Here is a 144,179-nt window from a genome sequence, read left to right as displayed (position 1 = left end):
TGGGTCATACTTCTCCGTGTGAAGCTGTGCACGGAGGTGACTCTGTATTCGGATGTTCCAATACTGGTTGTGGAACAGGGACTGGAACTGGGCGTAACTATGCGTTGATGCACTCAGCATCTCCCACCAGTAAAATGCCGGTCCTTTCAGGGCGCTGTTGAGACACTTCAGTATCTCTGTATCTCTCAAATGAAAGGTTGAGGTGTATTCCTCAAATCTTTTCAGAAAACGGATGGGGTTCTCTGTAGCTCTGCCAGCAAACGTGGGCATAGCTTCTGCCCAATGCTTAGCTGGATGGTGCATGAGCGTGGCCGCATCAATGTTGGATGGGCTCAATACAGGGGTTTCTCTGGGCAGATCCATTTGAACGGTAGGATGATTGTGGATGGGTAGTAGTGGAATTGTGTACATCTCACTGGGGTACGGTTGCCTGTCTACTGGGGCAGTCGGTACAGTTGACACAGGGGCTGTGTGTGACGGTACATGAGCTTGGCGGTCAGCTGACTCACTCCTGGGACTGGGGTGTACACTAAGGTGCTCGATTCTATCTCGTAGTGTGGCAGTAGCCACCTCCATGTCCTCCAGTCTATGTTCGAGATGCTGGAGATGTCCTCGCACCTCCTCCCTAGCACTAGCTTGTCCCTGGTGTTCATTTGAGATCATGTTTCGTATGGATGTTACATGAGTCTCCAGACTGTCCACACGACTACTGTTCTGTGATACCTGCTCAGATATCTGCTGGACCTGTTCGTGTTGCTGGGCCAGCCTAACCTCAATGCTGTGTTCCAGGCTCTTTAATCTTGAGTTGGTCTGATCCCTCAGCGCTCCCAACTCAGTCGTAAGCCTCCCCATTTGAGTATTGTTCTGTTCTAATTTTGCATTTAGGGATGCATTATGCTGCTCCATTTGAGTATTGTTCTGTTCTAATTTTGCATTTAGGGATGCATTATGCTGCTCCATTTGAGTATTGTTCTGTTCTAATTTCGCATTTAGTTGAGTATTACTCTGCCGTAATAATTGCATGAGTGCTTCCAGTGTCACAGGTGATGTAGAAGTATTATCTGGCAATGGTGTGATGTTAGGGACAGTGGCCTCCCTTTCCTCCTGCTCCCCTGTTGCTGGTGACGTGGGCCGCCCTAACCTCTCAGTCACGGTGGTAGAGTGATCACTAGGTCCCTCCACACAAGTGTTCCCTGGTGAACCCCCTGCTGATGATGTCGCCGTGTCACTTCCTGAATCCCCTGTGTTATCGCAGTCTTCACACATACTGTCATGCCTACTCCTGAGCGAGTATGTGGGGTGGTTGTGTGCCATGTTATTATACTAGATTAGATACACTATGCAGGATCAAATGACAACTTGAAATAATGTGTGACAACTCAGTGTCAACACACTCGGGCCCCACGTTTATGTGCGCCACTTTCTATACTATACTGCTGCTAAACTTCTTCGGTGTGTTCTTACTGCTGGTGCCAGTACCATTAATAGTACTCGTTTATTTATATATAGACCCTTTTGTTGTGTGTGTGTTGTCGGGACGATATACACTGGCTGTCACTATTTTTCAAAATATATATATAGACATATATATATGTGTCAATGGTACTGTTATGCTCTTGTACTCTGACCCTTAGAAACATGCAAAAAAAATGTTATTTATCATAAAACACACACTCTTGGACACAGGTAGCTAGGTAACATATATCAACACATAGGGATAGAATTCAGGTTTTTATTAATAATAAAAATTGCTATTCATCAGGGACAACTAACATATGTGTAGAGATAAAAATCAATATTAATATAATTAGATAAAAAAAATCACAGAAAAACAATCCTAACGATACTGAACATGACTCGTGGATATGCGCTTATGTAAATTAAAACATCAGGAAAATACGTAGCACACATGAATCGTTCAGAAAAGTTCGTTAGTGTATGTTCAGAAAATAAATCAAACGATGTTTTTACGGACGCATTCTTACATACCAGAAAATGTTTGAAATCATAGCACAATTAATAATTAGTATGATTACTGTTTATGTTTATATTTGGGTTCGTATTTGCCTTGGCTTAACTCAGTTTATATGGTAGAGACACGAAACTTGTACTCCCATTTCACCTCTGGGTATCACAAAATAAAATAATAATTTAAATCTTGGAACTAATAATTCATGACGTAGTTCAGGATAATTGACACCTTTTACGTGAAAACTAATCAGTTTGTAGTCAAATCGGAGTTATTTACGACGAAATTACATACAGCTGGGTATGTCTATGGGCGATACAAAATGCAAGATCTTTACTTACAGATTTTCACTCCTAATAACATATCCGTCAGAATATGCCCTTATAATCTTACACATTATTTATTTATACGTCGTTTAAGCTCATCCTGAGTGTCGGATGGCATAATCTAGCTAGCTATATTTCAAATTTAAAATAGGCCTCGCGCCTTTGCGTCGGCATCAGACGCCTTCATACAACCAACCTCCTAATTAATACGTTCTAGACGCCTCACATCTAAAACACGGCCTCTCATTGGCCGAAACCAAAATCGGTTAGCGTAATTTACAATATAAATACCGTAAATAACACTTATTAATACAATTGAAAACACAAAAATGCGGTAAATTTAAAACGAAAATTTCCAACAATGAAAATTTCTTTAAGTAATACCCCGAATAAAATCATCGTTAATTCGTTAAGTTCATTAGTCCTTAGAGGGGTATACTCAATTGACTGTCCATATAAGTCCATTTCAGGTCATAGAGCATAGCTCTCGTAGATATACATAATTAATAAAAAATATATTTAAATAACTTTTGCGGGCGAACAATATACAAATTAAATAATAAAATTTCATAATAATAATAATAACAATCAAAATAATAAGACTTTATAAATAATAGTATCATTAAAATAAGTCATAACTTTCTGTGCATTATGAAAATAGTAACAGCACAATAGGTAACTGGAATTTTCACACTGGTGAATGCTGGTTGAGTTTTAAGATAGGTACATACTTTATTGTTTGTTAAATATATTTCCTTTATTATGATTTCTAATGACAATAAATATGAATGTGAAAAAGCGTGATTTTTACAAAAAAAAAAAGTGTTGAACTGCTTATGCAAATAAGATAAATAAAATATATAATAAGTTATAATATATAAGAGGTATAAAATTACTGATTTTCATCTTAATTGCCTGACGCCGCTGTCGGTGCTCCCTCTGAGAGCACAGGCCGTTATGTGTCCTCAACACCTGAACAAGTGTCAGTGCGACGAACACGCCCGCGCGTGTAGCATAGTGCAGTGCCTCGAACAGCGTGACATCAGTCACGGCCGGCTAGGTGTACAAAGCGCCTGGCCGGATGTGGCGATGCGCATAGGGAATCCAGTGCACATGTAATTCAAATAACAAACACAAACTAAAACTTTTAATAGGCCTAATAATTCTTGTTAATTAATTAATGACATTGTAAACTATTTCCGTTCACAAAACTGGCCGGCATCATCTTCCCGCGCTCCGTTGTTTTCCAGCGGGATTTCCTCCCCTCCCTGGTCCAGTTGCCAGGGAGAGTCGTCAGTAGCCTTCCAGCACTCACCAGGGCCGGCAGCTCCGTGCACGGGGAGTATCCAACTTTCACCCCAGATTCCACATGTAACGTCCATAGGTAATATTTCTGAATCTTCTTTCGTCAGCTCCACGGTCGGCCCTAACCGGCCGTACAAAGTATCGTAAGGTCCTTAACTAAAATGTGCGACTCGACTATGAGTCTTTCACGTGTGATACGTAAATGATAGTGTTTTTAGGCAGCCTGCCGAGGTGCCTGAGCTTCACGCTTTCTTAACTCTCTACGGAGAACTTGTACATTGCCCACGCAGGGCGGCATTGCGCCTAACGCGAAACTGAACTTAAGAACGCATCATTCCCTGGGATGTGCTACGGTCGCGGTTGAGATACCACGTAGGGTCCCGCCGCGCCCATACCCAGCTTTACGTGGCCCATGCCACCACGAAAACCAGCCTCGATTTACGTAATTCCCCTGAGCAGGGGCCTGAAACCACCCCGAGCCCGGGAATTGCTCGTAGTAACTTTAGTGTTAGATTTCCGTGTTAATGATAGTGTTCGCCATCAATCTTACGTACGTGTCCATTTCAGTGTTATGTGTAATTCACCATTCAGTTATTAGTGTACCTTCTATGTTACGCACCGTACAGACTGCCACGTGCTAAGCACTAGCCTTGCTGCTCACTCGAATCATCGTCACCGTAGCTCTCAGGGTAGCCTACACCCCTCGATGTGGTAGTCTCCCGGAATACCGTCAGACGCTAACCAGTACCGCCATTCGAGGGCCGTGTGGGCGGAGTGGAGGTCGACGATGATACGGCCAATCACGTGAAAGTTCCTTATGCGAAGTGAAGTATTGTAACGTGTGCTTCCGTAATAAGCCAGGCTAGCTCTGTCATCTAACCGTGAGTGGGTTGATAGGCCCCAGCGTGTCCCCTAGACTCGGTGGCTTGACTTGGAAAGTAGCGATGGTCGGGTTAATCCCTGCACCGTAGAAAAAAAAACCGACCCGGAGTCGCGTGGGGAGTTGCGTTGAAAAAGGTATTTGGTGATGACTATAGTTCCCAGTCGTGAGGAATCAGAGAGACAAAACTTGAAGGCTCCCCACGGTAGGCGCACGTCCGCTCCGGGCCGCGAGCTGATCAGAACTGCCTCAGGGGTTGGCGTGCGGAGGGGGGGACACTCCCTCTGTGCGCCAAGGTTACGCCGCTCGTCTCATCTGGGTGGAGACTTGGCGAGGGGTGCGTTCCGCCAGCAGGAGCCAGTACTGCGGGCTGAGACCAGGCTAATGGCCTTCGGTCGGTACGACGTCTAACCCCCCCCCCCCCCCGAAGAAGCCCGGCCTTGCACGTGATCAGGCTCTGCGACGGTTTGCACCCTTAGCATGTCGTTGACTCCCCATCCTGGCGCCTGGGGTGGCTGCGGCTGGTGGGGCCGCGTGGAGGTGTGATGAGGTGGTGGTGTGCAGTGTTGTGGTCGTTTGGTGGTGTGGTGTGGTGGCCTAGTTTTCACAGCATGTCCAGGCGGTTGGGGCTCTGGGCGGTCGCAGGTGGTAGTGCGTGTCCACCGGTGGTCGAGTTTCCTCCGTCGTGCCCTCGGGATTGCGGGAGCCGCGGTGGCCCCTCTGGGCCCTCCGGAGGTCGTACTCGGCCAGGTACCCCGGGGGCCGCCTTTCCCTGGCAGGTCTCGTCATTTGGCATGTGGGCGGTTCGTCGGGCACTCCTGGTGGGTCGTGAGGCATCCAAGTGGTGGTTGTAGTGGTCTTGTTGTGGTCTTCCGTCGGGGTTGTACGGCGATTGCTCGCGTCGTGGTTGTTGGATGGCCCGCTAGAGTAAGGTTGCCTCCTTCGTTCGGGTATACCCGGGGTTTCTCCTGCCTCGTCATCGGGTTCCTCCATGACGGGTGTTGTGCCCTCAGGTAAGATTGCCGCCTCCTCCTCTGATGCGTGGGTGATCACTGGCCCAGCCGCAAAGAGTTGTAGTTGTTGTCTGGCGGCACCGAGTACCACGTCGTCGGGTTCGTCGACGACGGTGGCAGTGTCTCCCAATAGGCCCTCCGGGTCGCTCAGTGAGACGTCGGTGATGGTCACCTGTCCGTGGCGGGTCATCTGTCCTGGTTGGCATGACGTTGTCATCTCATGCGTGGGATCTTGTGCGTCACTTGGTGTTTGCAGGTCGTCGAGGGCCTCTTCTGATGTCCTGGTTCGGATGTCGTAGTCATGCTCTCCGGTAGCCGCTTCGGGCTCGTCTGCTACCGGTTGTTCGTCGTCGTGCATGTCTTCGTGTGTCTCGTCGTGGTCGGGTTCTTCCGGCATCAGCTCACCCGGTGTCGTGGCCAGTGGTAGATAGTCACGGTGCATCTTCCGGATGCACCGCCCCCCTAGGCTGACCAGATATGCAGTCCTGCCCACCCGTCTCTGGATTTTGTAAGGCCCGCTCCAGCGCGGTGCCAATCCGGCACAGTACTTGCGGAGGGCTGCCGACAGCGGGTGGACCCGGACGTAGACTTGGTCTCGCGCTCGGACTAGGGGTGGCACCCGCGTGATCTTGGGGGTGATATTCTGCGAGTAGGTCGTTTGTCGTCGTCGTGCGTCTTCATACATGTCTGTCCTGCGCTGGTCGCGTTACTCCGTCCCGTGTCCCGTGGGTGGCCCATTCGCCTGGGAGGTGCAGGTTACTCCCTTGCACCATTTCGGCGGGCGTGTGTCCAGTGGCTGCGTTCACACGACGGCGGATGCAGAACAGGGCGTCGGCGAGGTGTTGGTCCCACTTCGAGTGGTCGTCAGTCAGTCGGAGTTGGATCTTCAAGTCCTGGTTCCTGCGCTCAGTGGGGTTGGCTCTGGGATGGTAAGCTGGGGTGGTGTGGTGCTGGATATGCACCTGCGCGCACCAGTCCTGCCATTGCTTGCCGATGAACTGGCTGCCATTATCGGTCAAGGCCGACTGTGGGTAGCCCCACCGAGGCAGGAACTCCTGCGTCATGAGGTGGATGATGGTGGACGCCCTGGCATTGCTGCACGGATATGCCTCTGTCCACCTTGTGAACATATCCATCACGACGAGTATGAACCTCTTCCCTCTGGGCGACCTGGGGTAGGGCCCCATCAGGTCGAGTGCGATGGTCTGGAAGGCGTGGGTCGGTTGTCGTGGGTGCTGTTGCTGTTTCCCGTCGCGTCGGCACGCCTTGCGGACCTGGCAGACCTCGCACTCCAGGACGTACTCCCTCACATCCCGCGCCACGCCGGGCCAATGGTAGTGTTGGGAGACCACGTGTCGTGTCTGGTCCGTATCGGGGTGTCCTGCCAGGTCGTGGTAGAACCTCACGACGGCCTCGCGCGCCTCGGGAGGCACATAGGTCTTCCACGACCCAGCTGCTCCAAGCGCTCGGTGCAACGGGGGGAAGGGGGGTGATTGGGGGCGGCCAATTCCGTAAGCTTAGTTCTTAGCAGCGGCCGGGTCACTTGTGTAAGCCGCGGTCCGTGTTAAATTACTTATGAATGCCCCTGAAATTAGCATCGGCACTTGTGTGCGCGATGTTATTACTTGTAGTAAATGAGGGGCGGTTGTCGGCCCGTACCGTAAATGAACGCGGACGCACACAGGAAGCTGAAAAGGAAGGTTTGGTTAGTGACTATATTTACCAGCGTTACTTGGTGGTTGCAAAGCGATGATGGCTTCCCGTGGCACTAAGGACGTCCGACCCGGTGCACGAGTAGTTCGATACTGGCGTGCTAGCCTTGGCGCGGGGGAGAGGTAGGCTGATCCCGTGCGCCAAAGTTCGCCGTTTACTGTTATATTTATTTAAAGATAACTTAAAGAGATCATAACCACTACAATGTTCACACAATAATTACTAAGGCTTAATTCTAATGGCGGAAGGCCTATAATAATCGTAGTTACATTAATTGTATTTAAATGTACTTAAAAGGAAGGAGAGTCAAGTTGGAGACTGTTTGTTAGTTAACCAACTACTCCAGCAGTTACAGACAAGTTAGAACGGGGGGGGGGGGGGGGAAATGATGAGGGAAGAGTCATTTAATTAGTTTAGGCGGATGGCCGCAAAGGGAGCACTTGCTACGTGTGATTTCAAGTTCCCCACGGAAGTAAGTGGCACACTCCTACGACACACTTTTCTTGTGAAGAGTTTGTAAAAATTAGGGTAATTACTGGACTCCCTTAATTACTCGTCTTTACGCGAGGGGCATTCGAGCCCTCAGTAATTACCGCAATTTACCTTTGTGGTACGGGGTGGCGGGAAGCTCACTTGACTCCGACCAGGTGGCTAGGGGCGCGCTTCGTTAGCGGGACTAAGTACGGGCGGTCGCAAGTCGGGCTTGAAGACGGCCTCCGGCCGGACGACGTCAGTAACTACTAGTTGAGAAAAATACTACTAGGACCAAACATTTATTCTGGGAAAAGGAGGGGGGCGAAATGCTACTCTCGCCCTTCCATGCATAACAGCACGGGGGCGACTCGCCCCTGCTGCCCCCCCCCCCCCCCCTGACCCGATGTCCCTGCTCAGGTGGGCCATGGCTAAGGGTGCCTTCCGTTAGCGAAGCCGAGTACTGGTGGGTGCAGGTCGGGCTTTGGGATGGCCTTCGGCCGTACGATGCAAGAGTGTTAATATAGTAACTCTTAAAAAAAAATTGTGTATTTTTACTCTTTTAATTGTCTATTTGACAATACAAATGTTTACACATAATAAACTTGCATTCTTTCACAAAGAACAACACACATAGCAAATTTGTTAAAATTACTGTGTCATTCTATATTTTGACCCAGGAATTATTTTAGTGTAGCTGGTAATATTAAATAACATTTTACCATGACATTTTGTTAGTATCTCCATGGATATTTCTAGGTCGTTAGTGTTAGGAACACACGTCTCATGTATAATTCTACTGTGACGTGAAGTGTTTTTTTGTTTTGTTTTGTTTTGTTTTCACGCGGGTAAAGGCAATCAATATGAATGATACGAATATTTTAAACATTGAAGGGTCTGTGGATGTATTGATAGAATATCTAAGTAAGGTTCATGAGTTACACGTTCTCTCCGATTGGTGGTGTAGAATATTTGTATAAATATATGAATTTTATATAACCTAATGATTAGTTAAAGGTGACATAAGCCTGCTTGCACAATCGTGACTTGAATCATAGTGAAGTATTTCTCCATTTGATTAACTTGCAAAGTTTTTGCTTACGTACCTGACTGCAAACTGTCAATAGGCACTCGGTTTGCAAAATTTTTGAAAATGAAATAATTTTTGCTTCAATGTTCAGTAGAGCGTTTTAAAATCGTCTCCATTTGATGATGTAGTGGGAGGGCTGTTAAGACATCAGGTTGTGAGATGAAGGGTTCAAAAAATAGTTAATACAGAAAAAAAATTTCTCAAATATGTCTATAGTATATATTTCCTTATAAAAATTTTCAGATTTAATTGAAAAGAAATTTTAAACAACAATGTTTTGGATTTAAATAAGCCCTTGATGCTCTTATTGTTGTGTTACTGTTGGGCTCATGATAGATCGCAAGCAACATTCCCTACTTTCCTCTTATTTCTCTCTTGAGCCTTCCCCCATTGTTAACACATTCCTCATCCAGTGTGTTCCACTGTCAAATCATACTAGCCTTAGTTTCTTATCCCCTCTGATCTTTCACCATACCTAACCACTCATTACTCAATAAATTTTCACTAGAACCTCTGACCACCTTTTGCCATCAACGTCTCATACTCCATGTCCTTCAATATCTCAATAATGGAGTAATGAGATGTTTCATTTTTTTTTAAATTTATTTATTGGATTGTCTCAAAGAGCAATACTCTCGGAACTAAACCAGCCTATGTGGCAAAATTGTAAACACGTTTCTTAAGGTTAAGTCTTGTATGCTATCTTAGATTGTTTCCTTTCTTGTTGTTACTTTAAGTTAAGGGATGTTTTCATAAATTTATTCTTAAGGCTCGCTTGCATTTGTTGGGTCACACTTTTTTTACTCTATACTTAACAAAATGTTATTTTTGAGCTTTAAAAGGTCATGCAAGTGATTAAAATTACTAACAGTTCTTTGACTTTTTATCGCTATTAGATGATATTAGTAAATTTCTGTTGAGAGACTGTATCATGTGTGTGTTGGACTCTTTTTTGGATGGGTAAAATCTTGTGAATTCGCATCACCGACATGCTTTAGTAGCAGTAAGTGAAGTTAATTTGACCACGTGAATACATGACCTAGGTCTGACATCACTGGTAAGTCATAGCTAGGTAATGAATTTTTACGTAATTTTGACATACCACTGACATCTGTTGTGACTAAAAAATGATGTAAGGATAAATGATATCATGCTGACATCGTACTGATATAATACCAGAATCATGTTCTTACGTAGATTTGACGTAAAATGATGTCATATTACACATTTAAAAACAAAGTTTTAAGTTTTCAGTTCTGTTGACAGCCGCCATGACTGGCTATATTTTTTTTTATTCATAATATATTATTTTCTTCATTTGTGTTGCAGATTTGTGCTCTTTTCTTTCCAGAGTGCCAATGGAATGGAGTAATAGAGCACACCCCATTTCATCCTATGTTATAAATAATTTTTTGAACCCAAGTTTTGTATGTATTTGTGGAACTCCACCAGGCAAGATGGGACCTACTGTAATTAGCTAATAATTAACACGTGGTTGGTTGTTTCCTTTGCAGATTATGCAGTCAACACACTGCTGTACCACAGAGAAGTTTATTCTTCTGAGAAGTTTGCTCCTCTAGACAAGTACGGACTGCAGGTCTATATGATCACAGATGAGAAAATTAAATCCTATGTGGATACCTTTCTGCGTGAGATAAAAGGTAGGTTGAAGACAGTATAATCTCAGCTGTTTTGTTGCTATATGTATGCTCAACCCTTGAATTTATAATACCTATGGGTTGAAAAAAAAAATTTAATTTTTGTTTACAATTTAGACCAATTATATTTCCTTCCAGGAGATCAGGGTTTGAAGAAAACTAGATTTTTTTTTGTTTAAACCATTTTTTTATTACACTAGTTATTTTGATTCTAAGCACATTCATTTGAACCAGAAAAGTTATAATATCAAAGAACTGGAGTGCAATCTGCACATCTGACTGGGACTTAACCACATAAAGGGTATTTAGGGAAATATCTTATGTCGTGGCTTTTCCGCAAAATAAAAATAAAAATTACGAAAGTACCATTTTCCGACATTAGAGATGTTCCTGTATTTACCCTGAAAACGTCGTTAATAACTTCCTACTAGATTCTGAGAAATCCCAGTTGTTAGCTCACATTTCAATATCTTTGCATTGTCGCTGCCCGCCATTTATTGTTTACCCGTGTCAGTTTGTGTGTTTCTTTGAAGAACTTATGTCAACAGTACCTTTGACATGACACCGTCTAATAAATTGATGAACGCCGGCTGCACGCACGAAAAAGTGTCCCACTACGGATGTCCCACTACGGATGTGTCCTGTTTGCTCATTGTACGCATGTGTGGCATCTCTCTCCAACTCTATTGGAACAACCATCAATTTGACTTTTCAATCATATTTTCGTCGTTTGAATTATTAATATTATCTAATTTAACAATCGTCCACCGAGTTTCAGCACAATCGGTACGGTTATTTAAAAGTAATGTTGAATATTCAAATACGTTTTGAACCAACAATGGTGTTTTACAGTTACAGATAATAATTCAAATTACACCCGGGATCTTTTGCACTATGTTTTAAAAAAAACTATTGTAACACATTATAAATAAGTTTGGTGTATTTTGGATGCGTATTTGTTATAAAAAAAAGTGTTATAAAAATGAAATATAATATTATTCCCCTACCCTGAAAAAAGTTTATAAATATACACACACACACACAGATATATATATATATATATATATATATATATATATATATATATATATATATATATATATATATATAAAACATTTGAAACTACCAATTTTTCAAGTATGGCTTCGTGGCCATGCGGTCAGCGTCGTAAACTTCCAATCCAAAGGATGTCGGTTGGAATCCGGGCAGGTGCAAATTTTTTTTGGTACTTGTAAAAATAAATACGGCGCACGCAACATTTCAATAGTAAAAAAATATATTTGAATTAATGAATGCAAATAAAAGTAAATTTATTAATTAAATTGTACATTTCATTTCACTCCTTTGTATCCATATAAAATAGTGATAATTCAATAAAAATGATTCAAATTAAAAAAAATTTTCTTCCTCAAAGAATATAATATTTTTAATGCCAAAATGGTTTGGTTGCAAAAACTTATTACGGCTCAGTCTCAGGCAGAATATGATATTTCCTTTTATTCCGGATCAATCATTTCATCAATGTTTTGTTATGACGTCACGTTAAACTATCGTCCGTAAACCGACTTTACATACAACCAATTTTTTTTTATAATTTAAGTATTTAATATTATGGCGTATTGTAGTTGTAAGGAAATATTAATGTTTCTATTTTCTTTTTGTTGGTTGTTTGTCCAAATATCATTGAACTAAGAAATTTATTTTTGTTACATTTTATTTATCATAGCATAAATTTGCGATGTAAAAATTACTGAAAAATATTGTGGACGGTTGGTTGTGTTAGTTTAGCTACATCTTAAATTCGTAATTCCTAAGCAACCATAAGAAATATTTTATAGTATTTTTAATGTAGCTATACTAACTCAACCTACCGTCCACAATGTTTTAAAGTATTTTTAATATGGCTAGCCTTACCTGATTGACCATTCACAATATTTGAGTCAATTAACATATATTGAAATGTGATTTCTCAGAAAACTGGGATATTTTAGAAACTAGTAGGAAAAATCTCTAGTGTTGGAAAATAGTATTTTCATAATTTTATTTTTAATTTCTGGAAAAACTATTAAGATATTTATTGGTATTTCCTCCATAGAATGGGTGTTTCCCACAGAAAGGGGATTTACAGTACAGTCAGATATTTCCCACAAAATAGGATTTTTTTTTTTTAATAATAAATTTATTTATTTTCCCCCCTACACTTGTGACTACAATTTACTAATTAATTTAATTTTAGATGAGTATTTAGCTGGGTAGGCCTATAATTTACAACATATTCAGATAATTTAATTGATAAGATCTTGATTAGTATATAATAAATTGTTCCTGTATCACAAGAAACATAATGAGCAAAATATTGTTATTTTAATGTAATTAGACCTTTCATTAAAATTAATTTAGATATTCTATTTAAAAATACAATTAAAATATATATTTTTTTTAATTTAAAAAAACTTCATTTTAACCATTGTGGTTTAAATCAGCCAACCCTGCAGGAGATACAAACAAAAATGGGCTTTCAAAGTTAAAAAGGTAGTAAGTAACCCACAGTACTAAATGTTTAGTGTTAGTTCAACCTTAAATGGAAATTAAAAAAGAAAGGTGAAATCTCAAAATTTGCAAATATTTATTTACAAGTTTGCAATTAATAGTAGCCTGTAACTTGTTAGTCTTTTTATTACATAAGAAATAAATTTTTTAATGATTATTTATTATACTTAATTTCCTTATATTTGTGCAATTTCTCACGTGTTTGTAGTGCCTATGACATGTCAACATCAACATGTTGGGTGTGTCGGTGGGTTGAAATCATTTTGAACTTTGGTTTGACTTGTTGAGAGTGTCATATTGAAAGTGACATCTCAAGGGCGATACTTTTAGGGGAAAATCTCAGTATCATGTTGACGTCTACATATCGAATTGCAGAGACAAAATGTGTTGAGAATAAAACGTAGAGTCAAAATTTTAATGCATTTGTCATTTATTAATGTTTCAAGAATTTTATGTTTGGAAATACGTACTTCATTTACAGCTTGAAAAAAACAAAATTAATTTGGTTTTAAGAATTTACTGAAGTCTGTTTTTGCATGAAGTGGATTAAATATATTGTAACTTGAACAGTAAAACCTTGAAGTAGAATCTTGCATGGCTGTATTGCGAATGACATACCTATCAATATCAGTATGTCAAGACAGATACGCGGAGACATACCTACGTTGTGATCCACATGTTGAGGGCGTCATCTCCAGGCCGATATGTTGAGACTGACATTTCCAACTTTTATGGATATGTAAAAGATGTTGATGATTGACATTAAATTCTGAATACTGCACAGCCATACTTTTATTGTGATAAGAGTTGATAGTATGCCTTTGCAATTATTTTTTTACATTGAAATTAGAATTTCATGCTATTGCTGTTTACATAGTACATTTTTAATTGTTATTAGTGCTGTTCTGTTTTCTAGGGCGTTGTGTATGCATTGACTAAAGATCATAGGCATTTCATCTTCTCCTCTGATATTTGTAATCCAACCTAAAAGGTTTTTTTTTTTCTCATTTTGCATTCTGACGTCTCACAGTTGTGCACTTTTTTGGCTTGTGTCACACATAAAGTAATTTCATTGTACTTGGTCTCTACCATACATTTGAATATAAATTATTTAGTTATGGAAGTGTGTGTGTGGGGAAAATGTGATGGCTTCTGTCAAGAGGTAAGGCCTTAAAAAAAAGATTGTCTCACTGAAATGTGCACACTTGAGAATGTAAAATTGTTGCTTTAGTAGTATGTATTTTGCTAGATTTTTTTATTTATTTTTTATTTATATTTCTAGAATTTATTGACAAGAAGAAGGTAGAAGTAGTTGATATCAACTTCATCAGTGAAGAAACATTGGAAACTGTAGAGTCTTGGTCTTTGACTATCAAGTACATCAACAGGCCGGATGATGATAAACAGCAGAAGCCTTTATCCAAGATAAGAGCAGAAATCGCGAATGTGTTCCGTCAGATCATTGCAACAGTCAGCTACATACCACATCTTGAGCAGCCAGGTGATTGCACTTTTTTTTTTCACCTACAGTTAGTTTACAGTTAGCATTTAGATAATCACTAGCCTCTTGGCATCAAAGTCCCTGGTTTATTCCCAGGTGAATGGAGAACCCAACAACACTTTTAGATCAGAGATAGTTCATTATAGCATATAAAATTTAGCAAGTTTATATTTATAACAATGAGGAATATTTTTTAAAATGAGCTTTTATTTAATTTTAGAGAGTATTGCTGATTTATTTTTATAACATGGATTATTTAAAATTTCGGTAGTTTTTTTTTAAACTGTATTAATTATCTAATCAATATAAACAATTTTGAATTGTGCTAGTATTTCATTGTATAATTACATAACTACATAGTTTGAAGGATGATTAGTATATTTTGTTCTATCAAGTTGAAGATTTGTTTCTCTCTGGCACATAGCGCAGAAAATAAATTTGTTTATTGCAACCGTGGCACAAGCCAGTAATATGCTTTGATTTTTTTTTTTTCCCCCCCTTGCTTGCTTGCTTTCTTGCCCGGCTATCGTGTTCATGTCGTAAAGTAGTATTATGTTGGTTCCTTTGTGAGGAAGTTGAAATTGATCATTTGTCATTAGTTTTGCGGTGGTGGAATAAGTAGACGAGTCCTCAATGTTAACAAAGCGAGAAAGATTAATAATACAGGACAATTCAGGAGCTTAAATAGCTTCAATCAGGATGTTCGGAAATTGTTGGTGGACATAAGTATGATAGGGTGGTAGGAAATTCTAACACAATCATATTTTTGTTATGAAACAAAAGTTCAGAAATGCAACCCTGCATGCTTCACCATTAAATTTTATTGTTTATTAGTTTTAGTTTATTTATGTTTGCTATTAGGGAAATATATTTAGTATGTTAGCGTTTATGTACAAGTTATAGGTGTCCAGAGAAAAAAGATGTAACATTTGACCCAGATTAGACAATTAACACCTTACCAAATTTATTTTGAAAAATAATAATAATAATAAAAATGTAATGCTTGTGGATACTTAATTTCAGCCAGTTCAGATGTTGATGTAAAATCAGGGTGTCCACATTATGGAAAGCCAGGGAAAAGTCAGGTAAGTTGAAATGGTCAAGGAAAGTCAGGGAATTGACTTAAAACCTGGAAAAGTCATGAAAATTTCTCAGTGAAAGTATTTTGAAAGGTACCTAAATGTAATGCTTCGGTATGCCATCATGCAGACGTTGAACACGTTTTATTTTCCAGACGTTGTTTTAGTGCATAGTCATAAACAATGTAAAATAGTGTACATAAAGTTTTGTTTGAACTAGTGCAGCTATACGGATGGTGGAGGCTGGATTGTCTTTAGTTTTTTTCAGAAAATTGCAAAATAGCTAAATTATTTTTAAATATTTGTCAGGGAAATCAGAAATATTGGTCATGGAAAAGTCAGCAAGATTTTTGTGCGGATGTTTTTGGACATGATGAAACTACTACTTACTAAAAAAAATGTAAAATCATTCTTTTCATCAATATAAATTAACCATGCAAGTTTGAGCTGGCAGCAGAACCATTGGCCTGCAAGATTTTAATCGCCCGCCGTAGCTCAGAGAACTTCGCCTGCCAGACACACACTCCCCCTCCCTTTTATATAAGCTCTATTTAGTTTGGCTGGGTAACCTTTTCCTCTCTGTGCCTGTACACTATGTTAATTGTAAGCGGTTGTTAAAGAGCCTTTTGGAATACCTCGAGCTGGCAAATATTTAAATTTACATTATTTTTGCCGGTTGTAGCACAAGGGCAGCATGTGTAATGCAAGCAGATTATAATTCTATCTGTTATTTTTCTTAATTCTCTTTTGGCCTCACTCTACATGTGAATTTCTGTTATGAGCATGGATTGCCTTTGTAAATGAGTTTTGTAGTCTGGCTCATGCTTATGTCGACTTTACCTGCTCTTAGTTTGCTGATTGCCAATAATCCCGGAAGTAATGTAAGTTTTGTTTTTTGGGATATCCTGGTGGCTGACTGGAACAATTGGGCCTTATGATTCACCTCTGTAAGGCCATTGTCATGTTTGTTCAATTTACATGTGGATTAGCGTGAACCAGTGAGTTTGGAGACATTGTGAATTTATGTCCTTTGCTTTATCTGTTGTGTTAATTTAGGTCATTGCCTAGGTCTTGTACTACGTATGTCTTGGGTCCACAGGGACAAGGTTAAAATAATGACTTAATTTTGTCATCACTTTGCACATTTAATTTGTATGTATATGTACCTTTTCTAGTCATGTTATAGATTTTCACTTCATTGCGTGTAATTTTGTCGCAAGAATTCTTGTTACAAAACTAAAGCTAATGGCAGCTGTAGATTAACTGTTCGATAATCGCTTAACTCGCCAGACACAAGCTTATTGTATGCCATGTCACATGTTTGTTAAAATACTGTTATGTATTGTGTATTGTGCACGCTTCTTTGACATGTGCATTAGATTGCTATTCCAAGTTTTTGTGCATCTGGTTTAAGGAAATATTGTGGCTGCTTCAGTAATTTTTATGTTGAGAATATTTAATATGTATAAGGTACCAGGCACACATTTAACGTGATTGGATGATTTAGGCACCACTGTTTTGGTTGCAAGTTGAGTATTTTATATTGTGCCTTATTTATCGTGATGCATGCTCCATCTATTGGATTGAAATCAAATTAATATCATGGATTGTGAGTTTCAGCTTGTTACTTAAATTCACCCTCTTCACAGACACAAAGCTGAATACAATCTGCAGTCATGTGGGTGACTCCCACCCGTTTCTTTTTTTGTGAGGATGCTTGAACTCTGGGTTCACACCTGCAACGTGTCATGCCTCCTTACCTGGTTTCAAGTTAACTGTTATTCTGTCTTGCGATAGTCGTGTGTGTTAATAATACAGAAAATCTAGTTCTTTGCAATGTTATTCCTTATTCTTGTGCCAATTGACATTAATTGCTGATGTGAAACTCTATACTTAGTGCAATTTTGCAGCAAGCGAGTGGATCTTGGCTTAATGCTAGCACACTTCATTCGTATGTAGGTGTGCCGTAAAAATGTGGCAAATGATATATTTGATCAAAAATCACATGATTTTTTAACTCAGTGTTAAAACTTATAAGCAACTGAGCATATGAATAACAAAAACACATAAATAAACTTTATTAATGCAAAACCTAAATTTGCTGGAGGGGGGGGGGGATGATTTAGATTTTGGGAAGGGCTTTTTACCTTTGGACTCCTCCCTTGTATTTGCCCTTTCTTTGTGGGGTCTAGAGGGATAGTACTGTTGATAAACACTACAGTATTCTACAGTTGACTCATTATTATGTGTTATGTTTGAAAATGATTTTTATTTTCCTGCTTGATTTTGTTTGTTTGTTATGGTGACTTTCTAAAACTATCAGTGGAAGTTAATTTTTTTTTTTTTTTGCCTGTTGCAGTGACTTTTAACATAACAGCAGGCACGCTTCTCACGAAGGTGCCCAGCAAGTGGGAAGAGACTGTGATGCGCAAGTCGGCCAACCTGGAACATTTCCCTCTGCGTGATATCAGTACGAACTACCACGAGGTCAAGATAAGTGTGGCTCACAGTCCCACTGGGGATCAGGAAATGCTGTGTGGTGATTAGTGTTGTGCCATGAAGAAGAAAAAACTGTTGTCTGTCAGTGATGTTTGAAGTTCATAAATGCTTGCTACTTTTTATGTTTTTTTCTATAGAATACAAGAAAGAAGTATTTTATACTGTGTTTTCAGCAGCTGTGGTTAATGAGGTGTTATGCTCATGTAGTTGACTCAACTGTACTTAGTCATAAGAACATAAAGTTATCATAATCCACTATAATATTAGGGTTGCACTATAATATTAGGGTTGTATTTAGTTTCTGGGCATAACCATGACACTGTAATACCTAGATTTGAACCCTAAAAATAATTTTTTTTTTCATATATGATATGATTGGATATTTAAGGACCCTAAGTGAATTGCAACATGTTTGATGTCTTGGTGTTAAGTAAATATATTCCCTGTCAGTTTACCACCAAAAAGAAATCACGTAGTGTCAGACATCTACTTTCAAACTGTTTCACACATAGTACTTTATTTTTTAGTTTGTTTACATAGCCAAAAACTGCATTTTCAGACTGCTTTAGACTACTTAAGTTTTTATGACAGCAATAACATTTGGAAGTGCCTATAGAACTTTCCAAGTTTTCTATGTAAACAGCTTTAAGGATTTACAAGAAAAATTTAAGTCTATTCAGGTTTAGCTCAGCTGTTGATAAAAATCACTGCCCAGTAAGTGGAAATAAAATATCTTGTTCTTAGTCTAGTATATACCCATTTGAGTTAGCAGCTTATCAAGAAAAGTAGCTCCATAACTTAACGTCTTATTAAAAGTTCTAGGTGACTGCTGAATTCTGTTTATAAACATTACGATAATATTGTGTGTGAACGTGACCTTTTTATTTTTCCAACAATTTAAACAGTTTTACCCTGCTTGTCACATGACTAAAGTCACTACTAGGCTCATGTCGTAACAGATCCATAACCTACAACTCAACTGGCTTAGGCTATATATCATTGTTTCATCTTACGTTTGGATTTTTATACAAGAAAAGATATCTAAAAATGCAGGCAGGGGTAAAAAATCTGTAGGATTTTCATGGAGAAAGGAGGGGCTGTAGGATTATACGTTCCATTGAGCCTGTTACACAGTTAAGATGTTGGTAGCATAGTGATGGGCGTTTTACCCCTGGAATTAATGCCCATGAACGCAGGTTAGTGACATAATTTTAGTTAGTAAAAACTCAAAGCCATTTTGAAAGCACTGCCATATTAACATGATGTGTTTGTCTAACATTTATATTCTGTTACCTACATGTTGATTTTTGTATTTATTGTGCATGTTTGTGTTTTAAACACTACATTGATTTCCCCCCCACCCCCCCATCAATTGTTAGTTTCATTGCACTAAGTGGAAGATAAGTTTTATAGAGTTCATGAAGGAATTATTCCTGATAAATTATGGTGTTTGTGCTTGGTCAAACTAGTTAATAAATGAAAGGGTTGGGTCCTGGCAATAGCACCACCCATTGCCAGAACGCTGGCCACACCTGTGTCTGTAACTCGTCTATAGTAACCCTGTGGCCTTTGCTACACAGGTCATTCACACGCGTAAGGGGCGCTCGCGGCGCGCTGCCAGGCGTCCGGGCCCCTGCTTCTCTTCGCCGTTCTCCTCTGACCTTCTCCCACACCCTTCTACCTGTCCTTTCCCCCCCGCCTCTCCTCTTTGTCCTGCTAATTGTGGCCACGCGCCGCATCGTAAACAAGCTGTTCTGCCGCCAAGAGGACCTGCAGTGTTTACACGTCTGCGCTGATCTCAACTCTTTGGAAAAGGGGACGCACCACAACGCCGAAATACTACAACGCCGAACGTACAATAACGCCGAAAACCATAACGCCGAATGCCAAATTGACTACAACGCCGACAGCTAGAAAACTGCTGTGTACCACAACGCCGAATTACCACAACGCCGAAATACATTAGCGCCGAAAAATGTCATTGCAGGACTGCCACAGGGGTTAGGTTAGGTTAGGCTAGCCTAGGTTAGGTTGTGGTACATTTTTCGGCGTTACTGTATTTCGGCGTTGTGGTACACAGCAGTTTTCTAGCTGTCGGCGTTGCGGTCAATTTGGGATTCGGCGTTATGGTATTCGGCGTTATTGTACGTTCGGCGTTGTAACGACCCTTTGGAAAACGAATTTGAAAAGATACATTTTGCCCGAACTGCGTGTATGGCAATTCGGAACGTTGCCAGCTACATACTTAGGTGCCAGCACTCGCGGTTAGCTTTACGCAACGAGCAGCTTTACGTCACGTCGGTTGCGAGTTGATTAGAGACGGAGTCGTGCCCACAATTCAACACAGAAAATTGGAGAAGGATTCGTTCACTGCCAACTGTATCGAATAACCTAAGAATGAAATGCTACACCAGGATATAGTCAGTGCCTTAACTACTTGTCTCAAATTTGACAGCTCTCAAAAAGTCAAAAGTAACACCAATAGTCTATGTAATATCTTGCTACCGTTATCCTGTCAACAGTTTTTTTTGTAAATAACATCATATAGTCAGATTTATTAAACAAACATCGCGTGTTGCTTTGCAAGTGACGTTTGGAAAATGGGTAGGCTACCACTGGTTGAGAACTGTCAAATTATAGACAAGTTTGCGTGACATACTTAAACAGCTGCGTCAACTCGCTCCTTTTTTTACAAGTAAATCCGTGTTTAATATTTAACGTGTGACGTTTATTATGTGAATGCATCAACACCATTAAACTGAGTCAAATTGTCGGAACACTACACTAGTAAACGTTTTCATGAAATACGCCGGAAGTTGACGGTAGTGTTTGGAAAGAGTTTGCAATAATCAGGAGGTCGAGGCCATCGATAGTGGAAGGTTGCAATGATAAAAAGGGGGGGGGGGAGTCAGACCGGTGGGGGCCCAATTGAGTTTAGAATTAAATAAATAAATGTGTGTTTTTACGCTGTTATTAGGCCATAAATCACAATTCGTTTGTTAATAAAAACTATTGGAAACCTAACAAGTAATGCAATATATGCAGATTTTTTTAATTGAAAGGTTTGAAAAATTATATTTTTATTAATGAGGATGAGGCCCGACAAAATTATTCGCCCCTCAACCCTTAAATTCTCTCGACGGCCCTGGAGGAGGTCAAGACACCCGTGTGCTCCTGAGAGGAAGAACAGCGAACTGCGAACATCCAAAGAGAAGCGGTTCTTCAGAAGTAGATGTTCGGAAGAGAAGACGTAAATCGTTTCGCCGGCGCGCTGTTTGACCGGCGACGCTCGGCGGGAGATTGATTGTTGTTCGCGCGGCCGTCGCTGGCAAAGGGACGCCTGTGCGTGATTCACATGGACGCGGGGGTGCGCGGAGAGAGGGAGACGCCGCCGTTATTTCTGGCCGCGTCTGCCTGTCTGCTTCGGCCGTCAGTCGGCGGCGACCCCTCCCCTTCTCTTCCTCTCCCCCATCACCAGCTTCAGTTACTTCCGCCCGCCCGCCCGCAAGTCCTCAAGAGGGGAAGCCTTCATTTCACAGACGAGAGAGCAACACCCGAAGTTCCCCGAAGTTCATGCTCGCTTTTTTTTCTTCCATTCTATCTCATCGTGTAAACCGGTGTGGTATTAAATTTTGCGGTCGATTAGGATAGGTTAGCTACATTATAAATACTTTAAAACATTGTGGATGGTTGGTTATATTATGTAAGTATAGCTACGTTAAAAATACTGTAAAATCATTTTATGGTTGCTTAGCAAATAACTTTTTAATATGTAGCTATCCAGGGCTAAGAAACCGTTTACATGATTCACAGTATCTTTAATGTAGCTATCCTAACCAAATCAATCGTCCACAAAAGTATTTATAATGTAGCTAACCTAACCTACAAAAAAAATACCCCGAAGATGCACGATCGGGCGTTTGGCTCTCTCGTCTGTGGAAAGTATTCCCATCGCCCTACCGGCTGCCTCTCAGCACGTTTAGCGCATATTAGTGATACTTATTGTAAGTTACATCACGTCAGTTAATCGCGGACGGGCGTGCACCTGCGTACCCCGGAGCCACGGACAGGAAGGGCGGGGAGGGGGAGTGAGGTAGTTCCACGCCAGCAGGAAGTTCGGCGTCGCGGGCCGCTCTTCTTCCCCCGACGTCGTATTAATAGCCCCGTGCTGCCGCCTGGCGCCCGCGACCGGAAGGGTCGTCGAGGGAAACTGAGGGCCCGGGGACGAATAGTTTCATCGTTCCCCCCCCCCCACCAACACGTTACTTATTGTACCATTTTCTCAAACCCCACGATTAAAAATATATATATATACCTATATACATAGACAAGTTATGCAATACATGCAGTTCGCATTTACAGTTATAGCGACGGTAAAGTTTACCCCTCCCCCCCCCCTTTTTTTTACGCCCCAAATTCTTCATACGCCTACTCTTCTGAGTTATGCAATTCGTTGTAAACTAGGTATACATGCAAGCGGATTTTTTTTTTAATTTGCTGATATTATTTCAAGTTCTGAATGTTTAGTTAGCATGTCAATATTCTTCTTAGACAAGTTATGCAATACATGCAGTTCGCATTTACAGTTATAGCGACGGTAAAGTTTACTATATATATATATATATATATATATATATATATATAAAAATGCGAACTGCATGTATTGCATAACTTGTCTATGTGTTAATAATTTTCGCAGACTTTCACGGGCCATTGTCTGAAGGTAGCTTGGCTTCTGGGTTGTAGCCGTGTCCTTGGCGAATAATTCACCGACGTTTCGGTCGACTTTGCAGTCGCCATCATCAGGGAGCAAGTTACCAACTGTTCCCTGATGATGGCGACTGCAATGTCGACCGAAACGTAGGTGAATTATTATTCGCCAAGCACGCGGCTACAACCCAGAGGCCAAGCTACTTCGTCTGTGTTAGCAATAAACTTGTAATTTCGTACTACTACAGGGGCAAACTATTGCAGTAAAAAAAATCTTGATACTCTTGATAGTTTTTTTTTGTTTAACTTTGTAGACATTATTATTATCTTGAAACTATATTTACACCTTTTTCACTACCTTAGAAGTGGAATTCTTTAATTATATTTATTTATGTATATAGCCTATATCAACTGTTCCCAAAAGGTGATCCGCGGAACCATGGGGTCACGTGACAGGGTCACAGAGGTTCCATGAGTCAGGACGAATGTCATGTAAAGCAGGCACAATTATTGTCAATTAACTTTCTTTGAAGGAGTTGGGGTGTCGCCAAAAGAAACGTCGATGATAGGGTTCCTTCCCTGGCCTTAAAACAATTGGGAACCGCTGGCCTACATAACCTTACGAATAAAAAACATTCAATAAAAAAACCGTGAAACACAAAAAGACAAAAATCCGAAAATGTTTATTTTTGAGTGTAAAATAATATTAGTTGCCTTTGCCAATAGTTTCATCAGTATGTTCGTGTCAATGTGTTTGTCAGTATGTTTGTTCCTAATGACGGGAACAGATGTCAGTTCCCGAAACTTCGTGACTGTTGTCATTGGAATCCTTCTGTGTTCGTCAGTTCTATCGTCGTTGTTTTGTCCATAGTACTTTTTTTTATCTTCATCGTTGTGTTTAAATGCTTGCTGCGTTGCTCAGGTTTGTTGTCTGCCTGCATTTAAACTGTCTCGTTAGCTCACTGTGTTCGTCTCTGATGTTACATTATTTTTTAAGACTAAGTTCCTTCAACGAAATTCTCGTGCTGTCTGATATTTAGAGGTTGAAAATGTTTTGTCCGTGCTGTCGTCGGTGTGTTGTCCATAATACTTGTTTGGTTTCATCGTTGGTTCCGTTTGTCCGACATCAGCTGAATCATTCTTGTGTTCTGTGAATTTTTTATCTTCATTATTTATTTTTTTATTTTAGATTATTTTTTTCCATGACAAATAGTGCAAAACTGCAATCGCGTATGTAAAAAAAAATTGGTTGTCTGTAAAGTTGGTTTACGGACGATAGTTTTACTTGACAACGTCATAGTAAAACATTGATGAAATTATTGCATACTTTTATGAATAAAATTGAATCATTTTTATTGAATTATCACTATTTTGTATGGATACAAAGAAGGAGTGAAATGAAATCTACAATTTAATTGATAAATTTACTTTTATTTGCACTCATTAATTCAAATATGTTTATTACTTTAACGAAGAGATTATTTTAACTATAGCTTTTATACATGTTTGCTATTTAACTTCTTCCAATCTGTGTTATTCTGTTAAGGATAGGACGATGATAGGAAAAGTAGGAAACGAATGGGAGTGTTTCAAGTTTAATGTGCCTCGAAAAAGTCAAATCGATGGTTGTTCCAATCGAGTGGAAGAGAGATAGATGCGGCGCAAGCGTACAATGAGCGTAACGGGACAAGGTGCATAACGGGACAATGAGTAATACTTTTTCGTGCGTGCAGCCGGCGTTCATCGATTTATTAGACGTCACGTCAAAAACTGTATAAAATCAAAATTCCCCATTGCATGAATCATTTAAAGAACGTTTATTATTAGTATAGAATGTGGTATCAAGAAAATTAAATGAATTACAAAGTTGAAACGTGTAAGTTTAAAAAACCAATGCTATTGGCGTATTCTTTATATCTTATTAATACGTTTTTACTTTAATGAACTGTCGAAATTCTCAAACTGTTGTGAACTTTGTTTCAATTGAAGAAACTCGATTAAAACTTTATGGACATACATCATTTGTCTAAATTAGACTTCTGTGTACCTGATTGCAATTCCCTGAACGTGGAAATCTTTCCATCGTATAAAGCCTACTGTGTAATTGACTGCGTTGCATTCTTTGTCTTTTCTGCATTAGTGTCCATACCCAGTCTTTCACTACTATGCTCTACTGTGTTGTCCTCGTTGTGTTTTCCTCATTTGTATCCATACCAAGTATTTCACTACAAGCTTGTATGCGCTCACTCTCCATTGTATTGTCCTCAGTTGTGTTCAGTCTAATTGTTTCCGTGCTGTGCTTGTCTGTGCTCATTGTAATATGCGTTTTGCCCACTTTCAGTAATGATTTCGTCTTTTTTTTTGTCCATTTAAATAAGAGTTGAATTATTTTCCATGTTTTGGTTTGTTCAACTGACTCCATTCCTTCTGCAAAATGTTATATGTAATTTTTTTTTGGACCTTTTCCCGTGGTTTGTATTTATTCACATTTTTCGTCAGTCTTGTTTCCTGTGATAGACTGTGTATATCTTTAGATTTTAAATGAGTTTAAGTACTGGTTCTGAGGCAAAAAAAAAAAATCTTTGAATAATAAAACACCCGTGATGGTATAGCGTCACAAACCATGAATATCAACAGCAATATGATGCAATTTATTGTTTTTTAAGTTTATAGAATGATTTTCCTATTTATAGAGTAAATAAATAAGGTCAACATTGTTATCTGATTATATAGTTACACACGTGACGCACGCCGGGTACCTGAACGGCCTGGCGGCCCCGCACCGCCACTGACGTCACGCGCGCATACCTTTGGGGATTATGGCGGCCCCTGCCCCGCCAACCCCCTGCTCCCGCGCCCACCTTACTCGGCGCATGTCATATATCTCTGAGTGGCCTGGGAATTCCGCTGGCTTACATAGGCCGCCCGCGTGGAGTGGCATAAATAATGCGCCGCTGTTCTGGAAGCTTCGAGCGTCGGGTCGGCCCGGGATGACGCGACACGTCACGACCACTCCAGTCGGTTCCAGAAATGCTGCCAAGGGTATAAAAGCGGCGACGCCGGCTTCCGCGGAAGTTCCAACAATTCGGCGGGCGGCGCAGGACCCCGGAGCGACGGGACTGCGCGTGTGCGACTACCGACTATAACCCTCCTCCTCCTCTCTTTTCCAAGCGTACACAAGATGTTACGTCACAGCACGTCCGCGCCTCATAAATATAGTCCCTCCCTCCCCCTCTCGCAGCCCCAGCCCCTTGGACCGCTACCCCCCATTCCTTCCACGGTCCCGGCATGCAGTGCGGTCCGCACGAGGTTTGTTATCGCGCGTTGTCCGCTCGCTTTATCCGTCCGAGGACGCGGCCCGGGTAAGCAAACATTGGCCATGTGCTTTTTATTCATCGCGACAACAGTTTAGCGCCCAAGGGAACACTCTTTCGGCGTTCCTAATCACTGGCGGATACAAGGGGGGGGGGGGGGGTGGAATAATATTCTATGAGATGAGAAGGGGGATTTGACAAAATAGAATAAAAATATATTAGAATTCATGTAGGTATTCAAAAACCTTACGTAACTATGAAGGGGTCCGGATCGATTCATTGTTATTCTCAACATAGTCACTTCCTGTGTAGTTTGTAGTTTGTAATTCCAAGTGTTGTGTAACAGCCAGGCCTCTATCTACAAACGGGCCAACCGGATATTTGCCCAGAGCGCCAGTAGTTGAGGGTTGGGGGTATTTTAGGCGCGAAAAAAAAAGAACAAAACATTTTAGGGACGACGAAAAAATTAGTTTTTTTATCGTACGGTAATGATTTGATTTTTAAAAAATGCATATACTATACTATAATACTCTGCTAGCTATTGCGGTGCGCTTAAAAATAAATGGGCGTTTAAACCAAATAATTAAGAAATAGATTTAATACTCGTTTAACTATATACAGTAAAATTTAACTCATGTTTTATTACGGTATTTATAACAGTTGTATAGACCTGCAACAACCATTTGTTAAATTAAAATAAGAAAAAAAAACCTACACTTTAAAAAAACCTTATCATTTAGTTTTATAATGTGATGTTTTAAAACTGATGATAAATAAGCTTGACTTTGTAAAATTTTATGAAGTTAGGGGGGGGGGGGGGGCCGAAAAAAAATTGGCGGCTAAATATTATCTGCCCAGAGCGCTAGCTGCCTGGAATTGGGGCCAGGTAACAGATCAACTTGCATCATTCAAATAACTATATATTACCTTCACTGAATTCTCATAATTTATATTATATTTGAAAGATTTGTGCAATGGGAGTGCATGACTTGATGTAAGCTTTTGGACATACGCCATTGCTAAGCACATGTATGCAGGGGCGCAACAACAGGGGGGGCAAGGGTATTTTGCCCCCCTCTGAAACCTTGAAGGGGGGGGCAAACGGGGGCAAAGAAAGTGCTGTGTATTTAATTTTTAGATAATACTTAAAACTGCTTAAATAACACCATTTTCCACCTTGAAATACACATTTACCCGGCCGCTTCAATAGGGGGGATCGATGATTCTTTATAAAAAGGTATATTGCCCCCCCCCCCTTTTTGGAAATTTAGTTGTTGAGCCCCTGCATGTATGTCTGTAGAAGAAAACTTAAAAATACCCTAAAGACAAAAAAACAATTTAAGCAAAAATTGCTGTTGTCAACAGGATATAAACACCACATAATATTCCATAACAGGAATATGGTCAACAAACAAAGAAAAACAAAGAAAAATGTACTAAGAAAACGAAAAAAAAAAAAAAAAAACACAAATGATGACAGCACAAAAACCATATTCCTGTTTTGGAATATTATGTGGTGTTTATATCCTGTTGACAACAGCAATTTTTGCTTAATTTGTGTTTTTGTATTTTGGGTATTTTGTAGTTTTCTTCTACATACATACATGTGCTTAGCTATGACGTATGTCCAAAAGCTTATATCAACTCATAATTTATATTGTAACTTTTTGGAGCGGGAGGGGATGTATCATCATATTCCTCGTCCCCCTTACGTCCACCATTTGTCCAGCTCTCAGACTGGCAACGCTTGTTTCGGGAACGAGTTATATCGTTAGATATGGAGTAAGGACGACGCTGTGTTAATATCCTTTTCACAAATAAGCTTATATCCGTACCTTTATAATTAACCTAGCTGCAGTACCCTGCGTTTTACCGGGCTGACTGAACACAGGGTGAAATGAGCCTTTTTTTCGAAATCAGATGTAGACAGTACCTAATTGACTTCTTAATTTATATGGACCCAATAATCTGTATAACCGTGTGGCGAACAAAGAGAAATGACACACACTGACTGTCTGTGCGTCTATGACCTATGATTTTCTGTTTAAAAAAAAATGATTTTGCTAATGGCGATCGGTTGAACGATCTAGTGGAGGGTTACAAAAAAAAATTGGATGGCTTAAAAACCTTCTCCGTGAAAAAAAAAACTCTTCGATGTGCCAACTTTCATGGTGATCGGTCAAACGGTGTCGGAGTATATCTACGTCATATATACAACACCCATTATATATATGTATACATATACACGTAAGATTTCACAACCTTGGGAGGCTCTGCAAGACGCGAGTCCTTGGAATGACGATCAGCTGATCACCCAGGGGGGGGGGGGGGGTTGCGTCTCCAGCCATTGCCACCGGAGGGTAGCCACTGCGCGCTAGGCGAAGTGAGGCTGCGATGGTTCGCCCTTGTCTTCCGCCGTGTGTGGGTGAAGGGACAGCGCAACACCTAGACCCGGAAAACGGGACAATGTCCCACGAGTGCAGAATCCCCCGAATCAACCGGGATTATCCTGGAACATTGGCTGACACCAGCAATTTCTATCACAAAAACTCAATTTGTGTTTCTTGGCTGTCAAAATCGTAACAAATTTGTGAATTTTGGATTGCCAGGTAAAATAAATTAATATTTTCTGAAAGAAATTGAAACCATTTCTTGAAGTAGCCAGTGGCATTGCAGTTAAACCTAAAAAGTTTCATTTCTGCAATAAATTAAATTCTCCTTATTTGTACAACCCAAAAATGTTAAAAATGTAACTTTGGCAGCAAATTATGCAAAAAGTATGCGCTGTATATATTTTTCATTTTGGGAAAGTTAAACAATTGAAAAAGTCTACAAGTTTATCTGTAATTACTGTAAATATAAAATCTTGACCTGAAATGGAAGGCACCCCCTTAAGTTCGGAGGGGTGTGGGTTATGGAACGACCCAATTGTGTCTCAGACATGGCAGCGATTGGCGCCATCACAAGCTCTTAAATCTAGTCTTGTAAAACTAACTATGTGAGCCTAGGCAAAACCTGAACAGACACTGGGTTTTCTCATGCGGGGTGGAATTGTCTAATTGTCTCGGTCTCACGCGCTATGTTAATTATTTCATTTTTCATTCAATTTATGGAATTTAAGGACTTTTTGATTTAAACTGCACCACCACAGCTTCTTGAATTTTTATCTTTAGTTACAAATTTTCTCCGCAGATGTTTAATACGGATGATCGAACAGCGGTAAAACGTTACGCAACTGTGCATATTTATCATAACTTGCGCGTCCTTTTTCAGCTCGAAAATAACGTTTAGTTAAACATTTGGTGAGAAAATGTTCTACCCGTAAACAGATGCAAGAGCGCTTTCATAATAAATGTACAGGAAACTCCCTCGATAAGTAGTGATGGCAAGGAAGTGACATCACCAACTTGGCAGACCGAGCAGAAAGCGTCGCGGGTGCGTGTGGCGAGTGGAGGCTGCCAGCACGACCCGGAAACAGAAGGAAGTAGAAAGAGAGAGGGAGAAGGGCGGGGATGAGGAAAAATGAAAATGGCTGCTGAACCAGAAATACCCCTCGTGCACGTGCTGACTACCACGTAACACGTGTGTAGCGGCCGGCTCCTAAACCGGGACTGTGCTACCCTCAGCGGCGAACACACAAGCTTGTGTCTCGTGTTCCGTAACTTAAGTTCTTTTTTTTTTCTCTCACACTGCTAAAAAAATTGTATCAAAAATGTATCAATTTCTTCAAATATCTTGAATTTTCCGGTCTCGAACATGAACTCAAAATAATTATTGTTTTGTGTATTGACAATAGCTACAGTCAATAAACTGGTTACGTACACAGCAATCATGCACTTTTTCCCATAAACTTACCATTTTATCTCGTTTAGTACTAAACCGGAGGTCGATATCCTGTTTTGTTTTTAAGAAAGCTGCAATTACCATGAACTACGGAGAAACTTCGTTTTTTTTTTTTTTTTTTTTTTTTTTTTTTAAACTACGTTCATGGTTAAAAAGCCTGTAAATTTAATACAAGTTCAAACAGTGTAGCTTTTCCCGAGAACATCCTTTTACTCGGTAAAAGTTTTGATCAGAAAAGGGTATGAGCATCCTTCCTTGGATCAGACGCTGCTACCAAACAATTTACTTTCCACGGTTTCGCCAAGATCTCTGTACATTCGGATCGGAACAGCTGAATTATCGACCCGTGCTCGTAGATTACGAGTAATTATTCGAGTTGGATCTCGAGGCAATAACTGACATAAGTATGACGACTTTCCACGCGCGTCTGTCTCTGAAAATTCCTTTGATCACTGTAACTTATCAGAAACAGGAAGGAATGTTCAAGCACAATAAATTTGTATTCAGGCTGTGAGAGATACCCACCAGGACTTTCAGTAACAGGTTTTTTACTGACTTACCGTAACATTTCTGTGGTTTGTAGCATTTTTCACTTACACGACTTATTAGTTGAGTGGCTTGTGCCTAAGCGGTAACCCGCGGTTTTGGAAAATTATTGTGTTTGTTTCGTCTTTTCGTTTTGTCGTGTTTTTTGTCTCGTTTCAACTGCTGTCCTGAATTTTTTTTGGGTTCAATATTTTTTTGCTGGGTTTTTTTTTGTTCTCTTGGTCCAGTTTTTTTTGTTTTTCTTTGTTTATTGACCATATTCCTGTTATGGAATATTATGTGGTGTTCATATCCTGTTGACAACTACAATTTTTTGCTTAATTTGTGTTTTTGTCTTTTGGGTATTTTTTAGTTTTCTTCTACAGAAAAAGTGCTTAGCAATGGCGTATGTCCAAAAAACTTACATCAAGTCAGCCTAATTATGCTGCATTATAGGTGAGTTTTGACGGAACAAAGGTGCACGTGAAAGCAGACGAACCAAGGAAGCTAAACTATCGTGACTAAACAGGTTGCAATGCACTCTCCTCACTACAAACCATTCCTGAAAAAGAGATCCTTATCTGGGATCGAACAGTTGTCCTCGCGAGGGGCATATTGAGTATACTGGTTTCTGAGCAGGAGCGTAACTAGACTAGTTTCCACCCGGAGCAAGAACTCATTTTGCCACCACCCCTCCCCCCTAATTTTTCTTTTCTTTTTTCAAACCAACCAAACCAAAACCTTTCCCGACAACACCTCATATCGCCGCCACATATTTATCCTACTATTCCAAATATTTTATTATATTCTACTTGTAGGGTAAATAAATATAGCATATGTGTTTGCAGTCATTTCCCTTTTTAATACATCGCAAGTTGGTTAGTGCGCGAAAAATACCATTTTACGATATAGATGCATGTCTTCGGCACGTTCATCTGCCCGCCACAGTTTCTTGTGTTCTAACTCTGCGATATTCAAGTAAATATCAATAGTAAAAATTACTCTGGCAGTTTAGCAACCCCCCAAGCCCCGTCTGCCACTCCCCCCCCCCCCCCCCCCTTACTTTTCAGTTGCGTCTTTGTTTCTGAGCCAATCCTGCTTTCTGTTTGGCTGTTTCTGCTGACTGTTTGAGTACAGTCATTCCACTATCGTTACATCACACGTGCAGGTTATAAGACATAAGGCATATAAGTAAACATTTGTGTCTGCGTACTGTCCCGCCTGGTGTAGGACTGGCGGAAGCGCTATAAAAATGGGGTGTGAAACGGCATTTTTTCAAGAGAACACCCACACAAAGTATTATATTTAATACTAGCAGACCCGGCCACACGTTGCTGTGGCTGAGTGATTTAGAAAGGATTTAAAAGACAAAATTTAACACAGATTAACATAACGTTTTCAATTCTATTTTATTATTAAATACTCAGATTACCTTTACTTATAATAAATCACAGTTCATTTTATTAATAAAATCTCTGATTAGTTCTAACTATAATAAACCACAGTTAAAGTTTAATGAAGTGCCAATCGGTGTATAATATTTTTGGTCAACCTATCTTTTGTTAACACAAATAAACTTGATGGTCTTCCTACACGTGAACATGCTACGTATAATTGCCCATGGGAGAAACATGGATTTTCTAAGTCTAATCCGCAAATATACATTGTTTGGGCTTGTGATTTATTTATAGTCATCGCAAAAGCCAAACAACCAATCAACATTGATAATCAGTTTATTATTAATTATAAATTATCGATACCATTAATCGAAATAAAAATTATCCTATCTCTCAAGTTGGAAAAAATTACACATAAATGCCAATTTTCATCGAAATCGGTTGACTTGGTGAAGATTTCACTGGAAACAAACATCAGAACACTGGATTTATACTTATATATATTAATATATATAACATATATATGTCACGGCGCTCTTGCGAAAAATTACAACCGCTGTAGTCTTGTACTGAACAGGAAACAATGGTAGAAACTAGACATTTATGCAAGAGCTCAGTTATGTACCTACTTCGGACTTCTTTAGATGGGTTTATAAACTACGCAAGAAACGCAAGAGTTCATAGGATGAAACAAGCAACCAACGCAAGAAAATTACTGTTATTTGTAAAACCGTAAAAGAGCAATAAGTCCCCAAATTTACTACTGGAAACTGTAAAATTGTAGAAAAAATATTTTTTCATTCTTTTAAAAAATGATATTTTTTTTTTCACTTGAACCTGTTAAATGTTTAATCGTTCGATTTAAAAGCGTAATCTGCTTTGAGTGTGCGATTGTAAGTGAAAACTCGATGCGGGCGATAAAAAGAAAAATCGTAGCCTTGTATACATACACATTACATCTGCATCTTCAAAAGTTTTCGGAGCACTTCACTTCCAATACCTATAGAAGGCGGACACGCAATCCGAAACAGTTGGCCAATGTTTGCGTTGCGTTTTTACGTCTTGCACGACTTAAAAAAATGTATCTGAAAACGTTTTAATTTAAAAAATTTGCGTTTATTGTTTAGTTTTTTAAACCCGGTATTAAAGTTTCATGGTTGATTGACACCATACTTTCCGTCATGCATCCAAGATCTGTCGTCAGAATATAACTTCGTATGAATGAAACGCTTAGATGTCACTTACGGTCTACGTTAAAGCTTTAAGTGGCGTTATTCAGTTCCGGAATCGCTGCAGATCTCGGTGGTCGGGGAAACAGTCCTAACTGCGTGTCGCACTCGGGGCTTGGCCCGCTTCCCAGAAGTATTCCGGTCCCTACATTGTGTGCGGGGAGCACCAACATTTCTTACGGAACATAACAGGCAGCTTCCGAGAAAACATCAAAAACCTTTTGCAACTGCGCACTTTCAGTTCGTGTGGCCGCGCTGTGTCAGCTAGGTTACGACACAGCATCGTGCCTGTGTGTCTGCAGGAACATAAAGATGCATCTCAGGCTTGCAGCTACGTGATACTTATTTTGCACAACTTGAACATTTTGTGTGGGTCTTTGTTGCATTGGAACATTCCAGCATACAGCAAGTTTTGAAAAAAATGCCTGAACTTTGTAGTGTTAATTGTGTTGTACTATCTGCAGTAGATAGCCGTCGTTGACGCAATACGTTTTCATTTTTCAATCTATTTTGTCTCTTTTTATGTGCTTTCAGATAAGTGGCACGTTATTTTTCACGTTATTTTACGAGCATAGCTGATACAACCATTATAAATCATTTGCAGTAACTTCGTCATAATAATTGTTGTAGTCAATTCTTAAAATTTTGACGTGACAACGTCTAATAAATCGATGAACGCCGGCTGCACGCACGAAACAGTGTCCCGTTACGCACATTGTCCCACTACGATGTGTCCCATTACGCTCATTGTACGCTTGCGCCGCATCTCTCTTCCACTCGATTGGAACAACCATCGATTTGACTTTTCAATCATGTTTTCGTCGTTTAAATTATTAATATTATGTAATTTAACGATCGTCCACCGATTTTCAGCACAATCGGTACGGTTATTTAAAAGTAATGATGAATTTTCAAATACGAACAATGGTGTTTTACAGTTACACATAATAATTCAAATTACACCCGGGATCCTTTGCACAATGTTTTAAAAAATATTGTAACACATTATAAATAAGTTTGGTGTATTTGGGATGCGTATTTGTTATAAAATCGTATTATAAAAACGAAATAAAATTATTCCCGTACGGTGCTATCATCTACGGTGACGGACGCGAACCGAACGAATCGTGCTATCTATCTATTATCTGTTGCGGGAACCAGGCACTGGTTAATACATTTTCCTTTGTTTATCGCGAGGGGCGTTATTATTAATGAATTATAAATAAAATTTCGTGCCCGGGGCCACAATTGCATATCATTTTGGGCACTGGAAAACATTAAAACGTAAAATATTCTCGACGAATTTTAATCTGTGGTTTTCATTGCTTATTACAACAACAATTTCGGCAATAAAGGTTAATTATTCTTGCATTTCAAAAATCTGATTACTAGTATAATTTCAAGTATTTATTCTTTTATTATTAAAAAAAGTAGCATCTGTCGGCGAGTGCAGTAATAATAGGTTATGTTACAATTGACTAAATAATTATAGTGATTCATATAATTGATGATATATATTTGATTACAGTTTACTTATATGAAAACTTGTTCATAATTATATTTATACTTTATAGTTTTTAAAATTAATTACAAGTCATCTACACGTGAACTGTTTCGTCGACTGTTTATAAAGTGAAGTGAAAAGTTAATGTGGTTTTCATTGCTTATTACAACAATTTCGGCAATAAAGGTTAATTATTCTTGCATTTTAAAAATCTGATTACTAGTATAATTTCAAGTATTTATTCTTTTATTAAAATAAAAATGATTCAATTTTATTCATAAAAGTATGCAATCATTTCATCAATGTTTTGTTATGACGTTGTCACGTTAAACTATCGTCCGTAAACCGACTTTACAGACAACCAATTTTTTTTTTTAGTTTCTCGCGTTTATCTTAAAAGTTAAAAAATAATAAGGCAAAATGTCCGAATGAAATATAAAATAAAAAACCTCAAAAGCAGGAGTACTCGCAACTTGCAAGACGATCAGCCTACCCCACCTCTACTAGGGTATATCCATAAAATAATTTACCAATTATACATTTTAATAGTGTTAACTGTAAGTGTTCTATAGTGTTGGTTCAATGTCACAATTAAAGAGTAACTCAAACAGTTTTGTATAAATGCATTCGCGAGTACTGCTTTGTTGTTTTCTCGCTTGAAGGGCCACCTACGCAAAATGGTGACTCCTGAGCTTCATTTACCCAATTAGTAGAGGATGGGCCTGCAAACTTTATTTGGCAAAGTGATGGAGACTCTCCCTATTGGAGTCTCTTTGCACGAGAGTGGTTGAACGTCGAAGTTCCTGACCGTTGGATTGGTCGTAATGGTCGAGACGACACAGCTCTTTTTTTTTTTTTTTTTTTTTTTTTTTTTGCTCGGCTTCACGTTCACCGGACATAACGCCATGCGATTTTTTTTCCTTTGGGGCTTTATAAAGTATCATGTCTACGTTCCGCCGCTACCTAAGATTTGCCAAATTTGAGACACAGATTTGAAGAGGCTATTGCTTCCATCACCCTGCAGGGTTGTTGTTTGGAGAACAAAAACAAACGTGAGCGAGTCTTTCAGTACTGGCCAGTGATGTGTAAACATCTTACCTCGGTAACGAGCAGACTCGTTTGTTTATCATGTTGTTCATGTTGCAAATATACTTATAATACGGAACTCGGACACGAAATTTAACGCAGGATTCTTTAAAATAATTCACAGCATGATGAATATACGAAAATTGTCTTTGTAACTACATTTCTGGACGCAAACCACACGTAGTTTTCTCACCCACCGCTAGAATTCGCTGCCGGAACAGCTACGTCGACTATCGAATCATTCAATTTGCAGACCGAAAGTTTAAACTTTATAATGAAGCGGCTCCGATAAAAGTGAAAAAGACTTTTAAAAAATTCTAAACACTTGGCTTTGGACCTGATTTTTGACAAGGAATTTTATTAAAATACTGTCCATCTTGTTAAAAAAAATTCATTGGACAGTTAAACTACAAAAGAGTACATTTGATTTTGTTAACTTTGGTTCTCGTCATTCGCCACAGATGGCAGCACCGTGGTTACACATTTCCGTTTCGTGCGACTTCCGTCGAAATTACTCCTACCAGACGCCGTATACCGAGAGATAAGGTGTTTACACGTCAATAAGTGACTGGGCTGAGCAAAGCACCGCACATCCAGAGCAGAGCAGACGCGACCCGCCAGAATTGGTCACAACGTTGCCAGCCTCTCAGCGTTCGCGTTTCGCGTGTCGTTACCACAACGCCGAAATACCACAAAGCTGAACGTACAATAACGCCTAATACCATAACGCCGAATGCCAAATTGACCGCAACGCCGACAGCTAGAAAACTGCTGTGTGCCACAACGCCGAAATACAGTAACGCCGAAAAATGTTGCTGCGGGGAGGGGGGGCCACAGGAGCAAAATGAAAAACAACTGAATGAATTTGTGTGCTAACCTTACCTAACCTAACCTTTGTGGCCGTCCTGCAATGACATTTTTCGGCGTTAATGTATTTCGGTGTTGTGGTATAAAGCAGTTTTCTAGCTGTCGGCGTTGTAGTCAATTTGGCATTCGGCGTTATGGTTTTCGGCGTTATTGTACGTTCGGCGTTGTGGTATTTCGGCGTTGTCGTACGTCCCCGCGTTTCGCTTGCGGTGAAGCTAGAACGTGAATTAATGACCGCATCCAAGGAGCATAGAAGTAAACAGAGATTTCACTCCCAGGTTAAACACACAGCATAAAACCAATATAAATTTAATTTTATCCTGAACGATATAAGGATCTGGGTTCCTGAAGAAATCATCGGATTCAGGATCTAGGGCACGTGAAAACATTTATACTTTTTAAATTAAATATCGCCTGGTTTGTATGTCTTGATGTTTATGATAACACTTATGGATTTTCAAAACAATTTAGTATTAGAGACTAATGTTAAACTAAAAATGCCAGGTTAACCTAGTTGTTTCACAATACGTAACCATCTCTGGGTCTTAAAATCGTGATTATAATTTACATAAATCCCATCTAATGCAAGGTGCACAAATTTGCTTTTTTATTTTTCTCCAAGTGGTATCTATAACTACCAGAATAATATAAATGTACAATTTTGGATTACTAGTGCCTTAAAAAAAATGAAAAGTTACATTCAAACACACGTGGGCACACAATTATTAAATAAATGTTGGTATTTAAATATAAACATTTACCGATGTCTCCCGATCTCTTTACATGAGAGGCGATACATATTATTAAATAGTTATACATATCTTATTTAAAACTTTAAATACATCAGAGAATCATGTGTAAAACACAACGATATTTCAACGAACACAATTTAAAAAAAAAATAAGGACACCAATCTGACCAAGTCCTAAAAGAAATTCACTTACTTCAGTTAATTCAGTAAAGGTAAAATAAGCAAAGTGAAAAGAAAATGAAATCATGGAATCTATGATTGAAGCAAGGACAGGAGTCGATCAGATCATTATTATATTAGTAAGTGGTCTACTTTTTTTGTTAATTTTATATTTTTTTACATATTTTTAGGGGAATAATTAGCCTACATGTTTTCATGGGGGCGGTCAGCATGACCGACAAGATGGCTGATGATATGACAGTCTGAAGATTGACGCTGCTGCATTCTTGCGGGTGCAAATAAACAAAAATGGCGGCAGCACACTCTAGCAAGCGATGTTTACCATATATGACACTAGCGCTTCTAGTAGCTAGCTTTGAAAACAAAGAGGTCGGCAGCGCACTCTAGCTAACGAAATGTACAATATGCGACACCACCGCTTCTAGTACCAAGTATTTAAAACAGAGATGGTTAAAGGTAGAGAAGAGCTAAAATTACAAAACATGTTGCCGTTGCTCAGTCACAGATCCCTGAAGTTGGAGACTTAGTGTAGCTTTCTTGGTCTGAACGCAGCGACTTCTGGCTTTGCGCCATATGCGCATTGACCCTTTGGGCGAGGCATCAACTGAGACAAAACAAAACAGGCGGGAAGATAGAAACGTAGAATCTAGACGGGAGAAAAAAAACTAGGGAGTGAAAAAAATAAATAAAAGGACGACGACGACGACGACGACGACGATAAAGAAACATCGTTAAAATAGCCCGGAGCAGGTCGCAAAGAGCTTCATTAGTTCCTGCGTGTGCTTGCCAAGATGGCGCCGGTCATGCGCGGTGGGCAGGCCCGCTGAGACCAGCGACGTCCAGCGTCGGTTCAGAGTTCAGTATCTACTCCGCGCGACCACGCCTCCGCTTCAGTCGAGCATGGCGGAAGCTCTTCTCGCTGCTCGACATGTCAGGCACGAGACCTGGCACTCTTCACGTGTAAGGATACGAAATATCACTGAACAAAGCAAGGGCGGAACTTACATATTTCATGACTTGATGTAAGCTTTTGGACATACGCCATTGCTAAGCACATGTATGTCTGTAGAAGAAAACTGCAAAAAAAAAAAACCAAAACCCAAAAACAAAAACACAAATTAAGCAAAAAATTGCTGTTGTCAATAGCAATGGCGTATGTCCAAAAGCTTACATCAAGTCATGCACTCCCATTGCACAAATCTTTCAAAGATAGTACATATTTCATGATTCTCTAGAATAATCAACTGTCAAACCAAATGTTGAAATATGATAACATAAACAAAATGTATGATGTCCGCTACCATGTACACCATGACCCACACACTTTAAGTATTTATTTATATAAACTCAATTTATCATTGAGACATAAATAGTCCACTACAGTGGCCAAATAGACTGTAAGTGTTAAACAAATTTTCACTTATATAAATCGAATAAAAAAACCGCGACCAAATACTTGGCTTCTATTGGTCGCATACAGCAACGTGAACGGAAGGTGTGCGTTTTCATGTCCGCATTTGTGCCATTGTAGAATCTCTTGTCTCGACCGCCGCGCTACTTCAAAGAAAGGCTGGCGGACCTAGACTTTTCGGGGACCTGGGCTGTTTACTTTTATGGAGACCATCTTCTGGTAAATTTTAAAATTTTCATCTTTCAAAAAACACTATTAGCCCGACGTGGAACTTAAATTTCGACGATGCTTTTAATAATTTACCTTAAGAAATCTCGATGTTTTTTTTTTCCTTATAAATTATCCTCGGGTGTAGTTTTATAAATGCTTACAATAAAATTTCGGTCGAATTGCATAAGTATGCGTATCAATAAACACTTCAATAGTAGTTATTTCTAATATGAAAACATGAATTGAAATTTGTATTGACCAGCTATTTAGTTTACGTGACAGTAAAATATTAATTTTACTTTTGCCATTAATGTAGATATTTTAGCAGGACACTAGACAAATGAGTAAAAAATAAAAATGAAAAACACTGACTTGTGGCCCCGGTTGAAGCGGGGGGGGGGGGGGGAAGCATTCATTTCACAGACAAGAGAGCCACACCCGAAGTTCCCCGAAGGTTGCTTAGCAAATAACGTTTTAATATGTAGCTATCCAGGGCTAGGAAACCGTTTACATGATTTCACAGTATCTTTAATGTAGCTATCCTAACCAAATCAACCTAATCGATCATTAGTTATCATGAGTTGTCCAAAATAAAAAAAAAAATGAAGATGCACGATCGGGCGTTTGGCTCTCTCGTCTGTGAAAAGAAGGCTTCCCGTCGCGGGGCCCTGTGCGTGCCCGGCCCGGGAGCCAAAGAACATGTATCAAAAAGACTGGAAACTCAACGTTAATTTTCTGTGCCCGAATACATCCACCGACTACACTGCCCTCTGGGAATACACAAATGAAGACACGTGATTCAAAGTGCGTGACAATGTAATCGATCGTAAACATTTTTTTTTTTGTTTTTTTTAAGCTTGAAGTGAGGCACACTATAACTATCAGTCTTGCATAGTAGAGTATTAATAAAAATAATAATAATCGTCTCAAGACTTGTTTATTTTAAGGATGCTCTATTCAATTTTGGAATGCTGAAGTTTTTAGTTTTTCTTTTTAAAAACAATTCTTCTTTAGATTTTGGACTGTATTATACCTGCTTTCTTCAGTTATTACATGCACTTGAAAAGTAGGGAAATTTTGATTATCAAGTCCCATTGAGTGCACAATCTCTGTGCATAAAGGCCACGCATCAGCGAAACCGGAACGCCAATCTTCAGCTTCATTTTGTGGTAAGGCAGGTAACCCCTGGGCAAGACGTGACGGACGCACCAAACGATAGAACGCTACAAATTCAAAGCAACGACATCTATTGACGAAGTTCTAAACTAAACTGTTATTAGCGCCTTTAGTTCGCTAGCAGCCGCGAGCTTCACTAAGCGCATGGGTTTCGCCAAGGTGAAGGATAGAAAGTTGCCAGGCCTTACTATATGACCGTGGGGCGGGCATAGGGAAATGACGCAAACTCAACGTTTGTGGGTCTATGAACTACCCATGGATCCAGGATTGATTTCTAAATGGGGCAACTGGTAGTCTGAACCTAGTATATTACCTGTTTAGTTCTTCAGAAGTCGTATTATCCATGGCATATTTAACCCTCCTCTAAATCCACCATTAGAACTATTTCCTGTTTTTTTTATTATCAACTGAATTTACCCTTTTGTCTCCCTTAGGTATGGAATTTCATAATTATGCGTAGTCTATGTCACTCTCCGATCCACAAACAATCTACATGCAGAAAACATGTCGAGACGTTGCTGCTTAAAAGAAGGACAAACAGACAATTTTTCTTGTTTGTAATATTAGCAGGGATTGTAAACGTTAACGCTCTTTGTGGATTTCCGAAAGAACTAGCTGGCCATAGTAGGCAGCGCTATCTATCGTGTCGATCTGAAACACTACTAGGGTGCGCATCGGGCTTCCCTCCTTGTTCTGTGATCGGGCTACTAGCCGCGGGAAGCCTACGATTCACTGGTCCTTTCGTACACGCCCGAAAACGCCCGATTACTCATGTTCGTGCAACTTCGGAATTTTCGAAAAAACGCGCGCGCGCAAATGTTGTAATTCAACATGTCCCATGCTGCTCAGCAGAGTTTTCAAGGCTTATTGCAAAACTATGTTTTCAGTGAAGCGGAGAAAAGTATTTCTGGTTTTTTGGATGGAGAGCATCAATATGGAATTTTTTTGGATGAACTGAAAAAGTTAGGGCAAACATACTCTGTGCGAAGCAGCTACAATTATGCCACAGCAGGTAAATCATATTATGTAATACTTAACTGTATAATTAATTAATGTATTCAATAAAATGGCAACAGATTGCTACCTAATTGTTATATGGCATATTTTTAGAAATTGCCCTAAATTCATTATGTTCAAGTATTATTGTTTTAAGCATTTTATCTCCATATATGTATACTGAGGATAAGTTAGATTCGAATCTCGGATTCGAATCCACAACCGTACCAACTTATCCTCAGTTATATGTATAGCATATTTTATAAGCCACATTACACTTAACAGGATGCAAAGAAAAGTGGCTGTGAGAAAATCATATAATACAAATAAGATAAAAATAAGGAACGAAAAAGTGTAATACTGCAGAGTTGCAGCTTCTTCAGATTACCTTTAATGTACCTATGTTATTAGTCACCTTACATTTCAGAAAGCTCTACTCTGCAGTAACTGTAATTCTGCAGTGATGGTGTTGTTGGCAGTGTTTTAATACACAATATGCTATTTTATATGTAATAACAATACTGCATGGTGAATTGATTTTGTTATTACTTTTTTGCAGCTTCGCCTAAAGTATTTTTTCAGTACAAGCAGGGCAAATTAACTCATGCCCCTGAGATTGAGTATTTTGGAGCACCATTCACAGTGGAGAAATGTGTGTTTATGGAGTGTGCTCAAGGTCCAAAATATTACACTGCCAAACAGACTACAGATCAACTGGTAAGTTGTAAAACTGTGTGTTCATTGATGATTTGTATATAAACTCTATAATATTCATAATACATCCCAGTGAATGTGAGTTCTTTTCATATCTTGCAGTTATTAATAAGAAAGCCTTAGGTCCAAGGATACCTATTTAGAAGCAGTATAATATTAGAACACGTTTACTTCACACTCATATGATTAATTTAAAACTTTTGTATGTGAACAATTTTTATACACAGGATGTTGTGTAAATGTAACATGAATATTAATTACCTTACAGGCTAAAAAATCACAAGTTGCACAAATTTAGATATTAAGGTGTGTGTATTTCCCATATGCTGAATCGGCAGCTATGTGCCTTATGAAAATATTGTAATAGTATGTACTTTTTTTATTCCATTATACTACATACAAGAAGATAAAATGCTTGAAGCCTTTATGAACAAAATGCATATTCAACCATTTTTAAAGTTCGACAGCAGTCTCTTGCCATTATGTTAATTCATCTGCTACAGCCATTAAGTGTTTGATTAATTGGTTGATTGAAAATACGCTTGCGACTGAGCTTTCGCCTGGTGGAAAGGAGTTCTCTCTCTCCAACCCATTCTCCTAAAATTCTAAAACCTCCTCTGTAAGTCTTTTCCTCCTCTCACATCAAGCCCATCCAACTCTCGCCCCATCCGCACCAGAAATACCTGCTTTCCTCTCTCGGTTATCTCCACTCCTCTGAATCTTCCACTCATGATCTCCCCTCCCTTTATACCTCCCTCTGTTAAACCTAGCTCCCAACTTTTTCCAGCCCTCCTCCCCTTTAATTAACATAAACAATTTCATGAGTTTCCACTTTCCCCCTCCTTTACAGTGTGTCCAACTCTAGTTCGATCATTACCGTATGTAACAGACCTTCTCAATAATATTTTCAAAAGCTATCCATGTACCTTTCCTAACTTTTTGTCACTTTAGTTAACATGGAGTAGCCTAAATAAATGGTGAATGTATCTCAAATATTTTTTTTCTTCCAACCTATGCCACATAAAAACAAATACAAATATATATCTTCATAGTTCATAAATAAATTGATTTACATACTGTGGCATGATACAATGAATGTGTTAACACTAATTTTTCAAAAAATCAAATCTTTCACTTTCTTTTAAATGCATTGAAAATATGTCCATGATATAAACATATACAATCATAAGATTTTCCCATTGATAACCAGAGATTCTATAAGGTACGTATTAAATATCAATGAAATAGTGACTACACCAGTGATCCTGTAGGCTGTAAACTCATGAACCTATGTTAATCTTCACAACCTAAAGAAGATAATAAAACTGAAATAATGAAATTTCTCGCAAGAAATGCAAATACAACTGATGCACCATACAGAAAAAGTCCATGTGTTAAAGCTCGATACAATAAATTGAAGAAAAAAATTAACGAATAGGAATGTGAACTATCAAACCGACAAATCATATGCTCAAACCATACACGACTCCGCTCATTAGGTATTTCTTATAAATTTCTGATACGTATTTTAAATGAAAATGCGACAAAACAATATAACCTCAATAACCGGTAATATTTTCTACAAGCAACGACCATATACCACCCCCGTGTTTACATTCTTTGTGTACGTTAAAAAAAAAAAAAAAAAAAAAACGAAGTTGCATGAACATGAGTAATCGGGCGTTTTCGGGCGTGTACGAAAGGACCAGTGAATCGTAGGCTTCCCACTAGCCGCGCGGCTAGCCGGCCGTCTCATGCGCCGACGACGACGGTCGCGGATTGGTTCGCGGCCACTCCGGCTGGCGGCGCTCCAGGCAGCTGCATCGCGCGCCACGTGGCCGCGTCACGGCGCTGGTCGCACGCGCACAGCGCATAAACAACCAGTGCGGAGTGGACGGGAAGCCTTCTTTCCACAGACGAGAGAGCCAAACTCCCGATCGTGCATCTTCGGGGGTTTTTTTTTTTGTTCATTGTAACTCATGATAACTAATGGTCAATTAGGTTAGGTTAGCTATATTATAAATACTTTAAAATATTGTGGACGGTTGATTTGGTTTGGATAGCTACATTAAAGATACTGTGAAATCATTTAAACTGTTTCATAGCGCTGGATAGATACACATTAAAAATTTATTTGCTAAGCAACCATGAAATGATTTTACAGTATTTTTAATGTAGCTATACTTACCTAATATAACCAACCATCCACAATGTTTTAAAGTATTTATAATGTAGCTAACCTATCCTAATCGACCGCAAAATTTAATGCCACACCGGTTTATACAATGAGATAGAACGGAAGAAAAAAAGCGAGAATGAACTTCGGAGAACTTCGGGTGTGGCTCTCTCGTCTGTGAAATGAAGGCTTCCCCTCGTCAGTGTGGCTCAGTCTTTGCGTTCCCCCCCCCCCCCCCACCACAATTCTTCCTTCGTGGTTCGCAAACTTGACGAACATAAAAGTGGCTGTTGCGTTGTTTATTACGCTTTATTCGTCTTCCAACAAAGGGTTTTCCATTGTTAGTACTTTATTCACTTTCGGATCTTAAGTCTTTTTTTGTAATCATCTTTGCCGTCATATTGAAACGGTACATGTTTTTAAAAATGTGAATTTGATAGACCCTTAAAAACTGCTGAATCCAATATGGCGCCTTAAATTTATATTTCTTTCGGCTATCTTAGTTCACACGAATATATTTTTGTTTAGTAAACTGATTTTTTTAAAGATTCTATTTAATTTTTTTTTCTTCGAGGTGCGGAAGTGACGTACCCATGTATAATGAGCATTGCGAGATTGTTCTGCCTGCAGACTGTCGTAGCTAAGGACAGGTAATCGGCTAACACACAACTATGTTTGTTTTTTATCAGCATGTGAAGTGGCAGCTCTGAATATATATTTTAGGGTTTTGCCAAAATTATATTCAACTAATATAACGATGGGATATTGAAGAAGATAATATCAATTTTGTTTGGACTTCCGTCCTTGAGGTATTACACAAAGTAAGTACATATCAAATTCACTCACATTTCACAAGTTTTCCGACCACGTAAAGGTTCTTTGCAGAAAGCATGCGTTCAGTATCAACAATCCATATTTTCTTATTTGTTTTGCCAAGATTCAGTGTGTGGACCGCGTGATGAAATAAATTAAAATAAAATTATATTTCTCATATGTAAACGTATTAATTTGATAGTTTAAATAATTTGAAAATAATTATAATAAAATTTGATAATTGAAAAATTGTGTATTGTATTGTTTTATTTATATAAAATTAATAAAAACTTAGCTATCGTTCAAATTGTTTTTGTGTCTTAGTATTTTAACATATTTAGTGTTTTGGTATAGGTAGGCAACTCATTTCCATTAAAACGATTCCCTTTACCACCATATGTTTCACCATTTCCGTGTAGGCCACAGCACACTTAGGATACTTATACCTTTATATTTTGAGTGAAATGGCATTACATTACTTGACACAATCACTGAAATATGTGTTTGACGCAGCGAAACAAAATATTACCTATAAATTGACTATAAAAACTCACTAATCTACTTACAAATTTTTTCTTGGCCAGTAAATCGTCTTTCGTACATGTTCTGTGTATTCTGTTGATAGATCATACATGTTGTAATTTTTTTTCCGTCTTAGATATTTTTTTTGTTCGCATAGACTGGGTAATACTATTACTGTCACAGTAATTTGTTTTCTCCAGAATTAATACAGTGTCAGTATCACTAACACCAGTACGCGCACAGTTAAAATGGCCAATGCAGTGTTTTATTCAAGAGTTATTAATTCCACAAATAATCATCAAAAGGTTGTGAAAGTAGAAAAAAGGGGGGGGAGAGACGGGTAATAAAGGAGGGAGGGGGTAATTTTCTCTCGCACGCTCAAAGCGAGCCAGCATCTCGTATCGCAAAGAAAGACGCAGCTGTCTTCTCGAGCGCGTGCAAAGCCAGCCTCGTGGCAGCGTGCTCCCTCGCCTGTGAGAGATAAGCGCCTGCCCAGTGCTGGCAACGTGACACAGAGCAGGCCGCCGCCGGCGTTGAGTAACTGCGACGAGCATCCGTCAGATCTTTTGCTCCGCGCGCCCTCCATACATCGAGTCTGCGGACTGGAAGAAGAAACACGTGGCTTCTTTCAGCGCAAGACGGAAGCTTCCGCAATCTGCTGCGATCTGGCGACTTGCTTTCTACAAAAAAACAAGGATGTCATTTGCACCTGAATGAAGATTCAGAAAGCGGACAGTAATTTACAGCGCTTTGGCAGCCGCGGAGAAGTACAGGATGTCCATAAAAGTATTTCCGATTTTCAAAGGTATATCACAACAGTTTAATTTAGACTATTTACAGCAAATCATGTGTAAAATTGAAAGTAAAATAACGTACTTTTTTTCTTAGCAAATGTTCAATATGTGCACCTTTAGTTAAACGGCACATATACAACCCTAAAGTACAATTAATTATTCGCACACTTCGGTTAACAAGTCCAGAGAGATGGAAACAATAGCCTATTAAAATATGTGTATAAAATCTGGCAAATCATTAGGTGGCGGCGGAACGTAGACACAATACTTTATGAAGCCCCAAAGGAGAAGAAATCGCATGGCGTTATGTCAGGTGAACGTGGAGGCAAGCGAAAAAGAGCTCTGTCGTCTCGACCATTACGACCGATCCAACAGTCATCTGGCTTTAAATCATGTAGCAACTGTAACCGGTATGTACTTTAAACTAAACGCACGTTGAACTGAAATTACCGATTCACTCTTAGCAAATTGCAGAACACAAAAAGCTTTACGCTCAGTGGTCGCCATTTTGTGTAGGTGGCGCTGCAAGCGAGAAAACAACAAAGCAGTACTCGCGCATGCGCTTATCTAAAACTGTTTGAGTTACTCTTTAATTATGACATTTAACCAAAACTGGACAACGTTTACATTTGACGCCAACAAAATTTATAACTAGGACATTATTTTATGGACATGCTGTATATTTTTATAGTGGCGAGCAAGAAAACTGAGCAAAAGCTCGGTAGGTAGTATGAAAAAAATATATTGGAGTGAGGCCAACGAATGAGGCTGAACTGTCGTCTTGTATAACAGTGTGCAGTGACCCAGATATTGGTACCTTCATTATGTGAAAAGTCGAGGCTCTGTCTCGTATTTGGAAAACTTTCTTCGAAAAGTTATCTTCCAAACTTTTCAAATTTTTTTTTAATTTTTAACTTTTTCTCTTTATTGCTAACGCGTGTTAGTGTTGCGCCGTCGTTATCATCTCACTGGGTGTCATGGTCTCCTGTCATTGACGTGACGGCTTTGCCATACTCTGCCTGCGAAGGAAATTTAAGTCATTAGCCAATTTCACTATGATGAGTAATATGTATCACCAGCCAGTTCTTCATTAACACATTAATATAATGCTTGCCATACATTGTAAGACTTTTATTTAATGTTACTAAACATGTAATGGAAGTTATAAATCTAGACCATTTTATGGGAAATTTACAACACAAATGCATATGTTACATTTCAGATGAATTTGGATTAATCATAAAAAAAATATTTAGGAGAGATACCATGTATTCGTGGTAAATTCTCCCATGCAATTGCATAGGTTAACAATTTCCATTACATGTTTAGCTAGAAATTATGCTGTTTTCCCAATAACTGGCGTTTGGTATGTTAAGAAGTAAATATGTATCATATCTAGATGAACAGAGAAACAAAACTTTACGCACAAGTCAGGTTTAAAATATGCTGACACACGCAGATAAACTGCAGAGAAACGACCATTTAAAAAAAGGGGGGGTTGTCTGTAAAGTCGGTTTACGGACGATAATTTTACTTGATAACGTCATAAGAAAACATTGATGAAATATTGCACTACTTTTTAAATTTCAAATATTATTTACAGTTTTTGCAAATTTAATTTAAATAATTTATATAAATATAATCACGAACAATTAGTTGAAAAGCCCGCCTTAACCTGTTTGATATTATAGAATATTTTCTCGCTCGGTGGTTGGCCGGTTCTTGCACGCTCAGCTCAGGCGGAACGTGACAATTTTTCGTGCGTGCAGCCAGCGTTCATCCATTTATAAGACGTTATCATGTCAAAAAATTTGTTTTAAACCAACCTGAGACATCAGGAGAAGTGCGGGTTTAAATGCGATTATTTCATGCATGTATACATTATTTTTTAGCGTGAAGGCCAATATATAATTTAATCCTCCAACTTGGATTATTATCATTGATTAGAGATGACAATACAATAACGTATTATCTCATTTTAAGGCTTAATAATGCCCAGGATCTAGTTTTGAAAGATTCGTGGCGTAATTTAACTAATACGTAATTTTAAGCCTCTCGAGTGAAATAATCAGCTATTTTCTCCCGGCATCTTCGAGGTCTATCCTGCTCTTTGAGACCAGACGTAACGTAACAAAAAAAAAAAGTTTAGGACGATATTAGTTATGTTTTGTCGAGACAAAAATCGGAATAAATATTCAAATTTAGGAATTGTGAAAATAAAACCAACAGATCCAAAATGGCAGGATACGTTACCCTCACTTAAACTCTCTATTAGTCACGGCTGCGTTTGGCAACGTTACTTGTTGTTCTACAATGTTCTGCGGTGAAATAAAAAAAAAAAGGCTGGCAGGAATGTGCACAGGAACGGCGCCAACGAGCTTCGTGCTTCTAACCGCGTCGCTATTTTGTTGTTGATGCACAGCACAGTGCTCGTTCCAACTTCATGCCCCATGCCCCCCCCCCCCCCCCCCCCCGTCATCTGTTCGGTCCACATCCTCACAATCGCCGCCATACTACCTTCTTCGCGAGCTTGTTTTGTTCGCCGGCCCGTGACGGTGGGACGAGAGAGGAAGTACAAGTACAAGTTTTAAAATGTTGCTTATTTATTATTTTCAATATTCGAACTAGCATGGTCAATCTTCTTTTAGCTAACGCTGAAGAAAGAGAGCAAGATTTTCTGACAGAAAATATAATAGTATTTCGAATGGTGCAATTGTATTTATTTTAGCCTCAGTAAATCCTGTAAAGTAGTGGAAAATTTGGAACCAATGATTTTTCAAAAACCTTTTACAAGGGTGTATGTTTTTTTTTTTTTTTGTTCCTGGGATGACCCCAGTTTTCAATCTTGAAGTAGGTGCTTCCTGTAAAACCTATCATTAATTTTACCTCCGTAATGAATTAAATCATACTGTTTTCTCTGCCATCAGCAATAATCAACATGGTCCACATTCAGAATTCTATAATAAATGTTTTTTTCCGAGAACAGTTAGTAAAAAATTTAATTAATTAAGTTATTTAAGGTGGTTAGTTTAGTTTCTACTCAAATTTATACTTTGCTGCAAAAGAGATTGTTTGAGTGTTTCGACCCATAAGAACTGAAAGGAAACCAGTAAAATGCTTACGTTAAGTATACTTACGTTGAATATATTATGTTCTAAGAACAATCGTTTATAGACACTAGCAAAAGCAAAGCGTTTTGGTAATTGAGGTTGTTATTTTTCTCGCTAGGGTCAACCAAATAACTTATTCCCAATGAAATCCGCATGAATAACATATTTAAAAAAAACTATTATTGCATTATAAATGTTGCTATACAGTATCCCAAGTGATAATCTCACTCCTTTTCCAGACCCAAACAACACCTCATGTACGCCCAGAACATTCTTTCTCTTATCAGATGGCCACGGTAGTTGAATAGAGAGGTAGAATAGAAACCGAAAGATGGCATCTTGGATTCTAAATATTTAAAGCCATGACAATTTTCTGTCGTTTTTCGTTCAAAATTTGGCTTCGTTACCGCGTACATTTAAGATTTTATGGCTTTTATTAATAAATCCATTTTTTTGTTGGGAATAATAAAATTTAAAAATTTTTTATAGTCCTGTCGATATACAATGTGGTATAGACCTTGTAAATCTTTTAATGTGTGATCTCTGCCTAAACGAAGGCACATTTTCAGTTCTTGGCGATACAGGTTGTGTACCTACTGCTTCTTTAGGATCCTGTGTCCCTTCTCAAGAAAAACTATTACTGGCTAGCAAGAGATCCGAGGCCGTAGTCAGGATTTTGTGAAGGAGAAATAAAAAATAAATTATTCTCTATCATTTATAAATATGTTTAATTCAAAAATTAATTACTCTCTCACTTAAATAAAATCTTAGGGAACAACAAACTTTTAGAACTCAAACATTTACTAAAAATTTAAGTAATGATTTGGTTTTAAGAAACTGAAATTTTCGTATTTTGGGTTTTTATTTAATTGTTTTTAATACTTTGTTCTTTAGTCAATTATTTGATTATTTTCTCAAAACCAGTCATAATCACACATCAACTTATGTTATCAAATACATGATACATGCATGAAAAGTTTGTACGAAAGACATGCTTACAATAAGTAACACGTGTGCAAACTGAAATTTAGTATAGACTATACTTGGGAAACCAATTCATGTTGCTTCTGTGTATGAGGCATGTCGGACTGTAATGGGGATGAAATGCATTACTGTATTACAATAGTCCTTGTAAAACAATCTATAAGTAGCTAATCTGCTACGATTTTCTTAGTCTGTCTTCAATTTTTTATTTATTTTTTGACGTGATAACGTCTTATAAATCGATGAACGCCCGCTGCACGCACGAAAAATTGTCACGTTCCGCCTGAGCTGAGCGTGCAAGAACCGGCCAACCACCGTGCGAGAAAATCTTCTATAATATCAAACAGGTTAAGGCGGGTTTTTCAACTAATTGTTCGTGAATATATATATTTTTAATTATTTAAATTAAATTTGCAAAAACTATAAATAATATTTGAAAATTAAAAAAGTATGCAATTTTTCATCAAAATTTTTCTCATGACGTTATCACGACTTTACAGACAACCCCTCCCTTTTTTGACGTGACAAGGTCTAATAAATCGATGAACGCCGGCGGCACGCACGAAAAAGTGTCCCGTTACGCACATTGTTCCGTTACGCTGTGTCCTGTTACGCTCATTTTACGCTTGCGCCGCATCTATCTCTCTTCCACTCGACTGTTTATAAAGTGAAGTGAAAAGTTAATGTGGTTTTCATTGCTTATTACAACAACAATTTCGGCAATAAAGGTTAATTATTCTTGAATTTTAAAAATCTGATTACTAGTATAATTTCAAGTATTTATTCTTTTATTATTAAAATAAAAATGATTCAATTTTATTCATAAAGTATGCAATCATTCCATCAATGTTTTGTTATGACGTTGTCACGTTAAACTATCGTCCGTAAACCGACTTTACAGACAAACCCCCCCCCCCTTTTTTTTGATCCTGGAAGGGAGGGGTCCGGACCCCACGGTCCTCCTGGCCTCGTGCCTGGAAGGACTCTTTGGGGGACAGCGGCCCGGGGAAAGCTAAACATGCGAAAGGAAAGGAAGTTCGTGAGGCAGAAGGGCGGAAGGGAGGTCACAGCGACGGTGCTGTGGTACGCGCGTCAGAGAGAGTGAGAGGGGGGGAGCAGGGCGTTTTTTTTCCCAACCTAACTAATAAGTAAGTGTATTTGGGAGGGGTCTGGGTAGGGAAGACTCTAAGTGCGTCTCAGGCCGAAGCCTATACGCTCTAAGCATGCAGGTTATGAACCATGCAGGAGAGGAAGCATGCATCATGTGCTAGGAGGGGGATTGGCCAGCCATGGCAACGTTTTAGCCATGACTAACTCCCCTCACTGACAATTCTAGGTTAAAACCTAGATAAGTTGGGCCCAGGTAAAACCTGCATGGACACAGGGAAAAAACCTTGGGCCACTTACATGCGGGATGCAAAATTTCATACATTAATTACATACGGGTTGGTCACGGGAATGTAAGGATGGCTCAGGAAGAAGAGTTGGAAGAGTAGAAAATATCTACTGAGCAAGGGTGGGCACTTGGACATTTTTGTCCGCAATGTGGGGTTTTGGGCATAACTGGTTGTTGGGGGGCGACTATCGTCGTTTCCCGCCAGGCTGCCAGCCAGCCAAGGAGCAGGGCGATGAAGGGCCGGCCTATAAATAACCAACCAGGCGAGGGCTGCTGCAGAGCTCGGTCCTTCACTGCTGTTTTCCAACACGCGGCCCGCGATTGGCCGCGGCTCGTGGGCGTGGCCGGCGCGCCCGAGGAGGGTGGGGGGGGGATGTTGTGTTCGTCCCGACCACCACTCGGCGCGATCGGCGCGCAACCAACTGTAGGGGCGCCGCTGATATTAGCGACGAGGCGCGCGCGCAGAGAACCACAGCCCGCACGCGGTCCTTCCAGCGACTTCGCTCTCTCTCTCTCTCTCTTCGCCGACATGGTGAGTCCCGCAGCACAGCTCTTCTACCGTTACCCACGCATCCCCGTCGAGTGAAGTGTTCGTCATCACCTACGTAAAACATCATTCATTCGGATTTTAACAACACCGGATTCGTACTTTAGACATGTGAATGAATTAGCAAAGCCAAATTAAAAAATTTAAGTTCATGGTTGGTTTTAAAAAAAAACCGTTGATTTTTAAGAATTTATGAAGTAGCTTGGCTTCTGAGTTGTAACCGTGTCCTTGGCAAATAATTCACCAACGTTTCGGTCGACATTGCAGTCGCCATCATCAGGGAGCAGTTAACTGCAGTAGTTAACTGCTCCCTGGTGATGGCGACTGCGACGTCGACCGAAACATCGGTGAATTATTTGCCTAGGGCACGGCTGCAACCCATAAGCCAAGCTACTTCAGACAATGGCCGTGAAAGCCTGCGAACATTTTTTAAGAATTTATGTTTCACATATTCCTGGGATTACCCCCTTTTTTTCCCGTGGGCTTTTCTAATGACCAAAAAGGGAAGGGGAGCCCTTGGTGAAGCCACTCTTCCATGTCAGGGCCCCACCTCTGTTCGCTGGCCCCGTCTCGTCGAGGTGTTTGTTCGTCGTGTGCCGTTTATTGGTGCTTTTGGCACAGATTTCAAATTTAAGGTTAGGCCTATATTTTTTTTTTATATTTAAACTAATTTTACTTTTCTGTGCTTGATTTGTCGTTAAAAGTATAGTATAACTTGTTTTAATCATATCTGGCCGGCCCCTTTTAATACCTTGTTAATACCCTTCATTGTGAAACTTAAATAATCTAAAACAAATGGCAAACATATTTAATTGGATTCCTTTTAAATAAACCAGGAAACCTATAGACCAATATACTTACGTAGAGATTTATTTATTTCTTATTTTACCTATATCTATTTAAACGATCCACTAGCTCCCAAGTTGCTTGTGTGCAGGGAGTATTTAATTGTCTTGTTCACCACCTCGTGCCCCCTCTGGTAATACTTGTCTTTTTATTTATATTTTTGCTCAGCTGTTTCCTAGGACTTTTTTTATGAATTTAAAATAATCTAATTTTGGGGCACGAGGGGCGTTACAGTCGGCCACTGAGGAGTGCCACGGGGCTGATCCCGTGAAGAGAGAGGTCGCTGAGGTCCCCGTGGTAAGCCCTTGTTGTCGGTCACGTGACGGCGTGCTGGGGGAGACCCGGAGGCATAGCCCCACCTCCCGACGAAGGGTCGACGCGCTGGACTGCGACACGGGCTTCCGGACGAAGCAGCAGTCGCCGAGTCTCGGGACCTCGCCGCTAGACAAGCCACCTCTTGTCCTCATGCCCCGTGGCGGGTCGCCTCGGCTCCCAAGTTGCAACTGCGTCGAACGGGTGGATTTCAACCTGCTCTTCGCTCTGCGTTGCAGAAAGCATCTTCGGGGTTGACAAATTTAGAGGTTCAGTTCTCAAACTCTGAAGATGCCTGCTGCAACTCATAGTGAAACATAGAAAGCCAAAATAAGTTTATTATACAATGGACGCGAAAGCCAGCAATCTACTTTAACTCTTAAATGGGCACCAGGTACGGGCGTGTGTGTTTTCCGCTACTTCGGTTGGTTATTACTGTTGTATTTAGTCGAATTATTTTGTGATTGATTGTGTCTTAATTGTTCCGAGGCAACAAGCCTCGCGTCATTGTTACTCTTTATAAAACTTGTGATGGAATCATAAGTTACGTTTGCCATATGTAAAACGGCATCACGCCGAACACTAACATCAACGTGAAGCGTTCAACAAAACGATGAACTGCATTTCCTTGCATCGGTTATTACAGCTTGTTCAACCTCGCTCAGCAGAGAAACCATATGGAGGAATTAAAGTAAGGTGGATTAACTAGGTTATGAAGCTGGGTCTTATCCGAAGCGAGTTCATCATTTCACGCGAGTCACACAACGTGCATTAATGATCTAGGAAAAGTCAGCACGCAAATCTTTGCCCACCATGCGCTCAGGCACTGTGGCAGTGTCATTTATAAAATTACATAAGCGTGAAATGATGAACTCGCTTCGGATAAGACCCACCTTCATAACCTAGTTAATCCACCTTACTTTAATTCCTCCATATGGTGTCTCTAAATCACTTTCGGTGAACTCTAGGATACTTTTTGATGTACAAGTCAACGCCTAACGACCTCGTCGAAGATACGCGAAGCCAAATACCTACCTCCACCTCACGACACCCTTCTTTGATGTTAAACACGCTTACCATTACACTGCCGAAATCTAAACCAAAGATTTCGTTGCATTATAACGTCAGAAGAATGTGTACAAGTTATTGTAATGAAAGGCGCATTTCCTTTTTTTTTTTCCTAAAAAAAAAATTGTTGTCTGTAAAGTCGGTTTACGGACGATAGATTAACGTGACAACGTCATAACAAAACATTGATGAAATGATTGCATACTTTTATGAATAAAATTGAATCATTTTTATTTTAATAATAAAAGAATAAATACTTGGAATTATACTAGTAATCAGAATTTTAAAATGCAAGAATAATTAACCTTTATTGCCGAAAATGTTGTTGTAATAAGCAATGAAAACCACATTAACTTTTCACTTCACTTTATAACCAGTCGACGAAACAGTTCACGTGTAGATGTAAGTTGTGTGCTGCCGCTGTCTTTCTTCTCCTCGGACGCATAGGCCAATCGAGTGGAAGAGAGATAGATGCGGCGCAAACGTACAATGAGCGTAACGGGACACAGCGTAACGGAACAATGTGCGTAACGGGACACTTTTTCGTGCGCGCAGCTGGCGTTCATCGATTTATTAGACGTTTTCACGTCAAAAAATGTTGGGCATAAATTAAGACAAACCATTTTTTTTTAACAAATGCTTTAGAGCAACTCTTTCAGGGCAAACTATGCACACAGACTAGCGTGGATCTGGCCGATCAAGAGCCGAGTCCAGGTGTAGAATAGTAATAGCACAGTATAGAAAACAATCCGAGTTGCTCACGTGTAGTGTTTGTTCAGTGATACAAGCCTCAAAAAGTGTTGCTTAGCTGTATTGTATTATTGGAATGGAGCACTTAAAACTTAGCGATTCAGGAGTATAACAAAAATACGCAAAGATTATTTTATACTCTTTGTCGGCTTTTATTGCAAACAAATATGATTTAAATTGGTTTGTGTAAGTTAAAACAAATTAAATTCTTTTTAGTCAATGTATTTGTAATAACGTTATTTTGTTCTCATTTTTTAATCTTATATTCAAATATGGAATTTTAAGCTTCAAGTCAATCAGACAAACATTTTTTCTTATTCTTTTTAAGTAGCCAAGTATCGTTATGAATTCGAAAAAAATAAAACATTTATTTTCTGTTGTCATGAATCAAAAAAAATTAATAGACTCATATGAAACGTATTATTTCCATTAAAGTTTTAAAGTTATAAAAAATATTTCAGGTGCGAGCACATCTCCCGGAAGGGGAATTCTCGAAGGCGCCTGCGGGAGCTACAAACCCGCCTAGCAGTAGCGTGTTGCAGGTAGTCTACGACGCCACACGGCTCCGCGCCAACTTGCATCTACTTTCTTATTAAGAATTTTTCTTAATAATTATGATATTTTTCTGTGACACGAAAACAGCGCGTAATCAGACTTTTGTTTCTTTTCAGCTTAATGTTTCAAATTATTACTGTGCACCTACCTTAGACTTCAGCATATTTTACCCTGATACAAAACGACTACAGTTCTTCTATATGAAAGAAACACAGTTATTTATTTTAAAAAAAACTTAACTTCATCAGAGCACATTCATACCACAAATTCCAGAGTAGGTTGAGCAATGTTTAGTATGCATATATATATGTACATTTGTATCTCAGATGCATTAGCTTCTTCAGATATAAATAAAATACTTTTTATATTTATAAAAAAATGGTAGTATTAGTTTTTTGTTTACTTTTATGTGTTAACAACTAAAACGCAATTTTTTTAATATTAAAAATTTAGTTAGTCAATATTTTAGATTTAACATTATTTTTTTCACAAATTGGCAGTTAATTTGGGTACCTTGAACTATTCTGAAAATACTGTCTAAATGTTATACAAGAAATTAAAAAAAAAAAACAATAAGCTGTAAACTTTTGGAGGATGCGTTCTAGCAGAAAATCCTAGAAGTCAGCCCAATATTAGGGTAGTTGAATTAATCTGCAGACGAATTAATATGTGACATAGAGAAGCATTCTAGTCTTTCGATTCACCAAACTCAATGAACCAATTTTTCTATAAAATAAATGTAGTCTCAGTTTGTACTTTAGTAATCTTAATTTATTTAATTAATGGTTTGATTGAGCACAATTTTTATAATAGGTTTTAGTTGATTTAATAAATTCTGTATATGCTTAATATTTGTCTTACGACTATTGGGGATATTTTATATGCTTGAAATTGTTTTCCCCAAAACTATAATGAAATAATTTTCAAATTAATCACAGATAAACATAATATTGTGGTTTTAACAACGGTAGTGGACGCATTTGACTACTTAGAGAAAATAAGCTTACTCTTATAATGCTAACCTAATCGCTCGACAAAACTTGATGATTTAGCTCTTACACAACTACACATAAGAGCAAAAAGAGTTGTCAAAGAAATGTATGATGTTATTTTAATTCTTAAAATGTTAGTATATGCGTAGGTATATAAGTTCATTTTGTTTCTTTTCAGGCTGAAGAATTGCCACCGGAACAAATTGCCGGTAAGTTTATAAAACAAAGCACTCTTGGGAATTCTCAAGATATTATATCCCAATTGCGTTTGCTTGATTTATTATGCAGGCTCCATGTTTTATCTTTCATAAAAAAACATTATCTCTAAAGTAAGATGCGCCCAGAAGACTTATGCATGCAATAATTTACGTAGCTCACATAAAACCAAAAATTTATAGGTAAAGAAGCTTTCTTAAGTGTGTAAACTGTATATATTTGTATTTGTTTTGATGGTAATTTCTTGCACTTAATTCCAGCAAGCTAATTAGGTAGGGGTTGGATGAACTAACTGTTAACTTATCTGTTAAAGTTACACACACAAATAAATGTATGGCTTACCTGGGTTCGGTGCCTGGAATCCTGAGATAAGCTTGACCAACCAGCGAAAGGCTAGCCACGCTGCGAGTGACAAGAACACTCAACAACAGCATTTATTCTTGTCATTCTGCGTGGCGGCGTTAAGGAGGCGTGGTTTCTTTCAGTTCAATGATGATGACGATGAGAACATATGTTTTAAGAAGGAAGCAATTTGGTAACCATCCTTCCAAACAGAGCGAGATGTGTGGAGAATTTCACCCTGCACATCCTCAACTGAGGAGATACCCCGATACGTTTTTCGAGTGCACGAGAATGTGGGCGGGGACATTTGATTTAATTTTGCAAATCCGGATCCGATCACAATAAAAAAAAGTTCTTGTCACAATACTGGTGCTGACCAGAAGTTATCTGGCCGGTATTACGTACGGAATCACACGCAGTGCTGAGCGACCACCGGTCAGGAATCAAGTTATTTGGCTCGTGAGCGACCACCTTGCGCCAGTGTGGCCACCCTCGAAAAACTTCCGTTGGTTCGAATGGTTTATATTCGTCGCTAGATATCACTATAGAAATAACTATATCGCTCAACAGTGTGGCCGAGGATGTAGAAGCAAGCAACCGTCGACTTAGCAGCCAGGGGTTGGCCATAGGCATCACTCAAAGGATATTGAGGGAAGCAGCTTTCCATGTGTAAAACATCTTAGCTCTTGGTGGTAGTAATTTCTCGAATGGAACGGAAGTCGCATGGAACGGAAATGTGTAACCACGGTGCTGCCATCTGTGGCAGATGGCGTGAACCACAAAGCCAAAGGAAAGATTTTATAGCATTAACTGTTTCGTAAATTTTAACAAGATGGTCAGTATTTTAATTAAATTCTTTGTTGAAAACCAGGTCCAAAGCAGGACTTTAAGTATTTTTTCATTTTTTTTTTATTTGAGCCGTTTCATTAGGTAAATATTTTAACATTTCGCTCTGAGAATCTAATGATTCGATAGTCGACGTAGCTGCTCCAGCAGCGAATTCTAGTGGCGGACGCTGAAACTATGTGTGATTCGCGTCCAGAAATTTAGTTTGAAAACACAATTTTCGTACATATTTATCACGCTCGGCATTATTTTTAAGACTTCTGCGTTAAATTTCGTGTCCGAGTTTCGTATTATAAGTGTATTTTCAACATGAGAACACATGAAAATGCTCAATACCGAGGTTCTATATTACACATCTCTGGCGAGTACTCAAAGACTCGCTCACATTTTTTTTTAAAAAATAATGTTCACAGTCTTTCACGGCCATTGTCTGAAGTAGCTTGGCTTCTGGGTTGTAGCCGCGTCCTTGGCGGATAATTCACCGACGTTTCGGTCGACATTGCAGGGAACCTGATGATGGTGACTGCAATGTCGACCGAAATGTCGGTGAATTATTTGCCAAGGACGCGGCTACAACCCAGATTCCAAGCTACTTCATTTCTTTTTGTCCAGTTGATGGTATGCGCCATATTTGCGGGACACCCAAAATCATTGAGCGAAATGTGGTGTTTGAGTTATAAAGGACTTGTATTTTACGTGAATGACCTTGTGTGCCGATGTAAATTCTAGTGAATACTCGGGAAGCATTTCCTCGATGTCGTGGGTTTGGCGGAAGTAAGGAAAGACTTGAGCCGAGTCCTGACGGTCCCCTCGCTCCGTGGTTGCAGTCCTGCGCAAGGCGTTCGACGCCTTCGACCGCGAGAAGCAGGGCAGCATCCCGTGCAACCTGGTGGAGGAGATCCTGCGGCTGATGGGCCAGCCCTTCAACAGGAAGATACTGGAGGAGCTGATCGACGAGGTGGACGCCGACAGTGAGTGTCGCGTCCGAGCACCCAGCCATTCTGCTGGACCATCCTCTCCCGGCACTCTTGTTGCAGCTCGCAGGGTTTTCCCTGTGCTTTGCCTGGACCCAACTTGGTCTATATCTGAGATAGGGGAGTTGGTCGTGGCATCAGTGGCTGGCTGCCATGGCTGGCCACGCGATGCATGCTCCTCTTCCTGCATTCTTGAAACCCAGCATGACTAGGCGTATAGGCTTCGGCCTGAGACGCACTTGGTCTTCTCTAACCATAAATATATCCTCAATATAAACCCCTCCAATTAGTTTTGGTTGACAGCAAAGAAATATTGCAATGCATGTCCATTAAGTGCCTTATTAGTGGTATAAGTGTTTTTTGTCACTAATATATGGTTATGTAATTTCTATTAAGTGAAATACATATTAGTGATAGAAAAATTATTTTCTCACTAATTAATGGTTTTGTAACGTCCACTAAGTAGCAAATAAGCAAGATTTGTCTGTACCTAATAAATGGTTTTGTTGAGTTTACAAAATTATATTTCTGTCACAAAATATTTTTTTGGTTTGAATTGATAAAATTAAATTATTTGGCAGTAAAAAAAACTTTATTTTTAAAATGTACTTCAGTTTTCCCCGCCCGTTCATTACGTCAATGTTCTATTCTCATCTCATCGCCTTTCATAATTTCTGTTGACCTTGATGTTGACCAGGCATTAAGCCCTAATTCATACATTCGTTTAGTCATTCCTACTGTCGGCACATGTAGTGCTTTAAGCCCCTTGACACACGGGTGGGGGTTAAGGTGATGGGAGGGGAAAGAATGAAAGTGAAATTTCAAACATGAATGTAAAAATTACTGAATGTGTTAAATAAACCTGATAAGACAGTATAAAGAATTATTTTCAAAACCAATAGTAAAAGTTTAAAGGAACACTATCTTCGATGTAGTTTCGCGTAAATGGCCAAAAATTTAAATACACATTTTTAAAATCATGTACATGAGTTTGAAAACGCAGTATTAGGGTTGCTGGTCAGAGAATTCATCACCATTGTTGGGTTTGAATCATAGTATTTCAATGTTGTGAATCTTGTTTTGAATTATATAGACTTAAATCTTTCTTTTATTTTGCACAAAGCTTCCTTGTATGCACAAAGAATGTAGAGCTGAGATCGTGAATGAGGTGTCGGGTTCGCTTCCCAGAGTCTGGTCGGCTGGAGTTCGAAGAGTTCATCACGCTGGCCGCCAAGTTCATCGTCGAGGAAGACGCAGAAGCCATGGAGAAAGAACTAAGAGAGGCGTTCCGTCTCTATGACAAAGAAGGTGGGAGTCCATCCTCGGTGAAAGTTACGCGCGAGAAAATAACGTTCTGTGACAAAAAAAATCATATAATCGCATAAATCTGTTAAAACTATTTTGATTATACTGCATTGTCACACAAAGTCGTTCTAGTGTTGCCTGGTGTTTCATTCTGTTTATAATAGTTAAATTTTTGACGTGACAACGTCTAATAAATCGATGAACGCCGGCTTCACGCACGAAAACGTGTCCCGTTACACACATTGTCCCGTTACGCTGTGTCCCGTTACACTCGTACGCTTGCGCCGAATCTATCTCTCTTCCACTCGATTGGAACAACCATCGATTTGACTTTTTCTAGGCACATTAAACTTGGAACTCCCATTCGTTTCCTACTTTTCCTATCATCGTCCTATCCTTAACAGAATAACACAGATTGGAAGAATTTAAATAGCAACCGTGTATAAAAGATATAGTTAAAATAGTCTCTTCGTTTAAGTAATAAACATATTTGAATTAATGAGTGCAAATAGAAAGTAAATTTATCAATTAAATTGTAGATTTCATATCACTCCTTCTTTGTATCCATACAAAATAGTGATAATAAAATAAAAATGATTCAATTTTATTCATAAAAGTATGCAATAATTTCATAAATGTTTTGTTATGACGTTGTCCCGTTAAACTATCGTCCGTAAACCGACTTTACAGACAACCAATTTTTTTGAACAAAATATTACTTTTTTTGAATATTGTCCAATAAATAAGTGGTTGAGCTAATCAAATAAATTGAAAGAAAAATACTTATGTATCTATAGACATAACCATGTTTTAAACAATCGTGGTTTAAATCAGCCAACCCTGGTGGGGGAGAATGGTTTCTGAACACTTTCGAATGATTCACAAGAACTGAGCACGTTCCACGCTCTCACTTGACGGCGTACTATGCAATAATAGCACGAAATGCTGGATTCACAATAGCGCGACGCGTTAGACACATCTGTAGCGTCAACGCGACAAAATTCGTCGACGCAACAGACTTTTCGATCAGAAAGTTTTTCCATTCCCATCACATCGCGAGAGTGATGTTACTGAAATTAGCATCATAGTTTTTGTTTTCGAATTATAGTTAAACTGGTGCATTGGTAAAGCAATTATATTATGTGTAAATTTTTGGGGTTTGTTTACTTTTTTTTTGTGAAATATTTTTAATACGTTCACGTAAAATGATTTTTGTGGCTAATAAATATTGAATTTGGATCATACATTTTGTTCTCAAACAAGTCAAGTAAAACCAACTTGTAAATACTGATGGTTTAAGTAGTTGAAATGTCATTGCAAGAAACCTTTCATTTCTGTGAGGCATGTTTTTTTTTTTAAGTAAGTGCCGCTTTGAAACATAAAAGTAGACTTTACTTAAAATTCTATTTTTGCTAGAAAGGCTGTGCCTTAATCTACTTTTATACATAATTTCTATCCATATTAAGGCACTTATTTTTTTATACAACCAACTTTTGAATCCCATCATCATAAACGTCTGACGCATGAGGGAACTCGTCAGATAACGTCGTTGTCGTAAAAGTCTGTTCTCTTTCACTTATTTCGTCAACTTACGCAACAAACCTTCAGTGATGGCAGAAGATCACCCACTTCATTCCTCATCATGAACATTCGCACAGCCATCTTCAAAAGCTCTAGTCCTTTTCCCGTACCATTCCGGTCAAACTAAAAAAGGTACATAGTTTAGAAGAAAAGAGAGAGAGAGCATTGTATGTAACCCAGCACACGTGATAGAAGTGAAACTTCTTTTGCAATTCGAATCTCAACTCGTAAGTGTATAGTAAGGTATAAAACAACAGAGAGAGAGAGAAAGAAGAGAATATTCTAAATAATCATGAAATAACAAAATTATTACTCACTTCAAAATAAGCTCAAACCCCGTTGTGTTGCCCTCTGCCCACATACTCCCTTACTAGATGCCAGCAAGTCGGGTGGCGTCAGGCGGGAGCGACTGAAATGCTGCCCCTATGAAGGGCAGCCCTTCAGGATTTTTCTGGCCATGGTTTGTTTGTACAGCGACTGGAAGGGCAGCCCATCCCATTTCTGAAAATATGTTTCTTTAAGTGTTTAAATAATCCTGAAAACTTGCCCTCTTGGATGGGTAGCCCATCAGGATTTTTCTTACAGTGGTTATTTTGTAAAGCGACTGGAAGGGCAGTCCTTCCAGTATCTTAAAATGTGTCTATTTTCATAATTTTATAATCCTAAATTGTTGCCCCTTGGAAGGGCAGCCAATCAGGATATCTTTAACAGTGGTAAGGTTGTCTGAATTGTTGCCCCTTGGAAGGGCATCCCTTCAGGATTTTTCTGACAGTGGTGTTTTTGAAAGGTTGTCTGAATTGTTGCTCCTTGAAAAGGCAGCCCTTCAGGATTTTTTCTGACAGTAGTGTTTTTGAAAGGTTGTCTGAATTGTTGCCCCTTGGATGGGCAGCCCTTCAGGATTTTTCTGACAGTGGTTAGTTTGTTAAGTGACATAACCTAACCTAACATAACCTAACCTAACTGAACCTAACATAACCACTGTCAGTAAAATCCTGAAGGGCGTCCCATCCAAGGGGAAACAATTCAGACAACCTTTCAAAACCACCACTGTTAAAGATATCCTGAAGGGCTGCCCTTCCAAGGGGCAACAATTCAGCTCCCCCGTCAGGCGCAGGCGACCCGCCTATCCCTGCAGCACGGCACGCCACCACAAGTTCTCTGCACCGTCCTTCCCGCGTCAGTAACACCGGCATGTCGTCGCGCCGCCGCCGGTGTCCCAGAGTGACAGAGCAGGGGGGTGTTGCAGGGAACGGCTACATCCCCACCACGTGCCTGCGGGAGATCCTGAGGGAGCTGGACGACCAGCTGACCGAGCAGGAGCTGGACATGATGATCGAGGAGATCGACTCGGACGGGTCCGGCACCGTGGACTTCGACGGTAACTACACCCCCCCCCCCCCCCGCCCCCTCCGCCGGCCCCTGCCACGAGTCTGGCGGGCGGACCACACGCTGTTTCCAGACTTATGACATCCAGCTTTTTTTAACATTTGAATTCTTATTTTGTTCACCATATTCAGTAAATTAAAATAAAGTTTAATACTTCATTTTATTTTTCTATATTGGTGTTTTTCTAAGACCATACGATAGTGTCTATTGACATTCGTTCTGAAAGAAAAAAAATTAATAATTCAATGCTAAAAACCAATAATTTTTTTCACACGAGAAACTATTTGTAGCAGTTTGTCACCATGAATAACAAGGCATTCCATTAACTCTTGTATTTCTCTCAAACATAGCAAAAAAAATTAATATTAAATTTTAAAAAAGTTATTGACAAGAATGGTTGTAACCAAGATGGCGTCTTTCAGTTAAGTCTCCTTAGAAGTAAAAATTAAACATTATCAGATGATGCGCTAGATGAAATACATGTAAATGTATTACCAAAATTCTCATTCAATGTTTTTTTTCTTTAAAAAAACAACACTTTAGATATATTTTAAAAAAGTTAATTTCATCACAAACTTTTGTATACAACGTTTGTGCTGTACTACGTAATCTATCAACATAGCACGCCAAAATAAGGATAGCGCATGCCTTGGAAAGAGAGAATAAATTTCCATTAAAATGCACACAGCAACCTAAGAATGAGACAGGCCCAACACGAACATGCTCCAAACTTTGCTAGTAGATTTCAGTATCCAAGATGAATTCGTCGAAGTAAGTATGCAGTTTTAGTGATCGTTCTAGATGAATTTAGCGTGTTTGCGAGGACAAAGACAATTAAAGTGGGGACTACAAATGATCGCAAAAAGATCAAGTTTCACTCACTTATTTTGCCTTTCTGATCACGAAACCATTCCTACCTGAACGAGATGGGGATACAGCAAATCCCCCCCCCCCCCCCCAAAGATTCTAAATCTGCATTAGGAAAATTTTTCTCTTGTAAATTGCAAAAACAAAAATCCAGGTTAATATCTTGCTTTGACCGATTCGAAACATATGTGCTACGAATATACGTACCACAAAAAGGGTAATATACTAAAATCATCCACAAATTTGTTCAGAAAGTCTAAGCCCACAAAAGCCTTCGACAAGGCAACCAATCTTGTCCATTGTTCACCAAATCACACAGAGTGCAATGCCTGGCTTATTGAAACCCGAGCTTGGCTCGCACTGTTCCCCACATACGCGCGAGCCAATGGCGAGCCCAGCTCGTCACACCCATAAACTTGCGAATTTCCTTCTTCGGGGCCCGATACGAACCGGACTTGCGAGCCAGACTCGTAAGTGTCAAGGCCGCTTAAAACTACTACCACAAATAATGCAGAGAGTGCCTGTGTGGCTGTTTCAGAATTCATGGAGATGATGACTGGCTAGTGGCATGACGTGCTGCACCAAAATCATCAACCCCGACAACCAAAAGACACCATGTTGTCCCAATTCCGTTCTTCTATATTATCTGTGTTGATGTGAATCTGTGTTGTATTGAACTTTCTTTTTTAAACTTGTTATTGTAATACTTTGGAATAAAATAATTTATTTAGTATTAAAAAATATTTTATTTTGAGAGTTTCTAGAATGAAAGTTATTTTTGATGGACCATTGATGATGAAAATAAATAGCTTTGTTGTCGTTTTGAATAATCATAGCTGCATCCTAATACTAGCCTAACGGATCTCTTTGCTGAGGGATCTGCTAGAAGTGCATCGTAGTTGTTTGCGGCCATCTTTACGTTGCTTCCGAATTCTTAAAGAGGATGCATCGACATCCCAACAAGTGTCCACTAAAATCCAGGTATCTACGATTCTAGGAATGAAACGCTCGCATCCACTAATGCGTAGACACCGGAAAAATTCGCGGATTCATTTCGTGTTGTGCTAGAATCCAAACACATATACTTCCCTATCGATACTGTTATTGGCTCAGATTTTACATAAAGGAATTTTAGCCAATGAAAAACCTTCAACCAAGGAGTATCGAATGGGAAGCATCCCAGTTGACAAGTCTCACAAGCCAGTAGCCAATGAGCGTGTGGTAATTGCCCGAGTATGTACGGGATCGTGGAGTCTATTCTAGAAGTCATTGAAACCGCGAATTTTTCCAGTCCCCACTAATGCGTCCCTACATCATTAAGCTTTGAAATCGTGTTTACTTTGTATAAAATATTACTTTAGATTTTTTGCATAAGATTTGTTTAATAATTCGTCCTCTACATTGTGGTTGCATTTGCTACGGCCGTCACACTGTCAAATCCTCGCTTCCAGCACCTTCCAGTACGCTATGTCAAATAAAGTTGGAGTGTTATCAGGTCACCGTATACGTCACTGGCGCAGCCATGTTTGTTTGACAAGTTGGATGGCTTGTTTCCGTCAAATATTTTGCATATAGGACGGGTTCTAAAATAATTTGGATGTTGGATGCGATCGGCCAATCAAAATCGTGCCTACCGAAAACTGAAATGGCATCCGTTTCCGTCTCAACGATTCTTCGAATGGCGAAGAAGAGCACATGGCCGATTAAAGAGGTTAAATAAGTTAAATAACTAAAATCATGTTAATATGAATGTCGAATGGAAAATATTTTATGCGTAATAATGAAATTTTGGTTTTAAAACTTCAAAAAATCTATGAAAATTAATTTTATTGTGTATCGTATATTATTCTGATTTAAATTTAATCATGTTCAAAAAAAATTTTAATGGACAAACGTAATAACAAGTTCAAATTTTGCATCCAGAAATGTTATGCATTCTTTAATTTCAAAATTTAGAAAAAAAATTGGAAAGTTTGAGAAAGCTCAGACCAAAAATAAACTTTGATAGTATGACTTGATTTAAAACATGTTTTAGTTATCTGTCCAAATATATTTGATGGCGAAAATTGGAAGCTATTTTCCGTCCAATACATCCCCTCCAACTCTATTGTCAAATATATTGGAGACAAACATTTGACGGTGTGACAGGGCCTTAAGGGATGTATGGATGTGTGTGCTATGGACGCATGCCTATGTATTTGGATACAGATCATGTGTTTTGGTAGGATTTAGGCAAGAGAACTACCGGAATAAATATCCGGTAAAATCTCTTAAATAACAGTAATGACAAGAATATGAAATAACAAACCTAAGTACTTTACATTATATGGGTACTTATTTAGTGAAAATATAGGCTGAAATATGTTTTTTTTTTTTTTTAGTGGAAATGACATATATAAGTAACAGTGTGACAAAAAAATCAGACGTAGAGTTAACAATAGTTAAATTATTTGGTTTTGCAAAAATAATTTATTTCAGGGTAGTCGGAAACTCGAACAGTTGAACAGGTGGCTATCAGCCCTCAAGATGTCAGCCTCTGAAATTGGGGCCCAATTCTTGACATTGTCGGAATACTTCCGCTAGCAGAATGATCCGCTAGTTTAAGTCCAATAGACAGCTAAATGTGTATTCTTGAAACTGCTATCGCAGCTATCGGAATCAACATTATCGGGTTGACGAAAAGTCTTTGTGGAAGTCTGGCAACGTAGCTTTTAGTGTTTACATCACTGGTAGAAGGCCAATCACAATGAGGGAAGGACCATTTCTCATAAAAGGGTATTAATTATTTAATTATGTTCATCTCGTTTCTCTAGTTGAAGGAAGTTTGGTGTATAAATATATAAGCAATAATTAAAAATGAGTTGTAAAGTTACGTGCCAGAAACGGAAAATTCTATGACTTGCATGATTAAAAAAAAATATGTTATAATCAGGGAAAAATAGTAATCTGTAATGCAATTTGACGTCGCACCGACGCTACCTTCAGCCGGTTCTCACCCGATCAGTGACCCTCCCGTTCGGAGCGCGCCCCAGCCACATCCGGAACGAGTCAAGTGAGGGATTCGTCACCTGACCTACGTAACAATTAAAACATAAGATTCTAATTACAAGGATATTGGTCAGTGCCATTAAATGAAATCCAGGATCTCATCAGTGTTAATGCTTGTATACAACAGTCTTCCATGTGACTATATTTTCAAACAGTTAATTATTAGTGATAGAAATATTAAGCCCTCAGCAAACAGTTTCCAGGTACTAATTTTTAATTAAGTACCTGGAAGGATGTATTATATAAAATTATAACTTTAAGATAAAATAAAGGTGTTGGCGCGCGGCACTTGGGGGGGGGGGGGACGAGTCCTCCCACCCCCGCGTGGCGGCCATCTTCGGCAGTCTTCGAACACTAGCGGCCGGGGCGGACGTGTGTCCCGTGAGTAGCTTACATTTTAAGTGCACCGATAAATCTTTATGTTCAGTAAGTAAATATATCACAACCTCGCTTTACCGCTGCTCACGTGTCCCTGGACCATTTTCGGCAGAGCCGGGCCTATCCCGACCGCCTTAACAAACACCCCGCGCAACCGCGTCACGGGTTAACTCACGGTACTGGCCGCCTCCGGTAACCATACCGACCCGCGAGACTGCCGCGGAGATTAGAGTAGTTTGCGTAACGTAATCATGTAGTGCTATGTAGTGATATGTCATAAACGTGTACCAGTGCTGTGTGTCAATCGTGCATAACGGCGCATTATTAAAATAATTCAGTCAAACTCGTGTGTAATTTCAGTGTCACATGTATAGGTATGCAGTCTCCTACACTGCCTAGGGCGCATCCTGTATCCACTCAGTAAGCCAATCACCACCGTAAGTCGACGTACCTAGCGGGACACGCTGGGGCAGCGAACCCACGAACCTCCTCACGGTCTAGTTCTTTCAAGATGGCCTGGCGCCCACCGGACAACGAATCTAAAGCTACGCCCTTAGCCCGCTAGGCATTACCCGTAACTATTCCATAGGGACGAGTGGCGGCAAATTTTGAACTTTATTTCTTGTTGGAAAAAGTACTACAAAAACACAAAAATTTCGAAAATATTTACAGACTCACGTTTCATTATTTTTTTTAGTAATTAAAATATTCTTATCGCTTAAAAATCCACATTTTTTTTAGTCTATAGTTTCTGCTTAATTAGCTCCAACTCATATCATATTTTTGTGAAAACTTTGAGGTGAAACTTAATTTTATTCCGTGTTTCTTGGTTCAGCAAATCATTTATGAATGTGTACATTAAGATTTTTATAACCACTGAAAGTCATTACAATATGCTAACATTAATGACAATTTATTGGCAATTATTTCAGGGTTAAATTTTTTCATTGTTTGGATTAGGGTTTTCTAGGTAACACTCCTTGTATTACCATAAAATCTTTCAGCAACAATCTGTTCTGTTATTATTTATTTAATAATACTTGTGTGGGTGCTACTTGCTGCTCTATGCTGACTTTTGTCGATACGAGTTTGCACTATTTCAGCCGCAGAACTCCTCGGTACGCTTGTCCCTGCTACTGCAGAAGAGTATGACACTTCGACTTGTGCCATTGTTGCGGGTTGTTGCAGTTGGCTAGCCTGTTCGCGAGGCCGCACGTCTGCCTACACATGCTCTTGGCACATAGCTGGTGAGGAGCAGGGTTGTTGGGGAGGGGGAAGTTGTCGCTTTTCGGAGCCTCTGGCTGCATGCGCCCATGCGCGGAGCTATGCATACTGCTTTCTGAGCTGCCTTATTCTCTCCGGCTTGTTTCCTACTTTCTACCAGCTTGAGAAACGTAGAGCACTGTCTCCAGGCCGTGGTGTGCTCTGTAGCCTTGCAATTGGTGCACACTTTTGGTGCCTCCTGAAGGACTGGACATTCACTGCGGGGATGCTAACTTGCAAACCTGATACACTTGGGGATCTCTGAACAGTTCCTTGTGGCGTGGCCGAATTCGCCACACCGCCTACAGAGCGAGATATCTTCCGTGCCAGTCGTGTACTTCTTAAACCTTATACCACTCGTGTAGTACAGGTGTTAAATGGCGTAAATGGCATGTGCTCTGGATGCAGCAGTGACAAAATATGACAAGGGCTCGTAGGTGACCTGCCCTGTCGTTCGATCGGTGAATCGAGCCTTCAGCTGTTTTTAGGAAGGCAACCTTAAAACTGAGTGAGGTAAGCTGCTCTGTGAGGGCATCGATGGGTGTGAACTTGCTTAAATTTGTGATGACAACCATATCGCCGAGCTCGCTGGACTTGGAGAAAGTGTGCGGCTCTCTGTTGGTTTTGAATCTAGCCATGTCTTGTCTTGATCTGCTTTTGATTCGAATGTGATGAGGACTTCATGTCGCTTGGTGATAGTCATTCGGTTTTGGCCAAAAACCGAAACTATGTTTCCTGTGACCTGGCTGTTCTTAATGACAAATGGGATGTGTTTGTAGCGCGGAGCCTCATCGTCTTCAGGGTTGTTTTTGTTCCCGATTGTTGCGCTGTTACGCCTGCGGGATTTGTACTCTACAATAGTGAAACCGTCATTGTTGTCGCTCGAGTGGGAGGGTGAAGCCCTGGTTTTCTTTTCGACTGTCTTCCGAATCGCTGTTTTCATGAAGTCGCTTTACTGCAGAGTTGCAGTCCATCTTCTCTCCGATTTTCGCAATCGCAAGGGGGGTTGCACCCAGCGTTCGCAAAAGCAGGGCACACAGCAGTAGTACCTTGACAGATATCCTGCATTGTCGATAGAGTTCGCCTATCGCACCTGCATACCCGACCTGATGCATAAAACACTTGGCACTGATCTGAACTTCCTTTATCTGGAACCAGCCAAGGCTAAGAGAAAGATAGTCCTTCTCAAACCAGTTCTCAGTATGAAGTGTCGGGAACGACGTGCATAAGCAACCTTAAGTACCCCATGATCCGAGTTGGGTGCTGCTGTAGCACCATGACTAGTGCAAACCCATTGTGTATTAAACGAAAATCTCTTCAGAATTAACTATATTAATTTCTAATAAGTAACTGCTGTCTCCAGCCACGTGGCCTGAACCCCCCTTGAGAACTGGCAGAGCATTAACATCAGTCAATTTCAATCTCGAGACAGCCCACACGATGACAAAATGTATATTGCTTCAAATCTATTTTTTTACCCAATTAATAGCTGAAAAAATCGTGTCCATAACTATTACCCAAATTCACAAAATTAAAACCAGAAAAATTCGTGATTTTGTTTCGCATTAGTCTAAAATTCAACAATTTTGCCTTTCAACAGAAAAAAAATTATCCATTAAGAAAAAAATTCTTTGGAAACCAATTGTCACGGAATTTTTTGTAATACTACCAGAAATATGCAGGTGTTTTCAGCTTATAATTGAGCAAATTAAGTTGATATAAGTTTTTGGCGCCGACTCACAAAGGAGGTGAAATTTTCCCTCCCTTGCGAGGTGGTCATGTTCGGCAGTCTCCAACCACTCCACACCGGGTCAAAACGTGTGTCCATGAGCAGCCTTCACTTTCGTTCCACCGATTGTTCACTCTGCACTTGATTTAATAATCAAACCTTCTTAATTCATTGCTGCTCACGTAGACTCGGCATGCATTTCGCGGACCCGGGCTTATCTCGACCGTTTCCTGGGCGATCTCGCACCGCGTCGCGGACCACGCAATTTACGGCACTGGCCGACTCCAGCCAAATCGTTTTCGTTAAGATCGCCGCGCATACGCCTGCCGGCCACAACCTCACATAAGTGTAGGCTAGAATTGAGGATCATGCTCATTGAGCCCTCCTAAGACAATTAACTTTCGGCGCTGGACATTTCCAGCGAACTAGTAATCACGTCCCCACGAGACTGCTACGGCAAATTCAGTCTTATGTTAGTGTCGTGTTTTGTTTTGTAATTAGTGTGTGTTAGTGTAATAGTAGAACGGCTCAGACACCGCATAGCGCATTATCATAGCTTTTGTAGCGGTTCTGCCATTGTGTAGTGTATGTGTAGGGAGTACAGCGTACCCATGCGTACCACCGGAGAAGTCCATTTATTAGAAGACAATTTAATATAAACTGTGTCGTCTACGATTATTCCGCACCATTCCGTCCTCCACACGGCCGAGCGGCCTCACAGCCAAGTAGGGAATTTCAGGGTAGATTTCCAGCCGCGTAACTGGCGGGGCACGCGGGGGCAAAATACCCACGACCCATCACCAACGGCCTAGTGTCCCACTAGCCTGGCGCCCCCACCCCCCCCCCCCGGACAAAACTGCACCGCGATTCCCATAGTGCCCGTCAGGTACTTCCCGGGCCTTCTACAGAAGCCGGGTGACAGCAATACAACATATAAAAAACGGTCTACCTTTCTTTGCATACCGGAAACACACACACTCATATATAACACTAATTTATTCTTCACCTGTATTGCTGATTACTGTTAAAACACAATATGTACTATAATACACAACACTGGCGGCGACTGGCAGTGACATCGCAGGCATGTTTCGACTGTAGCAAATGGTACAGACATGGCTGGGATCCAGACTTTAAATAATAGTCAAGGAGGTATGGCGTTAATAATAACATTGTTCTCCCTTAATAACCTATTTAATAGCTCATGCAGGTTTCACCATTTTAAAGAATCGTTGTTTGTAAACATCCCCCCCCCTTTTTTTTTTGTTAGACACGATTCTGATTGGCTGACTACATTCAACCTACAAACTATTTTAGAATATATTCTATATAAAAATATTTTATGAAAACTCACTATTAACAAATAAACATGACTGCACTAGCGACATTTACAGTTATGTCGAAAACTGGCAACATTATTTGACTAACTTTATTGGAAAGTGTTTGAAGCGAACATTTTAAAGTGATACAGGGCCTTAAGGACAGTATAATAAGTGTGATAAGGAAACCATAGAGCTCAGTGAAAACCTCTGAAAATATTTAAAAACAGTAACATGGTTACTGACTTTAACTTCAAGATAATTATGTTCAACCTCATAACTTTAGGTTTTCCATTGATTCCCGTTGAGACGTTTGACCGATCACTACCTCTGCCTACATGTATTATATAACAGATTACACTTCTTTGTAACATTTCTAAAATTTCCCAATTACAACCGCATTAATAGCATTATTTAACTTCCGTTTACAGAAGTGTTGGCTTTCCTGCACTTAGCCGCTAATGTTTACATTATGTTTTCGGTATGTCAACTGGAATCATGAGGTTAAGAGTTAAGATATTTTAGAAACAGGAATAGTCTGCAAAAGCTGAAAATAGCGATTAAATCAAGATGAATGAAAGTGAGTCGAATTTTGGAAGTTTGTACCATACCATAGGAAAAGTACGTTATTGATTAATTTCACATTACGTTAGTGGTTAAGAGGTTAAGACCACATTGATTTTTTTTGTTATAGTACATTCCTTAAAATTACAAAAATTTGCTTAAGCCAAACTTAAAGTTGTTAGTAAAATGCCCGTACTGCAGTGACATGGAAACATGATTTATCACGTAAACGTACGAATGAGCTGGACAATTCCCTGTTCTTCCGTTTATACGTTACTTAGTGCAACCAATGGAAGCCAAAAATAATATATTTAGTACAGTTACATTACGTATAAATAAAATAATAATGTGGTATTTTTGAGTAGGGTAATATCGGAAAACCTTTTTTAGTAGGTATTTTAAAAGTCGCTAACCTAACTTAACCTAATCAAAGGTTATCAAAATTTTCAAGTATTTTATGTAGCCAACATAACTTGATGAGTGTGCCTATGGCTCCATTGAACATTATTTTAATGTTTCATAAATATAAATGTACTGTGAAAATTTTCAGGCAGTTTTGATATCTTTGACTATCACTACTTGTTATGCACGGATTCTTTGAACTATGTAACTTAACACTTTTATGAACTCCATATTGCAAAATAATTTTTTTATTGAGTGTAATGTCTTTTCGACAGCATGGTAATTGAGAATGAAAAAGACACATATACTCAAATCAGGGATATTAAAAAGGAATCGGCTATAGCCTATGATATATAAAAAAACAGTATTCGTTTGGAGTGATTCTGGGAATGTGTTGAAAACCCAGAAATACCAGGCTACACACAGTATATAATATGTAGATAAATCAGTTATGGAGTATACATTAGACATTAATTTCATTTCCTCCCTTTCTTCTTGTTTAAGGAACCTACGAGTTCTTAAAAGCCTTGTATGGCTTCAAAGCAACATTTGCCAAAACCTTAAGTTTTCGAGAGAATGAGCTCTTCATATTCCATCCTCAGAATGCGAAAGACCATCGATGGTGGCAAGTAGTAAACATGAGCGGTCAAGTTGGCTTCATCCCATCCAACTATGTCTCTGTTATACAGGTGAGTGCTGTTGCGTTGCATGGTTTACAGTTTTGGTTAGACATTTCATGGACAAAGATGGTTTTTTTTTTTGCTTGTATCAACCTTACTTAATAGAATAGTCATTAGTAAGAGTGATTCGTTTGTAGCAATGCTGACAGGTACTCATGAATGGTGTTTAATGTATTATTAAATGCATCATTAAGGATCTCGCCTATCTGGGCACACAGATGTTGTGCAGAGCTTCATGATAACTTACCCGATTGGAGAACTGTTCATGATATCAGTGTGGTGTTTGTTTACGAAAAGCATTTAAGCATACGCTGAAGTTGGATTAGTAGCTCTGTCTCAGGTTTTGTTTTTAAACTGTATTTTTATGAGAATGAAAACGGCTAAAACCTGTGTTTTCAGATTGTTTTTTGTATGAAATATCTGGTACAGATTCTTGAAAGCATCAATGGATTTGCAGTACACTGTATCTTTATTTCTCCGCCATAAAATTTTATTGTTCCACTCGAGTATTATAGCTGACCTATGCTCGATTAAAGGACTGCATGCTAGTTCAGAAACTTTAGTTCAAGAGATGATTCCTGCTAGATGTACTTATCATCCCACCTCACTAACACAACTACACCCCTGACTAGGCGGGCCCCTTAATTATAACTTCCAGCCAGATTTTAGGCTCTCTTTCATAGCATGGAGAAGGGCTAGGTTGGTCTAGAGTGGTATACAATCACTTGCCTACCGTCAAGGCATCTGGATTCAATTCCTGGATTTTTTTTCACAAGTGGGCAAACGTGTCAAACATTGCAGTGGGCTGGAGAAATTGTCTTGGTGTACCTAGTGCCCCCCTCCCCTCCTTCCTACCTTTGCCGATAATTAGTTCTGTCAATACTCCGTTCTTGTCTTGTCTCTAATGACCCTGATGTCGGAGAGGTCTTATACGATATGAAACTTGCTATTGTAAGTTGTTGTACGTATCCTGAATGTAATGTGAAAGTAACAGTTCAGTTTGTGCCACACGTCCAGAGAGAGGGAGGGACTTGACGACGGTGTGCGGGGGTGTTTGCGAAGGTGAGCCCGCAGTGCTGCCTGGAGTTCCTGACGCACTGTGTCGGCTCGCTGCAGGCGGAGAGGGCCCCCTCGCCGGAGCGACAGGAGCTGCTCGAGCACCTGCTCGACAGGAAGCACGGGGCGGAGCTCGTGTGCGAGGCGGGCGGGGCCCCGCCCCCGGGCAGGAAGAAGGCCCCTCCCCCTCCCCCGGCCTCGACCACCAGGGGCACGGTGAGCGCGCCTAGCCGTTGTTACGAGGAACCAACTCACAGAAACTGAAAGCAGAGAGATATTTATTTCTCTATACCCTTGTAATATAAGTTATATATACTGGCCACACAGCAACAAGAGTACACACAGTACACACAATGTACACACAGAACACTCACCGTACACACACTACACACACAGTAAACACGATGGACACATAGGTATTACACCCTGTACACACGCAGTACACACCTAGTACACACACGGTATTCGCAATGGACACACAGTACACAGAGAAAGTTTGAGTAACATGTAGAATAAAATGTAAACATTGACCACATTGAAGGTTAGTTTCTTGTTACATAACACAGTCCCTTGTGTTCTTTACTTTATGTTGGTTTGTTTAAAAAACACAAACAGGTTTGGCTGATTTAAACCACAGTGGTTTAAAACATGGTTTAAACAATGTTTAAAATCAAATAGTTTTTATAAAAAAAAGCCAATTTTTGTTTGATATATTTTTCAATAGAATATCTAAATAATTTTTAGTGATACGTCTAATTCTACTCTAAAAACAGCAATAATTTGCTAATTAATCTCATTAATGTTTCTTGTGAAGTAAAGGAACAAATAAATATATACTAGTATATAGTTAATCAAAATTTTATTTAAATTATATGCATAAGTTATAAATTATACCCAGCTAAATACTCCTCTAAATTAAATTAATTAGTAAAATGTAATCAAAAGTATTAAAAAAAAAGGGGGGGGGGGGGTGTAAATAAATTTACTATTAAAAAAATTTTCCCATTTTGTGGTGCATGGAGAATTCTCCAGATTTGTTGGACTTCTGTTCTTTGAAGTTATAAATTTTCTGGTTCAACATGCAGAATGTTGTATGACTTTAATTTGAACATGCTGTGAACCAATATAACTTATGTAATAAAAAAAAATTTTAAAGCAAAAAACCTGTTTTTTCCAACCCTGTTTGCAGATATAAAACATAATAAATTAAAGCTGGATATTTTCCAACTGTATAAATACTTTTCTTAATTATAGATTTCATCTTAAAATATTGAGCTAGTTTTAAAATATTGAAGGCTATTTTTTATACCCTATAAGGACAAAGATGTTTCGGTTACTGCAAATGCTTCCTGAAAAAAAGGATATAGTTTTGCACAAACACATTCAAGGTTAAGTGAAAGGTGTGGTTGACATCAGAATGTGGAGAATTTTGTTTGACAGCTATTGATAACTATGTATTATTATTATTAGACTTGAAATAATATTTTAATACTGTTATTTTAAACTTTCCCACACCCTCACTTTGGTTGATACACAACAAGTTTGCATGTTGACAGACATACTGATAATTATGTGTACCTGCTGAATTTTTCATCGGTTACCTTTGACGTTTTTTGCTTGTACAGGAAGTGCAGCTTCCGAATCTCAATGAAAGTACGTGTCAGCTGCAGAGCTGCCCCCTCCCTTCAGACTTCAAACAGGTGCATGAGCTGATTCAAGCAGCTAAACCCATGCAGCTGAGTCCGAAAAACTCAACACCAGCTCAAGTAGACGCTGCTGCTGCTCGGGGGAAGATAACCGTGACCACCACTGTCGACACTGGTTCGGAAACTGTGTACCAGATGGTCGAGAAGGTGACGTGCCTTACATCTTGCATCTATTTGCTATTAATAAACCTTCTTTAGTTTGCCTTTTTGTCATAATGCGGTTTCAACTTAAGTTCAACTTAAGTACATGCATTTGATTCTATGTGAATTCCAGAGTCACTGTAGGATTAATGCACTTAAGAGGAGACACTTTAAAGCTGCAGTAGCCGATCAATGTAGGATAGATCAGACTATTCCCTTCCACTGGCAAGTAGTATTGTCTACCACGAATTATAAGCTTTTGGAAATGTTGAAAATAACTTAAAAGAATAGGCAGTAGATATACTGTAGAATATTGCAGTGAAATTTATCATGTTCGCTATTGTATTCACTTCGATTTTGTTTGCAACTACTTATGAATGTATATTTCATCTCAATAACTTTTAATCAAAAAACCTGAAGGTGCTCTTAAAAACAACTTGTTTGTGAAAGTGTGTACCTCAAACGTTAAACGAGCACATTTGGTATTTCCATTAAAAACTATACTGACATTCGATAATCTGAAAAAATCACTAATCCAGAATGTCTGTGGTCTGAAATATGCCTGATTAAGTACCTACCTTTCACTGTAGTATATCATATTTATATATAGTTTTGATTCCAATAGATCCTTGTAATATTAAAGCAACAGCTGATCGGGTAATATCCTATATTCAGGAAAAAAAACTTTTTCTAAAAAATTGAAATAAGTAAATGGATAAAGTTCTTTTCTTAACATATCGATTTTGATTTTGTAAGTTTGAATGATACAGGATTTCTTTAAGGGGCCCGCCTCGTCAGGGGTGTATGTGTGTTAGTGAGGTGGGATGATAAGCGTGACGCTCGCTGGTGCTTCTAGCGCAGTGTCTCCTCTGGACTGGCGCGCAGTCTTCTCGTCGTCACAGGATAACTGTGAAATTTGAGCGGTGACCGTAACATTATATGGCCCAGAAATGAAGATAAAGGTGTAATGCAAGTCCTTTAAGTGTTTTTAGGAATCTGTACTGATTTTTTACGCCTAAAAATTACTCTGAAAACATGTGTTTTAGCCATTTTAATTCTTCTAAAAATTCAGTTTTAAAACTTCATCCAAAATCGAAAGTACTTTTCGGCCCTCAACGAACTCTTAAATGCTTTTCGTAAACAGGCCCCACTCGGATATGTTGAGTGGTTTTGAAATCGCGTTGTTTTTCCTGAAGCTCTGCGCACAGTGTGTGTGCCCGGGTAGGCGGGGCCCTTAAGTGCTTAAGTGAATAGATTTAGTTTCCTTATTGGCCTCCACACACGGAACAGTGCGACCGGTGGCGTGCCGCAGGTGCGCCGGCACACGCAGCTGAGCCACGAGCTGTCGCGGGTGGCGGTGGGCGTGGTGGTGGCCAGCCTGCGCGACCTGCTCCCTCCCTCGGCGTCGGGGCACCTGGACGCCCTGCTCGCCCGCCTGCGGCAGCCCCTGTCGGCCCCCCGCCCGCACCTGGACGACACCCACGACGCCCGCCGCCTGAGGGTGGTCCTCGCCGAGCTCGCCTCCTGCAAGGACGACTCCCAGCAGCGCAGCTGGAGCCTGCACGAGGACGAGGCCGTCATCCTGGACTACCTGGCCGAGCTCGCGTCCATCCTGGTCCGTCCGCCCTCCCGCTCTCCTCCTCGGTTTCCCACTGAGTCTTCGGCTTTCAGGGACTTGTTGAAGATAACGTTCAGTGGCTGGGGTAATGCAGTCGCCAGCATGAAATGATTATTTCCCCCTCTGCTGTTACAGACTGGAGCCTGTCACTTCGTAACTGATTGTAACTGTTGAAACTTAAGAGTGGGTTATAATATAATGTTGATAACTTCCTACATTTGTTGGCAAAATCATTAACATTTGCATAAGTATAAATGTAACTATAAAATATTTACAGTGAAACCCGGTTATAATGTTCCCGCATATCATTTTTTCCCGCTTATAATGCCATATTTTTTAAGTCCCGACAATTTCCCCGTAAGATCGATGTATTTATTTCCCGTTTATAATATTTCACGGATTATGCTGTTCCCGCTTATAATGTTTGCTTTCTGTATCCAGTATGTGGTGCAAACGGTTTTATAAATGTAACTATTCCAACCATTATTCAACCAATTAAATTAAACGCGTGAATTAAATAATATCAACACATAATAATTACGTTTTTGTTTACAGTCATTATACCATAGATAGGAAACAGACAATACCATAGATAGAAAACAGACAAAAATAGATGGTTTTTATAACTAAATAATAACTGTAATGAGTGAACATTCAAATGTCAAGGGATTTTGTGTTTTCTTTTCCATTTTTTTATATATGATGTTTGGCAAAAATATTATTTCAGTATTAAATTTCATACTAAGTGCTATAAACTAGTAGGTTAAAAATATAGGAATTCAAATTGGGATATATTCTTTTTAACGTGAAATTAATTTACTTAGCTTAATGAGTCCATCAGTAAACATTAAAAATACTATTGAGTGCTAAATTAGTGTTTCCTGCTTATAGTGTTTTCCTGCTTATAATGTTTTTTTTTCTTTTCCCCCCCTTGAAAAACATTATAACAGGGTTCTACTGTAGTAATATTAATACAGGATATGACAAATAGGCTGGTAATCACAGGATCGCCATAATGTAATTGAGGCTCCAGTTTTTAAAAAAGACACTGATTACTGGCTACTCTATTTGTCGAACAACCTCTTATTTAAGTTTGAAGCAGCTAGACAAAATCAAGCCTGTTCACAAAACCTACTGACTAGCTCTATAAAAATAGTAAACTACTTAAAAGAACTAATGCCCCAGTGTTACCATTTACCTATTTACAAATAAAAAATTTCTTTTAGTCAAATTAAGAGTCAAATGAGTGTGTGTTTCAATTTCTGGCATAATATATAAAATTACATACATAAGGTAGTTCTTTCATAAAGTAAATCTTGTCTGTTGGCTACATATGTGGCAAGATTATTTTCTTAAAATCCATTTTGGTTTGATCTAATTAAGCTTATCAGGTGTACCACAAAATTTACCGTCAAGGAGATTAAAAAATTCAAGCTTAAGTTATTTTTGTAGATGTGTGGTTTTTAAACTATTCTGGGGACGTACCAGCTTATTACTGTACAAGCGTACATCATCACGTTTGGTTCACAGTGTTATATTGCATGCATAAATGTGATTACTGATAGGTGTGCTTGGAAGTTGGCATCACTTATAAAAATAACGTAAGAAACTAAAGTGAGGAATTTGGCCGCAGATGAATGCCGACCCGGACATCAGCAGGCACGTGATGTCGAGGGAAAAGTACCGGGACGTGGTGTCCCTTGCCCACTACTACCAGATGGAGGTTCGCTGGAGCATCCGCAAGCTGCTGCTGAGGGTGTTTGCGACCATGTGCAACCTCGATGTGGCCGTCATCCGCCTCCTCCTCAACTCCGTGCTGCCCGCAGAGCTGGCGCGGTACCGCTTCCTTTCTCTCTGCTGCGCAGTTGGTCCTCTTGGTTGTTCGTTACCAGGCTAGACAGTGGCTGATTGTTTGGTTGTGGTTGGAAAACTTATTACCGTGTTTTCTCACATAATCGTCGCAGATTTTATTCTAATATCAAGTTTGAAAAGTAGGGGTGCGACCATTGTGCGAAAAAAAATTTTTTTGTTAGGTAAAGTTATTCATAAGAACAAAACCCGTTTATGGAAAGTACGTTTATTAAAAAAAAGGCGGAGTATACAAGAGCACTCCAAACAATCTATATTAATAATTCCTTAAACAAAAACCTTTCTTCAACATTAAAAACTCTAATGCGAACGCAAGCCACTAGAATCTGACGTGAACTAACGTGTCGTAGTACACACTTGCCACGAAAGAATGCGGGCTATCAAATATTAACTCGGCACCTGACAGAGAGCGCGCGTTGCATCCAATCGGCGAGATATCGATATTCGACTACGTGCGCGCGCTCTATACGGGAAGCAACATAACCTAACATGAATGATGCGCTGGCTACAATTTTATAAGCGGTACGCTGCGGTAACGCAGACAATCAAGTAAAGGAAATACTGTTTAAAGACGTCTTTAAAAAAAAAGTTACAGGTCAGACAACTTTGTATTTCCGTTCATTGAATAAATAAGTGGTAATGACAAAAATTAAATTTTAGATTACACCTACACCGCGGCGATGCAGACAATCAGATAAAGGAAATAACTTTTTAAAATGTCTTTATAAGAAAATTTACACTCCAAACAATGTCATATTTTTCCATTAATTTATTAAGTAAGTGGTAATGACCGAATAAATATTAGAATTCTACTTTAAAATACATCGTTTTATACGGAAAAGATACCTATACAAAGCATTCGGCATCTACTAGCGGGACCAAAAACATTATGCGACGTTTACGCGAGAAGTTTTTTTATCCCATTTTGACAGCCTAAAATATGGTTGTGACGATAACGCGCGTGCGACGATTCTGCGATAAAACACGGTATACTAAATTTCATGATTACCATTTACATGATCTTGTCGCAAATGCCTCTTAGTTTCAGTAACATCATGTGGAGAGGCTTGACGAATGATATCATAGGTGGTTCGTGTCACATCTTCCTACAGTGAAAGGTCCTTCAATCCGTAGAGACAAGATTTTGTATTTTTATTTTTATAAATGCTGCTTTATAATACTTCGTTAAAACAGTGGTAATATTTATATGCTGCATTTTTACAATGAAATGATTTGTAATAAATAGGTCTAAAACTAGTGATGGGTCGAATCTCATTTTTCCCGAATCCGAATCTCGAATTCGAATTCCAAACAGTACCTCGAATCCACCCCTCGAATCCGAATCCAGATCTCAAGGGTTAATTATAAAATAATTCATAAGTTAAGAGAAAAATTTAACATTATGCAGAATTATTTAACCCTTTAAATTTATATTTAAAAAACAAGGATTTTGACACGGTCTGGATCAAGACAATTCCGTTTTTGGTCACATATGTTTCCTGCAGTGCTGAACAAACGTTCAGAGAACACTGTCACAGGTGGTGAACACAAATATTTTTTGGACAGTTTATGTAGCCTGGGTGAACATCCAGACTGAGTTTTCCAGTATTGGAGGATGTTTATTTCTGGGTTAATTGTAGGAACACGTAAGAATCTGGTCACTTCATCAATTGCTGTAGAATCCGACTTGGTGGATTTAAGGCATTCATGCATTATCTGTGAGTACAGTGATTCATGTATCCACGGAAATCGGAAAACGAAATTCAACATCCGACGGAACAATATTTTGTAGTTACCAACTTGACATTTGTTTAAAGTCCCAAATGAAGATAAACGCTTTCCTGGAATATTTAATGGAAACTGAAAGGTGCCATCTTGGCTTCAATGGTTTTAGGCCATAAGAAATATTGTCGTGCGTCTTTTAAAATTAAGCCTCACTAAAGCATAGTGATTAATATGCCCGAAGTTAAAAATGACGGGGTGTTTTCTCTAGTTTACCCATTAAAATTCTTTATATTAATATTAGTTATTTTTTGTGTTGCTCAAAATGATTGGCTAACAAATTCATTGGTTGGTAAGCCTGTGCGAATATCAGTTTTTTTAGTTCGAATCGAATTCGAATACGAATACCAAATTATTCTCGAATACGAATATTGAGTTTGAATAATTGGAATGAGAATTGAAATCCCATAAAACATGTTATATCTAGGGATGGGCAATTTACTTGGCCTGTTTACGTTTTCCTTGGAACACATCCTATTGAGGTACAGTAGAACCTCGTTAATACGTGATGGTCAGGACCGAGATATTCACGGATTACCGAATTTCACGGACTAGCGATTAAAAGCCCGGAAGGTCTTGTCAAGCTTCTCAGACACCGGCGTGCAGCTGGGTTAAGGCCGTTCACGGTAAGGGCCGGCCGTCTTCGAATTAGTGTCTCGGCTTAAAAAAATTCAGCACTGCCTAGCCATTAGTTCACGGTAGGGATGGGATTTTCGAATCTTGGATTCGTCGAATATACCGAATCCTATGGATTCGAGGATTCGTAGGATCCGAGGTGGGATTCGAGGTGGGTTATTACGAGTTTTAGGTAGAAATTGAAAATTGTAGTGCTGGACGAAGTTCGAAAATTTCGAACCGAACCGAACCCTTACGTTCGGTTCGGATCGAAACCTCTTAAAATATATTCGAAAAACCGAACGTTCGTTTAAAAAAAATTACGTTTTTCTAATTTTCTAACCTCCATTTGAGACCATACACAAAACAGTAGAACAAAATTCCATTACTTGTATAGTCCGACTTTTATCGCATAATCGTCGCCTCAACAGTTTCAAGCGCAGACAAAATATAAAAAAAAATTATTAATCGTCGCATAACTCGCATAGCATATTTTCATATAGGAGCGCTTTGTTTTTTGTTTACTTTAGAGAATTTTGTATGCATTTCTCGTACTACGTAATATAAACTATCGTACAAATGCCAAAGGTATTGTACATTTTACCTTTAACTATAGTGCGTGTACGAGAAGTGTTGTAAAATCACCCAAGATTGCGTACCCCATACGTTAAACTTAAGCGCATGTACGAGAACTCTCGTATTTCGGCAAAACTGACGTGATCAAGTTAACACAAGACAAATGCGGTAGGAAATGATTACGTAAATAACGTATTTTAAATTACTGGGATGTATTTATTTTCTTTGGCCTTTTTGGTTATAAGAACAGTCAGGTACTGATAATATTAATTTAATCTTGTGTATTAAAAGTACTGGTCCAGTAAATTTTACAGTACGCTACTAAGTTGACTAGCGTAGTCGCGGCAGCCATCATTATTTCTCGTGTTTTCTTTTTTCAGACGCAAATTTCTATAACCACACTTCTTACGTTACGTTTACAATATTATTGTTCTTGAGGTGATTTGCGATGAGCAGGCTTACGTCGTTTAAGTTTTCCAAATGGAGAAAAGATAATGACGACCCAGATGACCCAGAACCACCCCAAAAAATGTCTAAAGTTTCGTCTGATGAGCAGCATTCTTCCAAGAAAACAGCAACTGAAGTCAGCGGGTTTTGTAATGTAGATAGGTAACTTAATTCACATTCGACTTTTTTTAATGTCCTATTAAAAAGTTTTACTTATTAAAAATGTTAGGTTATGTCTGCCACAAAAATATGTTATGTGGCCTGAATGTTCGTCATCTTTATAATATTATATTTTTTAAATGAAGGTTAGTGTACACTGAAAAAGGAAGATAGTCTTTTTGAAATTTAGATGGAACTTCTTCATGAATTAAAAGTATATATATGTAAAGAAAATCAGAAATCTTTCCTTCATTATTTATTGCATAAACTTTACTTATAAAATGATTTGCAATGTTTTAATAAAGCTAAGCTATATAATGTTTTAATTTTACATATGGCTGGAGAACCTTTCTTTCTCACCATTCAGTTAAAGATCAAAATGCTGGTGGTCAGTTTGTTTTAATTCAAAACAATTATTTCTGTATGAGGTTCAGCTCGGTTCGAAATTTTTTTGCTATGGTTCGATTCAATTCAGTTCAGTTCGATTCGAAACCAGAGAACTGAGGTTCGTCCAGATCTAGAAAATTGTATACCTAAACTGTATTATAAAGGTAACGGAAATAGTACAAACATAAGATAAACTACGCTGCATTTTGTCAATTAGCATAACTACTCAATCATTTCCAACCTTCAATAATATAACATTGCAGAAAAAAATGTAACTTTTTTTTAAATGGTGTCTGTTATACAAACGTATTTTATTGAAAACATAGGAAGGATTAATTTAACAGAGCATTAGACAGATGCAAACTTACGTGTGTGGTTTTTGAGGTTATTTGTCTCTATTTTATATCAGGTTGTACTGCAACATGTTTGTTTTGACAGTTTAATTATTTATTATTATTTACGATTTATTTTATTTTTGTTTGCTCTATGTATAATATCATTTATTTTCAGAAACGGCAATATTTGGTTATGTATGTCTATGGAAAAGTGATTCTTTGGATTTTTACCGGACTATTTGAACGAGGTATTGTTGATACCCCTCTAAGGACTAATGGACTTGAAAACTGTAAACGGTAAAATTAACGCCGTAATTTTATTATGTAAATTATTAATTTTAATATTTATGTATTTGAATTTTAAGTGAAATTTTGTTATCCGCGCAATTGTTGCGTTCGGAGTTTACGTTTTCGGTAAGAAATTAGGTAACTGAAACGGTCCTTTTGGCCAATCACGGGCCACCATTTAAAAGTGAGTCTTACTGGTTATTTTGAGGAAACTAGTAAGAAAGAGAGTTCTACAATGGCCAGCTGAATGAGCGGCAACTTCGTGACGTCGGCGAATTTAAATCCTGAAAATTAGCTATCTAGCATCAGGCATCCCGGATAGTGGATGATAATTATGAACCATTAGGGAGTTCAGAACATTTAAATAGGATTTATCTAAAAAGATAAATATCATAGGAGTGATTAACGTGAGTAATAAAAGTGCCCAGATTTTTTGTGCCCTAATCTTATGCACGAATCACGAAACTCCCGTTTTTACGTCACATCGTCGCCGAAACTTATTATAAACATTGATTTCATGAATTAAATTGACTTTATAGAGGATTTAAATAATACTTGGACATAAATTTTACGAATTTACACATTAATTAACAGACTCAGTGGTCCTATAGATGAGAGGCTCTGAGCTCTGCCGATGATTTTGAACCTATCTAGCCGAGGTAAATTGATTTAAGTTCCCTAAAAAAAAAACATTAATTAAAAACTGTGTAGTGTCAACGAACCCGAATTAAGACTTTTGAAAATATTTAAATGTGCGCAACATAACTCCTGGTAATTGAACTTTTATTGAATTACTATGATGTCACCGTTAAGTTAGGTTGTTGTTTTGGATATGAATAATAATTAAATATATTAATAAGATTGAAATCTTTTAAATCGTTTTTACATTGGAAATAAAATAATTCTATATTTAATATTCACAGTGTTGTGTTGTGTTATTTGTAATTCCACCTACTCCAGTGTGTATTTATGTATGTTCCATATCAATCAAATAACACCTAACTGTGACTTACCTTATGTCAACATTACCAGTGAAGAGTCACACAATTTAAGAAATCTAATTTATTACACAGTTTTATTCAGCCCAACGTTTAAGTGTGTGTGTGGAGCCTACTAAGCAGCACGAAAGTAGCTCTACATATTTAATTGGCTACCCTAGCGGGGCCTAAACAACTAAGAAGGTTCCCGCACATATTTATTTGGAGCCCATACGGTGGGGCCGATTTTGAGGTTAAGGGACACCTCAACAATTTTTTTGTGTAAATTCTGTACCATCCGAGTACTGTGTGCAAGTGCACTATTTGTGTAACGCATTATTTTTTTCAATTACTTCCTTGCACACCACTATGGCCGACGAACAAAACAAATACTTTCTTAGAGAAAGATCACGAAGTGTAGGGGAGGAGTTTGCTACTGCACAAACCTCAAGCAGTGAGTCGAATCCTTCATCATCTGCAGGGAATTCGCCTGTAGTCACCTGTGAGGAAAGGTTAGGGCGGCTCACATCTCCCCTAATCATGGAGCAGGAAAACATAAATGACACTGTCCTACACACAATTGCACCCCAGGATAGCACTCCTACTCCACCACCAGTGACACTAGAGTCACTGATGCAGATCTTGCTGCAGACAAATGCTCAGATGAAGCAGAACGACTCTAAATTGGAAAAAAACAACACCGTTCTCACTGAAAAACTAGAGCAAAACAACACTGCTCTCACTGAAAAACTAGAGCAAAATAACATCAATCTCACGGCTGAGTTGAGGGCTGGATTGGAACAGACCAATGCTGCCATGGAACAGAACAATGCCAGCCTAAGGAATCTCGAGCACAGCATCGAGGTTAGACTCTTGCAACAACATGAGGAGATTCAGCAGATAGCCGAACAGGTCTCCCAATACAACAGCAGGGTAGATGGGTTGGAATCCCACGTCACGTCCCTGAGGAACATGATGGCCAACGAGCATCGAGGACAGGCCAACGCCAGGGAAGAGGTGCGTGAGCACATCCAGCACCTGGAGAGTAGGCTTGGTGACATCGAGGTGGCCACAGCTACGCTGAGGGACAGGTTTGAAAATCTATCTGTCCAACCGAGCCCTACAGCTGCATCAGCTGGTAGTATAGGCCAGGCCCAGGCAAGCGAGTGCCATGGACCTACTGTTCCAACACTGCCCACCACAAGCAAGCAACAGGGCGGCACCGAGTGCTACACTGAGCACCTGCCCCAGGAACCGTCACGTGTCACCCCCATCACTCATCGGCCAAGTAGCAGGACGTTTGTAAACACGTCGAGTATGGACCCTGCTACTCTGATCCACCACCCGGCCAAGCATTGGGCAGAGGCCATGCCCACGTTTTCAGGAAGGGTTACCGAGAACCCTATACGGTTCTTGAAGCGCTTTGAGGAATATGCGGCCACGTTCAATCTCAGCGAGGCTGAGGTACTAAAATGCCTCAACAGTGCGTTGAAAGGGCAGGCTTTCTACTGGTGGGAAATGCTGAGTGCAACCACCAGTAGCTACAATCACTTCCAGGCCATGTTCCGCCAGCAGTATTGGAGTCTGCGCATTCAGAGCAATCTGCGTGCCCAGCTCCATACTGAGAGGTATGACCCCAGGAAGGGCACAACGCTGGAAGCCCACCTCTCAACAATGTTTGAGAAAACTAGATACCTCGACTTGCCCATGACGGACGAGGAGTTCGTAGCGGCAATACTCACTCAGTTGCCGCTGCGCTACCAAAAGCAGTTGTCCGGCCTGACGTACCGAGACGTCACAGAGTTCAGAGAGAGGCTCCTGAACTACGACAAGCTGGAGAAAATGGACAGGACGCCAGCACCCAAGGAGGACCACGAGAGGGTACCCCAGCAGAACCGCCAGCCACCCCTGAATAACTATTGGCAAAACAGGGACAACAAGCCAAGGGACAACCGTCAGGCAGCTGTCCACACTATGACGTGGCAACCCAAGGGCAGAGAGCAAAGCTCATATGGCCGGTACGCTATGAGCCAACGCAAAGGCCCCTACAACAAGAGGAAGACCTGGTGGTCAAATACGAGGAACTATCATAGCGACGAAGAGATGTACCAGCGCAAGAGGAAGGACGACCGCAACGACAACCGCCGCCGCTCCTACTCGCCTGAAGTACGGCCTCCCAGGGAGTCCCGTGACCGACGCCCAAGATCCTCGTCTGAAGACGAGAGAGAGTACGCGAGGAAGTACCGCAAGATGGAAGAACCTCGATACCAGGGCCGGCACGAAGAAACCCGAATGCCACCTCACCATTATTCCCCCCAGACGACAGAGAATCATGGCGGCAATGCCCAGAATAGCCAGTTCTCTGGAAACAAACGCTACCAGAACGCAACGTTTCCGCCACCATTCCAGGCGCAGCATCCAGGACATCAAGCTGCATACTACCAGAGAGGGGAAGTGAACCCGGTAGCAGCCGAGTTCAAGGCTGCAGTGTCCAGCGTCGCAGGACCCAGTAATTGGAACCACAACGAACAACAACAACGTGTTCCAGGTGGACGTGCCAACCAGGGCACGTTAAACTAGAACGGGTTTCAGTTGGATCGCCCCGAACAGAAACCCACTATTCAGGCTCAGGGGTACAAAACGACAAATCTCCAATTTACAGCTGCATCAGCTACGATAAATTTATATGCACTGTTATGCTAAGAGAAAGTGAAAGGGACTTTCTATACAATGAAAACGATGAAAATAGGGTTCATCAAGTTTGTACCGTTTGTCCACATGTGACATTGAAAATTGAAGAATGCAACGTAGATGCATTAATTGACAGTGGCGCTGAAGTCACGTGTATTAGTGAGGAGTTGGTAAACTACCTCGAACACCAAGGTATAATACTACCCAAGATACCAGTACCAGCACTCAAGATAATTGGAGTGACATCAAGGGCAAGCCCTATTGTAAACAGACAGGTACTGATAACAGTACACGGCCTAGGCAGACCAAAAGACATGACTGCACTAGTTGTGAAAGGCCTAGCAAAACCGCTAATAATAGGCACCGACTTTCTATCACAATTTGGTGTAGTGATAGATTTTAAACTATGTAAAATTCATTCAAATGACTGTGAAACTCCAGTCACACTCACAGGCAAGTGGCATGTGAGGGAAAGTTTTGTGGGAATATTGTACAGTGAACCTATGCACAGGCACATATACAATGCACAAGCAAGTGAGCAACTTCAGGCATCACTTGAAGACATAAGACAGTCACTACAGGAGGTGAAGAGTGTATCACCCAGTCAGCTGCAACAACTGTTTGGTGTACTGGCCAATTTTCAGTCAGTATTTTCTGACAAGCCAGGCAGAAACAGATTCTACCAAGCGAAAATTAAAATAAATGAGGAGGCACCGTACCACCGCAAATGCTATCCCATTCCGGTGAAGTACGTTCAGGAAGCCACAGCTTACCTACAACTTATGATTGATTGGAATGTAATCAGGAGAGAAGCAAGCCCCTATGCTAACCCCATAGTTTGTGTGAGTAAACGAGACGGGACAGTAAGACTGTGTCTCGATGCTAGGGAGCTCAACAAAATTACAGTCAAGGACAGGGAAAGTCCTATACAAACGGCAGAAATTTTAAGATTGTATCAAGGTGTGAAGTATCTCACAACCATGGATCTGTCGTCAGGCTATTGGCAGATACCATTAGAGCCTAATTCCTGCCAATATACATCATTTCTGTTCAGGAATCAGCAGTATGTATTTACAGTTATGCCGTTTGGACTGTGTAACGCAGTGGCTGACTTTACGAGATGTCTAGACGCAACCTTAGGACCCGAGTGTCAGGGATTTGCAAGGGCGTATGTCGATGACATATTAATAACATCATCAAATTTTGAAGAGCACATGCAGCATGTTGCCACTGTACTGCACAAATTGCAAGAGGCAGGCATGACTGTGAAAATTAGAAAATCTGTTTTCTGCAGAGAGGAATTACCCTTTTTAGGACACATCCTCACACCTGAAGGCATTAAGACAGCCCCAGACAAGCTGCAGAACATCCAAGAGTTTCCTACACCGAGGAACGTGAAACAGCTAAGAGCGTTTCTTGGAATAATTGGGTTTTACAGGATATACTCCAACCAAGTTGCACAGTGTGCAGTTCCACTGTTCAGCCTATTGAAGAAAGGTCAGGCATGGATGTGGAGTGAAGAGCACGAGCAAGCCTTCATCAGCTTGAAAAACTTGTTCCTGACTGAACACGTCATCTACCATCCAACCCAAGGGAAGGAATTTCTGTTATACACAGATGCCTCTGACACAGCCCTAGGATGTAAGCTTGCACAGGAGGAAAATGGAATTGAAAAGACTGTAGCAATGGCTAGTCGTACTCTCAACCAAGCCGAGAGAAATTACACTGTTACAGAGCGAGAGGCTCTGGCCATCATATGGGCACTCCAGAAGTACAGGGATCTGCTACTTGGAGAAACAGTGAAATTGTTAACAGATCACCAGGCGTTAACATGCCTTAAGGCAGGCAAGTTATTTGGTAGCCGCCTTACGAGATGGTTTTTGCTACTGCAGGAATATGATATTCATATACATCATATCAAGGGATCTGCCAACACCACTGCAGATTACCTAAGTCGCATGCATGAACTGCAAGAAAGTTCACCATCTACATCAAAACGACAGAAGGAATTTTTAGTGGCACAAGTATCCACAGAAATATTTAAAACCAACCCTAAACTCCGAGATATCCTGAAGGATATAAAATGTAAACAACAGGCAGATGAGTACTGCAAAAACACCATCAACCAGCTGCAGAAGCAGTCAGCTGATAATAAAATTCACCAACATTTCTGTTTGTCAGCAGAAAATGTTTTGTTTGCCCAGTCAAGGAAGAGAGGCATTTTCGAAGATCACTGGAAACCAGTGATACCAGCTGATTTGAGGCAACCAATCACCTGGGAACTACATGTAGCCTTGGGACATGTAGGGAGCAAGAAGCTCATTGAAGCATTAAAGAGGCAAGTGTATTGGCCTAACATGTCACGCTATGTAAGTAAGGTCACAAGTGCCTGTGACCTATGTCAGAAGGTGAAACCACCTGGACAACACCTGCATGGAGAATTGCAGCCAATCATTCCAACAGCACCATTGGAATTATTATCAGTTGATTTATTTGGCCCCCTACCACAGTCAAAGGGAGGTGTTAAGTATGTTTTTGTGATGCAAGATGTTTTCACAAAATTCACCAAATTATATGCAATTGTGAACCCAACTGCAAAAGCAGTTATGCAAAAATTAAAAACTTTCGTTGAAGAAATTGGTTTACCTAAAGTGGTATTGTCAGACAGAGGTACCCAGTTTACCAGTGATTTGTGGCAAACAGGAGTCAGGAAATTAGGTGCAATACCTACAACCATCAGTGTACGGCATCCACAAAGTAACCCTGTGGAAAGACTCATGAAGTCAATAGGGAGTCTTTTACGTACGCTATGCCATAACTCGCAGCAATCATGGCGAGATAAGTTGCCATATGTAGAGTGCGTTATTAACCATACTGTACATGGTTCTATTGGAGTTACCCCTGGAGAAGCCATGAGCCTGAATAGATCGGTGGCGATCAACCCGAAATATTTACCCCGATGTGAACACACCCCTAATGAAGAGGAAAAACTACCTACAGGAGAAGAGGTAGAAGCTCTAGTGAAGAGGAAGTTGACAGCAGAAGCTGACATCAGACGCAAGAGGAAACCAGCATCAAAATTAGCAAAATTTAAAATTGGAGACCAGGTACTGAAGAAAACAACTCCGGTAAGCAAGGCCTGGGAACATGTAACCAAGAAATTGTTTTTGTTATTTGAAGGTCCTTATGTCATCACAGACATAGTACAAGAGAATTGCTATGCACTAGCAGAGCCAGCAACAGGCCGACCAGTAGGCCGTTATAATATAACGCAGTTAAGGGAATACAAGAGCCCTACTACTATGTAAGCAGTACCGACCTAAGCTGCGAATGCCTCGTGATGGTACAAGGTGTAGTACCATAAACAGCTGAGAGCAGTCTAAGTGTAAGTTTCAGACCAAGGATCTGAACTGTACAGAGGAGTAAGTGTATGTCACTGTGATTATGTGATCTAGTACGCCATGTGAGGCGTAGTGCAGCCACTGTAATTTGTAATGTTAAGCGGAGGTGTAATTCCCGCTTGTTTCTGTGTAAAGGTGAAGTAAAATGCCACCTATGCAGATATTTACCCTGTGGTTATGCGGAAGTGTAATTCCCGCTATATTGCTGTATTTGAGGTGAAGTGAAATGCCACCCATACAGATGTTATTGTAGCCTGTGAAGCTACCTGTGTACAATGTGTATTGTATTTATGTATCAGTTGGCTTGCACAATTCCTCGTATGAGTATGAACTCAAATGTCACTAAGACATATATATACAACATTAGACTAGCCTATACCTATGTGAAGCTGTATGTACTGTGTACTAACAAACGAGAAGAAATTAAGCTTATTTAGTGTCGATGTAACTAGGTGGTATGATACCCCATCCTGCTGTGTAGACATATATAAACACTGGCATGCAAAGCATCTCTAAAAGCACATAACCCTTTGCAACTACAAGCAGAGTAATATTATGCAGGTTACCTTGATTTAATGATGATGCTGAGTAATCCAATAGGCGTCGTTATGTTGATGATGAAAAATAGAAAATCACTAAATTTTCTAATATTTATAGAAGAACTCACTAAGATTTTAAAACTTCACTATTTTATTACCATTTCTGGGATGAATTTAGGGAAAAGAATGATCTTTAGGATTGCATTCTACCCAGAATGCAGGTTAGAAAAGTATGCACTCATTTCGCATACAAATCCAATCAGATTTAGCTGAAATATTTAGTTTATTAAACTTTGGATGTCAAGGCATTGATATTTTATGAAATGAAAACACTGAAATTTGAAATCGATGATTTTTAAGAATTTATTGGGAGAAGCCCCTATACGAGAAAATTACGTCGTCTCAACACTATTCACTCGCATCACTGTCATAGTTGCTTGAATAGTATTCTTCGAATGATGTGAAGAATAGCGAAGAATGTGGATCTGAAAAACTCAGGATCTAAGCCCTTTGTCACGAGAAGTGAAGATACTCCGGCAAACAAGTGTCCACAAGCAACTTCGCCTAACAGAAGTTATAAAATTGAAGAAGCAAGAAAATTTTCTTAAAAAGAAATGAAAAAGATATTGAACATGTGATACCCTATGTTGAAAGCTATCCTGATACAGCATGTTTGTGAAACAGCTGATTTGTAAAAGGAACCTTAGCTACACTGAAGCCAGGAGCCTCAGTAGATTACAAGACTCATGTGTTACTGATAGTAACCAAGATGAGATGAAATGTGAACATTATTCAACCCAGCGAGACCGCTACGGGATGAAAACACAGTAATGGAAGATGAGAGGAGGAAGATAAAGCCTCTACAGCTGTTGAGCTGAGCACAGCAGACTGAAATTGAAAAAGTTACTAAGTTGGTAATTGTGTAAACCAACGACTTCTCTGTATAGGAGAAGATAATGTAAACAATGTGTAAAAACGCTATGAAATTTTGATTGTATAACTTGTAAACATAATGAAAGGTTAATGGTATGTTATGTAAATGTTATTATATATATATAGTTATATATAAATGTTATATTATATGATCAATTGCTAGTATGTACTATGTAAACATAACAATGAACTATTAATTGTCAGTATGTACATGATATGATATATATTCTTGGATGAAATGTTAACAAGTGTGATGAAATGCAAATGTAAATTGCAAGCTAAATATGCTATAGTTAAATGCAAATATTTTTAATAATGAAATGTAAACATGTAAGTTACAAACATTGAGTAATGAATATAAATTATGTTAGCTATCAATATGTTATAATGAAAAGCAAAACATGTGATGTTTGATATTCAATAATGATACGCTATAATGAAATGTTGTGGTGAAATGTATGAAATCTCATGAAATGAGAACACAAACAAGCAAATGCACTGTGATGCATACTAATCAAGTACGAACTAACAATGTGATATGTTAGTAGCAAGCAAAGTACTAATATTGAATTTAATGGATATTGATAACCAGGCATTGTTATGCAAGAATTGAGATTTAATAATTAATAGTATTTATTTATTTTTTTTTTCTAACAATGATGTTAATAATGAGAATGTTATATGTTAAGCTAGGAATTTTAAGGTTAATTTAAGATATTTTTGTTTTAACGGTGACGTCATAGTGTTCCGCGGCAAGTACACAAGTTGTATTGCCTGCAGACACTTGTATTTGCAAGAGTACAAGTACGCACATAGTGATTAAGGTATCGATTAAGACCCGGACACCTATACTTAAGTCAGGTGCGAAGGTTACACCAGAGTGAGCTAGACGTAGTGCGGTTCGCAACGATTGTGTACCTAACAGTGATGGGAATAGACGAGTGCTTCCTTGTGGGAAGTGGTGACCTCGCCCCACGCAATCAGCACCGCAGACGCCACGACGCCGTCTCGCGCGTAGTCGTGAGGCAGGGCGGCTGGACGCCGCCACATCAGCAGTTGATGACGTCAGCTGCAGTGCCAGATGCCGTGCTGTCTGGTACAGCATCATCGCCCCACGCCAGACCCCGTCGACGCGTGGTGAACCAGGCCAGGTTTGTTGGTCGTTTTGAGGACAGGCGCCGTCTCGACGCCGCTGTCCGCTGCAGGAAGGAGGAGTCGCAGCAAGGATGCAGTCATCACCGCAGATGGACGTTGACCCATTGCCGTGACGTGACCTGGAGAACGTCCTATTGTTGACTCACGTGTACATTGCACCCCTTCGAATCCCTTTAGTGAATCATACTCACAGTAAGTAAGTCCTCCCGAGTCCTTCTCAACAGGAGCGGCTCAAGGCAGAAGCTGTCGGAGAGCAGCAGCAGTTCCAGCCTTCGAAGATTTTGCACTGCAAAATCCGTGAACTTCTTCGCGCAGGTCTGTTAGCAGCGACGACCCGATAAAAAGTGTTTAAAAAGGCGCGATTTTCAGGCGCGCAACGGTAAAAAACGAATCGAGGAGAGGTAGTCTCTCTCAAGTTGTTTTTTTTGTTTGTCGTTTGGTGCGCGCGTTGCTAGGCAACGAAGAGTGTTGTGTATTGTGCGACGGAGAAAGAGAAGTGCCAATCACATTGCACCGTTTTGAACAGGTCAAAGAGCACTGTTCAATGTAATTGACAAGGGCGGCAAAATCTGTACTGCAACATGTTTGTTTTGACAGTTTAATTATTTATTATTATTTACGATTTATTTTATTTTTGTTTGCTCTATGTATAATATCATTTATTTTCAGAAACGGCAATATTTGGTTATGTATGTCTATGGAAAAGTGATTCTTTGGATTTTTACCGGACTATTTGAACGAGGTATTGTTGATACCCCTCTAAGGACTAATGGACTTGAAAACTGTAAACGGTAAAATTAACGCCGTAATTTTATTATGTAAATTATTAATTTTAATATTTATGTATTTGAATTTTAAGTGAAATTTTGTTATCCGCGCAATTGTTGCGTTCGGAGTTTACGTTTTCGGTAAGAAATTAGGTAACTGAAACGGTCCTTTTGGCCAATCACGGGCCACCATTTAAAAGTGAGTCTTACTGGTTATTTTGAGGAAACTAGTAAGAAAGAGAGTTCTACAATGGCCAGCTGAATGAGCGGCAACTTCGTGACGTCGGCGAATTTAAATCCTGAAAATTAGCTATCTAGCATCAGGCATCCCGGATAGTGGATGATAATTATGAACCATTAGGGAGTTCAGAACAATTAAATAGGATTTATCTAAAAAGATAAATATCATAGGAGTGATTAACGTGAGTAATAAAAGTGCCCAGATTTTTTGTGCCCTAATCTTATGCACGAATCACGAAACTCCCGTTTTTACGTCACATCGTCGCCGAAACTTATTATAAACATTGATTTCATGAATTAAATTGACTTTATAGAGGATTTAAATAATACTTGGACATAAATTTTACGAATTTACACATTAATTAACAGACTCAGTGGTCCTATAGATGAGAGGCTCTGAGCTCTGCCGATGATTTTGAACCTATCTAGCCGAGGTAAATTGATTTAAGTTCCCTAAAAAAAAAACATTAATTAAAAACTGTGTAGTGTCAACGAACCCGAATTAAGACTTTTGAAAATATTTAAATGTGCGCAACATAACTCCTGGTAATTGAACTTTTATTGAATTACTATGATGTCACCGTTAAGTTAGGTTGTTGTTTTGGATATGAATAATAATTAAATATATTAATAAGATTGAAATCTTTTAAATCGTTTTTACATTGGAAATAAAATAATTCTATATTTAATATTCACAGTGTTGTGTTGTGTTATTTGTAATTCCACCTACTCCAGTGTGTATTTATGTATGTTCCATATCAATCAAATAACACCTAACTGTGACTTACCTTATGTCAACATTACCAGTGAAGAGTCACACAATTTAAGAAATCTAATTTATTACACAGTTTTATTCAGCCCAACGTTTAAGTGTGTGTGTGGAGCCTACTAAGCAGCACGAAAGTAGCTCTACATATTTAATTGGCTACCCTAGCGGGGCCTAAACAACTAAGAAGGTTCCCGCACAAGGTGTATACACTATGCACTTATTTTATAATTTTATAAATACACATGTGATTTTTTTTAATACATAGGTCTATGTAATTTTTTAAAATAAATGTGTGATTTTTTTTAATAATATGTGAAGTTTAGTGTGGGCCTGGGATTCGAGATTCGATGACAAACACTGAGGATTCGAACAAGGATTCGGATTCGACCAAAATGTGGATTCGTCCCATCCCTAGTTCACGGTCATTTACAACAGACGAAGAGAGAAAGATAAGATCGTGCCGACCTTGCACCCTCCCCCCTCGCCCACTTCGTACAGCCGAATGCCAGCCAGACACGTCACTCACCAGGCGCCTGCTGTCACTTGCCAGGCGCCTGCCGTGCGTTGGCGGGTGGAAACAAACAAAGGGAGACGGGAAGCAGAAGTCAGGACATCCCCCTCAAGTTTAAAGAGTGACAAATGTGACAGCTGAAAGGGGGGCGACACAAAGGGTCGGTACAAACAGCTTTGCAGAGTTTGGCGGCCCACGCGATGGCTTGCAGTGTTTGCCGGCCGGCCCACGTGACGTTAATTTTAAGCGCTGATAATTTTTACTTCTTTTTTTTTTCTCTTTTAAATCGTCCCGGATTATCCTATTCCCGAATTAGCGCATCACGGATTAACGAGGTTCTACTGTATTGTACTTTTAATTCGTTATTATATAAAAAAAATTATGAAGCTTGTACTGATTTGGGAAACACTTTATATTCATGAACATGGATGCATTGTCACTACATTGGCATTAAATAAGGCATAAATCACATATGTATTCTCAGAATATGCTAAAAAATAAAATAAAGCATTTTTGGGATCTAGACTAAATATGAATCTTGTTTTTTTTTAAATAACTTTACAGAGAAATCTGTTACTTAGTAATACAACAGTAATGCCGACCATCATCACAAGTTACGGTCACACATGTAGTAATAACAATGAAATAATGAATGACAAAAATTAATACAATATACAATTATTATTTTAATAACGGATTATCCAGGTTTTTTTTTTTTTTTTTTTACAGGATTTCAATTGTCCGGGCATCGGCGGGTCCCAATTAACACGTATAATGGGGAGTTTACTATTTTTTATCCATCTGCTGCCAAGGCGCAGTAAGCCTCGGGAGATGTTACGTCACATGACCTTGGCCTTAACCCAGCTGCACGCCTGTGTCTGAGAAGCTTGACAAGACCTTCCGGGCTTTTAATCGCTAGTCCGTGAAATTCGGTAATCCGTGATTATCTCGGTCCCGACCATCACGTATTAACAAGGTTCTACTGTACCTCAATAGGATGTTTTCCAAGGAAAACGTGAACAGGCCAAATTAATTGTAAGCATTTAAGTTTTTAAATATTTTTCTTCCAATCCCGAATCTTTTCCCTCTAATTTTGAATCTTTCGAATACTAGAGATTCGGTGGGATTCGAGGATTCGAGGATTCGACCGGCCCATCCCTATCTAAAACAGATTAATTCAGAACAATAATAATCAATTGGTAGAGACCGGAAAAATTCGCGGATACATTTCACGATATGCTAGAATCCAAACAACTGTACATTTATATTGCTTCTGTGATTGGCTTACAGTTTATCTGAAGGACTTTTAGCCAATGGGAAACCTTCAAGCAAAAAAGTATCGAATCGCAAGCGTCCCAGTTGACAAGTGTCACGAATCAATAGCCAATGAGCAAGTGGCATTTGCCTGAGTACGTAGAGGGTTGTGGAGTCTATCCTAGAGGTCAACGAAAGAGCGAATTTTTCCAGTCTCTATCAATTGGCTAGCATTTGTAGTTCAAAAGTGATTCAATATGCTATGCATGGGAAAAATTTATTAATTTTTCTGATATATGAATTTAAAACATGGCTAATTTATGATTTGAATTAAGTTTTGGTGAAATTTTGCGTGATTCCATGATATAACTTTCATTTCAGTGTATGTGGTGTGTTATTTTGGTTTTATCACAATACACCATATCATCTTGTACCTATCAGTGCAGCATTCTGTGGTTTGGTACATTCCGTAATCGGGCACTAATCAAACCTTTCGCATTCAAAATTTTTCAGGTGGATTCTGACTGTTGACCTTGGCCATTAGATCCCGTTGCCACACTGCTGGCGTTTTTAGTGCACTTAGAGTTTATCATTACTGTTAGTTTTCATGTCACTTCAGTGTTTTGTGTTTTCTAGCAAGATACATTTCACACGAGTACATTTCAATAATGATTATTTTGAAGAAGACCAATGCTCATCTGTATTTTTTTTTTCTTTTATAACCAGCTTATTTAACTTGTTTTAAACACCAATGTATTGAATATAAAATTTTCTTTGATTTTTCTGTTAACATTATATTGAAAACCAGTTATCTGGCAAAATCAGTAATCTGATATGGACCAAACTTGTCGCATCAAAGACTGTATCTTGCTTAGTCTTTGCTTTTTTTTGGGTTAAATTGCTGAAGGACTTTTCACATCATTGACTTAATTATTAAATTTAATAAATTAAATTCATTACTTTGAATTTGAAGAATTTCACATGACTCATGTTATTGCTTTTTCTTTTTTAGTTTATACGGCTTGGTTGTTAAATGTTTAGATTTTTAGGTGTTTGTTTTTGTGGGGGGTTTTTTTTTAGGAGGTAGTTGCATTAAAAAAAAATTTGACAATTAAAAAAGTAAACAAATTTTATCTGTCACAGTGTGTGTGCAAGTATTTGTGTGTGCCCTTAAGCATTCTTACATTGTTTGTGTTTTATCTCACTTTCCTAGATTTTGATTTTGTACTATAATGTGTGCGATGACTAGCTTATGGTTTTTTTCCCTCTGTTTTTTTTTTACAGAGATATGTGTAGTAATGCCAATGATAGGGAGCGTCTCTCACACACTGCAGTTCTACTCACTATGATATTTTGTATGGGTGAACCAATGCCAGTCACACACAATGGTAACTAGAGTTTTCACATATCTACGTACATTTAAGACTATGTACATTTCTAAGCCCTAAATAATTTTAATTTTTAAAATATATATATCCAATGATATATTTTAATATTTTAATGATATGCCCCATACATTAAATGATATATGATTTAAGGTAATTATAAAATGGTTTCATTAAAGCTGTAGTTCTCATTACTAGTGACCTGAAAAAAAGGGAGGTTTTTTCCCTTAAAAGCAGTGAATTTTTCACAAAATTCACAACAAAAAGCAAAATTATTTAATTTTTATATTCACTTTTGTTACGGCATTTAATTTTTAAAAAAATATTTAAAAATAACCTAATGCTTATAAGTTATAACTAATGTCACAGAAATACTTTTTTCATAATTGTTTTATCTTACTACTTTTAAAACTAAAGGTGCTAAAAAATTCAAACTTTAAGAGTTGGATTTAGTCATCAAAAGACAGCAAGTGAACACTTCAACATTGCTTTCTTTCAAGTTCTGCTTTCTGTCTGTGACAACTAAGTAGTAGTGACTAAATAACCATTCAGTGTCAACATTGTTTGTAGGTCTGCAAACAGCATGCAGAACTTCTAGTGCAAAATGATTGTAATTCATACTCAGAGAAATCTTCATTTTTGACATATCTATGTGCTTTTCTGTCTTGCAAATCCCTTGCACATTTTCATTAAGGGCTTCATTACCCTATAAAAGATCTGTGTTCTCCATAGAAATGATGGAGTTTGGGAATAGTTTTCATTAGTGAATTAACATCTTTTGAATTGTTAAGAATGATGTTCTTTGGGTTGAAACATTTATTTAAAGTCCTGAATACTGGTGCAGAAGGGTCATTGTCCAACATCATTATCACTAGAGTAGTTCTGCCTGAATTCACACGTTTGTCACTTTTAAAGTGCTTTGCAACGGAATCTTTTCTTTCAAATGTAACTCAACAGTTGCAGTATTTACCGTATTTACTCGCATAGGTCGCCATCGCATACAGGTCGCACCCATAATTTGAGGTCTTGAATTTGGTATTTAAGATTCCCCCCATATAGGTCGCACCTGTAATTTAATGACGCGAACGGCCGGCGCGCCGTGCACGAAACAGTTAACTGGTACTATAAAACTCCGCTACTACGAGAGCTGATAATGGCGTGATAAATTGTTGTAACAACAAGTACTCGTAATAACTGAATATAGAAAATTGAAGTCAAGTTAGATTCCTGACTTCTTAAAATGTCCTAATTGTAGACTATAACTGGAAAACAATACTTTGTATTGAAAAAATGCACAGAATAAAAGTTGTAGTAAATTTAATTACGAATAAAAAAGGCCTGTTATGATTTTTTTTATATCTACAGCAGTTTTCGTTTTAAACACACAATATATTTGCTCAAATAAAAAAATACAGTGGGTACTTTAAGTGTAGATAAAATTAGCTAGTAGGCCTAAAAACATAGTGAAAAAGTAATGTTTATAGTCGGCAATGAACATTTTAAATCGCAAAATATACATATTTTATAACATGAAAAGTTGCTTTTATTTCTAAACATGTATTTAAGCCTAGGCGTGTAAAAGTACGAGTAATTATAGCAGGAGACAATCTAAAATGTACTAGGGAAAAACGTAAAATCACGAATGTATAAACGTAACAGAATTGTCGGGAATATTACGTGGCTGCTGATACTGTATTTATGTCACAACTTAGCTGAAATACTGGTACGAGACATAAACTTCACAAGATCAAATGAGCGGAGTCTTGGTAACTGTTTTATACGTACGTATTTTATAATTTCGGAAGTATTGTACAGTTGACGCATATTTTTAAACTGACTATTTATATCTGGGGATCGTAAATAATTAATTATTGGTATCAAGACATCAAGATGAACGTAAACTTGAACACGTCACGGCAGCGAGAAAACTGGTGCGTATACCAATAAACTGGTATTAGAACTGGACAAAACTGGTACACGGGAGGTGGAGCTTATGTTTTTCCGCTAAGCTCGCATCTATTGGCTGGCTGCTAATGGAAGGTCACGAGTCTGGGCGGAGCGTTGAGTGAGCATGCGCAGCTCAGAGAACAGAGAGAGCCAGCCGGCGACTACGCCGCGCCGAAACAACAGCTGATCGAGTACAATGACCTTTCTCCGCGCACGGCGCGCTATTGACGGTAAATTTCCATCAATTTGCAGCTCTTTTTTTTTAATTTTTTAACTGTGGTGCAATGCGTATGTGTAATGTAGCCCGTGTATTTGTGTGTATGTGTATCTGTTCTAAACGCTGCAGGATGCGACTATTTTAATTAACTTTAACATATTTCTTTCTTTTCCCTTTATTTACACTTTTTTACTTTGTCCCCATGAAAAGTGCAAATAAGGGGTTTTGCTGTAAACTTCTTTTTTGCATTTTAAAGCAAAATATTGCAAAAAAAATCCTCAAAAATTTTAAAACATTTTCCTTCACATATAGGTCGCACTTCATTTCCCCCCCCCCATCAAATCTGGTAAAATTGCCGCGACCTATATGCGAGTAAATATGGTACATTAGTGTAATGGCATTGAATGCATAAATACAGTCACTTTTAAACTCTTGAGCTCGCTGCCTTGCACTAATCACATTTAAAACTGAAAATATTGATAATGGGGTTATTTCATTATTTACACAACTTGTGTTAATACTGGAAGCAGGCAGTCATAAAATAACATTTCAGTCACTGCAGCATAAAAGACTGACTCATTTTAGAAGCAGAGTGTGTAGTTTTTCAACTAAGCTCGTCCAACCCTGTAAACTGTAAATAAAAACAACAGCTGTCAAAACTGGTATAAGTAACACAGTTTAGATGCTGAGCGTGTAGTTATTCACTAAGCTTTTCCAGCCTTCGACCTAGTATGTGATGATACAGTAATGGTTCATAGTGTGTTAGATAGAAGAGGTTCAAAACATGAGCACAGTTGGAAACGTAACATTCGTTTATTTGTGTAGAAATTCGCGAAAAAGATGGAAAAAATTAGAAAATTGCATTTTAACTTCAAAACATCACAGTTTACGTTGTTTTTCGAGTTTATTGCGATCACACTTTTTCAGTTCCCTACTCATTACACAATGCACACACAAAAATGTTTTTATAAATCTCATTATTTTTGCTTGTTTTTGATTGTAAATGTTACCCTAAAATTATTTTGAGATAATTTGATACAAATAAACTTCCTTTTGAAACTTGTTTTTCCAGACCATCTAGGCATCAGTTTTGTTGACTTTATAATAAATCTGATTGAGATGGATCTGATTTCTGATGAGGATGAACAGCTGTGTGATGTCATGCTCAATTTGCTACTGAGCTACAACCTTCAGTTCACTTCTGCTGTGGATAACTTGGTCATGAAGACTCTGGAAAAGTGGACAGTAGTCAAGAATTTTACTGAAAAGACTTTGCTGCTTTTGAACAGAGAAGGTAAGAATGTAATGTGATTAATCACTTATATTAAACGTCTCAGTACCAGTCTTTGTTGGGTTTCCTGATATGAGGACCATGTTTCATTTAGTAAAATCATCCCTAACTACAGCAAAATTTATCTAATACGGGTATGGGATGTCATGAGTAGGTCAAAGTTATGAGTGTTTTTAATTCACCGTCAGTTTGACTGTAGAAACCATAGTAAATTCATAATTTGTGAGAGCTCTTCTGTGGCCATTTTTGTCAGTATGAGTGCTTTAAGTGGCCTCTGTTAAAACTGCAAGTTTTGAATTTTTGAGTAATATGATTATAACATTCACCAACAGATTAATAAAATTAGAATTGAATTATTTCATCATATACTTTGGCCAATATTGTAATTATTGATTGTAGTATCAGGTAATTGTGGTTTCGGAGGATTGGTGGAGGCATGGGAGTATCTGGAATTGGTATTTTAAATGGAGGTATCGGAACAACCCTAAATGAAAGACTAATAATTCACAGGCAAGGAAATTATGTTTGAAATTTAACATAGTACATGTAGAAAGAAACTGTAACCAACCTCAAAAGCAACAAAAAAATTTTACAAATAACATTCACACACATAACAAATACATAGGACACCCAATGTACTTTGTAATTGTAATCTCCAGGTGATGTGAATTCGTTATTTCAAATTTCACATGCCAATAATCAATTAAGTAAGTGCTACACTGTGCCTGTGATCCAATAAATGATGTACATATGGCATGCGATAAGTATAATGTTTTGGTGTTCATGCAAAAAGAAGACGTTTATTAGTAAGGGAATGTTTTTTTTTATTTTGACTTGACTGAGTTTTTTAATTTTAATGGATATATAAGATGAGCAGATATGAATACTAATCAATGCCTAAATTATTTTTAAAAATAATTATTGAATGTTGTGTCTCATTTTGACTATATATTTTAAACTGAGAAAAAATGAGTAATACCATCTCTAAAACCTATAAACGTATAAACATATTCCTCTTCTTCTAACTTTCTTATTAGATTCTATGCTATTTAACCTTATTTTTTTTCACTGATGACTAGTCTCATTGCAGTAAAAAAAAGTAGGGTTTACAAGTACCATATTACACCATTTGTTTTTTGTTTAAAGAGGATCCGGTACGAATGTTTGACCACCAGCCGGAACCCCAACACTCCGTGCTCAAGTTATTCATAGACCTCTTCACAAATGAGATTACAGCGTTGCTGTTTTATACCAATGACACAAAGGTTTTGATTGACATCGTCGTCCGCCGACTGACAGACCTCTCGCCTGGAGATAAGGTAATGCAATCAAACCTTTACTGTATTAGCTCGAGGTATGGTGTTTATTTGCTTTAACTTGCTTAGCATTTCAGGCATGACATTTGAGATTGATAAGCGATAATTAACATAGTTGTTTCTGAGTTGCTATTGGGGGCATTAATAACTACTGTATAGGATCATTAAGACAATACTGTGTTGGGGCATGTATGTTGTAATACATTTTTTTGTTGTGGGATTTTATTGGAATATTTCTTGATAAATCAATTTTATCCTTGCTGATGCATAATAGAAAATGTCCATGAGTAAGGTAAACATTATTAATATCAATGTTTTGAATTAGGGCTTGATAAAATAATTGTATGATGCATAAACAAAAAAAAAAGGACTAAGAAAAATTGTCTATAGAAAAGTTAGAATTTTCGAGGTTTTGTTCAGACTTCCTCTCTACCAGTAGGTTGCCAACTGCATAGTTTCTCATTTCTCGTGTATCGCTTACGCTCACACCCTGTGTACGACGGGCAGAGGCGGCAGCAGTACCTGCAGCTGTGCCGGCTGGTGATGCTCAACACCAGCTACGGAGACCATTTACACCTCCTGGACCAGATACGCAAGTGCTTCACCCGCATCTTCTGCGAGGAGTCGGAGCTGAGCCGCCCCGACCAGCTGCTGGTGCGAGAGATCAGCAACCAGTTCCCTCAGTACTTCAAGGAGTAGCCACAGGTGCCGTTCAGAGTTCTTCCCCGGGGCTCGCCTCTCGCTGTCCTTACACGAGAGTGTTCAGATTGTTCGTAAACCATATAAATATTATCTTAAACTTAAAACATTTGTCTGAAACAATTTTTGATGCAACTAACCATTTCTGCAAGGGGTTGGACAAAAATATCCCTAAATGTCTTTTTAGGTACACTATCAATTTCAAAACTTTTGTCCATATCATTTTTGTTAAGACAAAACATTTTTGCAAGGAGATTTTTGAAAAAAGTGGAAGGGGGTTGAATTAAATACAGTGTTTTAAAGACAAAAAATATTTTTGGCATAGTATGAAATTTGTAAAACTTATTGCTATTATCTAAAAATCTTATCACCTTGTTGCAAGGGTCAAAGAAATTTGTTTAGTTTTAGCGTAGGGGAAAAAATGGTTACGGTATGTTTTTATGGCCGTGTTCTTTAAGAGTGTTATAAAATTTCTGTGAAAATGCCGGATGCATTTAATATAAAATATTCTGAACATTTTTATTTTTATAGAATATGAGAAACTGTTTAATCAGTTATTTTGGAATAATGAAGAACATGTATTATTTTTTTGTTTGCACATGAAGTATTCAAAATGTTCCAGAACTTTCTAGTAGTTCCAGAAGTTCTAGAAAGTTTCAAAAGAGATAGGGACTTCAAAATCCATCTGAACTTGTAGGTTTTGCCCATCAGCCATCACTGTGTGCTGCTGGTTGCTGTGTTAATACACGTTCTTCCAGTGGCAATATATGAGTTTGTGATTATAATATGATCCTAACTTTTTGTTTTAGCAGTATGGGTAGATTAAGTAGTTTGAAATGACTGAAGAAAAATGGCTATTGAGTTTGTGGAAAACATGTGTTCCATGTTCAAATCTAAATATTATATAAAATTAAATTTTACTTTAGCTCTTGTACCTAGCAGAATAGGATGTGGTGGATCCAATAATCCATCTTCTAGATTTACCACAGTAATCACTGAATAACGTACTTACTAGAGCTGTACCGATTCACATAATTTTGCCGATACACCGATACAACTGTTGCTGATTCACTGATTCCGAACCGATACAGGAGAAAACACATTTTGGTAAAAAAAAATTTTATAAATTACTTAAAATTTCTCTTTCTAAGAAAAGCATGCAATGCAAATTAACATGTACATATTTACCCGCAGAAGGGTCTGTGTATGGGTCACACACTTATAATTTTGGGGAAATAAATCTAACATTTTCATCATATGGGTCGTGCCATATATTTGTGTTCACTACAGTTCCGTGGATACAAGTGAAGACTCTTCGTCTGTTAAATACAGGAGGGTGTGAGGCAGCCCACTTCTTTCCCCGCATCTCTTCCCAACATATTTACGTCCCCCTCCAATTCTGGCACTACCTAACAAAAAGACAAAGGAGAAGACTGCTATTTTTCATACCACTGTTTCCTTTTCATCTATAGTATTTTATTTTTCAACCCATTCCTTTTCCCCAGAGAGGGAATAGTGCAGCAAGCTACTCTTTGTCAGGTCCTTCAATAAAAACTAGCACTCACGTTACTTCGGTGCTGGAGGAATATAAAAGGTGCTCTTACAAACACCAACGATGCTGCATTTTTGTCACGGAATGTTCATTTGGAAGCGTGGGAAATCTCGTGCAAAAACAATAATAATTGGACACATTTGCCAGTTGCATCATAAACACCTGTCAAGATAGACACATTGATTGCGTGGATACCAGTTCGTGGGACATTTACAATGCTGAGAGAAGGGGACTGCCACATGTCCTCACGCACACACACAATCACACAATCACACACACATGCACACATGCGAGCATACACACACATTCTTTCTCTTCCTTTGGCTGGTTTATTTTTAGATTACCCCCCCCCCCCCTCCCCATGTCCTCACAGTGCATCAGACAGGTCACTTGCCAGCGCCGTGACCCATGGCGGACACAGTGCCACACGTACAGTAACTGCGGTGTTCACTGTTCACGGAGCTTCACGCTACTGCTGAGCTATTTTGGTTAAATAAATTATACTTATAATTTATAAAGTTACTAGCAACCCGCCCCGGCTTCGCACGGGTGCAATGCTGATACTAAATATACTACAGAATGTCTTTATATACAACGTTCACAGATTTTTTTCATTAGACAATACAAGCATGTTTCTTCATAGGTTACTCTTAAAAGAGCGACGTATAATTGGCCATGTGAAAAACACTCAACGCTCAAATCCAAGCCTGCAACGTTAAAAATTTGACCCTGCGATTTATTGATGGTCATTGCTAAAGATATCTTTACCTGAAATTGTAGGCGTTTAAATTGGAATGGTAAATCCGATGGTATCAGAGAAATTCAGGGAATCAATACATCTTCTCCGGTACCACGTTATTTCTCATAAAATGTAAAGGATAAAAAATGGTTATTGTGGGTTATCCCTAAGAGATAGACATATACCATCACGGACTTTTTTGTAGAGCTTTTTAAGGTGTACAATACTGTAGGACATTATTTTGATCTATCTCGTAGGGTTTAGCCAGCATTTTCAATGCAAGCGCAAAAAAATGTGTTTATTTACGACATCACATTAGAAACCTCTAAAATTAGCAGTGTTTCTCTACTATATTATGCATATATTATACATGAACCTTCCTCTTGAATCATTCTATCTCAAAAAAAAAATTGCATCAAAATCCATTGCGTAGTTTTAAAGATCTAAGCATACATAGGGACAGACAGACAGCGGAAAGCGACTTTGTTTTATACTATGTAGTGATATTTATTTATAACCAACATGTTAATTATTTACAAACATATTCAACCACATGGTCCAATATTATGATTTTTATCAAACCCGAAGTAAAAAATTTGCATATGAATGGCACTACACTACATACGCAGATAAATACAGTGTTTTAGTTTATAATCGGAAAATAACCTCTCTTTTTTTAACTTGTATTTTTACCTTGTTTTGAAATTTTTTTTGTAACCCATTAGTTGCTTAATGTAACATGAATTTACTAATGAGGGCTGGAAAATTTAATTAATACGTAATTATACAACAATTTAATCTAACAATTGGTAACTATGAGGTATATTGATTCACAAAATATGAAGTTTAAAAAAATGAATTTAAAATGTGCGAAATTACAAGAATTGGGACATGTTTACAATTCAAGAACGGGAATTCCAAAACCAACTTAACGCATGCTGCGGCAAAAATGTACGGTACCAAACATTTATACAGAAATGCTTTTCATGTGGTCGTTATTTACGTTATGTGAAATCCTATATTGTTTGGTTATTATTTTTTATTTATTTTAAAAAACTTTACGTAAGTTAATTAAAAAAATATCTCCATCACAATATTATCAACATTTTCTTGCAGTTCAAGCAGTTGGTATTTTCCGTTGTTTGTAGTGGTAGCCATGCTCTAAATAAAGCAAGTTTTGGTTCTTATCTAACTTTACCGTGCTGGTGATATATTTATTTACTGTGTATTAGATTCAAGAACGTTATTAAAACAGAATGTTTATGTTGATATGAACGGCTGGCAAACGTAGCTAAGAAATGATGCAAGTTCAAAGTATGTAGTAGTACAAAAGTGAAAAGGGTATGGTTGACTTTTTAGGTTATGACAGGCACTTTAATTTTTCAATATCATCTGCCGAAAATTAACAAGCATATCGTGAATCAGCAGAATTGCTGATTCAACTAAATATCAGCAAAATCTGCTTCTGCCGGTTTGTATCGACATAGCTCTAATACTTACTACATTAAAATGAAAATGGTTATGTCCATTCTGTTTAATCTATATTCTTAATAAGGCTAAATATTTATTTATTTATTTATTTATTTATTTATTTATTTATTTATTTTGGACTCTAGTTTAATGGTGAGTTTGGGTGACCAATGCCAATGCAATAAAATTGTGATATATTTTGCACTAACTTTATTTCGCACTAATTTTATTTTTCATTGGTAGTTATCACATTATAGTCAGTTTATTTTAGTTTTATTTAGGCCTATGTTTAGCTTAAGCATATGCATATTTAAAATTAGCATAATAGATGCGGATGTTCAAAGAAGGTAGTGTACCTATTGAAAATGAGAGTGAAAATACTGATTAGCCATTCCGAAAATGGCTAACTTATAACTTAAGAATAGAAGTAAAATTGTGTACTGTTAGTGTGTAAAAAGTAATATGCATTTTTTTTCCTTTCCAGTTGGATATTCAGCTCTTCTGAGAAGTGAGGTTTTGACATATTCCTGTGTCATTTATTCTACTGCTCAAACGAATCCAGTCTTTTATTTTATGTTACCAATTTATATGTATATATTTTAAATGTTTATCATAGATATGTAGTATCATATTTTGTACAAGTACTAGTATTGTGCATGATGTTGTTTGCTGCTTTTATGTTTTTCTTCTTATGTACTTTTCTTTGCTCTTTATGAATTATATACACCTATTTAACTAATTAAAAAAAATTCTTTTCAAGACTTTTCTAAATGGATTAGGAAAGTGTAAATTTATAAACACGTAAAACTTAATACGTAGTATCATAATTGCTCTTGTGTTAATGAAACAAGTTGAAAAAATAATAGCTATTCAATCAGTATAACATATTTGATAAAAAAAAATGCATTTTAATAGAAACATCATAGAAATGTTTACTGTAAGCATTAAGCATGTAAAGTAACCCTGTATTTTTATTAGAAAAGTGTGTTTTATATTTGCCAGTTAACTCTTGCCTCTTACCTCCTGGCTCACTCCAGATTCAATTCCATACTTGACGATATCAGGAACGTCATCATTGGTGTTAATTTTGGGGCATTGAGTTTGCAGCTGGTTACTTATAAGTTCTGCTGGATATAAGAATATGAAAACAAATTAATAATAATAATAGGCAGTGGCAATAAATATTTGGCCTATTCAGTTTTCCAGCCAATTAATCTCATTCCAAAGTCAAGTGGCCTTTCAGTGAATGATGTACAGTACTTTCCAGGCTAAGCACATTGGAATCAACCCTGTCGAGATTTTTCACTGGATGATTGCCACCTCCAATCTATTGTTGACAGTTTCACTAATGTATTCGTACAAGTCTGGGAATTCCCGAGAATAGGTCTACAACAAGTAACGCACTGACACAGATTAGTAGTATCCTAATAGGTGCATTCTATGTGGCTAATATTGGCCAGTGCATCATCATGTGTGAACAGTGTCGCTGTTGTAGTGTGTAACAGCACTTCCTCGAGCAGAATGGATTACTGTACTCGTTTCCCAGGAATTTACAGTATTTCCATGCACACAACCCAAACATTATCCAAAATCCTACCCCAGACATTTAAGGTGAACTCATTTTTGGCTCGTTGATCCATCATTAGCCATGAGGAGTTTTTATCTGTTTACCCTCTTTTATCGTATAATCATCGCACTCGCATAATCGTCACACCCATATTTTAGGGCATCAAAATTTGGATAAAAAAACTTCTCGCGTAAACATCACATGATGTTTTTGTTCCCGCTATTAGGTTCCGAGCACTTTGTGTAGGTATCTTTTCCGTATAAAACTGTGTATTTTAAAGTAGAAATCTAATATTTATTCGGAAATTAACTATTTTACTTATTTAATTAACGTTAATACGAAGCTGTCTGATGTGTAAATTTTCTTTTAAAAGCGTTTTTAAACGTTATAACCTTTATCTGTTCGTCTGCATCGCCGTGGTGTACCGCTTATAAAACTATAGCCAGCGCTAGTTGGCATCATTCATGTTTGGTTATATTGTTTCCTGTATAGATCGCGCACACGTAGTCTAATATCGATATTTCGCAGATTGCATGAAACGCGCGCTATCTGTCGAGTGCCGAGTTAACTACATTTGATGGCCCGCACTCTTTCGTGGTAAATGTGTACTACAACGATAGTTGACACGTTAGTTCACGTCACATATTGAAGTGGTTTGTGTTCGGGCCATAGATTTTGTTTTTCTATTTAAAGTTGAAGAAAGGTTTTTGTTGCATGAATTATTAATATAAATTGTTTGGCATGCTATTGTATACTCCACCATATTTTTTTTAAATAAACGTACTTTTCATGAACGGTTTTGTTTTTATGAATAACTTAATCTAACAAAAAAAAATCTGCATAAATGTTGCACCCCTACTTTTCAAACTTCATTTTAGCATAAAATGTGCGACAATTATGCAAGAAAACACGGTACTTGAGGGCATTGTATATATTTGTTTTTTCCAGAGCACTTACTCTAAAGAGTATGCATTGGTAGCAAATACTGTCACAACCATACGCAAGTAGATAGTTATTCTTGGTGAAGACTTGGATTCCTTTGACGCCAAGGTGGATCCAGTGATGCCACTAGGGAGGGGCTGCATTGCTATTTGAAAGAAAAATTGTCATAATTTTTAAAGCGACCAACTATTTGCATACTAACAAAAAACCATACATCATAAGTGATTACCAAACCATATCCTACAAACTATAATGTAGATTTTTTACCTCATTTTTCATCTTACTTGCAAGTCTAATTATAGGTATTTATATTGGAATTTTTTGTTTGTGCTGTAGTGACAGTTTCGAAAATAATTAGTTTCAAAGGACAGACGCCATTGCCGTTTTGCACTGTTTTGACATGGGAAAAATTCAGTCTGTTCGTGCCTGATGATGGGAACAGATACCAGTTCCCGAAATTTCACAACTGTTTTGTTATAGGAAACCTACTGTATTTGTGTGGTCGTCATTGTGTTGTCCATAATACCTATTTAGGTTCAACGTTGGGTTTATCTGTTTGACACCAGCTGATTTAGCCTTATTTTCTGTGGGTTCATGTTTTCATTTTCATGTCTTATTTTGCATTTATGAATTTTTCCCATGACAATCAGTGCAAAACTGCAGTGGCATATGTCCAAGAAACTGTATCGATCAAAATTCCCCATAGCATGAATCATTTAAAGAACATCTCAAAAGAATGTTATGCCCACATGAGCACAAGTCGGAGGAGACATTGTTGTGTGACTTGTATAATATACATCGTGTAGTGGCTTATTGTATGTTTTGACCATGTAATCTTTTAAAAAGCCTTTTAAAAATGGGTAATCCTGTTTCTGACCAAAGGGCGAGCCACGGCCACCTTTGGATCCGCCACTCCTTGGACGTGCTAGAATTACGGCAGGTACTCTTCAGAGACCTCCACACACACCGGCACAGGCTACAATCTGCTTCTGGCATTAGCCTTCAGGGTGGTTTTGTAGTTCCTGCTATGCTACTTCTCATTGGTGGTACAGTAGAACCCTGTTATAATGTTCCTGCATATAATGTTTTCCTGCTTATAATGTAAATGCATATTTGTGTTTACAATCACTGCCATACAATACATGAAGTTTGTTAAAATACAATTTTATGCAATATACTGAAGGTACACAATGTTCATAGTTATGTGTCAGTTGGCACCCTTAGTCAACTCTTCTCTTCCTTGCCATTCCAGTGGGTATTCAGATGCACGTACATAGTCCTACGATATTTAAGTTGCCAACCATTGAGCGAGGGCATAAGTAAAAGTGTTTTCTATTGCTCACAAATTATTATTTTTTTTTTTTTTCATTCATACGTAGGAATCCTAAAATTAAACATTTTCAGGTGGCGAAGGAGTAGACGTTCTCACTCTTAATGTTGTCATCATGAATCGTGAGACAATTTTACAAAAAATGTGGCAGTGTATCTTTAAAGACAAACAAAATTTAACCAGGGAACAAGACAAAGCTGAAAAATTGTTGGCTTGTTTCAGAAAATTCATGTATCAAGTATAATATCTTTGGTTTTAACATTAAAGTTGTTTACATAGCTTGGTGAGTCCATTGGTACAAAGCTCGAACATTGTTAAGTGCTAAATTGAGATTTCCTGCTTATAATGTTTTCCTGCTTATAATGTTTTTTTCTTGTGCTCCCTTGAAAAACATTATAACAGGGTTCCAATGTATTGGCACTGGCTACAATCTGCTTCTGGCATTAGCCTTCAGGGTGGTTTTGTAGTTCCTGCTATGCTACTTTTGATTGGTGGTATTGGCACTGGCTATTTCCAACCCGTTGATCCAAATACCAGGATTGTTCCTATGCTTACATATGTGTCTTGCCATTGGGTACCTTTATACCTGTTCGTATCCCACTATACTGCAAACACAACTTAACTAGCCAGCCTATTGCTGCTGTATTATCAGCATTTCCTGTGTCTGGAAGGAAATACCTTTCTTGGAGGGGAAATTGAAGAATCTTCCATGTGAAAATTTTTAATCACAGTCTGTGAAAATGCCTTGGTTAGCTCAGTAAATCAGTGACATCATCCTCTGTTTTTCTGTATTACCACTATTCCATAGTCACTGCCAAATGAAACCATTGCGTGTTAGAAGTTCTTATGTTGCATTAAGTTGCAATTACGGTTTGTAATTTGCAGTGATTATGTCCTGCTGTATCATTTTATTCAGAATAGCGTAGATTTAAATAAAAGTAACAATCTTTGTTTCAGTCATGGTTTTTGAGGAAATGGCAAATATTCTACACATATGTGCGTAGTAAATACAGTATGAAGCACTTTTGATAGTAACAATGAAGTGTGTATATTTACTAAATATTGCATGTATTTCTGTGCTCTTTATTGCTAGAATTTTGTAAGTAATTTATGTTGATTCTTATCAAATTTCTCTGTTTTAACTAAAAAAAATTTAATTGCATAATAGTCTGTTTATAAAAACTCTTTACTAGATTTCAGAAGGCATGAGAAACAAAAATAAAAAGTATGACATGGTATAATGAAGACTGATCTTATTTGTGTTTGTACTGCATAGAGTTAGTAAACTTTTGATATACTCTTATATAGCTGTGTTAAATATTGTTTTTAAAAATAATTATTTTTATAACTATAGTAATATTAGTTTGTACAGATATAGTTCTATGAATTTCATACTGTGGAGTAATCTGTCAATGGGAAATATTTAGTGTGTGTCTTATTTGCATAAAGAAAAATATTATAGTTTGCTTGTTTGCTTCTATTTACACTTGTAGCTAAAAAATCTAAAAGTGTATGTAAAATTATGGTGTTATTTATGATAGGCTTGCAATATAAGTAGCTTTTGGCTGTGTGCAAGTTATTCTCTCATTTACAGGATTAAATTATTGTGAATCTTGAATTTTGATAAATTTCTCCAAGCTAAGTCGAGTTGATAGTACGTCAGATTAGATTATATGTCGGTTTTGCAATTTGATCACAGCATAATCAAAAAATCTTAGCAAATTTTAAAGAAATGTGATTTTTCGTGTAGAAAATTAGGTTTCATAATTGTGAAGTTAACTCCTGTCATCATAAAAATCACAAATACTGTATGCTAGTACATACAATGTAACACTAACTCTGACCAACTAGAATTGTTAGATTATAACCTGACTAAATAAAGGAAGTCTATTTAACTCTACTGCACAAAATGTGTCTACTCATCTATTTCTAAATGTTTGTGATTACAATTTTCTTTGCCTAAATACAATCATGCCTGTTCAATACTCTTTTATTCATAGTGAGATTGTTGTGGAGAATATCTATGAAGATCATAGCTATGCCAGTATGTAGCCTATATCTACATGAACTTAAATGTTCAGCTGAAGGTTGCTTGAATTATTGGTTGAATGTAGATACTGTATGTTTTAATGTATTTTGATTGCTATAGAGGATATTTGTTGCTAAGTTGACATTCATAGATTATAGAAATTTTGTGATCACTCCAGAAAAATGGGTACCTTTTTCATGTGTGAACTGTTATTTCAAATAAATATTTTGCTGCTTATGGAAAAAAGATTGACAGGAGAAATGCCATGAGAGACAGCTTGGACCATATGTATGTATTGTTACTGGTTAGTTCTTTCAAAGATATTTAACTACAATTTTCTTGCAGTTTTAATAAGAAAATTTCATGTTCATAAAAGTTGTTTTATTTCTACACATTCCTTGTTTATGTGAAAATTTAATTCCATGAAATTTGTGTACATAGATTTTCCATGCATAATATTTTTTGGTATCCAATGGAGAAAAATAATGAAATCATGAAATAACATATTAAACCACCCAACATACTGGAATTCCACACTGAACACACAATAATGTTGATATGACAGAATTGCTGTTGGTTGTTAGAAGAATACATGGTGTATAAGTTTTTGGGGTAGTATCCAACATCTTCAGCTACCTTGACCTAGCCTGAATAATATTCAGCTCTCTAAGCCACTTTAATGACACTAGGCTTACCCCGGGACTGATGTTCAAATTCATTGCCTATTTCCTTCGAGACCGTAATGGATGCTGGAATATCAATGCTCAAAACGAGTGTAATCCAGTGCGATGGTGGAGCAAAGCAACGAACAGCACCTGCTCTGACAAGGTGATTTAGTATGTATTGACATCCACCGGGCCTGTGCCCCAGAAGCCTGGTTAGCCTCCGCCACCTTTCCCCTCACCCCCCGTCCCACTTCCCGTACTGGCAGCCGCTCCGTCTTGAGTACGTAGTCGGGTGGTTGTGTCTGAATAGCGCGCCACGGACGTCAAGAGGGCGCTGTAGCAGCAAGGCACCACACCCCTTTAACTAGAGATAAACATTGTAATTCTTTTTTGCTTATTTTTCCCCAAGTGGCGTGTGAAGGCAGATCGGCCGGGAGTGTTTTATGTACTTTAAGTAATTAATATTTAGTTAAGAAACAACGAAAAGACGTACAGAACATGCACGAGGCGAACCGAAGTCCACCGAAGCCGGACAGGTTATCATTAATAATAAATTGTTGTAATTTTAGTTAATAGTTCTTATCATGAATTCGGTGTAATATAATTATTAAGAGTGTTTTTGTTTTACCTGTAGCTTCCTGTGACACGTAATCGTAAATAGGTATAACGGTAATTGGTTCGGCGTGAAGATGCCATGTTAGGCTAGGAGAGCCCTGAGCTCACCCCAGTCCTTCGCCAGCACCCCGGGGACCTCACCACTTTCCTGAACTGCTAAGTAATTCTGTTAAATCTTAATCATCTTAAATCTTTCGGTTGTGGGGACTGTTTAAATAATTGTACGAGTAACCAAAATGGTCCTTTTTGTACTAATTATGTAATTGTAAAGTCTGACCACGTGGTCATGTCGCACCACATGAACCGATTCGTGCCGCAGGCATAATAAGATAAGATAAAATAAGATATAATCAAAGGTGTAGGTGAAGTAGCAACTAATAAACCAGGGCATACGATTTTATTTGTATTTGTTTATTTCAACATCCTGAGTGTGACGGCGTATGGGATGCCGTAAGAGCCCACTGCATAGGTGAAGAGCGTACCCGATGCTGAGAGCGGACCAGTAGCGAGTACTAGGATTGGCTTTAGGGGGGTTAAAATCACGCCTCACATGGGCGACGTCACGGTCCTGAAAAAGAGTCTCTCCCGGGTCTGTGCCCCTTGCACGGTGGCGCCCACAAATTAATCTCAGTACATGTATCGACGCGAACCCTCGCTTAGCATAAGGACAGTTAGGCTGCGGCCATGTCAGTATGTAGGTATGAGTTATGCATAAGTTATTACATATGTATTTTCCATAGTGAGTGCACCTTAGTATATTCTTTGACATGATACCAGGGTTGGTATTAGTGTTTGTCAGCATGCATGACCTTAGGTGTATGCGTGCAAGGGTGGAAGCTGGAAAGATTATGGTCTCGGCGGTCGTAGGAGAAGGGTGTGTCGCTCTGTAGGTCCGTGATCCTGTGATACCTTGACCACCTAACAGACAGTGTTAGTTGATTTAGCAATCACAGAAACTTGTTCTTCATTTTGTGATTCAGTAGAACTTGATTAAGGCCAGTTTCCTGCGGAGTGCAGAGACATGGCGGATGTGTCGCAGTAGCATCGTGGTCACATGTGGCTCGGTGTCAGGTGTCTCAGTAAGAACACCACCCCACAGGGAGGTTAGTTGTGGACCATTCTGCCCATGTGGCTTACCGGGGGTCATCACCCGTGCTGGAGAACGATGCTGTGCAGCAGGGCCGCCGAGAGGGGGGGGCAAAAGGGGCAAATGCCCAGGGGCCCGGTAGCCTTAGGGGCCCGGGCGCCCAGCTGGGAAGTGGAAAATAAATGGCTGGAAAAACATTTTTCCCCTGCTATTAAAACATCTTGTACTCTATATATGTGTGTGTGCGTGTGTGTGTGTGTGTTTTGTGTGTTCCTGTGTAACATTCAGTTTACACCAAATTGGGAACGCCAGGTACGAGCACAATAGGTTTGCTTGGTCCCGTACACCCCTCCTCTTGGGGTCAATGCCATTTAGACTCACCCTTCTGAAGTAAAGAATGTGGTGATGGGCCCTGGCTGGAGGGGGTTTCATGGAGATATCTAATGAAATGAAACATCTCAAATCAATTCATGTTTCAAATATTGGTCCAAAGCAGTTGAAACAAATCAAGCTTTTAAACACACTATGGAGATTAAAATTTGATAGTTTATTTCCAAACTTGTGTATCGCTGTTCGAGTGTTCTGCTCAATTCCCGTGACAGTTGCCGAAGCGAAAGGTCCTTCAGCAAAATGAAGGAAATAAAAAATGTACATCGCTCAACCATGTCTCAGGAAAGGATTAGTGGGCTCACCTTGCTTGCCTTAGAGTCTGATCTCGCTCGGTCATTGAACTACGACGATGTAATTAACGATTTTGCTTTGAAAAAGGCACGGCAAACAGATTTGTTGTGATTACTTCTGAACTATTTAATTGTTTGTAAATCAATATTGAGTAGCATAATCCTTTTAAATGCATTATATGTTTAAAATTTTAAATAATATACTACAGTGTATGATTATTCTGAATGTAGTGATTCGATATGAAGTAATGACTGTTCTGTCGTAAAACATTTTGCAGTGTTATCAAATTTAGACATTTTTATGTAGTATATGACATTTGAATTGTGTTTTAGTAGGATGTAAAATATATATCATTGTTATTTAAAATGCATGTCATTTATGATTTTACATCGAACTAAGGGTATCAAATTAATTTGTATAAATAATCAATATGTATTACAAATTTTTCAGTGTAATGAACGTGGTTCAATGTGTTTCATATTTTCGAAATAATAGAATTTATTATTACTTAAATTATTTTAATAATATTTATATTTAGAATAAATTATTATACTTATGTATTTTAAACACTCATATTATAATGCAATTTCTGATTACCATTTAAGATTTTTTTAGCAGAATATACATCAAAATTAAATATTATTTGTATTTTGATGGGATTAACAATGTAAAAGTGCACTGAGATAATACATGCAAATGCTCTCTTTTTTTGCGTAACTAGGAAATCGTTATGTATGTTCAAATGAAGGATGTAATTTTATGATAGCATATATATATTTATGTTATACGTAGTACGTAGTAGTGGTATGCAAAAAAAAAGGAAGGGGGCCTACTACCCCAGCTGCCCAGGGGCCCACAAATTCTCTCAGCGGCCCTGCTGTGCAGTCTAGCCTGAACCCTCACTGACCTAAGTGTTGTAGGCCCTGTGGATACTCACGGAGACTGGATAATGATTGGGGTTAGATAGTACTAGCATGTCAGGTAGTCGTTACGTCCAACTTACTGCAGAGCCCACGTGTTCTTGTAAGTACAACTGCACAAACCTTCTCATTCATGGATAAATGATAATTTGGTATGATGGCACTTGCTCTTAGACAAAAATGTTGTGGTCAGCACACATCCGTGCCAGTGAAATGACTTGGAAAACTTACACCAGAGTCTGCTGGTCCTGTAAGACCAATGGTGTGAGGTGAAGAATAAAGAATGTAAGGTGGTTTAGGGCCTCTCAAAAAAGCACATGGCGAGGTGTAGTGGAGCTCCAGGAATAAAAAAAGTTACAAAACAATATGTAAAAACTATTGCTTTTACTAATTAGTTAGAGCAATGCAATGATGCAATCCATGAGACTGTGTCTGACCTCACAGGTGGGTCGCACAGGTCTGGAGCAGGGTTACAACCAGGGGCGCAACAACAGGGGGGGGCAAGGGTATTTTGCCCCCCCCCCCCCCCCCCCCCCCCCCCCCATCATCCAGCTCTGAAACCTTGAAACGGTGGCAAAGAAAGTGCTGTGTAATCAATTTGTTGATAATAAAACTGCTTAAATAGCAACATTTTCCACCTTGAAATACAAATTTTCGCGGGGGAGGACCCCCGGACCAACCACTTCAATAGGGGTATCGATGATTCTTTATAAAAAGGTATATTGCCGCCCCCCCCCCCCCCCCCTCCCTTTTGGAAATTTAGTTGTTGCTCCCCTGGTTACAACCACAGTGGGAGCAGAAGTCGCATCAACAATATCACTAATTTAAATCTCAGATGCCGACAATTTTTATCTGGGCGGCTGTAAAAGAACATAAATTACACTGACACACATGACAGAATCCATCTTGCTGGTTAAAGTTTTGACACCACTCCCGCTGCCTGTCTAAGTTTTTAAATTGATCATTAATGTTGAAAGTGATCTCAGGGGTTTTAACGGGGGTTCGGCTTCGTGGCTGCAGGCAGGAGCGCATCTCTGTTCGAAACCTACCCGGGCTGTTCAGGCCACCCAGGACGCCTTATAAATAACTGGTAAACGATTTGACACGACACTGCATTTATTCAGAACCGATACACTTGTTGGTCCAGGTACTGGCCGCTTCTGTTGTCTGACCGCCGCGACACGCGTATTTCTCTACGTAAACGGTACGTGCGACCAGGATAGGTTGCCAAACGGTGTACACGGACTTCTACAGTGGTCGATTATAAATGTGAATGGCGCGGCGGATAGCCACAGATCTCCTGTGCTGCAAGAACTTCTACAGGCAGTTACGTTAACATGGAAAATAGCACATACAAACGGACGTTCCAAAGTTATTTGCAATCTAACCTGTGGCGAAATATGAAGGTCCCGAAAAGTACGTAACCCGGTACACTGGAATCATACACGTTACAGTCACTTATTAATCAGATAAATTTAATTAGTTACGAGTCGCACGAAATATCGTGCGACTGGGAAGGGGTCGGCGCCGAGCTGGAAGAAGGATTTTAAAACTTACACTATTGCTGATATGTGGATGTAGCGCGAAAGTTGATGGCTTGACGTTCGCGTAGCGTCCGACCCCTGCGAGCTCCCGACGGTAACTGACATAGATAAAAGGGGGTAATAACTGAGTTCGAGACCGCCCTGCGGCCTCGCGCCTAAACGCGTAGAGCGCTGGAAAACAGATCCGGCCAGTTTTGGGCTTAAAAGACATGATTTCCCTTAAATTAATTATGTTTTAAATTGTTATTAAATTGGTTGTTTTTGATTTGAACAGAATAATTACATATTTAATTCGGCGCATTGCCACACCCGGCCGGGCGCTGTCGTCGCTTTGGTGTTCGTTGCAGCGCACTTTTACACACTCGGCGGAAATTACGCTCGGGCGTGTTCGATGCACTTAAGAGGTGTTGTGACATAACGGCCTGTGCGAACCAGAGGGAGCACCGGCGGTCGGCGTCAGTTTTAAAGCCTCTAAATCAACACTGGCTGTGGGTCATGTCACAAGGTAGGTACGGGAACACTAGTTTTGTTTAGTGCCCAAGGCAGTACTACGTCAAATTCTTCACGTGGGCTGCTGGACCAGTGCTGATTGTGCAAATAGTTTTGTAAGTAAGTATATTTATGTATTGTATTAATTGTAGCATAGATTTATCGGGCATTTTGTCGTGTGCAGTGCATGTTTTTGTGTGTGTAATAAAAATATGTTGGACCTTGTGACCATGCTTAATTGTGGCATACCTGATGGCCTGCTGTCAGTTTATCATGTTCTAGGCACATATTGAGTATTTCGAGAACTAGCAGTTCGCACTTATGTCAGTTTCGCATATGCGCCACCTAAAGCCTTTCATATTTATGTCGGAAGTACAAGAATCTGGGGTGGTGAAGAATTAAGGCATTGGGACTGAGTGGGAAAATTCTGAGGGATGGCCAGAAGGCTGAAGGATAAAAATTACACCGATGTTGGAATGCCCTGCTGTAGTGTGGGACCAAATATTATGGAACCCATACCTGAAACAATGTGAGACGAACAGATCATCCTTGAATCATGGATGACCAAGGGAATGCATACAGTAGTGTAGTTCATCTAGAGGAATTAATCCAACAGGGTCAAGAATCGGGATCCAGGTCACTGATTGGTGAAATGTAGGAAAATGAGAGATCGTGGATTTTCACAGAAAGACGGAGATACTCTTTATTGGTGTGTCCTGGATGGGGTTGAAAAGAGATTAATGAGTAAATGGTAGAGACAAAGGGGAATAGAAGTTTAAGAGGATTTTTAAGTTGCTCAATTGCCAATAAATTTCCATTTAATTAGTTTAACTTTCATCCACAAAAGAGCTAAACATAATACCAATAGCCCTGGCAGTTAATTTCATAGTTTATGTTGTCTATGCATTAGTTGAATAACAAAAGTAAACATGGCGGATGATCATGAGAAGGATGCAAATACACAAGAATTTAAATTAGATCCCGACTGCGAGTTACGATTTGAGGTCGAAAGTAAAAATGAAAAAATTACGCTGGAGGTAAGTGTTAGGTTTTGACGTTGTACCTAGGATTGCCTGTAATTGCAGGTTAAGGCTACCATGCACGATCAGTTCAGCTCCCAGTTACGACTGCTCAGCCCGAACTGACCTGACCATTTGGATTTAATCGAGGGCTTCTGCTCACACGATCAATCCAGCTGCTCAGTTCGTACCAAAGAGTACGAACTGACAGTATCTGAAATGAAGCACGCTGCAAAAAAGGAGGAAAGTAGAAAGGCTAGTGAGAATGCATAAAGTAATTCGGCGGGGAGGGGGGGGGGGGGGGCTGGTGAAAGCTGGGAGCTAGGTTGAACAGAGGGCTCAATCGAGGAAGGAGGGATCATGAGTGAGGGAATGGAGACGGACAGAGAGAGGAAGGCAGGTATTCCTTGTGAGGACGGGGCGAGATTGAAACGAGCTTGAGGGGAGGACACTGGATGTGGGAGGAGGGAAGGACTTACGAAGGAGGCTCCAGAAGGGGGAGGAGTGAGGGTAGTTGGGGGGTGGGAACTCCTTGCCTCCGGGCGGATGCCCAATTGCAGGTGCATTATTATTATTTTACTGCTCAGAGGTATGTACTTCTTCGTTTAACGCCCCACTTTCACATCATGTTATCAGTCAACAAAAGAAGCCTTTCCTACACACGTTCAGTCTTGTGGTTGCTGTTGCTGTTATGATGAATCATTTAATTGTAGAATATAAAATAATCTTTGGATATTGCAATTGCAGTTGCACAAGTAAGAGGAAGAAGGAAAAAAAGTAATGGTAAATATGTAGAGTCGCGGTATATGCAAAAAAAAATGCTAAAAATCCGAAAATACTTTTATTCTATGCTCTTTCACTTCCTCTTTTCAAATCAACCGGCGGAGATAAGAAATTCCAAATACTTTAGGAGATATCACATTTTTTAATTTTCATCACAATACCTGTGTGTACATGCGGCGATCACCTTTGTTTCTTGTTTACGAGTATCTATCATGTTTCTTATTGGAAAATTTTGTCACGTGACAGTTCCGTGATAGGCCAGTATTCAAATAAACCAATACGTGATTATTTATTCATTTATTGTAGCGCAAGTAATAAGTAAAAAAACAATTACGTGAGTTCCTACTGTTCTTCCTTTGTCCCGGTTTGTTTGGTCAGGTCAGTTACATTATAAATACTTCAAAACTAAACAACCATTTCAATTAATTCACATTATTTTTAATGTCCGCTTAGTTTGAAAGTATTTATAATGTAACTGACATGACCTAATCAACCATTTTAGTTCCTAATGTTCTTCCTTTGTCCCGGTTTGTTTGGTCAGGTCAGTTACATTATAAATATTTTAAAACTAAACCGCCATTAAAATTAACACATTATTTTTAATGTCCGCTTAGTTTGAAAGTATTTATAATGTAACTGACCTGACATAATCGACCATTTTAGTTCCTTCTGTTCATACTTTGTCCCGGTTTGTTTGGTCAGGTCAGTTACATTATAAATATTTTAAAACTAAACAGCCATTAAAATTAATTCACATTATTTTTAATGTCCGCTTAGTTTGAAAGTATTAATAATGTAATTGACCTGACCTAATCGACCATTATAATTAATTACGCATTCACGAACACACGGCAAAATAAAAATAGCGGCTGTCGAATGATTACACAGGTATAGTATTGCAAAATTAAAAAATTCGATATCTCCTAAAGTATTTGGAATTTCTTATCTCCGCCGGTTTTGATAAAAAGAGGAAGTGAAAGAGCATATAATAAAAGTAATTTCAGATTTTTAGCATTTTGTTTTCGCAAAAGTACTGCTACTCTACATGTTCAAAATTAAAAAATTCGATATCTCCTAAAGTATTTGGAATTTCTTATCTCCGCCGGTTTTAATGAAAAGAGGAAGTGAAAGAGCATATAATAAAAGTAATTTCAGATTTTTAGCATTTTTTTTTTTTTGCAAATACCGCTACTCTACATATTTACCAAAGTAACAAAAGGGTATAAACAAAGATGTCTGCCATGGCACTCCGCTGATGGTTTGATTTTTTTGGACTGGCGAGACGGTATTCCTACACAGGCAGTTCGGACTGAGGGCTTTCGAGCCTCTAGTCAGATATGATGGATAGGTAATACTCAGATATCACGACTTTTTAGAACTGAAAGAAAAAATCATAAAACCTGTTTTTCACATACTATACATATCCCTACATTTACCCTGAAAGGATTGTCTCTTAATTCTTACTGGTTCGTGAAAAACAATTTAAAGCTTACATTACAATACCTGAGTTTTCGCCACCATTAATTGTTTACCTGCGATCGTTTAGCACAACTGTAGCCAACTATGGGGAATTAAAAACACATGGCAACGTAAAAGCACAGGTATTGTAATGTAAGATAAAATTTAATTTTTTTTACAAACTAGTAGGAATTACAAAACCATCGCTTCGGATTAAATTTAGGGACGTGTGTAGTGTGTAAAAACCATGTTTTCCAATTTTTTAATTTAAAAAGCTGTGATGTCCGAGAATTACTGATGGAAAGCCATCAGTTCGTAAGTCCAGCAGTTATGACTTATTATGTGTGGGAGCCTTAAGTTCCATGAATAGCATGAACATTGTGTCCTTTCATAACCTGAAATCACTAGATTATGACCTGTAGTTTATCATTTTGACAACCGATTATGTTAATTTAGCTACACTTAAAATATTGTACAATCGTGTAAATGGCTGGTTATATCAGGTTTAGGTACATTTATAATACTGTACAATCATGTTAAGCCAAGGCTACATTCATGATAGCATGCAAACAGCATGAAAATAGCATGGTTATTCATGCTCAGCACACAAACTGAATCTACATTTGTACACAACTCAGTAGTTTGAAAAATATCCATAGTTGGTTAAATTTCCGTATCACGTAAATCCAAGTTTATCCCATCATCGTGAAGGGATGATCCTATATACATTGATCCTGTGGTACTTGCTGCTTGTGTTTAATTTAGTAACTTACATCGAAAGCTCCTAGATATAAAAAAAACTTGTGATATAACAATACATGAACCATTTGATTACCTAAATTAAAGCATTGAATTTCACCATTTAGTTTTGAATGACTAGGAAGGTTTAAATACAAAGCTTTGCCTCACAATGAAATATACCTTCTTAAATTAGTTTTACTTGTTATCTTTGAAATGAAAATATCAAAACAATCGCTAACTACACTATGCACTGAAATAGAGTTTACCTATAACATGTTTGGTCACACTAATAAATTTGGAGCACAGCACTGATGAAAGTTAGAAGTTTGACGTTTGTTTGCTGTTTTTTCTGCGCTTGTGCGATTTTACAATGTAGCAGCTGCTGTCTGTTTTGTACATTCAACTTCTTGCTTGTTTGCCATGTGTGTGTGATGTAGCCCGCACACAGTCAATTTACTCATTGATAGTTGTAGCGATAAACACTTATGCTTAAGATCTTGTGGATCTTAATAGATCCTAAGAAATCCGTACAGTGTAGCCGAGGCTGTTTTCCAAAATTCCAGGGTGGAAATACAGTGTTACCAAGTGTTATAGATTTTCAATAATTATTACTGATTTAGACATCCAGTTAGTGAAATACTAAATATTTAAATATTTTGGAAACATTAAAACTCAATGTCATGTTGGCTGCATATGTATGCAGAATAATTTTGGTACATAGTTCTTTTTTTTTTTATATCTAATTCAGATTATTGAATGAGGTATAGAAATAAATTTACCTACCAGAAGAATGAATAATCCAAACATGCAAAGGTTGCATTGTCAAAAATTCATATCCTGGTACGTGTTTTTTTTTTAAGTGAAATCGCTTTTAGACCTGTGTTATTTTTAAAATATGTAATGGATGGTTTAATAATGTATTATTGTCTTAAGTTTTAGTATTACATGTACCCTTTATTGCATTTGCTTTAGGTGTGTTTTATTGCATGCATAAATATGATTACTGATGGGCATGCTTGGAAGTTGGCAGCACTGAAAACAGTCTTCTCCCTAGCCATAACATACTGACATTAAACATCCCTGGAATTTTAGAAAAAAGTCTTGGCTACGCTGTGTGCATAGGGATCTTTGGAGAACAGGAACATGTTGCAGCTAGTATCAAGTAATCAGTAGGTTGGCAACAAGAGGATCAAACAGTCTCCGCTACGCTATTAATGTGCAAAAAAAAGAATTAAATCACTATTGTAAGCGCAGGCGATCAGGCCAGTCTTTTGAGAAAAACAGACTTGGCTACGCTAATAACCAAAAATAATTGCATGTTTCTTGGCTGTCAAAATCGTAATAAATTTGAGAATTTTGAAATGCCAGGTAAAATTAATTAATATTTTCTGAAAAAAATTCAAACCATTTCTTGAAGTAGCCTGTGGCATTGCAGTTAAACCTAAAAAGTTTCAGTTCTGCAATAAATTAAGTTTTCCTTATTTGTACAACCCAAAAATGTTAAAAATGTAACTTTGGCAGCTAATTATGCAAAAAGTATGCGCTGTTTATATTTTTCATTTTGGGAAAGTTAAACAATTGAAAAAGTCTTCAAGTTTATCTGTAATTACTGTAAATATAACATCGTGACCTGAAATGGGAGGCTCCTCCTTAACTAGTTTATATTTTGATCTATTATTTCCCCCCTGTTTTGGATTGCCAGAAAGTAATGTAGATATGTTTAAACTTTTAATGTGAAGATGGTTTTCAATTATTTTTGTGTACATCTCTGCGATCACTAAGGGGTTATTTTCAAATGTCAACAAGTAGCAACCTCGTAGCATGACAATTTAGTGCTTGCATTAATTATACTGCAAATTTTTGATATTAGTAAAAAAAGATGTTTAATTTATTTTTATTTATTTATTTATTTATTTATTTATTGTAATTGTAATTTTACAGTCGGTATGTAGCCTTTGGTTTGATTGGTTATTTTTATTTGGCTATTTTTACAGCTGAAGAGTGGAATGGCTGAAATATTTGGCACAGAACTAGTCAAAGGAAAAAATTATGTTTTTACTACGGGAGCCAAAATTGCTGTATTCACGTGGCAAGGATGTGTGGTAGAGCTGAGGGGGAAGACGGATGTTAGCTATGTTGCAAAGGAAACACCAATGGTGAGTTCAATTGAAACATTTTTTTTCTTCTCATTATTAAGTGGCATTTAATTTAATTTCATCAAGCAACAGATTCACAACTTAGAAAAATTGTGAACGTATATTTTTTTGGGGTATGTATAGAGATAATTTAATTCTGACAAATACAGGTATAAGTAGGGCCTACATCATCTATATTATAACAGCTAAAAATAAAACTTTTTACTTAAACTTGATTGGTTGAGAAGCTTTTGTATATGATTTGAGGAGCAAGCTGTCCTGCTGAATTGTACTTATCTTTGTGTGTTAAAATCACATTTTCTAAGTAGAAATAACTATTTCCTCTGCAACTCTTGTTAAGTTATTCCCTCTTTTCAGATAATAAGTTTCCTTGCTCTCTCCCATCTCGAGTTTGGCGCTCCCTGAACCGTCTATCATTGCCACTCGTAGGAAAGGATGGAGCGAAGTGGTGACTTACTTTCCAGAGGACACGGGTTAAAATCCTGTTTCGACCTCCTTGATTTCTTTTTTTCACTAGTTTTGCCAAACTCACTTCAAGCAAATGCTGAGCTGATTTCTTTCCCCGTGTACTTTGTTGTGCATTGCGGCCTCTATTGACCTCGCTGCCGGCGACATAAGAGGATACAAAAAATAGGAGCTGATAACGCTGGTTCGTCTCTGTGCATCGTCCGTGGGCGAGTGGCCCTGGTAGTGGAGGTCCGGGGGGCATGTTGCGGTGCAGGTGATGTACCTCAACGTGCACGCGGCGTTGGAACAGCTGCGACGCAGCGCGGAGGCGGGCAGCACCCGGGGCCCCATCACCATGGTGGCCGGCCCCACCGATGTGGGCAAGTCCACCGTCTGCCGGCTGCTGCTCAACTACGCCGTCAGGATGGGCCGGCGACCCATATTCGTCGACCTGGACGTCGGTCAGGGACAGATCTCCATACCGGGAACCATCGGTGAGCCACTTCGCGCTGTCCGTTCACAGTTGCGAGTCTTTGTGCGTTTGGAGGTGTAACATTGCTGTCTACATCCACATGAAACTCTAGAACTCTGATGCATCCAGGTCTAAAGATTATTATGATTTATACTTGCATGTATGACAAGTGATAGACAAAATGGGCAGTGCTAGCTGAACTCAATATAAAATTGATAATATTCTGAATGAAAAATTTAAATCACACGTGGTGGTAGTTTTAGTGCCAAGATTGTTTATAACAAAGTACATTTGTAATGTTGCATATTAACTACCTCTGTTCTGTGTTGTGAGATATCAGTAAATTTATTTGTGGCTTATGTTAATATTAAAACAATTTTATAAGTTGTTATATAAGTTTGATGTTTTAACATAGGAAACAATTATGGTTTTAAATGAAATTAACAGAATTTAATAAGTTTTTAAAGAGTGATAAGTTGGTATACGAAAGTCCCTGTGTAGGAAAGCATGTTTCCTTGTTCTTTTTTAATTTAACATACTGATTTGTATAAAATTGATTAATGAATATGATACTTTACAGTACAGTAATACTAAGATAAATACAAGTAATAATCATGGGATGAGAAAGTGTTATGTTCTGAATAAAAATTATGTGATATCACATATTGTTACAATTTTAGAAAACGAGGGAAAGTGAAGGAAATGAGAATGGTCAGTGAATACCAGGGATCTCACAAAATATTTCTGGAATTTTTCTTGTGATAACGAAAGGGAAAAGAAATATATGGCTATTGCCAGCAACTCAGTACTTCAAAGATTGGTAACATGAAATATCCTTAAATTGTGTTAGTAAAGCTTTTAGTTTTATAATTTTTAAGGTACTTGCTTAAGCCACAATGAGAAATAAAATAGTTATTCATTAGTAGAAACCAATATTTTACTGATATGTATAGTATTTTATTATTTTGATTAAATTTTTATTAAATCAAATATTTAACTGTTGATGCAAAATTATTTTATGTTATACAGTTTACATGAAAATATGTATATGATTCTAAACGTTATTTTGTCAAATATACCTTGTTTTCCTATGGCTATATTGTACATTCAATAGTTTTAGACAAATCAAAAGCAAATGTTTAATTAAACTTGTATTGATCCGAAACTGTGTTAATTTTGCTACCCGGCCATTAATTTTGATTGTCTGTATCAACAACAACAAATACAACATGGTAGTATCTTAACAAACACCTGCTTTTTCCATTATTTGTGTTTCATTTGATTAAAGATTTTATCTAAAATTAGTAGAATAAATTTATCACGTACACTAAACTAAATTTTAAATCAATGCAGATTCCATGGGAGATCAATTTAAATTTAATTTGAAGTAGGAAATATTCATACTCTTTTTTACATACCTATATAATCAGTTAGATCAACAAAACAGTTTTTAAACTTAAAATTTTACTGTTTTAAAAATTCAATGACATTTCCCTCCCCCTCCACTCGCTCCTTTTTCAAATTGCACATTTTATCATGGTTCCATGTATATTTCATTGTTTTTCATTTTACTGTATTTGGACAAATTTTCTTAGACACCTGTAAAGTGTAAAAAAAATTATTTTAGCTGTTTGTTAAAATTTTATTCCATAAATATTTGATAGTCGCATGATTAGTTATAATCTAGCTGTTTCTGTGTTGTGAGATGATTTTTAAAAAATTTATATGCTCGTTACTGTTTGCTGTGTTTATGTTATTGTCATTAATTTCATAAGTTGATCATTCAAGTGTGTTATAGTTATTCGTTATAATATTTCAGGATCCAAACATAACTTAGATAATAACAACTTAGAACAGTTGTATCTTGAAAAATAAATCTATAACATTAATATCTTTAAAAAACTTAGTAAATAATAACATATAACTGTCACGAGTCTTAAGTTATGTCACTTATAAATGATAATTTTCTAAGTTATGTGGTCCACCAATGTGTGCTTCTAAGTTGCAAGTTTATAACGAATGACAAACACTTAATAATGATGAAACCACATAAATTACATCTTATATAACTTGTATAATTTATATAACTTTATAAGTTTAAAAAAAAATTAACAACTACAATCATGAAGCTAAAAACACAAGTTAGACCCCAGTCCCATTTAGAACTACATGCCTTATAAAACTGTGTCTTGTGTGTTTCTTAGTTGTTGGTTTCTAAGTGATGACAGCAGCTCTTACAGCTCGGTAGTTGAGACTGCGGTAACAGTTCTGGTAGCACGGCCGTCAGGCGCGGTGTGTGGTGTGCAGGGGCGCTGCTGGTGGAGAGGCCGGCCAACGTGGAGGAGGGCTTCTCGCAGCAGGCCCCGCTTGTGTACCACTACGGCCACAAGAACGCCGGTGCCAACACAGCTCTCTACAACATGCTGGTGTCTCGCCTCTCGGAAGTCGTCTCTGAGAGGATGCAAGCTAACAGAAAAGGTAAGGCAATACAGCACAGCATCAATCTGGTGGCTATATCTACACATTTGTGCTCTTCTTATGTATAATGCTTGTTTGTGTTATTCTGCAAGGATTTTTGTTCATATTGTTTATTGTATAACATATAAGGGCAAATACTAATTGATATCACCTCTAATACCTGCTCTATTTTATTGTTATTATTGCAGTTAGTTTTTTTATCTAACTGGTTATTTAAATCCTCCTTAAGAATGTTCATTCATATAAAGAGATTATGGCAACACCTACATTATTACAGCTTAAAGTTTGTCACTATTATAACTTACACTTTAATTATTTGCTGCAGCTTAAAGAGTCATATGCAGGAAAAAGAACTAATACAGCAACCATGTTTCAGTTTTTTAAACAGAATTGGTTCACTGGTTACATCACCACTTATTAAATTCAGCATTCCATGGTTGCCCAGTGATAAGTTTGCCAGTCTGTGTGTTCCAGCCAATGCGTCCGGAGTGATAATCAATACGTGCGGCTGGGTGAAGGCAGAGGGCTACAAGCAGTTGACGCACATCGCTCAGGCGTTTGAGGTGGACCTGATCATAGTGCTGGACCAGGAGAGGCTGTACAACGAGCTGGTCAGGGACATGCCCACCTTCGTCAAGGTCGTCTTCCTGCCAAAGAGCGGCGGTGTGAGTGACACGTCCTTACCTACCGTATTCACCCGAGAATAAGACGAGAGTTTTTCAATATAAGGCGACCAAAAAAAAATTGGGGGTCTTCTTACTGACAGCAAACTATTTAAACTACCATTTAGGTTTCAAAAAATGCTGTTTGTCAAATGTCATGGATGCTACTGAAGATGACATGCTGCGGTGTATTGAAGAGAATGTCAGTAGTGAGAGTGATGATCTTCAGCATGATGGTGGGGAAAATTATTAGCAGTTGTATTGTAAAAATATTTAAAAAAATTGTTTAATTGAAAAAAATTGTTTAAAATTACTGAATTTTTTAATTGGATTTTTGAAATACAGTAGAATCTCGTTATAGCGAGCACGGTAATAGCGAGAACACTGCTATAACGAGGTATTTTTGAGGAATTTACGGCGTGAGAGCTTGAAGCGTGCTTTTGTTATTTGTCTGCTTTATCTCCACCCCTCTCGCTCGCCACTAGACATCTTGCCGTTGACGCCTGTCACATTCTTCAGCCGTGCAGTCGCCACCTAAGTGCGTGGCTTTAAAAATATAATCCCGTCCTTTCTTTATTTTATCAAAAATTCCGTTAGTTATCTGTACCGTGTGTAGACAAAGTTTGATATTGGAACAGAAACAACGTAAGAAAGTATTTTTTACAAATTAGAAATATGTATGTTTTTGTTTTTTAATCGCGTATATTTTCACGTTTTTTTTGTTGTTATCTTAAAAGAGATAATATTAGAAAGCCGCTCTAATGAGATTTAATTGTTTCTTGGTTAACAAAAACTATTAATTGTTTATATTCTATTTATTATTATTTACGCGACGACATACTGTACGCGTACGCAATACGACTGGATTCGTTGCTGCAACATAACATAGCAAATTATGCGGTATCAGAAGTAACGAGTAACGTAACGATAGTAACGAGTACTAATTGTTATAGTAACGAATACATACGGGTACGCATTTTTTCGTTACTTTTACACCTCTAGTAGGCTCTACCGTATTTATTTCCGAATCGCTAGGACAATTTTCTTGTAACTTTTGTTTCGGTCAATTGTTGGGGTATTTGTCCGGGAAAGGGGTGGTGATGGTTTGAGTTTAATCCCAAATTTATTTTCTAAAAAAGTTGACAGGTTTTTTTAAATGAAAAAGTATAGTTTTCCAGCGACTATTTCGTTTGAGGCGTACGTGCGTTGCCGCAGCCGCACTCCTGCTATTTTGTAAGGAATTAAATCGTCGCGCTACACTAGCACCACCTGTTAGCTACATCCCGAACCAACATGGCCGTCAGCAGACAGCCCGCGTCGGCAATAGATAGCAGGACAATGCTGCGTCGGCCGCGGGCTGAGATGCTATACTTACGTGGCGTGGTACGTGGTAGGGTATTCTGGTTATTTTGACGCAATCGGTGATCGCATCTGTACTTGTGGGGTATCGTTTTAAAGAGAATTCACACATCTGCTCACAGAAATTAAGATTTCGTTAATATAACCTGTTATTTTCCAATTATACAGGTTTAAACACAATTTTTATGCTATTTTCGGTTAATTTTTATTTTTTGGGGGCCAAAATTTGTCCAATTCGGTTATAGCGAGGACACGGTTATAGCGAGGATCAAACCCGGAACCGTGACACCTCGCTATAACGGGACTCTAGTGTATTTAATAAAATCATTATTTAATTATATTAAATATTTGTTAAGCATATTTAATTCTCACAGAGATTTGGGCAAAAAAACAAAAAAATTATTTGGATTTTATTTTATTTCTTTTGTTATTTATTCACTAACTTCCTACCATGTAAGAGAAGGACTTGACTTGTATAATTTGGTGCCATCTTACATTCAGGGTCGATGTGTTGCAAAATTTTGGTTAATGCATATCTTTTTTATATCCTTGATTACCGTGTTTTATCACATAATCATTGCACATTTTATACTAAAATCAAGTTTGAAATGTAAGGGTGCAACGTTTATGCGAGAGAAAAAATTTTGTTAGGTAATGTTATTCATAAAAACATTAAAACCCACTTATGGAAAGTACGTTTATTTAAAAAGTGAAGTATATAAGAGCACACCAAACAATTTAGTAAAGTCATGCAACAAAAATCTTTCTTCAACTTTAAATAGAAAAACAAAATCTGTGACCTGAATGCGAGCCTGAACGATATCCTCTTTTATCGCATAATCGTCGCACCTATATTTTAGTGCGTCAAATTTGGATTAAAAAATCCTCGCACGTAATTGTCGCATAATGTTTTTGATCCCGCTATTAAATTCCGAGCTCTTTGTGTGGGTATTTTTTCCCTATAAAACGATGTATTTTAAAGTAGAAATCAAAATATTTATTCTCTACTTATGAAAAATGTTTTATGTGTTTTATAATATTTTCTGTGTTCTGTACCATTAAATCAAGGACTCAATTTTTTATTTAGACTGTTTACTGGTAACATTACACTGTTGGTAAGTATATGTGATTCTGTTGCGACTGATGAAGCCGAGAAGGGGCTGGGTGTGCTCCATGCCGCAGCAGTTGGTGGATTGGTTGCTGTGCGTGCCCAGGTGGTGGAGAGGAGTCAGTACGTGCGTGCGGACTCTCGCGACAACCGGGTGCGGGAGTACTTCTACGGCCTGCGCACCCCGCTCTACCCCCACTCCTTCGACGTGTGGTTCAGCGACACCAAGATATACAAAGTGGGAGCCCCGGCGTTGCCCGACTCGTGCATGCCGCTCGGCATGAAGGCAGAGGACAACATGACAAAGCTGGTGGCGGTCACCCCGGGTGTGTTTCTCCGGTGTTTTCAAACACTTGTTTGGAAGTAGCTCTACTGAATCCCAGGTGCAGTGGCAAAGAAGTGGTTATCGGAATTGAATCAGAATAGCTGTAGTTGAAAGATACCTAGTAACCACAATGAATATTCTAAGCAAGGTTATCAAAAATTCATTATTATTGTTTTAAAAATCATTAAAAAAAAATTTTTTTAATTTTCTGGGGGCCATGGTGATTGAGTGGTCAGATCTCAGTTTGATTCCTGCTAGGGTCACGTCCAGATATTTCGCATGTGAAAATGTAACAGATGTTGCCCCGAGAGGGGATTTGCTCGGAATACTCCCATTTCCACCACCCGTGCATTCCATTGATGTTCCAGCCTCATATCACACGGGTGTCAATAAGAGTTAAGCCCTAATGTATTGTCATCATCCGTTAATATTTTACAACAGAATTTCTAGTTTCACCATAATAAAGTAGTGAAGGAGTATTTGGTTGGTGTTGAACTGACTTTATTTAAAGTATGAAAATACTGCACTAATGGATTGGAGAAGTGGATGTAAAGTATCACTAGTCATGATTTTTAAACGTTTGTTGCAAAGGTGTTTGTGAAAATTTTTTTTATAATTTACAAAAATCAAATATAACTTTGTTAACTTTGTAAAGAAAAAAAATTGTTTTCATGGTAGGTCCTAATCTTCTTCATCACCTACTCGCGGTGAGCTTCGCATCATCTGTTGAAGAAGATGTCATCACAACGAATGTGGCTGGCTTTATTTGTGTGTAAGTAGAAGCTGTTAGTACTTTAGTTTGTAATGATGAGGCATGTTCAAACTGCCTGTACCTTATTTCTTTTATCTCTACCCAGATCTCTGTTCCTCCTGGAAAAGGAATTTCTATTTAGTTTTCATGTATCATTGATATCATCAATGCAGTTAATTCATAATAGAGTAGAGCATTCTGCATTTGAATACACACTGATGTGTGTAGAAAGACAACTACTGTGTTGCAAATTTAAATTCCAACATCTGCATAGCTCCTGTTCAAGCTACTCAAGTACCTGCAAGTAACACAATTGGGGGGCATTGCAGTAGGGTGTGGATAAATCTATGTATGTACGTAGTTGCCTACTTAGTTGTGCATTGAATAATGTCCTAGTTTTGTATTTTTGGTGTGATTATCTGCAGATAATAAAAAGTAATTTTCCTCAATGATACTAGCAGCACCAGGTAATGAAAAGAAAAGTTATTTTCATTTAAAAAGTTTAAAACACTGAAGATGCTCAAACCTTCTTTTAAACATCCGAAATTATTTTACAGCAAACATATAAAAAACACAGTTGACAATACATTTTTGATTATTTATTTAACTTTCCAACATAGCTAAAGTACTGTTGGAAATAATACTGATTTGAGGCAGGCCACTTGTGACATAAACAGTGATTAATTTTCTCTCTTGCATAAACAATACAGTTACACATTTTGTTTTATAAATGTAACACTTATTTTTTGTTTACTTCCGTAAAGTTATGTGTTGACACTATGACTCGTAGTGTGCGCAGAATACTCAGTAGTTATGAAGTGTTAGTTCTGACTGGACACAGTCCCCAGTCTCACTGCAGTGTACATATGTGAGTGTATGTGTGACCGGCTGCAGCTGAAAGGACACTGCGTGGCATCATTGATGGTAATTATTATTCTTGTCTCAAAAACGTGTGAGAGAAAACATGTAAATAAATTTAAATCAATCGCAAATAGGTCAGCACTCGCACGTGCTATAGATTTCAGTGCCTACATTTTTTACATAGTATTTCTGGCCCTGCAAACATTGACTACATTTTGTTGGCAATAAACTTCTGGGCCTATGATGGGAAATACAGCTTGAGCATTCTTATACTATTCAATTTAAATAATCGTTTGTGTACAAAACTAGTGACCGCAGCGAGAAGCCCAAATGGTGGGTAATTGTGCCTCCACATAAAAATATTAGTTTATGCAATATCTGGTGTTTGTCAACTCCAATTCAGTATGTTAGTTGTGCTTGATATTGACCTATTATACCTATCAGTGTGTGTTAACTAAGAGTGGAAAAATATTTACCTGAATCTCCTTATAAATATCAGTAGTGAGGCAAGTGTTACGTTCTTGACATGCAGTATCTGTGTGTTTTAATTCACAGCTGTTCTTATTTTCTATTTACATTACATGATGACATCACAATAGACATAACAATTTAAGCGAAATAATTTATCATTTATACGTCACTGAATAAAAACCATATACGTATAATCTGATTGCTGTGCACCTGATGCTGCCAAGTATCGGTACCTCAAGTAGTTATCTAAGCTTGCTATTACAAGTTCATTTTCTTTGTAATAATCAGTATTTTATTATTGTAGCTTAATTTACAATACAATATTTTCATTAGATTAAATTATGTCCCAATTTATAATAGATTGTTTAAAAAATATTTTTTAAAAAGTAAAATAATCTTACAGTACAAAAACTAATTATATTTAGTATTTACTGATATATTAAATTGAAATAAATACATAATATTAACGATATTGACATGTTCTGTTTGCTTGAATGCTTGACTGATTTGAGCTAAAATGAAGGCACAAAGATTTACAAAAATATATATATTTTTTATACCATGATGTGTGTAAATTTTAGTTATTAAAATTCTTATATTGTTTCATTTGTAATTTGACTATCATCATATAGTCAGTCATGGGTATGTAATTAATTTGTCTGAAATTTTTTTTTGTAAACCTTGTGACCTTTAAGCTTGTTTATTTACAATATTTATGAGGAAAAAAACCTTTAAATTGTATTATTACAATACTGTGTATGATAGCCTCCACATTTGAAATATCATGTATAGGCTGTATAGCATTTAAAGAACAGTTCAGGCTACCATACACAATCTTTTCAGAGACGTTACGCTAGTAACAAAAAGTGGCATCTTTACTGCTGACTTGACGACCACATTCCATATTGGAACATGAGGCATTCTAGCATAGAAAACTGGTGTGGCGCACCAGGACAGATCAGAGACAAATGAAAACTTAAACATAGACTGTATGTTATCTGTGTATTGTCCACTTTATATTGTTTCAAATTAGTGATGGCCCGATATCCAAAAACCCGATACCAATTCCGATATTTCCAAATTTACCGATCCGATACCCGATACCCGATATTCCGATAATAGGCCTATCTCATTTCTAATACTGATTTTATAAAATTGTGGTTCTGGAGTATTGTTAGAGACAATAATGAAAAATGTTAAATTTTAATAAAACATACTTATGTGAATGTATATAATTTTTATTAATTGTAAAATATTGTAAATTCACATAAAATGAAAGCTAATAACGAAATTACCATAATGGCCTACAAATAAGCTCTCTAAATTCAAATTCACGAGTCACTGCATGTACTTAGTCCAGTGTCTCAACTGTAATCTACGAAAAATACTGTCAGAAAAACATCAAACTTTTGTACCCTTTGTAAAATTTCATCACGGTAAACGACACGCTAGAAAGGAAGGTCTTCAATTAGCAAATTTTGTGACCATTGTTCAAGTGTATCACTCCATTTATTGGTGCGAAAACACGTTAAAAATACGTGAAAAGTAATTTCAATACAACTTTCAAACGTACTGCAGTTTAAAAAACCACACTAGTGATGGGTCGTTCGTGAACGATTCGTTCAAAAAGAACGAATCTTTGAGAGAACGAAATCTTGCGATTCGTTCGCGATGTAAAGAACCGGCTCTTTGAGAGCCGGTACCTTGAAAGATTCGGAAGAACGAGAACGCGGAGAGAACGAGATGAGAGAACCGGCCACGCGCCCGGTCTGATTCGTTCGTGAAATGATTCATGACGTCAGGAGTCTGAAGAATTAGTAATCACAGCGTGCGCATGTTCACAAGAGCAAACGATAACTGATCAAATAAAATAGGGTAACATGAAAAGTATCTATACCTGAAAATGTCAACTGTTAAGTAGTGGTTTAAAATTGCTTTTTCACATTCACAAATTTGGAAATAAAAAACTAAAAAAAAACCCGCATGATTAAAAATAACAAGGAAAGTAACTACAAATGTTCACACTTACAATTTTTGGGTTAATTAATGTACTTCATTTGTCTCTCTTCATACTGAATCGCAGTAGTAGTATTAAATTTTTGTATTATTTTCTCTAAATGTGTTGGTCTACATGTAAACACTTTACTGTCACTAAAGTGTAAATAGCCTGTATATTAATATTTGTTACTTAAAAAGTAATAAAATATAAATAATCTTGTTTCATTTACGCAACTGTGATTCACTGGCTACGGAAAGCAATGTTCAAATTCAAATACAAAAACACGTACCTAATACTCTAATCTAAAGAATGAACGAGTTACGACACCTGATAAAAGAGCCAGATCCCATACACAGAAAAGAACGAATTGACCGAGATGAACGAATCGTTCTGAACGAATCATTTCACGGAACTGATCCAAAAGAACCGATTCGGTCAAAAGAACTGTTCTGCCCATCACTAAACCACACATCTTTATTAATGTTATTGGCAATGCACTCAATATAGCCAACATAATACCTTTGCTACAACTTGCCCTACTTAAACACGTTTCATATTTTAGCTTTTGTAAAACTTATGTAACGTCTTTGTATCGAACAGCAGTTGGCGACCATGAAACGACACGGAAAGAAAATGCCTATTATATCCTTTACTTACTCTATGGTTATATCAAGCAGCAACTTTATTCTTCCCAATGTTTACTTACGGCTACACCACTTATTAAATTAAATATCGTAATTATTTTTTTTTATGTTTTCAATTTATGTACACTAGGTGAACTTCGAAAATTCATCAAGCGAAAACATTTTGCGAATATCTGAAACGAATAAATATGCATTAATGACTGGGATTTGTGTACACATGGAAGAATTGAACCGTCAGGATGCATTGCAGTATCAGAAAGAAGAAATAGGCTTGAAATTGTTTCAGTGGAAAATATTCTTGGAATTACTAGGTAAAATGGTGACGTGAAGAAAGATAAATTACACCCGTGGAAAATAAGCTTGGAATTACAGTTAAGGTTATGTGAGAAGTATTATTGACGAGAGCAAACATCGGTTATCAAAATATCGCAAGTATTTACCGATGTCCGATATTGAAAAATGTGCCGATATTACCGATATCGAATATCGGGCCATCACTATTTCAAATTCTCTCAGTTTAGTACCGTATTGGCCCGAAGATAGGCCGACCTCGAAAATAGGCCGACCTCTTCTACAGCACACTCAAAATCAGGGGAAAATAAATTTTAACTAACTAAAATGTTTATCAGCAGCATATTACCACAGTAACACTTCAACTAAGTTAGTATTTATTGAACTGACAAAAATATTTGAGAGTTTATATTTCCGTTTATCTTCACATTCTCTTGTAGTGGTGCCAACATTTTACACGGCAATGGCTAAATTTTCTAAGTTCATAGAAAATGTGACGTAAAAACATTTACCGTTACGTTTAATTTTGTCGTAAAGAACCCAAAATGGTTTCATGTAAAACGTGTATGAATCAACCATAAAACAGCCAATATTGCAAATAGGTTTTATTGTTCTTGTTACTGTTGGTATGTACCGGTATTTGTTTATTCGTGTCGCAACTACAAGTTGCCAACACTGGTGTCATTTTGTTTTTCCTGTGGTAGAAGCGTAAATAAAGCATACGACGGTAAATAACCGTACGGCAAAATTGCTGTTTTTACTAACTGTTTACTGTAAATACCACATTTTACAAGCAAATAAAATTACCGCAGCCTGTTAAATACAGTTCAAAAATAACCAGACCGAGCTTTTAAAAGCTATGTGCTACAAGTGACCATATCTGTGTACTTAACTTAAAATATGATACGCTATTGGGGTTAAGTGTGTTTACTAAATTTCTACGTTGGAAAAATTACTAATTTTACTTAAGTACGGCGTAAGTTTAGGTCAATGAATTGTATATCTGATAACATTTTTATGCCATAAGTGATTCTCCTTGAAATGTATGTGTTTAATTATACTATATTTTGGCTAGTGCCCCATTATAGGCCGACTCTAGATTTCAAGGTTGACAAAACTGGCAAAAAAGGTCGGCCTATTTTCGGACCAATACGGTAAATAGATTTTTTTACTTAGATATTTACTTTTATAGTCTTAAGAATGTGCTACACAACTAACTTTATTTTACACATTTACAACACGTACACTTTGGTTAAAAAATGTAATGTTTTGGATGTAATTACTGTTTAGGTATTTAAGCGTACAAATGTAAAACCTTGATTGCATGATTGGAAAGTCTTGCGTGCTGTGTAGGGATGTGCGAAAGTGACTTTTTCCACACGAAATGAAAGTGAAAGAAAATTTATCAAGTTTCGCGAAAGTGAAACGAAAATGAATTTTTCTATGAGATAAATATATTCTTAACGAAAGTTAAGCGAAATTTTTTAATTAACAAAGAAAAAAGTGCCCCAAAATTTGCTCTTCAGTAATAAATTCTATTACATAAATCATTTTGGTACCTTTTGATATATATATATATATAAATATTATTATTTAATATAATCAACATCCGCCCTAGACCACACAACACAGCCCCATGTCACTCGTAAATTTCAAGAATCAATCCAGATCTTTCAGCGCACAGACTATTTCCTTTACAGTCGTAATGTCGCAGTCTATGATAATATATTTATCATGTGCATGGTACTGATGAAAAAATACGTGAATACTGCGGAACGGCCGCCATCTTGCACCACTGTCACACATGGCTAGCTCAGGAAGCTGTAGACCAGGCAAGGGACATGGTCAAAACAAAACATAACAAATGGTTGCTGCCAAGTGGTCATTACACGCAGTGACTTGTTGACCTTTTTGTCTAATTGGCTGTATATTATGAGGATTTTATATGCCAGTCAGAGTATGTAAAATTTAAATAAAGCAGACGACAATGTTTTTGTTTGGCTGTGCGCGAATAAAAGTAGGTACGTTCTTTGTTTATGTGTATACGGTAAATACTAAATACTGTACTAACAGTTCTGGAATGTATGTTTTACGAATATAGTACCTACACTACTGTTTGAAAGCAAATGAATCAGGTAATTTTTCAAATATTGCATGATTTTGTTTTGATACCTAGGCCTACTGTAATCACGGTTGAATTTTGTTTACTTTATCTGCCATGTTTGTTCAAATTATGATTTTACCGTATTTTCATTAATGTGAGTTTTTTTCATCACCACGTAAATTAATCTTAATGGAAATCTTTTTTCTAATTAATGTCTTTATATGATTTGCATATGTTATTACATTATTAGTAATAACAAGCAAATCATATAAAGACATTACAGTAGAATCTCAGTGCTAAGTACTTACAGGTACCTCAAGTTTTTGTACTTAGTACTGAAACATGCATACATATCTTTACAAAAAGAAAAAAAATATATAAAAAATTGCTACAGGAGAGCCGCAATGCCATATGTATTAGCAACTGCGACTTGCTTTTTTCCCCTTGTCTAGTTCTCTGAGTATATCCACTTTTTCCTTAAGCGTGAATTGCTTTCGTTTCTTTTTATCTCCAGGATCATTCATATTGTAGCACAAATACAATGCGGTGTCTAAATAACGTAACCTGAAAATAAACTCAACAATAACAATAAACAATCCCGGCACAGACATCAAACAGTATTTTTAGCGTAGCGTAACACTTTTGTCTAACTAATTAATACTTCTCTCAAACTTCCGTCTTTCGATGTATCGAATGGTGTTGTGTTGCTCACGTCGCATACTACGTACGGTATAATCTATGGTTGTGCGCGCAACTGTTTGTTAACTTTGTTTTGAGAATTTAGAGGTTAGAAAATACGTTGCGGTGGTATTTGTGTATCTTTGTTCTACTACATTAATCATTTAGCTGGAAATTTATTTACCAGTTTAAGTAAATTTTGGTGTAGTAATGCCACGCTACTAGTAGAATTTTTACGTTATAGTGAAAATATGATACTTTAAACTGAAACCGTTTTGCATGGCGAAGATACGATTTTTGGCGGGGACTTAAAAAAAATTCGTTAAGTGAAATATACTTTATAATAAGGTACGTTATTGTACCGGTATTCTACTGTACATTTTTATTAAATTACGAGTTCTTTTTCAACTAGAACAAACGGAACTTCGGTAAGCTATTGAACTTTCGTTTGGCTCGAAATATTTCGCTAAAAACGAACTTCGACAGATGAAATTCTTACCGAAATCGAAAATGAAAGTAGCAAAATTTCGGTATCGGTATACCGAACATTCGCACAACCCTAGTGCTGTGACAGATGAGCGTGTTGCAGGACGAACGTGGACATGGAGAGGCAGTGCATGACGGTGCTGTCTCCCCAGCTGAGGCCGCTACCAAAGACTCTGCTGCTGCTGTCCGAGGTGCAGTTCATGGACAGTCACTAGCGACTCACCGCGGACACTACATGCAACGCCCGTCTCTGTTGTGCAACTACGCAGATACTAGTACAAGCGGACAGTGAACTTGGAAAGGTTTTTTCTTTTGTAGTTGCATGTGTGTGTAATTTGTCGCCGTCTAATTTCAGTAATGGTTTGTGGAAAGACGATTTCTCCTATCATTCAAAATAAAGTTTTTCTATTTTGTATAATGGTGTTAACTATTTAAGTTTCCCTATACATATACACTATGTAAGCATTGTGTGCTACTTGCAGTATGAACAAAAGAATTGTTACTTAAACCATGTAATTTTGTGGCCCATATTTGAAATCACACTAACATCATCATACAAGTGACAGTTGCTGGCAGTATCGCAGGCATGTGCCAACAGTGTTGCTGAGACACAACATTTTACATTATGATAAAGTGGCAGTAAGCAGTCGCAGACCTCATAGTCGGTTACCTGCACCCTATGCAATGATTTTGTACGTCTTTTTCACATCACTTGCCACTCATCTTCTGCCATTCCTACCGACCTTTGAACATGCCTATACAACACAGTTAATTGACACAAAGATTATTTGTTCTATTATTGCTAATATATGTGCCAGACTTAAAAGTAGTGGGCATGCTCCTTAGAACCATGTTTCATCTTTCAGGAAATATTAATCCTTGCCACATGTCAGAAGGCTTACAATCTAATTTAAAAAAAAAACTCAGTGTTCAAGATAACTGAACCAGTGCCGGGGGAAAAAAAGATTGCCTGTTTCCTCTACTTGAAGCTCTTCGGAGCATTCCACAGAGAAGTCCTGCCCTTGCTGAAGTGTGACACCCGTTAACTTGATTCAGTGAGAAGTTTAATTCAACTGATATTCTGTGCTAATATTATGTTTAATTATGTGTGTTAAAATTATGGCTATAATTATGTTCAGTTCAAATTATTCCTTTAATTGCTATTTTCACGTACAGGGACACAATGCTACCAAATTATTTCCAGGCGAAATACTTTATTATAATTTGATCACAAATGAATAGGTCTGTTGGAAAAGATCACATCTATTATTTTTGCTAACTCACTTTATTGTACTCTAGTAATGCAGAAATGTGAAAATACAATTTTGATATTGCTTCTGTACTGCTCCAACATGCAGCAGCCTGATTACAGTTTATTTGAAATGGCCACATCTCCATAGAAATTTCATTTTTTTAATTATCTTGACACGTTTCATTTGAAGGAGATATGGCATTTTCAAACTGATTATAATACATATTGTAAATATTAATAAATTTCAATGTCAAATTAGACAACTTAAGTTTTGTTATCTCTGAAAAACCTTTTAAAAAATCCTGGAATTTGAAATTGCCAAGAGTGGCTACCCTATTACATGTACACACAGTAAAATTTAATTTGTGAATATATGTAACTAGATTTGACGGAAGTTATTTAAAACTGTCTTATGTACTGGTAATTACAAATTCATTTCACCTAACAACTGCTATGTTGCCATGTGAAGCATGAAAATACTGGTAATGTTTTCATGAAGACTAAACCGTTAGTATACAGTGGGGCACAATATAGTAGAGAAATATAGCAGTTTGTGGTAAAACCGTGTCATGTTTCCATTACAGTCAAACCTCTATCTATCGAACTCGCATGTATCGATTGTTCGTGTTTATCGTATACTAACTATGGTCCCGGCAATATTGCCATACAACTAAGGTTAAAAAGTCCGCTTGTACCGATGTTGGAATTATCGTTTTGTCCGCATTGATCGTACAAAATATGTGGTCCCGTCACTATAAATTATAATAGATGATCGTTTGACCATAAAGATTTTGCAAAAATAACAATTTCTTAGAAAGAAACCGTCATAAAAACAGTAACGATAGTATACAGTAGTAAAAATCACCTTAAATCTGCAGCCAAGTAATGGAGCACGTAAATATGAAGAAAAGACAAATGAACAACACCTTACGAAGAAATATGGATGATGTACCATAACTACAGTACAAACCCAATTGTTATCCTAAGATAATTACCATAAAAAGAACTAAAGATTCTTTGTCGATACCATAATTACTACAGAAGCACGATAGCTACCACATTTGCACTACAGTTACCGTAACAACCGAGAAGTATATTTACCGTGACGGTAATGTATTTATTTATGACATATTAAAATTAAAGAACATTAATGAAAAAAAGGATGTTAAATTTTTATATGTACGTTTGGCACATGTTGCGA

At 38.2% G+C, this 144,179-nt stretch overlaps 4 protein-coding genes across 8 annotated transcripts; all 4 read left to right on the top strand.

Annotated features, from left to right (window-relative positions):
• The first annotated feature begins 8,448 nt into the window (after window positions 1-8,448).
• On the top strand, window positions 8,449-18,315 carry LOC134531395 (mitotic spindle assembly checkpoint protein MAD2A-like). Its single transcript, XM_063367099.1, has 4 exons — window positions 8,449-8,601; window positions 10,282-10,428; window positions 14,258-14,476; window positions 17,915-18,315. Exons 1-4 carry the CDS (start codon window positions 8,541-8,543, stop codon window positions 18,100-18,102), a joined length of 615 nt encoding a protein of 204 aa, XP_063223169.1. The 5' UTR covers window positions 8,449-8,540; the 3' UTR covers window positions 18,103-18,315.
• Window positions 18,316-52,081: 33,766 nt separating this feature from the next.
• On the top strand, window positions 52,082-65,085 carry LOC134531394 (troponin C, isoallergen Bla g 6.0301). Its single transcript, XM_063367098.1, has 6 exons — window positions 52,082-52,294; window positions 57,011-57,041; window positions 59,064-59,207; window positions 60,399-60,518; window positions 63,343-63,474; window positions 64,888-65,085. The coding sequence occupies exons 1-6, from the start codon at window positions 52,136-52,138 to the stop codon at window positions 64,911-64,913; spliced, it is 612 nt and encodes a 203-aa protein (XP_063223168.1). The 5' UTR covers window positions 52,082-52,135; the 3' UTR covers window positions 64,914-65,085.
• Window positions 65,086-72,549: 7,464 nt separating this feature from the next.
• LOC134530225 (NCK-interacting protein with SH3 domain) lies at window positions 72,550-114,807 on the top strand. Of its 3 annotated transcripts, none has more exons than XM_063364898.1 (11): window positions 72,550-72,666; window positions 73,557-73,741; window positions 74,795-75,004; window positions 76,414-76,641; window positions 77,948-78,250; window positions 79,887-80,089; window positions 99,233-99,336; window positions 102,570-102,791; window positions 103,935-104,107; window positions 104,612-104,809; window positions 109,049-114,807. In XM_063364898.1, exons 1-10 carry the CDS (start codon window positions 72,657-72,659, stop codon window positions 104,801-104,803), a joined length of 1,830 nt encoding a protein of 609 aa, XP_063220968.1. In that variant the 5' UTR covers window positions 72,550-72,656; the 3' UTR covers window positions 104,804-104,809; window positions 109,049-114,807. The 3 variants fall into 3 exon arrangements, with proteins under 3 accessions (XP_063220968.1, XP_063220969.1, XP_063220970.1); XM_063364899.1 differs by having other exon boundaries at window positions 72,550-72,707; XM_063364900.1 differs by lacking the exon at window positions 73,557-73,741.
• A 6,209-nt stretch (window positions 114,808-121,016) lies between these two features.
• On the top strand, window positions 121,017-142,144 carry LOC134530223 (protein CLP1 homolog). 3 transcript variants are annotated; one of them, XM_063364895.1, is made up of 8 exons: window positions 121,017-121,470; window positions 126,429-126,590; window positions 127,312-127,531; window positions 129,817-129,987; window positions 130,462-130,652; window positions 133,223-133,442; window positions 134,120-134,213; window positions 141,830-142,144. In XM_063364895.1, the coding sequence occupies exons 1-8, from the start codon at window positions 121,363-121,365 to the stop codon at window positions 141,939-141,941; spliced, it is 1,278 nt and encodes a 425-aa protein (XP_063220965.1). In that variant the 5' UTR covers window positions 121,017-121,362; the 3' UTR covers window positions 141,942-142,144. The 3 variants fall into 3 exon arrangements, with proteins under 3 accessions (XP_063220965.1, XP_063220966.1, XP_063220967.1); XM_063364896.1 differs by having other exon boundaries at window positions 121,331-121,470; window positions 141,815-142,144; XM_063364897.1 differs by lacking the exon at window positions 141,830-142,144 and having other exon boundaries at window positions 121,350-121,470; window positions 133,223-133,499; window positions 134,120-134,203.
• The last annotated feature ends 2,035 nt before the right edge of the window (window positions 142,145-144,179 follow it).

This window comes from Bacillus rossius, chromosome 3 (genome assembly GCF_032445375.1).
Source record: "Bacillus rossius redtenbacheri isolate Brsri chromosome 3, Brsri_v3, whole genome shotgun sequence".
Lineage (NCBI taxonomy): Eukaryota > Metazoa > Arthropoda > Insecta > Phasmatodea > Bacillidae > Bacillus > Bacillus rossius.
The sequence above is the reverse complement of the archived record's forward strand: the minus strand, read 5'-3'. Positions and strand labels throughout refer to the sequence as shown.

Excerpts from the sequence above, each read along its gene's own strand:
- LOC134531395 (XM_063367099.1), top strand. The coding sequence starts at position 8,541 with ATGAATGATACGAATATTTTAAACATTGAAGGGTCTGTGGATGTATTG. Across the intron at positions 8,602-10,281 it reads TGTATTGATAGAATATCTAA|ATTATGCAGTCAACACACTG; the intron begins GTAAGGTTCATG and ends TTTCCTTTGCAG. Across the intron at positions 14,477-17,914 it reads ACCACATCTTGAGCAGCCAG|TGACTTTTAACATAACAGCA; the intron begins GTGATTGCACTT and ends TGCCTGTTGCAG.
- LOC134531394 (XM_063367098.1), top strand. The coding sequence starts at position 52,136 with ATGTTGTGTTCGTCCCGACCACCACTCGGCGCGATCGGCGCGCAACCA. Across the intron at positions 52,295-57,010 it reads TCTCTCTCTTCGCCGACATG|GCTGAAGAATTGCCACCGGA; the intron begins GTGAGTCCCGCA and ends GTTTCTTTTCAG. Across the intron at positions 60,519-63,342 it reads CCGTCTCTATGACAAAGAAG|GGAACGGCTACATCCCCACC; the intron begins GTGGGAGTCCAT and ends GGGGTGTTGCAG.
- LOC134530225 (XM_063364898.1), top strand. Across the intron at positions 78,251-79,886 it reads CCGAGCTCGCGTCCATCCTG|ATGAATGCCGACCCGGACAT; the intron begins GTCCGTCCGCCC and ends ATTTGGCCGCAG. Across the intron at positions 99,337-102,569 it reads AATGCCAGTCACACACAATG|ACCATCTAGGCATCAGTTTT; the intron begins GTAACTAGAGTT and ends TTGTTTTTCCAG.
- LOC134530223 (XM_063364895.1), top strand. The coding sequence starts at position 121,363 with ATGGCGGATGATCATGAGAAGGATGCAAATACACAAGAATTTAAATTA. Across the intron at positions 126,591-127,311 it reads TTGCAAAGGAAACACCAATG|GTGATGTACCTCAACGTGCA; the intron begins GTGAGTTCAATT and ends GTTGCGGTGCAG. Across the intron at positions 134,214-141,829 it reads GTGGCTGGCTTTATTTGTGT|GACGAACGTGGACATGGAGA; the intron begins GTAAGTAGAAGC and ends AGCGTGTTGCAG.